At 40.7% G+C, this 144179-nt stretch overlaps 5 protein-coding genes, 1 long non-coding RNA gene and 2 pseudogenes across 7 annotated transcripts in view; 4 read left to right on the top strand and 4 right to left on the bottom strand.

Annotated features, from left to right (window-relative positions):
* Positions 1-10655: 10655 nt before the first annotated feature.
* On the bottom strand, positions 10656-15620 carry LOC121399847 (protein kinase C delta type-like). Its single transcript, XM_041581689.1, has 7 exons — positions 15479-15620; positions 15119-15210; positions 14182-14244; positions 13013-13151; positions 12143-12334; positions 11652-11780; positions 10656-10955 (listed from the first exon to the last, which is right to left on the bottom strand). Exons 1-7 carry the CDS (start codon positions 15593-15595, stop codon positions 10839-10841), a joined length of 849 nt encoding a protein of 282 aa, XP_041437623.1. The 5' UTR covers positions 15596-15620; the 3' UTR covers positions 10656-10838.
* Positions 15621-15626: 6 nt separating this feature from the next.
* Positions 15627-30698, bottom strand: LOC121399850. Its single transcript, XR_005965291.1, has 3 exons — positions 30687-30698; positions 16146-16252; positions 15627-15647 (listed from the first exon to the last, which is right to left on the bottom strand). It is a non-coding gene; the product is annotated as an uncharacterized LOC121399850 (long non-coding RNA).
* LOC121399849 lies at positions 20222-23640 on the bottom strand (annotated as a pseudogene).
* Positions 30699-35310: 4612 nt separating the features above from the next.
* Positions 35311-38477, top strand: LOC121399851 (annotated as a pseudogene).
* A 12009-nt stretch (positions 38478-50486) lies between these two features.
* Positions 50487-94638, bottom strand: taok1.L (TAO kinase 1 L homeolog). Of its 2 annotated transcripts, none has more exons than XM_018242449.2 (20): positions 94367-94638; positions 89754-89981; positions 76091-76162; positions 72883-72984; positions 72484-72529; positions 71933-72029; positions 71345-71458; positions 70394-70485; positions 69779-69872; positions 64862-64943; positions 60729-60896; positions 60007-60210; positions 58936-59070; positions 58495-58731; positions 57296-57424; positions 56445-56648; positions 55370-55609; positions 54271-54483; positions 52939-53121; positions 50487-52185 (listed from the first exon to the last, which is right to left on the bottom strand). In XM_018242449.2, the coding sequence occupies exons 2-20, from the start codon at positions 89883-89885 to the stop codon at positions 51724-51726; spliced, it is 3006 nt and encodes a 1001-aa protein (XP_018097938.1). In that variant the 5' UTR covers positions 89886-89981; positions 94367-94638; the 3' UTR covers positions 50487-51723.
* A 29026-nt stretch (positions 94639-123664) lies between these two features.
* LOC121399854 (protein kinase C delta type-like) lies at positions 123665-126373 on the top strand. Its single transcript, XM_041581696.1, has 5 exons — positions 123665-123826; positions 124178-124345; positions 124601-124692; positions 125548-125610; positions 126206-126373. The coding sequence occupies exons 1-5, from the start codon at positions 123671-123673 to the stop codon at positions 126360-126362; spliced, it is 636 nt and encodes a 211-aa protein (XP_041437630.1). The 5' UTR covers positions 123665-123670; the 3' UTR covers positions 126363-126373.
* Positions 126374-126808: 435 nt separating this feature from the next.
* Positions 126809-129360, top strand: LOC121399855 (protein kinase C delta type-like). Its single transcript, XM_041581697.1, has 4 exons — positions 126809-127110; positions 128011-128139; positions 128733-129049; positions 129253-129360. The coding sequence occupies exons 1-3, from the start codon at positions 126976-126978 to the stop codon at positions 128847-128849; spliced, it is 381 nt and encodes a 126-aa protein (XP_041437631.1). The 5' UTR covers positions 126809-126975; the 3' UTR covers positions 128850-129049; positions 129253-129360.
* Positions 129361-141535: 12175 nt separating this feature from the next.
* Positions 141536-144179, top strand: part of LOC121399853 (protein kinase C delta type-like) — a 20192-nt gene continuing 17548 nt past the window's right edge. The window contains exon 1 of the mRNA XM_041581694.1: positions 141536-141799. The gene's annotated coding sequence lies outside the window, so the exon portion shown is untranslated. The remainder of the gene's footprint in view (positions 141800-144179) is intronic.

A 144179-nucleotide genomic window follows, 5' to 3' on the forward strand; every position in this document is an offset into this window, starting at 1 on the left:
TAACTTAAATTTTTTACTAACAGAATCCCACAATTTCAACGTATGACGTAAACAGACACTCCCTGCCTGTGGGCGAAATTTGGGAGGACACCAAATCAAAGCGGCCGGGGAGTATGGAGCAGAATAAGCCTCTTCTAGAGACACCCAAAGAGGGGTATCGATTGTGGAATGAAGTGCTAGAATCTGGGAAACTTGGGCCGCTTTAAAATAAAATAACCAATTAGGAAGACCAAGTCCCCCTCGATTCCTGGGACACATCAGTATCGACTGGCGAACTCTGGATGGCTTCTGGGCCCAAACAAATCTGAGAATTTTAGCCGTAAAACGGGATAAATCATCTAAAGGGATTGGCACAGGAAGCGTCCGGAAAAAGTATAAAATTTTTGGTAAAATAGTCATCTTAATCGAATGGATTCTGCCTATCCACGAAATATGATGATGTTTCCATTTATTAAGTAGAGCGAACAGAGTTTTAAATAATGGGGGGTAATTATATTTATACAATGTATCATACGTAGCTGTCAATTTAACTCCTAAAATCGAAATAAAGTGTGGATGCCAGGTAAATTCAAAGTTAAGCTGCAATAATTTAACCGCTCCAGGGGATAGATTAACATTCAGTGCTTCAGTCTTATTATGGTTGATTTGGAGTCCCGATATGGCGCCAAAGACCTCTAACTGTCTAAACAGGTTTGGGAGGGAGGTAAGAGGGTTAGAGATCACTAAAGTTAAGTCGTCTGCAAATAAACTAACCTTGTGCTGAATACCAGCAACCTCTACACCTTTTATATCCGCATTAGCCCGAATCGCTGCTGCCAACGGCTCAATAGCCAAGTTGAACAAGATTGGGGATAGGGGGCATCCCTGGCGCGTTCCCCGGTAGATTGGGAAGACAGTTGATGGAAACCCCATAATATTGACTATCGCAGATGGATTGTGGTATAAGGACTTGACCCAAGTCATAAAATTCCCCCCGAAACCCCATCTCCCCAGTGAATAATACAAATAGTCCCAATGAAGGGAGTCAAAAGCCTTCCGAATATCCAATTTCAACAGCATCGTTTTAACTCCAGACAATTTAGCATGATGAGCCAACAAGATGAGGCGTCTAATTGCATCAGCTGCCTGACGACCCGGGACGAAGCCCACTTGATCCCTATGGACTATCTGGGGGAGAAAAGAGTTAATTCTAACTGCCAAAATTTTCCCCAAAAGTTTAACGTCTGTGTTTAAGACCGAAATGGGCCGGTAGTTTTTGCAATCGGACCAATCCGAGTCAGGCTTAGGGATAGCTGAAATTTTAGCTTTCAAAGTTTCTGCTTGAAATTCCCCTCCTACTTTAAGCTCATTCAACATGGTAGTTAAATGAGGACCTAACTCCTTGAGAAATTTTTTATAGTAAACATTGGGGAGGCCATCAAGTCCTGGAGCTTTACAAGTATCTAATTGTTTAACAGCCTGTTGGACTTCCTCTAACGTAATATCGTCCTCCATATACTGGACCTGAGCGGGAGTCAAAGATGGGATAGTAAATCCCCTAAAGAATTTGTCATATGTTGCCACAGACACCCGGCCAGGTTCAGAATACAATCTCCGGTAAAAATTTGCAAATTCGGTAGCTATCTTACTCGGATTTCCCGTCAGAGAACCCTGAGAGGACCTAATCCTATGAATCTGGGAGGGGTATTACGCTCATTCAACTTACGGGCTAGCATCTTACCCGGTTTGTCAATACAACAATACATTTTATTTTTAGCCCATCTCAATTTTTTTTCTGCATTGGTTGTCATCAGTAAATCCAAATCGTTCTGGAGCTGTCTAATTTGCGTAGAGAAGTCTAACAAAGGGGAATCAGCCTGCTGGGAGATCAGATTATCTAAATCCCGTTGCAAAGATTTTAGTTTGGATTCTCTATCACGCTTTCGTCTAGACCCTAGCTGAATAAATTTTCCCCGGATGACTGGTTTATGAGCTTCCCATAACAGCACGCTTGAGGAGACTGAACGCTCATTCTCATCAAAAAATGCCTCTAAAGAGTCCCGGATGGTAGAGACTACGTCAGGAACACTCAACAAAGATTCGTTAAGTCTCCAAAACCGAGAACTTGGTCTCTCCATAATACTAGACAAAGTAACCAGAACCGGACAGTGATCAGACCACCCAATATTCAACATTTTGGCGGAACGGAGAGATGGAACCAGGGCGGAGGAGAGAAAAATGTGATCAATTCTGGTGGACACTTTGTGTGGAGCAGAATAGTGGGAAAATTGGAGAACCTCCGGGTTGCGTTCTCTCCATGCATCAATCAAATTATGGGCATTCAACAGGGATCTAAATGCTATTGGCTCTTTACGATACATAGAACCGTCCGACTTCTGAACTCTAATAATCTGTGAACGGTCCCGGGCTTGGTCCCAAATCAAGTTAGAATCTCCACATAAAATCAATTGCCCTTTCTGCAGTTTCTGACATTTATGAAATAAGTTGTCTAAGAAATCCAACTGGTGGGTGTTCGGAGCATAATAAGAGACAATAGTAAGCGGGGAGTCAGCAATTAAGACCAAAGCAATTATATAGCGGCCCTCTGGGTCAACATAAGTTTTCTCAATAGTAACAGCTATGCTAGAGTGGAAAGCAATAGCGACACCCTTAGATTTCGTTTGACTGGTAGCCAGGAGCACCCTGGGTAACGTTTATGGAAGTATTTAGGGTAGGAGGAGTGGGAAAAATGGGTCTCCTGCAAGCATAAAATATCCACATGCAATGAGGCGAAATATGTAAAGGCCTTGGTCCGTTTAACTGGCGAATTTAACCCCTGAGCATTAACACTAAGAATTTTAGTAGTCATGATGGGACATAAAAATGAGCATTAGGTGAATAACCATAAGGCTGGAAGACTCAGTGGGGACAGAAATCAGAGGGACTGTCACAGGTATAACATGCAGCATATAATCACATAGTAAAAAAGCATGCAGCGGGACCCAGAGTAGGCTGTCAATAACGTCAATACACATATAGAAAGAAATAAAACAACATTTGACAAAAAACCAAAAATTTCCATAATATAAGGAGGATAAGAGAAACCAAATCAGAAAGTCTCCTGGCCTGCCTGGGAAACTTCTCATGGTTCACTCCCAGTGTGGGGGAAGCAAAGGCCAGCCGGCACTTACTGGTATAATATACAAACAGTGCTCCAAAGTGCGGAAACACCGCAAAAAAACTCCGGGCACGGTGAATCAAGAAAAACTGCAAACTGTAGACATCTTGAAGTCGTGCAGGCATACATTTCAGGTTAAGACCTCACGACGAGCCCGCAATTCCTGAGATCTGGACTTCACTTTTTCCCAAAGAGGAGTCAGTTGAGACTGGGATCTCCGAGCAGGCGAAGAGACTGTAGAAGACGCTTCCACGAGGCCCAGTTTAAGAAGCAAGTTGTGACCCTCTTCTGGAGAGGAGATAGTATGTTGTTTATTACGGAAAGTAAATAGTAGGCGGAAAGGAAACAACCAGCGATAGGGAATCTTTTGTTGCGCCAGAACTTTCGTAGTAGGAGCCATGTTACGTCTTTTCTGAAGAGTTAAAGGGGAAAGATCAGCGAAGACCTGATATGGATGGGAACGGAACTCCAACTTACTTGCAGTACGGGCAGCCACAAGAGTGGCCACCTGTGTCTGATGAAAATGGAACCTCAGAATAATGTCCCTGGGGGGGTCTTCCGGACGCCGAGGGCGCAAAGCACGGTGGACCCTGTCCATTTCCAACCGATCCACTGGAGTGTCCGGCAATAGGGCCTGAATTAACTCCGTAATGGACTGCGGAAGATCAGTAATAGTCTCAGGTAGACCCCGGATCCGTACGTTATTGCGCCTTGATCTATTATCAGAGTCCTCAATCTTTTCCTGCATCTCTAGGACCTGCGATTGTAATGAAACGATATCCTGCTCGTGCGAGTCTACCACTGTGATTAGGTCATCCACCTTAGACTCAATATCAGAAGTACGCTGGCCTAATTCTGCTACCTGCTTTGTGAGGTCAGAGGTAATTTTAGCCGCAGTGGCATCAAGCTCCTGTTGTAATAAAAGCTTAAATTTGCCCAACAGTACCTCATCAGATGTCCGAGCAGTGTCCTCGCCCACCTGGGCTAATGGAGGTTGACTGTCAAATAGGCTGGATTGCGAAGCAATCGGGGAGGCCTGTTGAGCCATAGCAGCAGGAGTAGGCCGTAATAGGAAGTCCGACACCGGCCGTGACGCAGCAGGTGAAGATTGAGCTTTAGCCCCTTTGCGCCTGGATCGTCGGGACCTCTGACTTGCCATATAAGAGATCGACGTCAAGAGGTATAGAAGAGTCGTCGGAAGCTGTTGCGGCACTGGTATATCGCCACCGGATGCTGAAAAGTGCCGAGCTGGTGCGGAGCTGCCTCAAGGTGCGGCCATCTTGGACAGCGCGCGCATGCGCCCCCTTGGATATGCCACTTCTTTATGTTACTACAGTGAAAGTTCTGGAGATCTAGTGCCTCAGCATCTCTGTCATGTCACTAGTTGCCTCCCCAGTCCCTTAGCTTTGTTAGTTATTATCCTATTGGTTATACAGCACTATTTGCTTTTGGCAGAAAGTAAAATCCCTTTAAAAAACCCCCATACCTACCAACTGTCCCTTTTTTAGAGGGACAGTCCCTCTTGACAGTCGTATATTGTGTGATTGTTCTTGGCTATATGCAGATCTAACCCCCCTGTGTTGTACACAGTCTTTTGTGAAGGCTGGGGTCTGAGAAAACGTAGCTAATATCAGGGCTCCAGATAAAGACTTAGGAGACACATATAAAAAGTACACGCTCCCAAATAAGCACATGGTGCTACTATAAAGCTAAAAGGTTCCCTCAAATGTGTGATTAATATGTGACTTTTACAATGAGTAATTTATTTAAATTAATAGGTTTTGTGGCTAATTGGGCTACTTTTGCACAAGCACAACCTTTAGCAGGTCACTACTGGGCTGTATACCTCCCAACTGTCCCGTTTTGAGCGGGACAGTCCCGCTATTAACAGCTCAACCCGCTGTCATGGATTTGTACTGATAAGTCCCGGGTTTCTCTTTGATCTGCTGCACTGAATAGCCAGAAACAGATACAAGGTTTCTAACTTAATTGTGTCTTGACAGACAGCCCAGAATACATACTTGACATACTTTTGTGACAGTTTGATAAGATAAGAACTTACTTACAGCTTAAAGGGCAATACACCTTCATTTGCAAAACTGTAATAACATAAAAACCACAGAAATGTGTTCAAACTTTCATAACCTGCCAAATTATGTAAAATGAGCATGCTAATTAGGGGGTGTGGCCACAAAAATGGGAGTGGCACAACTTTTTGTCCCTCTTTTCATTTCCAAAATGTTGGGAGGTATGTGTTATACCTCTCAGCCACCGTATTTCTGTCTTGTGCTCTTAGCCTCCCTGTTGCTAAACTGAATAATCTTCGTTTCCATCAAGGTTTTGACATCTTAAATGACATTTAGTATAGGGATGCACGGAATCCATTATTTTAGGTTTCAGCCGAATCCCAAATCCTCTGTGAAATGTTTGTCTGAATACCAAACCAAATCCGAACCCTAATTATCTTATGTAAATTAGGGAAACGAGGGGGAAAGAGAACCGCACCTGGTAAAACATTTTTTTACTTCCTTGTTTGTGTGATTAAAAAGGCAAGTTTTTTTTCACATTCGGTTGGCCAGGCTCATGGATTTAACTAAATGAAAAAGGGCAAATCTTCACCGACTCCTGGATTCGCTGCATCCCTAATTACGTAGTTGGTTCATCCCATTTTATTTGTATGTATATCAACATCATTAAACAAACAAACATAAAAAATGATGTCAAGGCAGTGGCGTAACTATAAACTCTGCAGCCACAAGGGGGCACATAATGAGGGGTCTGCTTCTTTTATAGTTCTAAAGAATTCCACTTTCCCCAGCCATTCTCTCACTGGTGTGTGGGGGAGTCAAGCAGAAACTTCAAATTTGGAAGACTGAAGCTACACGGGTTATATCACCAGCAATTCACATTATTGCCTATGGGAAAGCTTTTACTGGAGATAAGTCGCCCACAGTAGAAGAGATTTATCACTGGCAATTCATCTCCTGGTGTGCCATTGCACTAAAATGACTGGCAGTTAATGCTACCTGCTGATTGGTTGCTATGGGTTACTGCAAATGGGCAAACTTAGTGTTTTTATTTACTAAAGGGCGAAGTGACTAACGTTAGCGACCCCTCTTTGTCGGGGGTCTCGGTGAATTAAAAATTTTGCGCGTGCGCACTGATGTCACGCTGCACACATACTTAGAAACCCTGCACCATGTGCTCCCATGGACAAATGCAACATGGCGCTCCGAAAAGGCGAAGGGGGCCCTGGGGCAGTAGCCCTGGTGGGCCCCAAGCTCCCCAGTCCGACCCTGTTGTGACATAATTTCGTTACTTCGAACGGATGCAGGCGTAACTTTGCTAGAGAAGGAGATAGACTCCCTTACACCTGGTAATTTGCTCCCTTACACATCTCGAAGTTGTGCTCTGGCGAAGGTACGCAACTACGCAAATTCACTAAGATCTGTATTTTACTGAACGTTACGTTATCTCTTGCGCCAGACTTGCCTTCGCCACCTCAGACCAGGCGAAGTGCAATAGAGTAGATAGGACTTCCTCAAAAAATAGTTTGTTTCGCTTGCCGCAGTAACGCTAATGCTACTTCACAAGCGTTCGTGCCCTGGACGCAACTTTGGATTTTAGTGAATTAGCATTGTCCTGGTTGAATCTAAACCTGATGAAGTGTTGCAATGTGAGCGAAGCGGACGCTAGCGCAAATTCAGCGCTTTGTGAATCTGCGCTTAGTGTTTTACCCAACTCTGTGCTATAGGGTGGGCGAGTAATACATTTCACTGGGCTGGAGTCTTTTGGTTCCTTACACTGTTACTAAATATACTACAATATATTATAGCAAATGTGGCACAACAGAGACCCATTTAAAAACTTTCATGTATCTGAAAAGGGTTGTTCACCTTTAACTTAACTGTTAGTATGATATAGAGCATGATATTCTGAGACAATTTGTAATTAGCTTTTATTATTTGTGGTTTTTGAGTTATTTAGCTTTTTTTATTCAGCAGCTCTCCAGTTTACAATTTCAGCAATCCGGTTGCTAAAGTCTAAATTACCCTATCAACTATGTATTGATCTGAATAAGAGCCTGGAATATGAACAGAAGAGGGCCTGAATAGAAGGATGAACAATAAAAAGTAGCAATAATACAGTTGTAGCCTTACAAAGCATTTTTTTTCCGGTGGAGTTACAATAAGAAGCAGGGGCGTATTTATATTTAAAATAATTTGCACAATTGATTCAATGACCACAAACAACAGTTTCTTTTTATCACATGAACTTTATTTGAATCCCTATGAATTTCTCACATGAATTGAATTGATACATTTTCCAGTTTTGTTTTTTTACTTTTGTCCACACAAATGACTTTTGATTTATAAATATTAGATTGTGCGACTGCAATAACTCTTCTGGTGGTTCCTTTCTTTTTGGACATTTTGTAACAAACTCATGATATTAATAATTGTGGTTTGTTTTTTCTCCGTGGAAAGAAACGCAATCACGAATTTGACAAAAAAAAAAAAATCGGCACTGTAGACTTGCACCTGCACAGTACAGTTATGGGATCCGTTATCTGGAAACCCATTATCCAGAAAGCTTTCAGTTACAGAAATGCTGTCTCCCATAGACTCTATTTTAAATGATTTCCTTTTTCTCTGAAATAATAAAACAGTAGCTTGTACTTGATCCAAACTAAGATATAATTAACCCTTATTGGAAGCAAAACCAGCCTATTGGGTTCATTTAGGGGCAGATTTATCAAGGGTTGAATAATAAATGAGAATTTTCGAGTTTTCACATTCAAATTTTAACAAACCTATTCTAATGTAAATTTGAATATCTCTAGTGCTGGGGCAGGAGATATAACACAAAGCTCACACAACTGCAGAAATGTGACACCGGTATCACAATTGTACAGTGGCTACCTCCACTCACCTCCCAACTAAAAGATAAACCCTATGTTATTGGGTGCATTAACCAACACGTATGTGCATGTGTATGTACCCCAATCAATTTCTGTCTATGTGTATTTGTTCCCAAATGCTTCCCACATAGCAAGATACAAAATGTGTTTTATGGTAGATTCAGATCCATCAAGCTCAAGCATCAGATCATCACAAACAAAATCAAACAGGTTCATGTAATCCAGTTATGAGTGTTGAATGTGTTTATTTCTATTATTTTTATTTGCTCATTAGTACAACATCTAGACTCCAAACTTCTATTGTGAAAGGTGCGGGGTGAGTAATGCCGTGCAGATGCTTAAACAATGTCACAGTTGTGCCTCTTACCATTTCGATGGTTATTCTTGGAAACACCTGTGGGGAGATGGATAACTATATTGTTATCATCATCCTTTATTGACAACATGCTGAAATAATCAGCAGCCTTTTACAGAGATTATACATCATTCCCATCAGTCCCTTCCCCAACAGAGCTTACAATCTAAGGTCACAATCAAATCTATTACATTCACACAGACAAGGATCAGTTTTCCTCCTAAATGTTAGAGCTTGTTGTGCAGCCTCCGAGCAGCAATAAGCACAGTGCTCTCTGGTTACGATCTGCTGGAGCTGTAAAGCCCTGTTACTCATATATATATATTCCACCACTTCCACCATGAAAACTGAAAAGAATAGATCAGAATGACTCATGAACACTGCACAAAGCTGGAATATATTAAGTAGTAGGAGGTGAAGGCAATTTGCATACTATTAATAATAACATGTTAGAATCAAGTCTCACAAGTGGTTGAATTAGCACATGGTTACCCATGTGAGCAGTAACGCCACGTCAAGGCTTCAACTCTTGTTACTGTCCATTCACACATCTATTGCAGCAAATGGCTCACCCTATCACTTGCTGCAATAGTTTCCTCTCTGGTCCTGCATGGAGTGACATCAACTGTCATGGGACCTTTCCTCTTCAGCAAATACTGAGAGGTATCTGACTAGTCACACACACACACACATCATTGGCTTTTACATATTTAGATTTACTTTTACTCAAACATATTTAGATTTAGTTTAAAATTTTGATTTTTAGGTTTAGATGATATATACACAGTACTGATACAGGAATCATGATGGACCTATTAAGCTGACCACATATGACTATGGTAAGAATACGTTTGTTCCTAGTTGGCATTTTGGGTCATACACCTCTGCCCAGTCTGTTTATGAACCTTTCCCCCATCCTTGAGCTGACCTGCAATTTATTCTTAATATGGACCTGGGTTTTTTGGACTAGTTGTTACAACAGAGCCAATATTCACATTCACACACACATATCTCACACAACCATACAACATTCCTACACATTCCAGAATATCACACATGCTATAATTATTAAGTTCTTCTTTTAGTAGCCTCTCCAAGAACCCTGCTCCCCTCTAACTAATGGTTTATAAAAGTCAACCTGGGACATCCTTATTTAATTTAGTTTTTGACATGCCTTTTCCATTTTCATGGGGTTGTATTTAGGTTATATTTATATTTTAATGGGCAATTATTTGCAATTAAATAAATTTAGATGATCCAGAGGAAGGCAAAAAACCCCCTTCTGAGGCGGTCTCCAATCTGCCTCAGAAGGGGAAAAAAATTCCTTCCTGACTCCAAAATGGCAATCGGACATGTCCCTGGATCGACAGTAGCCTTGTAAAGGAAATACAATGCCACATAGGGAGTGTACGGGTTCAATTCTATTGCTCCCGTATTGGCATGCCATTAATGAAGCACCAGGTTATAAAAATAACCTGATACTAGTGACTGATTCCTTGAAAGGGAGAACAGGTCATTTCCAATACAGAAATGCCTGCGGATTCCAAAAGGGAATTCAACTCAGTGTTCTCCTGTTCAAGGAATGGGTGAGCATTGCAAATAGCTAATTCAACTGATGCACACACACACTCTCACACACACATACACTCTCTCTCTCTCACACACACATACACTCACACACTCACACATACACACACACTCACTCTCACACATACACATGCACACTCACTCTCACACACACTCACTCTCACACATACACATGCACACTCACTCTCACACACACTCACTCTCACACACACACACTCACTCTCACACATACACACACACACACTCAATCTCAAACACATACAGACATATATATATATATACAATGGTAAGGTGATAACAATAAACCCCCATATAATCAAGTCTCCAGGGGGTATACTTACCACTACTTACCATTAGGGAGCTCAGCGGCTGCTGAGTGATAACAACCCGCCCTTCCTTCCCTAAAAGAAAATGATTTTAGATGTATTTTAAGAGAAGTTTCTATAGAGCATATGTTTTCTTTTCTACCTTATTCTAGATGCTTGCCTGTCAATAGTTATATAATATCTATTATCCTGTCCATAAACTATTGTATAACATTTTATCTAAAGACCTAAAACCAGCCTAATCTTTTACATTACTCTACACTGTCTCATTTCATATAACATTTATACTCACGATGGTTAACTCTTCCATTCTTTCTTTTTCTCTTCTCCAAGTCAAAGCCAGGGATCCCGTGTGGTGGCGACATTGATGGCAGACGCAGGTGGATGAGTTGTTGAGAGGTGCAGCTTGCCATAGAGGGTATGATGTCAATTGGCCCAGGTTGTTGTATTGTCCAGGCAGTATTGATGTTTTCCCATATTAGAACCAATGCCTTACTCCTGCCAACTCCAGCTGGGATCCACGTGGGAGAAATCTGCCAAGTTGGTTTCCTCGTTCCGAATTTGAGAGGAGAATGACAGCGGGATTTCAGTGAAGTCATCTGCTGATGGCTATATGAAAGGAAACAAGGTGCTTCTTACATACTTCATTTCACTCAAGATAAGTCGTAACTTAATATGTGGCTTTAATTATCTGTAAAAAGTGATTACTGGATTCAGATATTAATGCCCAGAAAAATGAGAAGCAGGGAAAAGTTAAAATCAGACTATCACTATCCACCAAAACCCAATGACTTTATTTTGGAAATAAAATTACAAAAAGACTATGAAGATTTTCATTCATCCAGGTCATGGTATATCTAGTATAGGTAAATCTAAATGACAACTGGACTTGCTGAGTAATCATTGAAGAGCTGAAGAAGCTGCTCGGATGAGTAGTGAAATATCTTCAGCTCAGCAAGTCCAGTTGTTTTTTAGATTTACCTATACTAGATATAAAATTACAAAAAGTTTCTGAGGGCCAAGGAATGAGCTATTGAAAAAGGTAACTGTTAATAAATGAATAAGGGACCCATTAACCTCACTATGGACACGTGATTATCTGTCCTTGTTACAGTGATTACCACAGTGGAGACCAAGCTGAAGTCCAGTTTGGGTGAAGTCTGAAGGTGAATTGTGTTTTATCAGTCTTGGATACTACTAGAACTTTGGGAAAGTTACTGTTAGCAATATGTTTTATTATCTAAGTGAAGCCCAACCCAATGTGTGAGAGTGGGTGGATGTATCATATATAGCACATGTATTTACCATTCCTGGCTGGAAAGGGGTCTTCACTCTCCGGTTCTCCAGCTCTTCCCACTTCACTGTGCTGTAGAAAGCGTGCTCCCTGATGTTTCCGTTGACACCGATCCGCTGATTCTCATCCATCTCCAAAAGCTAAAAAGAAACATGAATTCTAATATTGCAGGTGCTATGTCATGTACCTCCTAGCACTAATATATATATATACACACACTATACTAATTGATCTGTAATTGTTCTTTGGGTGATATTAACAGGCCTGGATTTGTAGAGAGGCCACCAAGGCCCGGGCCTAGGGTGGCAGGATTTTAGGGGGCGGCGTGCTGCCCAACCACACCCACAATGATTCAGAAACACTGGGGATGCGCATGAGATACAATAGTTTTTTTAAATTTCCTGTGCGCCAATCCCCATTGCTCTGGTGAAAAAGATGAATGATGATGAAGGATGAAAATCTGAGGGGCGTCTGCTATGTAAATCTGGCTCTGGATATTTACCTTTGGCAGGAGGTCCAGCATTTCCTTGCTCATATAATATGGGTAATACGGCGTATTCTTCTTTATTGCAAAGAATTGCCTTAAAATACTGCCTGATGGTGAAAATGGCAAGCTGCCCGTGGCCATTTGGTACATGGTAATCCCAAAAGACCACCAATCCACGCCTGCGTTATACTCTGCCTTTGATAGAACCTATGAAACAAAATGATTACAGAGAAAACATGAGTCATGAACTTGATAGGGTACTTGCAGAACATAAAATAACATGTTATTTCCATATTAAATTGCAGATGGATTACATTTAACTTCTGTATTACTATTAATTAATATATTAATAATATTAATTAATATTAAATGAGCACAGATCAAATACGTGTGGTATTATCAGAGATGCTGTTCTCATTTAAATGGGTTGTTTTTCCCCTTCAGGTCAACTCTTAGTATGTTATAAAACGTCACATTCTTAGCAACCTTTGCCTTGGTCTTAGTTTTTTTATCTTTTATAATTTTTCAATTATTTGCCTTTCTCTCCAGCATTCAGATGGGGGTTAATGACCCCCTTCAGCCAAAATCATATTGCAGTGTAAGGCTACAGTTTGTTGTTACTGAAACATTTATTATTTATCTTTATATTCAGGCCCATTCATTTTCATTTCCCAGGCTCTCATTCAATTCAGCACCTGGTAGCTAAGTTCAATTGAGCCCTAGCAACCGGATAGCTGCTGGAACTCCAAAATAGAGAGCAGCTGAACAAAAAGCTAAATCATTCAAAATGAAGACCAATTGCAAATTGTCTCCGAATATTTCTGCATGAGACTAAAGGTTAATTTAAAGGTGAATATGTTTGGTATTTTAAATGTTTGTTGTCACCTCTGGTGCGCGGTATCCAGGGGTTCCTATTACTCCGTTGGTTCTTGTCTGGTCGAAGATGTTCTCTGCGGCGAGGCCAAAGTCGCAGATCTTGATATGGCCGTATCTGTCCACCAACACGTTGTCAGGTTTTAGGTCACTGTAGGATAAGAATTAGGAGCAATTTAAATAGGTAACAGTTCTCGGGACCAACATTGCCCTCCACTGCCCCTATAAGTAGGCTGCCATCAGAGTGGGGATCCTGCAGGGGGGCCAATAGTAACAGAGAACCCAAGGAAATGTGAAGGTACAATTCATAGAATAAAAAAGATATTGGACCTGCAGAGGGAATTAGTAGCATTTGGGTGGGGACAGGGCAGCCATCAGGGGGGGACAGGGGGAGAGTTGTATGGGGCCCCGAGGGTAAGGGGGGCCCCGGCCACGCCACACTTACTTGATTAGCCGGGCCCCCCTGCTTTTTCAGACCTGCTGACTTTGGAAGGCATGGACGTTTAGGGGCCCTGACCACCAATTTTCTTATAATGTGGGGGGGGGGTTGGCCTGGCCACCAATTTTTTTTTCTCATGTTGGGTCCTAGCCACCAATATATTTTTATGGGGGGCCCTGACCACCAATATCTTTTTATTAACATGTGGGAACCCGAGCCACCAATATTTTTCTTGTTTTTTTTACTGTGTGGTGGGGAGGGCGGACCTTTAGGTGGGGCTTGCGGTGGCGCAGCCCAGGGGGCCCAGGAAATGTTGTCATATGGGGCCTGTGATTTCTCATGGTGGTCCTGGGTGGGGATGTTGACATGTTTGAGCAGAACGGAGTGTGTGTTCTGTAAAATATTCTACATTCTTTTAATTGGGGCCATGTTCTACTTTGTTGGATTTGCCCACCTCCCACAGGGGTGAGGGGTCAACCTGGCAGTGGGATAAAAACCTGGACTTGTATGGGGGAGTTCTATGTAGTATGGGGGTCCCATGACTTCTAACAGCACCCTGCAGTCTGACTGTGTAAGTGCTTTCTTGTATTGACTAATTTAAAAACGAGTTGGGAGAGATGAGTAGCTACTATGGGAAATGCTTGCCTACAGCACATGTAGTGGTGACAGTCCATCATCACTCAGTGAATCTATGTGTCAGAAAGCACATAGAGACAACACAATATACTGAGAATTTACTCACCGATGAATGATGCCCTTAGAGTGCAGGAACTGGAGGGCAACCACCATCTCCGCTGTGTAGAACCTTTTACAAAAAGAAAATCATCATTGTTCCTACATCACATTCATTACATAGGATTTGTTACAGTTAACTATAGAGTTGCCTCGCAGTGTTCTCTGTGCTTGCATCTGATGCAAATATCTAAGTGTAACATACAAAAGGGTGCAGAACACGTCTTACTGACAGCACAGGCAAACATGCTACATATGTAACTTGTTATGGGAACAAATTCAGCCCATTCAAGTGCCCAGCGTTTTCCACTTATAAAAGAGCTCTAGTAACACTGTCCCCGAGAAAATCCATTAAAGTGATCCAGCTAAAATTCCTTAAAAACTTTTCATGTTCTTATTAATAAGGTTAAACCAAAGAAATGAAAAAATGGGCCATTGGTTTGGGGCGCTGGGAGGGGTGATATTGTAAGTCTATGGCATCTTTTAGCAACTCATTTCGCATTGGCCAGAATCTCAAGATTGCCAGTCTGGGCCTGACAATATGCAGCAGAAACAAAATTCATTAAGTTGGGCAGCTTATACAGACAAATAAGTACTACATGGACCTTTGGAATATGTACCCCAATTTCTCTGTTAATAACAATTAATATAATTCAGGTACAAAGCAGCCCTGTACTTATCTATGGCAAGGGTACAGGGCCAGGCCGCATCTTGCACCCACTTAACTAGAGCACCTGAATGAAACACAAGTTCGGGTGCAGGAAAGGTGACACTGCTACTCAAGCTTGTCCCTCTGTAATACACTGCTGCCATTATGGAGAACAAAGAGCTATTAAGGACTAAGAGGTAGGCAGTGAGCAAAGTATGAAAAACATGGTGGGCTGCATCTATTCTTTCCAGTTTGCTCCCTGTCCCATGTACTGTAAATGGGTCCTAATGTCACTTACATGATTCTTGCCATTGGCAGATTTCCTTTGCGAAGAATCATTTGCATTAAAGATTTCCCGCTGGCATACTCCAGGACGAAGAAGGATTCCAGCTGTTAAAGAGAGAATAGAAGAAGGTGAGACCTAGAATATCCATCCTCCTACCCAAAAACTTTTAAAACTGTCTGAATAGAAGTGGTAATGTGAATAAGTGGAAAGCAACATCTTGGCGCTCCATGGAGATATAGAAACAGCCATGTATGAGGAGCAAATGAGACCCCACCGCATAGTTTGCCTAACACTGGTCTAATCATGCTAAAAGTTCATTTAAATGCTAGATTCCCTTTAAAGAGATGATATGCAATTAATAGCAGTATTTACCTCTGATTGAAAAGCTGCGTAGGAATGACATAAAAATGTGCTTCCTCTAGCGACCGACAGCACTCGGGCCTCCTTCATCATGATGTTGAAGTTGTTCTTGTCTGGACTTTTCTGCATGATCTTTACTGCTACCAGTTGCTTCTTCGGTTGTAAACGAAGCCAACATCACCTAATAACGAAGGGCAAATATTAGATATGACATGGTGTTTGGTAAAAGATAAATGCTAAACACTGAGAGGCTAAAATGAAAAAGTTATCTGTTTTCACTTTACACCATAGGTGGAGAATAATGAAGATTTCGGGAGGTTTAGTCTCCCCAATTAATTAGAAATAGTATCTTCCAGTGATTCCTTCCCCAACATAAATGTCCCATTCTATATCACCACTTTATAATGATATTCTTCAGAATTGTATTTACAAAACAGTGAGTAATAATACTAAACTACTTTATTTTCGTCTATGTTTTCTGCTTCCCTATGATTTATACCAAGAGAAATCATTTATGGGAAGCCTTTCACTTCATCATCATTTATTTATATAGCGCTGTCAAGATACGCAGTGCTTTACTGCAGTTATAGCAAAACAGGGAATAAATGGTGGATAACAGACAAGGATTACAGAGTACAATAGGGTTTACAAACTAAAAGGTTAGGTACAATTCACTTACCCGGCCAAAGCCTCCTTTTCCCAGCTCTGAATAAAACCTGTAGTTCTTAATATCCAGGGGGACAGGTCTGCTGATATCCACACAGAGTTTCTTCGCTGCGCTTCCACCTAGTTAGGGAAAAAAACTCCATTAGTACCTTGTATTACAAATAACCTGTACATAGCATATATTAATAAACCCATCAGCAAGCACAAGGCAGGGCTCCTTAATATGAGGCAGCACAAGGGACTGGAGAGGGACACCTACACCTATGTGCCTCCCCCAGATGGCCCCCATGAATACATCTCCCAGAAAACTTAAACCCTTGATTATATATTAAGAATGCTGGAAGCCTGGGTTTCTGACATATTGACACGGCAGGACCATTAGTTGATAGTGATGTTCATCAGAATCAACCAGTAATTAGATTTGAACAGTTACATACAAGGTAGAAGATGAAAGCAGTTCTGATTGGTTGACATTGGCATCATCACTGATATTACTAATTTCCTATACTATAGAAAACCAGCCCTGATGGTTGATACTGGCAATATCACTGGTGATTTTATTTTCCCTTATAGTAAACCAGCCCTAGTTTCATACCAAGATTAAAAAAAAGAAGAAAGAATGAATAAAAAGATGGGTAATTTTTAATCAGAACAAGACCTTGGGTAAATCAGCAAGCTATAACCATCAGGCAAACATATTATTTGCTGAAATCCTGTTAAAAAGACATCCCAGCAAGTTAGGGCAGATAAATCCTATGGGGCCAACTTCTTATTAGAAAGTTAGGGGAGAGATTAAGCATAAAAGCTGCAACTGGGTTTTCTTACCTTCTAAGGATCCTCTGGACTTCTTGATTTTGATCCTTATTCACTCCTTCACTGGTCTTTTCCAACTGACTTTTCTTTCTTCTAACTGTAACTTTTCACTCTTCTCTATGGGGCTTTTCTCCTTGTCTTTTAATTCACTCCTCCTGCTTTTATTGCTCCCATCTTGGCGGGTCTTCTTTTCCATGGGGTGTTTCTTCCGCTCTTCTAACTCATCTCCACTCCTTCTCCTTTTATTCTCCCATCTTCACTGGTCTTCCTTTCCATGGGGCTTTTCTCCTTTTCTTTTACCTGTCCTTCACTCCTTCTCCTTTTACTGCCCCCATCTACACTGATCTTTTTCATTTGACTTTTCTTCTGATCTTCTAACTCACCTTCACTCCTATTATTGCTCCAATCTCCACAGTTCTTCCTTTGTATGGGGCTTTTCCTCTCTTTCTATCTGTCCTTCACTCCTTCTCCTGCCCCCATCTTCACTGGTCTTCCTTTTCACCAGGCTTTTCTTCTTGTCTTCTAAATCACCATCACCCCTTCTGCTATTGCTCGTATCTCCACGGGTCTTCCTTTCTTTGGGCTTTTCTTCTTCTCTTCCAGCTCTCTTTCTCTCCTTCTCCTTTTACTGCCCCCATCTTCACTGGTTTTCTTTTTCACCAGGCTTTTCTTCTTCTCTTCTAAATCTCCATCACTCCATCTCCTTTTCTCGCCTTGTCCTTCCTCCTCCGAATTCCGACTCCTCTTCTTTCTCACCTCCATGTTAATCTCTCCTCCTATACTGGTTTTTTAAATTTTATTTAAGCTCTATCGCAATTATCCACTTTTATCTATCACCACTCTCACTCCATGTCTCCTCTCCTCACTGTCCAAAAGGCAGTTGGCCTGAACCAACTGAACAGGTAACTGAACTAGGTGAGTCATGTGACCACCAGCAGTATCATGCGGCAGGCAACATGGAGTGACATGCAAGCACTAGAGAGCCATTGGCACTACAGAGGACATTGCTATGGCACTACAGAGAAGGAAAACTTCTCTAAGAGCAAATGTTTAAAGTTGATTGGAGTTATCAAGTTGAGAATATGATTTATTAGTAAAACATTAAGGGCAGAGCTGAAATCCCTGCAGTCCACAAGGGTATCAAATGAAACTCCTAACAGAGTTGTATTATATCTACACTGATGGATTCTAATTGTATCAGAGTTCCAGAACTGTGCTGAGATTCTGTGTTCACTTCAGCTCCTTCAGGGGAAATTGGAAGTTGCCTCAACAGTTCCCACATATTAGTAGGCTGGTGGCCATTATCTGGACAAACACCAAGTTGTTGCTTAGAGGAACTTCTATTTTAAATGGCACCTATCTATGCTGCCAGAATTCCAAACCTTTTTGGAGGTTTAGTGGGACGTATGTCTTTATTGAAGCATGACACGCTGACAATTATCTACATTCTTTATCTATAGACCCTTCTCACCATTTCCATATTTCACAGCACTGCATTGTAAACTCCTAAATAGAAAGATTTATAGACACTGATAAATGTAACAGCTCTATATATTTTGCACTGATGTAAAAAAATAAAGCTCTAAACAGAAGCAACTTATTGTGAGTGCCATGTATAGGTGGCTCTGCTTTGTATTGCTTCTTCTTTTTCCCTGTTAATGTTAATGTGTAATGTGGAAAACTGTATAGGGCAAATGCTATATAAATACAGCACCTCTTAGCAGCTAATATTATATATTATCCATCTGAAATATGTGACCATTACTTTTTAACTGCATCAGGAAATTCCATGCATCCAATTCTCACATAGTAACATAGTAGATGAGTTGAAAAGAAAAAAATGTGTCCATCAAGTGCAACTGCTATTGAATCCAGAGAAGGCAAAAAAACAACCAATCTGAAGCCTCACCAATTTGCCCTGGGGGTGGGGGAAATTTCCTTCCTGACTCCCAGATGTCAGTTGGACCAGTCCCTGAATTAAGTTTGGATTAAGAGCTGTTTTCAGAAACCTTGTGTTTTATCCCTTGCTTAAAAGCCATCCAACACCTGTAGGGCACAGAACTGATGGAGAATGGCTGAAGTGAAGGATCATGGAGGTAGGAAAGAGATGCAAGGAGGGCAGTGGATGAATACAAACTACATACAAAAAGCCATGCAGTGTTTCAGCACTGACTGCCCACTTAGCTCATGAAGCACACAAGAGGGAAATGTAATAATTATTAGTCTACTACCCCATAGAAATGTTATTGTGGGGAATTAAATAACTGCACTTTACATTGCTTTACTGTGCCAAATCCATTGCTGTTGTTGCATTATAGATGTACTCAAAAGACCAAAAGTGGTCTTTGTTACTTGCAAAATCCAAGCTAAAGCAATAGAGAAAGAAATTTGGGGGACTCCATATCCCTTAACTTCCCTAGACAGCATGATAGAACGTTTAGGAGACATTAAATTATCTCCTCTTCCATCTTGGGATCTCTGTAGGAAGTGTAAGGAAGACGGGAGACCAGGCAGAAACAACTTTGTTATACCTTGATGTTCCCTGTCATTTTCATGCTTAGTCAGTACCATCTGAATATAGGATTGCAATACCCGAATGTAATTTTTATTATATGTAAAGCACACAAAAAAAGCATAAAAAACAAAAATAATTGTAGCATAGACAGTAGGTTTATTATAAAACTATACAATAAGCAATCATGTTACAATACATTTACAAAACAATATAAAATAAATATATTTATAAATATTTACCCAAAATTTAGATCTACCTACCGTCTACATACAGAAAGATATACAATTATGGGCTGCTGTATAGAACCACCTGCTACAGATTTTGCCATTTTGTACTGAAGCCCACACAGAGCACCTGTATAAATGATTGGCTGAGAGGGTATGCAGGGGCGGATATGTAAAACGTGGGTACAGAAATGTACATTGAGAAACAAGCACCATAGGGAAATGATTTGGCTCAGACTTTGCATGGCACAATAATTAAATGAAGGCAGTCTATAACAAAAGATCCTGTGATGGACAAGACTCTGAGATACTGTTCAGAAACGTTATATTCACTTCATCATTCTTTACACACAGCTGTAGATTCCTGGCATCTAACTAAAAGTGATACATGTCCAATTTTAGGAGACAGAGAGAAAAAACCAAAAAAAAAAAGGTTCTCCATTGGCTTCGATTACAGACTTCATTTGGATCCGCTCAGTTACGATGCCCTTTACCAAAGTGGCAGTTCACCCAATGATGTAAAGTGCATTTGTACAGAGTAGTCAAAGATATGAAATACTCTATTCTGAACTCTCACTTAAACTTTCATATAGAAGCACCGGTGTTTTCTTGTGTTTAATCCACTTCTTCCTCTTGGAGTGACCTGGCATCAGCCTCCTCTTAACAACAGCTGCCGGATAGAATTAAAGAAAACTGGTCAATTGGAGCATCTTTCCATAAAAGTACTATGGGCAAACAGATGAAAAGCCAGACTCACTTACAGGTTCAATGTCGATAATATTAGCCTTCTTAAATAAGACAAACTAGCAGCATTACACAGCAGCAGTTCATGCACAATTCTTTCCAAACACATGCTGGGAATATCCCAACCCCAACACATATGTGTAATAACACTGTTAAACATTTTAGTTTTCTGTAAATCTTCCTTTTAAGGCGTTGTTCAACTTTCGGGTAATTTTTTATTCTGGTGGTTTTTCAGTTATTTAGCATTTTTTTTTAAAAAATTTAAAAAGAATACTAGGAGTTAACAAGGATAGTTTCTCCACCTGCCACGCATGGAATTAGGCTAATGTGTTATATAGTGAACAGATTATAAATTCAATCCACCCTTATTGCCAATTACCCCAATGCTCAGATTCTTCTACTCACAAGCCACAGTCTCTGTCTCAGCTGCAATTCCTTCTGGGGCCAATACAGACTTTGGCTCTTGCGGAACTTCTTGTAGAGTTGTGTGTACAAAACAGACAAAGTCAACAACACAAATAGGAAAGTGAGACATGCAGCTGCCCATGCCTGGCCTCCTCTGTTCGTGGGGTAGACACAAACACATCTGAGGCTTTTATTTGTCCAACACCAGAAGCCTTCTGTGCTGCAGCCGATGCCTCTTTTGTTGGCTTGTGCTTGCAACTGCACTCTTCTTTTTCTTCTATAACGGCAGCAGTTGGTTTGGGAGGCAGTAGTAAGATGAAAGACCCACAGGAGGCTCAGGCATCTTTTCTTCTTGTTGGGTGGTTGTTGCAGTACCTGGGCCCTCAACAGTAGTTTTTCCTGCAATGCTATTGTTGTGGGTTGTCGAAGTGCCTGACTCTTTTTGGCATGGGAAGTTGGAGATGGCACAGTCTGGCTGCCCCCTAGATCATTGGATGTGTTCCTGCTCTGTACAGTTGGAGAATTCAAGTTCATGTCAGGAGAGCCTTTGGAAGTGTTCATGAAGGTGGATTCTGGTAGTAAAGCAGAAACATTGCTCTCCATATAACGGCTTCCACCTGGATCTACAAGGTCATCTTTTTTTTCAGACACACCAGACGGATCTAATGTTACGTGAACCTTATCTTCAGATGTTGAAGATGATAAAGTAGTCCTCAATACTGTGTGTGAGATTACAGGCTGACTTTTATTGGCATCAACTGCTGTTTGTTCTACTGACACTGCAGTACTGTTCATTATTCTTGCACTGGCATTATAAATAGGAGTGCTTGCTAATATATGGGCAGAACCAAGTAATGCAGAGTCCCTTCTTCTTCTCTTCAAACCACAGTTTTCTTGCTTAAGATATAAAGAAAAGTAATTTTATATGAGATGTATTTTCTTGTATACAAATATGTGTTTTTGTGCAGGCTCTTGTATATAAATACATTAATTAAGAGGCTCACCCTTTTGATATAAACAATATTATAATTACTGGTCACAACTAGTACAAGCTTGCAGACACTATGGTTTATTCATCAACAGATTTTATAAGAGTAAAATGTTCTTCTGGACCTGACCTGCAGGTGATTCAACCCACACCCTCTCCATACTTGCACTCTATTGCCAATGACCTGCTCAATGCCCACCTACCATTGTGGATACCCACGGCTATCTGAATCACTGCATGGCCCAAACATGGGGAAATACAATATTAAAATAACCTGCTAAGATCAGTAGTAAGGTGTTATTTCTGCCTTAGCATTGAAAAGCTCTGTGAAAATCTATTGGCAAAGCTAGGAGAGATTTGTTTCTTACCTGGCAGCAAACTTTGGGGCAAAGCTTCTTGTCATGTTTATCAAAGAACACCGACGATGGCCGGACAAGCAAGTCCTGATACGAACCATCCATGTCCATTTCTCGTTCTCTAGTCCTGTCCATGTTGGCCGTTAGCCAGTTTCTAACTTCACAGAGATCTATATGTGACATCTCCAGAGTGGAGCCCCAGGTGACCAGGGCAAGAGGCTGAAGAAAGAACACAACAGGCCAGAGCATAATATGATAAGACATAAACGCTTCATTGAAAGCTACAAGGTAATTCATACAACCCCCAGCAAAACCACCAATGTCAGTAATAGGCCAAGTATTAAAGGCCGTTCCTGTAAAACTGTAACAAAAAAAAAGTAAAACTGATTCTACCCTCAAGAAATAATGCACATATAGGTTTTATAATAAAGGGAGAAAGAGCATCATGACAAAGTGCTTGTATATCCTTCCATCAAAAAAGTATACAAAATAAATATGCAAATGACAGGGTTACTCCAGCAATGAAATTTGAAGGATAAAATGTAACCATAGATGTGCATTTCATGCACATATTTTAAAAATAAATTCCAATATGACAGGCCAATAGATCATCATTCTCAGTGCTGGGACTCCCTTAAAGTCAGTAAAAACAAATTCCATACCCGTTCAGTTGAAAGGTTCATGTGAGGGGTGATTATGTGCTTGTATAGGCAGGAGCGAGCTCCATGGACAAGTGCTTTTTTCAGCTTGGGGTGAACACAGGGATGGTACAAGAAAACAACCCCTCCATGCTGCAAGACATAAAGGTAGAGAGAATTTAACACCCCCAAACTTGTAAATATCTTTATGCTAACAGGAATCCTACCCTATCAATTCTATAATTGCTCTGTACTGGCCAGGAACTGATCAGACTGAGTGTGTGACTCCCACGGCTGACTATACACCAATAACAAAAACTGGAGCAGACCCACATAAAAAAAAGAATGAATATGCACTGCCCTGCAGTATATTATCTGTGGATAGTATAATGGGACATGTGGTTAACTTACAATTTTTTCTGTTTAACTAAAACACTAAGATTACAGCTCTACTATAATTGAACCCTGTTCTCTTTTAGTATGGAATTCTAAGTTGTACTGCAATGTTATTAATCATATAATTCATTCCCCATAAAGCTTTATAAAATCACAATATGTCCTACCTCAAGGTTATGCAGCCAGCGCTGTGGGGGACAATACGCATACTCTCCATATCTGGCCCATTTTGGACGGTGCACGCCACTTTTAAAAGCAAATATATAGATTGTGTGACAATAGGATTCATATAGATATATATTCCTTATTACATTTGGACATTTCCCTTTTAAAAATATAAACATACATTAAACACTGTATTATATCAACCAGTCTCTACTTTGTGTACACTTGGGAAAGGCTCCCATCTATCTGGCAGACACAAGAAACGATTTTACCTGTTGGGAATCGGGGTTGCATAGACTATCTCAGTGTCCATACAGGCGCCATGTGACTTCTACAACAAAAGAGCAAATTTCGGTGATCTGGCAACTGACTGTACCTCTTTTCTCTACATCCACAAAAGTTCCCGGTTAAATTAAAATGAATCTAGAGCTAATGATGAAGGTTACAATGATAAAGCTGAGCTTGCTGTACCCCTATAAAGTAGAATTTGCAGATGTATGTATATGTTATGAATCCTGGATGTGAGCCATTGTTAGTTTGTATTACTGTTTTCTCCTCCACTTGATTTAAATATAAAAACCTAATTTAAAAAAAAGGGAATCTACAACTAAAATAGTAATGGTACTTATACAACAGACTTGTAACAAGAAGTATCCCAGCCAATATGCCTTCATTTACCAACACTGAGCTGGAACCCACAGATACCAATAATATTTTTACTTTCACTGCTCTACCTGCCTGAGTACTCTGTGATCTCACCTCTGGTTCATAATGAGTGGTAATGCTTGGAAACACCTGTGGGGAGACAGACAACTTTACTATTATAATCCTTTATTTACAATGCACTCAAATATTCTGCAGCCCTCTACAGATATTATACATTATTCACATCAGTCCCAGCCCCAGTGGAGCTTACAATCAAAGGCGCCTATCGCATTCACACACATTACGGTCAGTTCTATCAGGCACCAATTAACCAGGGGAGAGCATACAAATTCCTCGCAGACAGTTTTCTGGCTGGAATCAAACCAAGGCCCAGCGCTGCAAGACAACAGGGCTACTCACTGTGTCACTATGATGTAAATGCTAAACACAAGTTATTTAAACTGACAGTAGAAACACATGCTACCTGAATGGAACAAACACCACACAGAGCTTTATCAGTGCTTTTTCTTCAGGCTATAAAGTTACTTTGATTGATATTTTTTATCCCAACCCATAATTAAATGGTAACATTTGTTAGCTGTTGTTAGCTGGGCAGAGACAGATGAGAAGATTTGGGGAGATTAGTTGCCCGGCGACAAATCTCTCTTCTACGGGTGACTAATCTCCCTGAACGGCCTCCCCACCATCTAGAATCTAAATTGAGGCAACTTCGGGCGACTTTGGAAAACGAAGGTGCTCCAAATGCCATCCCGCCGGCAATTTAGATTGTAGCCGGCAGGGAGGCAGTTCAGGAAGATTATTGCCCGAAGAAGAGCTATTTTTTCGCCGGGCGACTAAATCTCCCCGTATCTTTTCGTCTGTCTCAGCCCTAAATCTGTAGAAAAACAATACTTTCTGTTAAAAAAAAAAAAAAAAAGTAGCACATTCCGCATTGGAAGCAAAGAAGCTCAGTTTATTTCTGTAATGCAAACGCTGGAAGATGAAAATATTGCAGAAGTGAAGTGAACACTGAGTGCAGTCAGTCCTGTACAAACTGCAGAAATACTGGACAATTTCATACCTGAACTGGAAAAGGCCAGTGTCTCCCAGGACATGTATACACACTCTTGTCTGGAAGGTCCACATGAATATTCAACTGCAATGAAAAGAAATCCGATAAGTCTAAAGAGCAGAATAAAAGCACTTACACCACCGTATATTCATTATAGCAGCACTTTGGTTATGGATTCCTAATCCGGAAACCCAAAATCCAGAAAGTTCGGAATTGCAGGAAGCCCATCTCCCATAGACTGCAATTTAAGAAAATAATTTAAATTTTTAAAAAGAATTTCCTTTTTCTCTGTAATAATAAAACAATAGTTGTACTTGATGGTAACCAGGCTGCATGAATCCATATTGGTGGTAAAACAATCCTATTAGGTTATTTAATGTATAAATAATTAGACTTAAAATGTTGCGGTTCAATTAACCAAGAATCCTTTATGCAGAAGTACCATGCATTGTGGATAATAAATCCTATACCAGTATATTTTATTAAAGTGGTTTATGTGCAATGCCAATAAAGGACAATGGTTTAGGGGCTGAAGTACCAAGAAGCAATAGCACAAGGGCTCTCTGGCTACTGCAGTTTGCTAAAGGGAGTTAAAGGACCAGTAACATAAAAAAAAAAATGTTTAAAAATTCGTTAGTGCACAACGAAAAATAAACACTAAGACAAAAGAAACTTTTAAATAGCAAAGCCTTTATTAAAAAATAACTTACAGAATGTCCACTTCCTGTCTGCTTCAGAAACGGCGAAAAGGCGACCATCCATCCTGCAACGATCAATTTCTTCTCCCTGGCTAGTCACTGACAGGCATCGCTTTCATCCACCTGCTGCTGTGTGTCTGTGGCTGCTGCTCCCGCTGTTTGCCCGTGACTGGCTGCTGACACTTCTCCCTGCGCTGACTCTGCCAAGCCGTCCCTTTCCCATGATCCGAGCGCAGCCGACACTTCAATACTGGTGGCGGCGTAGTGCAGGAAGCGGAGGGGTAGCGGCTGGGGCAGGGAGTGGTGGAGGCCCGGGCAGTCCGCAGCTCGGCGCTACCACCTGTGACTGCCCCAACTGCCATGAAGCTGAGGTTCTGTCCCGCCGGTGCCGGCGATTCATGTGCAGCTGCTGCGCCAATGAGTGCGCAAAGCTTTCTGCGGCCAATGAGTCACTGTTGCATCAGCCTGGCGCTGAGTGTTTTTACGCCGCCACCAGTACTGAAGTGTCGGCTGCGCTCGGACCATGGGAAAGGGACGGCTTGGCAGAGTCAGCGCAGGGAGCAGTGTCAGCAGCCAGTCACGGGCACACAGCGGGAGCAGCAGCCACAGACACACAGCAGCAGGTGGATGAAAGCGATGCCTGTCAGTGACTAGCCAGGGAGAAGAAATTGATCGTTGCAGGATGGATGGTCGCCTTTTCGCCGTTTCTGAAGCAGACAGGAAGTGGACATTCTGTAAGTTATTTTTTAATAAAGGCTTTGCTATTTAAAACTTTCTTTTGTCTTAGTGTTTATTTTTCGTTGTGCACTAACGAATTTTTAAACATTTTTTTTTATGTTACTGGTCCTTTAAGTTAACTTTTAGTGTGTTATAGAATGGCTAATTCTAAGAAACTTTTCAATTGGTCTTATTTATATTTATAGTTTCTGAATTATTTGCCTTCTTCTTCTGACTCTTTCCAGCTTTTAAATGGGGGTCACTGATTCCATCTAAAAAAACAAATGCTCTATAAAAAAATGTATTGTTAATGTACTTTTTATTACTAATCTTTCTACTCAGGCCCTCAGCTATTCAAATTACAGTCTCTTGTTCAAATCAATGCATGGTTGCTAGGGTAATTTGGACCCTAGCAACCAGATTGCTGAAACTGCAAATTGGAGGTCTGCTGAATAAAAAACTGAATAACTGGGTGAATTGATAATCCAATATAAAAGTTGATGGGGGTCAGCAGTGATTCTGAAAAAGGACTGAACCACAACAAGTGATCTCATTGAAAGGCATTTACCAAATAATCGGTATTTATACAACTTTCCTATCCACAGAAGTGGCCAAATTTCCCATGATCTCTCTGATGTCAGCTGAATCCTTACTTGGTATAGAAAATAACTAATGACCTATATAGTTAAATATTATCTCAGAGATGTAAAATAAGACAAACAGGTCATACGTCTCCATAGCATTATATACTGTACCAACTGCTGTTTCAAGAATGTGTTCTGAATATTCTAATAAAAATAAACATGAACAATAACACGGCAAAATAACATTTACCAATGGAGAAGTAACAGCAACTGGGAATTAAGGATTTCCATGTATCCGAGTGTAACAGTGTGTTTTTAATTCCCACAGCACAGTTGACATTCCCGAGTTCAGATAATGAGTTATCAGACATACGTGCAGCGGGGAAACCTTGCTATGAACAGCACATCTAAAAAATGAACAGCTTTAATACTACCCAGACCTGCAAAACCTGTTGCTCTAGATGTTTCCTAGAGAGAGAAAAACCTACGGTATAATAAGATCTTTCCTGTCTCTTAATAATGATTACTGCTGAAAGAAGCAACAATTAAACAGTAAGAATCTTATAAAGCTTTATTTAGGGGAGAAAGTAAAACAACAAACAAACAACTTCTCCTTTAAGAACCAATTCCCTGTCAGAACACGACACAAGCTTAGAGGATTTCTGCACATAGGACACAATGGAATTCAGCAGTTCTATCCGGACATAAACATTTCCAGCCAATGAGCAAAGTGTAAGCACTTAAAGGAGAAGGAAAGGCTAAACCTAAATAAGCTTTATCAGAAAGGTCACCAGTAAATCCTCAAAGTAGAGTCCTCTGTCAAAAGAAACCTTGCATTTCTTTCATTCTATTGTGTATACATGGGCTTCTGTATCAGACTTCCTGTTTTCAGCTTAAACCTCCAGGGCTAAGGCTTGAGCATGCTCAGTTTGCTCCTCTCCTCTTGCCTCCTCTCTCCCCCCCCTCCCTGCTTTAATCTAAACCCAGAGCTATGAGTGAGCAGGGAGAGACTCAGGCAAGAAGTGATGTCACACCAAGCTAATATGGCAGCTGCTATCCTAAACAAATATAGTGTTCTCGCTTGCATTATTGTGGCTAATCTATTGGCAATAAACTGCTTCATTAGCTTTCCTTCTCCTGTAAATACTCATTGCTTGCTATTGGGTTATTATAATCATGTAAATTTGCAGCTATAATAGAATATGAAGGCCACACTGTTTTCCTGGCAGCATCACTGGCAACATGGAAAGGTTAAAGGAGAGGGAAAACTTTCCATCACATTGCCATCTGCTATCATTCTCCTGGGGATTTCTTGTGTCGCATTAGGTGGGTGTCTGCATTGTATAGACATTTTTCTAACTTTACTATAGTGTGCATACGTTGAGCGAGGGAACCTTGGGGGAATGAAAGATTATAGTACCACAGTGATCTCATAGAAAAAAACACTGACCTGGGATAGAAATTAAGCAATTTTGTAACCCATCCCCAACTGTGAATATGTCTCCTTCTCCTTTAATTATTCTTATGGCAACAAAACACAGGGAATTGTAATGGACTCCTCTACATCATAGTCAATTGGATTTATCTGCAGGTAGAGAACCAAGCCAAACCCTCCCTCCACAGGACAATAAATGCCTGTGTGCCCCGCTCACTGATTATTCAAACTTCATTGGAAACACTCAGATACAATAGAACCATCAGTTTAAGCTTTCCAGGGGACCACGAAAAATGATGTCAAATCTGGGAAAATGTAAAACCAGGGAAATGTGTTAAAACAACCTTTTCTTCAAGTACTCAAAGGATATAGGCACAGCAGTCGTCTTCTATTTCAAATACAACATTTGGGGGCAGATTCATTAAGGGTCGAATTTCGAAGTTAAAAATACTTCGAAATTCGACCCTCGAATTGAAATCCTTCGACTTCGAATATCGAAGTCGAAGGATTTAGCGCTAATCCTGCGATCGAACGATCGAAGGATTCGAACGATTAAATCCTTCGAATCGAACGATTCGAACGATTTTAATCCAACGATCGAAGGAAAATCCTTCGATCAAAAAAAGGTTAGCAAACCTATGGGGACCTTCCCCATAGGCTAACATTGACTTCGGTAGGTTTTACCTGCCGAAGTAGGGGGTCGAAGTTTTTTAAAGGGAAAGTACTTTGACTATCGAATGGTCGAATAGTCGAACGATTTTTACTTCGATTCGTTCGAATTCGAACGAATTTAACCAATTCGATGGTCGAAGTACCCAAAAAATACTTCGAAATTCGAATTTTTTTCATTCGAATCCTTCACTCGAGCTTAGTGAATCGGCCCCTTACTGTGTTAATAACAAGGGGGCATTATTATTACACTATGGGGGCGTGTGCAAGGCCTCTCTGATAGTCACATACACAATCTAAAGCAATAAGTGATTAGTGCAGGACTGTATGAGGTGCAGACTAATTGGGACAGGCTACTTACAGACACAACGTGGCAAAATATACATCTGGTTAGTATTTAAAAACCCATGACACTAATAATAACCAAGGAATGCACTAAATCCACTATTTTGGATTCAGCCACAGCCCAGAATCCTTCTTGAAAGATACGGCCGAATACCGAACTGAATCCAAATCCTAATTTGCATTAGTATTCGGTTGGGCCTGGCAGAAAGATTCGGCCGAATCCTGCTGAAAAAGAAAGACTCCCGAACGGAATCCTGAATTCGGTGCATCCCTAATAATAACATTCTTAGAGGACAAACAGCAATTTTTGGACAAAATTGTTATATAAAATCCAGGAAAACAGTATTAATATCAAGGAAAGCACCAATTAAAGTGCATTATAAATTGGTGGGACCACAACAAATTAACATAAAATGCAGGATAATGTAAAACCAGGGTATGTAAAATTGAGGGTTCACTGTATATAAAATGACACCACAGCCGGGGCAAGGAGTTTGGGCTAGAGTCCTGCGCGGGTCCATTTTTTGGAACCTGTGCCTGCAACCTGCATTCTTTCCCACTTGGACCTGCAACCCGACCCGCAAGTACCTTATCCGCAACCCAGACCCGCTGACCATCAAGGATCAGGACTGCAGGGCTCTAACTTGGGCACCCAGGACAAGGGAAGTGATGTAGGGGCCACACTTGTGACACTGCTGCAAATTTGTGCCCTAAGAATTAAGGGAATTCATTTACAAAGGCACATGACACAAGCAAGAAACTTTGATGTTTACAAGGGGGTTGTGTGTCTTATAAGAGCTGCTGTAGAGAGTCTCACCCTACAACACCCCACCACACAGGCACAATGTTATTAGGTATCATTTACAACGGTTGACATATATTTTAGGCAATTACATTCAAGGGAGAGTAAATCCCCTCACCTATAATATGTGTTTCACTACAAATCCAGTGACATGATGGTATAACTCCTCCCCCACAATAGTAATGTAACTAAGAGCAGGACAATATATGAGATACTACATGTTCATATAAACGTTAACTTCCCCTTTAAATTCTCCCCCAATGTATGTTGTTCGTCTCTGCACTGCCCGGGGAGAAACGTTTCGTAACAAAGAGAATTAGTAGCTATTAGGGGAGCCTCTCACCCGGCCATTATCGCACACTTGCCCAAAACTCGAAGCGATCACCGCGCTCAGAAGCAGCGGCACCACAGAGCTCAGCTGCCCCATCCCGTTGTCTGACTGGGAGGAGTTAGGGGGGGACTGACCGAGATACACGTCATGGCGCCGCGCTGTTCTTTCCTCTGTACACGCAGCCCGAATACGCGCGGCACGATCTATCCAATCAGAGTGTGATAACGTGATAGCCTAATCTGATTGGTAGTTGGTAGTGTTTAGTTTCTCACTGGCGCGTGGAGGAGTAGTAGTTGTAACAGGGACTGGAGATGGTGTACGTACTGCTCCTGAGTGCGCTTGGAACCTCCAATGGGCCTCCACACATAGGGGCAAGGGAGGGCACTTGCCCCCTGGACCAAAAACTTTTTATCAAAGAAAATCTGTGACCAGCTCGCCAGTGTGCGCACCACTGACGCAGCGCTGTTCCTCCAGAACCGGAAGTAAGCGCGCACAGCACCGGAAGTAAGCGCACAGCAGCCAGGAGGAGTAAGGCCGTGCTGGCTGGGGAGAGACAGTCGGTAGAGCGTCTGAACAGCTGTGGTGAGAGGGAGGGAGCGGCTAGACAAGGGAGGCTGCGGGGAGAGAACGGCAACGACTGCGGGGAGAGAACGGCAACGACTGCATGTCATTGGGCCAGGAACTTCTCTGCCATGTCAGGGGTTACATATGCCCCCCCCCAATTCTGACACAAAATGAATTGACTTTGCCATCAATAAGTAAATCGCCACGTGTTGCTCTTTCACTCCTCGGTCCCAAACTTAATAAAGCAAAATAACTTATCATTGAACCAATAACCACCTTGAAGTATTGTTTTCACCAGACATTCTGGTAACCCCATCCCTTACTCCAAAGTATAAACAGCTGCCACTCACAAATCCCACACACGGGCACATGCACAAAAGAATCTTTATTCCAAAAACATGTCAGACACAAGTTTAGGGCTGTAGTTAGGGTTACCACCTTTTTTGGAAAAGAAATACCGGCCTTCCTATATATTTAGATTTTTTCCCTATTAATAACATTGGGGGTCAAGCATCGTTTTTCCTGGTCAAGCCGGTAAAATACTGGCCAGGTGGCAACCCTAGCTGTGGCGCACTGTGTTCTGACTAGGGTTGCCACCTTTTCTGGAGTTAAATAGCAGCCTTCCTATATTTGTGATGTTTTTTCCTTTTAATAAGCATCATGTTTACTGGCCGGCCAGGTGGCAACCCTTCTGACTGGTTAAATAGTGTTCATTTATGGTTTTCTATGACTGAACATGGCTGTAAATGTTATCCCATCTGTAACCTCAGAGCAAGCCTATGACTCTGTACTATAACACATATTGTACCCTATATGATTTTTATAATAAAGGATGCTGTTCATGGGAAGTGTCTGCTATATATATTTTTTTTGGAGTAAGAATTAACTCTGCTGCCAAACAATGTTAATATAATAAATGTGTAATGCAAGCGCCCACTCTTCCAGTCTCAAGGTAACACAACAGTTTATCTCAATTCTTCAGAATTGTGTGGGTCAAAGTGATCAGTCAGGCATAATGAGTTGGCTAATGATCTCTTTGCTTTCTCCCACCATTTCTTATTGACTGTTCTACCTCTCAGCCACTGTATTTCTGTCTTGTGCTCCCTGTTGCTAAACAAAATAATCTTAGTTTCCATCGAGTTTTTTCATCTTGAATGACATTTTATATAGGGATGAAAACAAACCAGTTTGGACCAGTAGCACGTAGGATGCCTGTACCACTGCTTCTGTCCCAACTTGAAGCGCATGTCAATATACCAAAAAAAAAAGAGTGTGGAAAACAGGCTCAGAAGCCACAGATACTGTGCTACAAGCTTTATTATAACAAACCTGTAAAAATAAACCTTGAAACACAGTATCTGCTGCTTCTGAGCCTGTTTTCACACTCTCTTTTGGTATGTTTTATAGGGATGCACCAAATCCACTATTTTAGGTTTCGACTGAATCCTTTTTAAAAGATTCAGCCGAATACTGAACCGAACCCCCCCGAGACCGATTTAAAAACGTTCATATATCTTAAAAGGGTTGTTCACCTTTAACTTAAAGGGAGTGGTTCACCTTTAAGGTAACTTTTAGTGTGTTATAGAATTACCAATCCTAAACAACTTTTCAATTGGTTTTCATCATTTATTTTTTGTAGGTTTTTAATTATTTGCCTTTTTCTTCTGACTCTTTGCAGCTTTAAAACGGGCATCTCTGACCCCCTTCTAAAAAGCAAATGCTCTGTAAGGCTACAAATGTATTATTATTGTTACTTTTTATTACTCATCTTTCATTTCAGGCCTCTCCTATTCATATCCCAGTCTCTTTTTCAAATCAATGTGTGGTTGCTAGGGGAATTTGGATCCTAGCAAACAGATTGCTGATATTGCAAACTGGAGAGCCGCTGAATAAAAAGCTAAATAACTCAAAAACTACAAATAATAAAAAAATGAAAACCAATTGCAAGTTTTCTCAGAATATCACTCTCTACATCATACTAACATCCACTTTAACTTTTAGTATGATAAAATTACAAGATGGTGACCCCCTGTAGCCAACTTTGAAAGCATAAATGATTTGTTTGATTAGGCTTGTGGTGCAGTAAGTTCATGTTTATATTTAGTATACAAAATACAGCATTTCTAGCCTTATTCTATTTTAGACTTTACATGCCCTTTAACTTATGTCACCAAGATGTGTCCTTATGGTAGAAAATATGTATATAATGCAGCCTTCGGTCTGCACTGCAATGCTGGCTCTCACATGGCATTTTGCAGGTGTGACCTTTGGAGTGTTTGTGTTGGCCTGTACTGTGACGGGCCTGTACCTTGGAACAACCTTTTACTGAAAACACTGACTTATGGTACAAACTGGACAGAACACGTCTCCCTTGTGTGTTATTGTGCACGTGGACAGCTTTTCAACAAGGCCACTGCGGAGCAAGATTTCTAATGAGTTAACTAATTATATAGAACACAATTACTGAGGAGCAAATAATAGCACAACGTGATCTCTCCCATGTTTTATCTGTAAGACAACCAATAATAATAGATTAGCATCCAGCTGTTTAAGCTTTTGTAACCTCTGCATCTCATTCCCTTGTGATCCCCTTGGGTATGAAAATTGTCCATATTAGGAGATACTGAAGTGGGTTCATTACCTAAAGGTAATGGATTTGAGAATATCCTCAGGGCATTCCTGACCCAATTACTATCACTATCCCTTCTGCCTGCCCAGTATTATACTGCAATGTGAGATTTCAAAGAAATGGAAAAGAATCTATCATTTTTGGATTTTGCCAACATGGAACTGAATTGAAGCCCTTGTTTGCGTATTCAAATGTAAGAACATTTAAAAAACGGAAAATATTATTAGCAAAAACTTGTCATATTCAGTTGTCCAGTGCAGTTAAGCCACATGACTTTATGGTTTGGATTCTGTATGAATCTTGCAAAAAAATGCTAGGATTCAGCCAGATCCTAAACATATCCATAATCAGGTGCATCCCTATTAAATATATCTTTGGTGACATATATATCTAGTAACATGGATCATAGATAAGGCTTTAACTTAACTGTTAGTATGTTATAGAATGTGCCATTTTTAGCCCCTTTTCAAATGGTCTTTTTGTGTTTTATTTGCCACCTTCCTGTCAAATGGGGGTCAGTGAACCCATCAACAACAATCATACTGTTCTGTTAGGATTCAATTTTGTTGTTATTGTTACATTTAATTGTGTATTTTTCTGTTCAGACCCTCTCCAAACACTTTCCAAACATACCAGGTTATAATGGTATATAGAACCCCAGAAAGCAGCTTCTGAAACTCTAAACTAGAGAGCTGCTTAATAAAACTACATCATTAAAAAAAATCTACATCCCAGAAATGTATGATGATATTCTCTGCATTCTAGAATTACATTTGGAACATATTTTATGCATTATGCTGTACAGGTTTGGGACTGGTTTTCGCAACCTGGGGTCTTCCGGATAAGGGATCTTTTCATAATCTGGCTCCTCCTACCTTAAGTCTATTAAAAAAGACAATTTAAACATTAAATTAACCCAATAAGAATGTTTTGCTTCCAATGAGGATTAAATAAATACTAACTGGGATAAAGTACAAGTTATTGTTTAATTATTACAAAGAAAATGGAAATCATTTGAATAATTTCCTGTACTTCAGAACTTTCTCAACAATGGGTTTCCAGATAATGTATCTATCTTTTTAAATATAACCCTTGGCTCGTTTCAAAGAAGGAAACTGTAAAGTAGTCATTTCTTCCTGTACATTCACCAGTCCCCTAAACAAGAGATGTTATATATATATATATATATATATATATATATATATATATATATATATATATATATATATAAAAAGGATAGAACTGCAGGCCGCCTTTAAACACAAACATGAATCATTGTTGATGCAGGAAGAGTTCAACCTTTTCAAAAACCTGAAACCAATCATTGTGTAGCTGAGCCTTTAAATAAATAAATCATTTGCTAAGTAACTCAAATAGAAAATGTTTGAATTGATGTAAGATTCAAGGACAGCAAAAGAGAGAAAAAAAAGCAGATTCCTCTTGTAAAGTGGACAGACTATGCTACTGGTGATTGGCCTAAGTTGCCTGGTTGGACTGGGGGTCATGGTGATCCTGATTGGTGTACTTTCCAGGTATATGTTTTTAACTAAGAGGCAGGCAGAGAACAGAAATAGAGATGATGAAGAGGAGGATGTTTTTGGAGACTTCTGGGAGTCCCATCCTGGGGGTACACAGCTGATCTACAAACCCTCTGCTCTTGCTAACTGGTTGCTGAGAGATCTTCAACGTCAGTCATTGCTACAATCAACGGATTGGTGGATGAGGAAATGGCCTCATATTCAGACAATTATTCAGAACTTGCTCCCGGCTGACAAGATATTGGAGTTGGCCCGGGATCATCTGCAGCTGGCTGATGGCGGAATAGTTGCCTTGGACTGGGTAGTTGGACCAAGAGGTATTTCAGGAACTAGAAGAGGCACCAATACAGCCGGAAGCCCACCGTTGCTCTTTATCATTCCAAACCCATTTGGAAAGTTGACAAGAAACACTGAGCAATTTTGCCTTCGGGCATTAGAAAAAGGCTTTTACCCAGTAATTTTTAATAGGAGAGGGCAGAATGGCTGCCCCTTGGTTACAGTGAAGCTCCAAGCTTTTGGGGAGCCAGCAGATCTGAAAGAGGCTGTGAGTTATGTACGTTTTAGGCACCCATCCTCCTTGTTGTTTCTGATCAGTGAAGGGTTAGGATCAGGACTTCTGCTTTCCTACCTGGGGGAATGTGGTTCCTCCAGCTACATCACAGCGGCCTCATGCATTTCTCCAGTCTTTCGTTGCCAGGAATGGTTTGAGACTGGGCTACCATGGCTGTATGACTGCCTCCTGCTTCTCTATCAGAAATTCCATCTCAGTAGGTAGGTGCATTAAAGGAAAGAATACATTATGGGTGCATTTTCTTTGGTCAGCATTTTTTTTAGCAAAACAAATAGAATAGTTTTTACTCGTATATAGTTTCTAGTAATAGTTTGTAATAGTAATAGTTTGTAATGTAAAAGTTTTTACTCAAGATGTTACTCATCTTCAAGTTCTCAACACACAGACGATCTTTCACTTTGACCCATTGCTTATAAACAGTACTGAATGGGGAAGGAATTATTTCTATAATTCTATAGAGCTTGTCATCAACCTGTTGCTTATTTGGCTCTGTTGTATATATGTATACAGTAAACTGCACATTCAATATATGCCTGACTATGCAAACATAGATATCCTAGAGCAGGGATCCCCAACCAATTGAATCCGTGAGCAACATTCAGAAGTAAAAGGAGTCGGGGAGTAACACTAGCATGAAAAATGTTCTTGGGTGACAAATAAGGGCTGTGATTGGCCATTTAGTTGCCCCTATGTGGATTGTCAACCTACACTGAGACTCTGTTTGGCAGTACACCTGGTTTTTATACAACTAAAACTTGCCTCCAAGCCTGGAATTCAAAAATAAGCATCTGCTGTGAGGCCACTGGGAGCAACATCCAAGGGGTTGGAGAGCAACATGTTGCACACAAGCTACTGGTTGGGGATCACTGCCCTAGAGACAGGTGAAATTGCAACCATTTCTATGCTGTAGTGGCATATTTGCCATGGAAACCATGGGCATAGAGAGCATGTTGATGGTTACCTTGGACACTACTACCACTGTGTCCATTACCACAAAGGAAATAATTTGTCATCGTGGTCAACTATGATTTGAACGGTTGTGGAACCCACTTCCATGGAAACAATGGTGAGAGGTTGGTGACCATACTGAAAGCCATTCTTCTCCTTAAAGGGCATGTACAGTCTAAAATAGAATAAGGCTAGAAATGTTGTATTTTGTATAGTAAATATAAACATGCACCACAAGCCTAATCAAACAAATGATTTATGCTTTCAAAGTTGGCTACAGGGGGTCACCATCTTGTATCTTTGTTAAACATCTTTGCAAGACTAAGACTGTGCACATGCTCAGTGTGGTCTGGGCTGCTTAGGGATCGTCATAAACAAAGTTGCTTGAGTTCTGCATGGCTGGGAAGTAAGTATGATTGTTTCCCTGCTCAGCAGTTAGGGACCATCTGACAATTCCTATCCACAGCAGTAAATGAAGGGAGAATTTCACTGCATACAGTCAGGTTTCTTATAAAAACGGTACACATTTTTTAATTAAAGTATATTGGAGATAGGTTTCTTTTTCATTAAAGCAAGTAACAATGGGATTAAATTTTTTTGCCTTTACATGCCCTTTAAGAAAGCACTGGTAAGAACCCATCTACAATATACAGTTTAGTTTTGGTTTCCAGTGCTCAATAGTGACATTATATTAATAGAGAAAGTCCATACAAGAGGGACTAAGTGGATAAAGGTTTGTGAAGGTGATGGGCTGATCTAAAGTCAATGGTATCATTACTATCATTATTTACCTTTGGTTGTTTTCTTTATTGCAGATATTCCACAGCCCTGGCAGATGTTTTCCCCATGGAGAGAGTTTTGAAGAGCAGTTCATTACAGGAGCTCCACCAAGTACTATTTTGCCAGTGCAAAGGTGAAAACATTAGCTGGGATGAATATTGGGAACACAATGACCCCCTGCGGGACGTGGATGAAGTTGCTGTGCCTGTCATGTGCATCTGTAGCACAGATGATCCCATTCGAGGACCTGCTGAGAAGACGCTTCCCATTGAGCTTTTCAGGACAAACCCATATTTTTTTTGTCGCTGACGCATTATGGAGGACACTGTGGTTTTCTTACAAAGTCAGATGTATCGTGGAGCCACAAGGTTACTTTAGACTATTTTAGCTCTATAACAGAGTTCTTTCAGATAGAAGAGAAAGCAAGTGTCCTGCCTAGAGGTCGCAGTTCTGTCACGATAAACCGGCGAAGAAGAGGAACGCTGCAAAGGCGCGATAGGTCTGTCACTGATCTACATGAAATGTTTAGTTGGAAAAGGTCCTATACCAGGTGACATATTATAGTAAGAGACGGTATGATCCAACAATAAACAGAAACGGGTTAAAAAGGAGACAAGCCTGACGCATTACATGCATAAGCTAGAGATTTGTCATAATAAAGAGCTGTCCAGCTTAGGCACACAATTTGTCACCCTTCTCTCATTTTTTGACATATTTAAACAAATTGTGAGATTATACTGGTGTGTCTGCTTCCTATAAATATTCCAAAAATATTTTTGTTTCCTCCTTGAATTGCCCATCATGGCACATGTTGGGTGAGAAACGAATACATAAATACACCTGGTGATAATGCAATTTAAAAGGCAAACTATCACTCCACGGTAAAACAGACTCCTCCCACATTTGCAGTGGCATGGTGGATCGCAAAACTTTCAGACAGTCGTATTCACCAGCACGTCACTAAGCCAAATCAAACCAACTTGTGTTTCAATTTATACTAAAACCATTCCATACACAAAAAATAGATATGAATTTAATATTTAACTTAATACAGGAATGCGATCTGTTATCCAGAAAACTCCAAATTACATAGACTCCATTTTATATGAATAATTATTTTTACTTTGCTGTAGGGCACCAGTGTTATCCACATTGTCACCCTGTTGCCTACAATATATTTATTGTAAGTAAGGAGACTCCTGAGGTCATTGTTTTTTATTTGCAGCTTCACACTATGGAAATTTACATTATTGACTGCCTCCGTCCTCTTCAAATGTCCTATATTGCACAAGAAATATTTAATTCTATAGTTCTGTTGAACACTGCCTGGCATTTGATCCCCGTTTAGATTTCTGCCTGGAGTGTTGTGGAAATAATAGTTAGAAATTTGGCCATGTCCTTTAGTACCTCTTAATACACAAGCAGTCAGCAAACCTAATGCCTTTCACTGCAAATTGCGAAGAATAATATTTTTGGGGAAAAACGATACAGGGGCTCTGGGTCTTTCTATTGCAGCACCATGCTGGGATTCCCAGTCATCTCAAGGATAGACATGGATGCAGATTTAACAAGACTTCAATTTCAAATAAAAAAAAAAAAACTTTTCAATTGCAAGAATATTTTCAACCCCCCCAAACCTGTTGAAACACACACTGAAATCACATTCTGTGCATGAATTTTCAATGAGTCTGCAAAACCTCAAATCTCTTTTTAAAAACTTAAATGTGATAATAGCTGGAATTTTTAAAATATACCTCCCATGTACTTCTAAGGCAGTTCACCAGGCTTGTGTTTGTAACTCTTGATATTAAAGGGTATGTAAAGTCTAAAAAAAAATAATTGTTAGTCATTGTTATTACTAACAATGAACCCATGGTGGATACACCTATCTATACGTCCCTCCAAATTTCTTCCATCGGCTTTGTTGCTGTTGTACCAAACCAAAGTACAAAAAAAACCAGGCTAAATATTTGGGGCTATATAATGGCGTCTGCACCTGAAAAAAGGAGGGACGTTCTGCACCATGTAATAAAGTGTTTTATACTTTAAGGGGCACATTTACAAAGCTCGAGTGAAGGATTCGAATTAAAAAAACTTCGAATTTCGAAGTGTTTTTTGGGCTACTTCGACCTTCGACTACGAATCGAACGATTCGAACTAAAAATCGTTCGACTATTCGACCATTCGATAAATGAAGTACTGTCTCTTTAAGAAAAACTTCGACCCCCTACTTCGGCAGCTAAAAGCTACCGAAGTCAATGTTAGCCTATGGGGAAGGTCCCCATAGGCTTGCCTGAATTCTTTTGATTGAAGGATATTCCTTCGATCGTTGTATTAAAATCCTTCAAATCGTTCGATTCGAAGGAATTAATCGTTCGATCGAACGAATAATCCTTCGATCGTAGGATTAGCGCTAAATCGTTCGACTTCGATATTCGAAGTCGAACGATTTTAGTTCCTAGTCGAATATCGAGGGTTAATTAACCCTCGATATTCGACCCTTAGTAAATCTGCCCCTAACTGGTTGGAGTTCTTGCCACTTAGGGAAAAAAACATTGAACATGGGGAGTCACATTTATCAAGGGTCAAAATTTGAATTCATGTTTTTCAAAACTACCATACGCTCCCATAATTTAAACAATCAAAATTTATTAATAAAATCACATTTTATGAACTCCGACTAATTGAATTGACCCGAAAACTCGAATTCGATTTGAAAAAATTTGAGGTTTTTTTTCTCCAAAAAAAAACTAGAATATGAGGAAGGCTCCAAACATCACCAAATTGATCCCTGGACCTCTCCTATTGACTTATACAGTAATTCGGCAGGTTTAAGGTGGCGAATAGTCGTATTCGAGTTATTAAAGGGCCAGAATGTGATAAATCTCAAAATTCAAATTAAAACTTGAATTGAGTTTGGATAATTCACAATTCGAATTTGCGAGTTTTGACCAAAAAAAAAAAAAATGTAAAATTTCACTTAGACCCTTCAAACAATAAGTTGTTTTCAGATAGATCATCAGAAATAACGACTTTTTCCAATGACTTTCTATTTTCGATGTGTGACTATTTCTAATATTAAAGTGTCATTGTTGACCCTTCTGAAGCAGCTCTGAGGGGGGGGGTCGCCGACCCTGCAAACTGTTTTAAATGGATACATTTAGTTGATACATTTCCTATCTTTGAACCTGCTGAGCAGAATCTCTGGGTTTCATTACAGGCAGCTGTTAGAATTGATACAATAGTTACTAATACTCCAGAGATGCTGCTGAGAAATGTATCAACTAAATGTTGCAGAATTGTAACAGTTTAGAGTCTGTGCCTGAATTACTGAAACACCAGAGACACGAACATTCAACTTTAAACTTAGATTTTGAAAAAACAGTAAAAAATAAATATTGGAAAGTAATTGAAAAACGTCGTTATTTCCAGGGAATCTGAAAACAACTGAACTGAAAAATGTGTTTGGAAGGTGAACTCCCCCTTTAATAAATCTTCCCACAGTGTGTAATGTGGTTATGCACAAAAATGTGTGGCTTTTGCCCTGATGCATTTGGGGTAATTATCCACCTGTCACAGCTTCTCATAGAGACGTAGAGGAAAAGAAGACGTGCAGTGCCCATCTGCAGCCCTTAGTTTGTGCTTTTAGCCTACACAGCCTGCTGGTGAGACTGAGGGCATCATACATTTGTACCTTATAGGTATTGACAATGAACACTTTTGTCATTGTGATTTTGTAGTAACAAAACAAAGCAGCGGACCCACAATGTGTACTAAAATTACTTTATTACAGTTGATTTTTTTTTTTTTTAAGATTTCCTTTGCTATGGTACAAAGGATAATTACAAACAAAATATTACATAGGATTTATTTTCTTTCCTTTTTCTGACAACTTCGTAACAGCTTTAAATGCACAATCTATACAATTAATACAGGTTATACAATATATTGTGAACCCAGAAGAATACCAGAATACTGACATTACACTGTACAAATGAAACCCTCGCTGTACAAGAGCTCAGTGGGCTCACTCCCTGCAAATACCTTGCACACCCGCAGAAACAGCTAGAGAGGGTGCCAATGGGTCCAGGGACTGTGCTCATTGGGTGTCATTACAAGACATTTTGAGGGTTACCATGAAACAATCCCGGGATTAAGAAGCTGTGAAGAGTCTATAGCACATCTATTCCGATTTATTTTGTCCCTTGTGGCTTTGTTGGGATAAGGAATAAAAACTGCAGTGATGGCGTCACTGTGCCAGATGCAAATATGTGACCATGAGTACAATGCAAAGCTGGGAGTATGTGTATAGTTGTCACTGTATGAAATAGAAAAATAGAATTGAATCTGCTCGCAGGGACGCTCTTGTGGCTACAATCGTGGCCTTGAGGAAGTTTTTGCTATGTAAAGTGGATATAAGGCACGGCAGTGGGGGGTCATTAAGCGACACTCTTGCATCACGCAATACAAAACTGCACCCTGTAGAGCGTTCACTATAAAAGACCAGATCAAAATGGAATAGAACGTTGCACCTTTTAACTCCCACTGAAATGAATCTGGGTCTTAGAAGTACAACATATTAAAGGTGTTCCCTATTGGTCGGAAAGGATTTCTCTCTCTAAACACCATCACTTCCCGAGGGAGGCTGAAATCTTCATAAATAAAGGCAGAGGTGAATGTATTCCTGATGTCAGTTTCTCCGTAGCCTTGGCTGATGCACTGTGCAAATATATATATATATATATATAATATACTACAGAAGCTGGAGAAGGATAACCAGATACCAGCTAGGTCTGTGTGCCCCACTGCTCCTATATTTAGGGCTATGACACCCATCAATTTGATTTGCTGCAATCTTTTCATTCAAAATACCTTATATATCGGGGAATTGCTTTCTGACACCCATAAAGTGTATCAGGACACCAGGCTGTAGGCTCTGTGTTTCCCCATACATTATAATGACAGGAGGAATTCCTGAGAAGGTTGCAGAAAGATATTGACGTGTACGGGTTATTTATCATCTAGAAATGGTTATACTGAAGGATCTTATTTGCTGGAATGCATCAAATCGGAGTGGGATTTTGAGCAACCAGTATAACTGTGACACTGCAGCATGAAAGGACCTGAGCATTTAATGCCACAATAACAACTCATCACATTGCTGAAAACCTAATTTAATGTTGGGGAGCCCACCTACAATGTATAACAAGAATATGACAGCAATGAAAATAATCTGGTATTCCACTTTGGGATGAAGAGATCTCTATGATCTGCCATGCAAACCTGGGCTCTGGCTGGGGTACCAACATGCCTTGGTTTCTGCGGGTGTGCGTTTATTACCATCCTGTAAAACTAAGTTAATTGAAACATTTTATTCTAATTAAAAAAAAAAAAAAAGGTTGATTTTGGCCAAAAGACCATTTTTGTCCCTATGTGGCAAGTGTACAATGTGAGGGTAGGAGTACAGATTCAGACAATATAATAATGTTTCCTTCAACAAAAAAAAATCAAATGTGCAAATAAAAGGGGAGAAACATGCCGGGAGCATGGAAGGAACCCTGGAAAGCAAGGAGAATGTAAGGATGAAGATAAAATAAGATGCCCAGAGACAGCAGGAATGTATTACAAAATAAAAACACATTGCTGGCCCCTCTGGAGGAGAGATTGCCCTGCCACTGCTTGGCTGCCAGATGAACCTACAACATGTTGGCGGCAGTGAAAGGAAGATCCCAGCAAATGCTAAAGAAGTACAAAAGATGCACAGGGTCATGAACCATTGCAGAAATCCAAGTTTCTAGTGCAGGGTTAATCGAAAAGAATTTGACTGCAATGTATCCCTGACCCCTCGAGAGGACACATACCCTACACATAACAACACCACATTGCTCCTCTAACCACTTCTGCAATCGACATATTTTGATTCTAGATTTCACATTAACAGTTTCTCCATAGGAAGCATTTCCTGATGCAGCCCCACTTAGTTGCATCTCTTAATGCAGTAGGAGCAATAGAATGGAGCAAAGACGCATTCAAAGATGCTTTTAAATGAAGGGGTGCTCTACTTCCATATTCATGATATTAGCAGTGTAAGAATTGGAGCGGCTCCTGCTATTCAGCCCAAGCTGGAAGCGTCTCCCTTCTTAGATGTATCTCACAATGTGGCAGGAGCAATAGAACTGAGCAGGGATCCATCAGAAGATGCTTCCTGATTCCATAAATTAAGCCTTTGACCTTCTAGGGTCAAACCGAAGGGGCCACTCTGGTTTGACATTCATGACTTTAGTAAAAACAGCAAATATATACAAAACATGTAAATTGAAATAGTGCTCAAAGAAAGAAGTAGGTATTTGTCCCCTTTAATCCCTTTTGCACCAGAGAGCTTGTTAAAATGTGGCGTCTATATAAGATGGTACCCTCCAGTGCAAAAGAACCACCAGATTAAATAAATGGAAGCAGGCCGGCTTCATTCGGTAGAGATAACTTTTTAGAACTCATATTAGTAGTTATGTTATAAAGCTCAAACTTTATATATATATATATATATATATTTATTTATTTTTTTACATTTTATAAAATGTACAATATACACGGCCCTGGACCCTTTCACAACAACCGCAGCTTCTAAGTAGGAACTACGTCCGCAGCCTATGCACAATGATGCTTTGCCTGGCAATCTACAGAGGGGAATGTAACAGCCTGTGCAAAAATGACTCCACTTTGGGTAACCCATAGCAACCCATCCATCGGTAGCATCTACTGGTCAAACGTCCCATTGGTTGGTTATGGGTGGAGTAAAGATTGCCTGGGTTATTACATTGCCCTTTCGCTCACATGGGTAAATGGTTCTTTTATAAAAAGATTTTCTTATGTTTAGCAAATTAAGTGTTAATAAAAAGGCTCTAGCATTTACAATTTATTAAGTCAATATATCTTTGTGTAATATGCACTAAATATTTTTTCTTATGTTGAATATTTACACCAGTGTCTTTGCTGCCCCCTCGCCAGTCCCAGAGTAGGGAAACTAGTGAGCAGACAAAAATAGTGTGGCACTATAAAAACAAATAAAAAAAACAAAACCTTCTCAATAACTCATATAAAGTCTCTTTGTTACATGAAGACGTTCCAACGGCACCTTGAAATCACCCACCACCTTCATTCTGATGCTCCAGTGGTTTCAGTGTATAGGGAAGTGGCTACAACATATAAGAAACATAAGTCATATGCCCATGATAATACAAGACTGGCGGGTACAGAGGGCATCCCTAAAGCAGAGTTGTGTAGAGTCTCTTTCTTTTTACAGTACTGTCATATGAATCATATGTGGGGCTCAGATGCCTCCTAAATTGGCTTTGTTCCTATTATTAGATTAGTGCAATAAGTAACAGGCCAAGTCTGCATGACAACATCACTTCCTTCAAGTGGGAAATATCTAAACAACATTCAGTTTCCCAGGCAGCAGAAGGTGCTTAAAGGAGAACCAAAGACTAAAAATGAATATGGTTAAAAATGCCATATTTTATATACTGAACTTATTGCACCAGCCTAAAGTTTCAATTTCTCAATAGCAGCAATGATCCCGGATTTCAGACTTGTCACAGGGGGTCACCATCTTGGAAAGTGTCTGTGACACTCACATGCTCAGTGGGCTCTGAGCAGCTGTTGAGAAGCTAAGCTTAGGGGGTGGTCACTAATTATCAAGCAGAAAATGAGGTTGTCCTGTAATATAAGCTGATGCCACAGGGCTGATTATTTAATTCTGATGCTAATTGCACTGGTTTCTGTGCTGACATGTAGTAATTATCTGTATTAATTACTAATCAGCCTTATATTGTGACATTTCTATTCTATGTGTACTGTATATTGTGAGTGGGTCCCTTAGCTCAGTAAGTGACAGCAGCACAGAGCAGTGAAGCAGCAGAAAAAGAAGATGGGGAGCTACTTGGGCATCTTTGGAGTCAAATATCTTTACTGCTAAAGGGCTGTGGTTGCCTTGGGCTGGTACAGAAGCCCAAAACATAATGTACAATATTTCTAGCTACTTATTTAGTTAAGCTTTAGTTCTCCTTTAACATTCCACCCCTGCGTATACGCACAGCAGCCATATTGCTTGCATGGACGGTGCCTGCTCTATATGCTGCTATTGAATGTTCATCAAGACATTAAACACTGTTTAAAAATGTTTGGAGGTTGCAGCTTGATGTGAGCAACATGGCTGTTCCCATCGATTTACAGGCAACTGTACAGAGAATATTCAGTGCACAACCTAAAAGGTTCCATTGAATTCCTAATATAACCCCTTACTTCATTACAGGGAATACTATCGTTTTAAAGGTGTGTGTCCCCCCAAAATCTAATTGCCTGTAATTTGGCATAACAGTTGCAGGGGGCAGAAAGCTGATGTTCTGCAGTGGAAATCATTTTATTTTTGAGAACAGGATCACCATCATATTAAACAGACAGTGACACAAGCGTCTACACCCGCAGGAATTTCTACCCGCAGGTTTTTGTGGGTAACCTGCGGGAACCTGACCCTAAATTATCTGGAATACAGCCACCTGGTACAGCTCGCCCGACTCACTATGGACGCTTTGGACTGAGCAGAGATAATGCTTACTGGTAGCAATTAAGGTAGTTGGGACCTAAAAGTTCAGGCAGCTGCTGTGTCAAACATTTAGAGGCAGATTTATCAAGGGTCGAATATCGAATTTGAAAAACTTCGAAATTCTAATTCAAATAGACCAACCGAAATTAAATCGAAGGGTTTTTTTTTTTGTCAGGATAGGTCAGTTTTTGATCGAATAGGTCCAGTTTCGATCGAATTCGAATCGTACAAATCGAATTAATTGTGCATTCAAATTGTATGATTTGAAGTTTTTCCCAAAAAAAAAACCTTTGACTTTTCAAAGTCCACCAATTGACTCCAAATAGGCTAAAACAGCAATTCGGCAGGTTTTAGATGGCGACTGGTCGAAGTCGAATTTTTAATGATACAGTACATGATAAATTTCGGAATTAGAATTTTCTAATTATTTTAAACTCTAATTTGGACTATTCCCTAGTCGAAGTACACAAAAATTAGCTCCAAATTCGAATTTTCACTTCGACCTTTGATAAATCTGCCCCATAGCATTATGGGGACAAAACACATTTTTTTAAGGAAATGGCAATAACTCCATGTAATTCCATACCCAGCACACGCTAAAATGGCAAGAGACACCATGGACATTATGAATGTGGAATTATTGGAATAACACTATTAATACTGATTAGTAGGGATGCACCGAATCCAGGATTCGGTTCGGGATTCGGCCAGGATTCGGCCATTTTCAGCAGGATTCGGATTCGGCCGAATCCTTCTGCCCAGCCGAACCGAATCCGAATCCTAATTTGCATATGCAAATTAGGGGTGGGAGGGAAATTGCATGACTTTTTGTCAGAAAACAAGGAAGTAAAAAATGTTTTCCCCTTACCACCCCTAATTTGCATATGCAAATTAGGGTTCGGATTCGGTTCGGTATTCGGCCGAATCTTTCACAAAGGATTCGGGGATTCGGCCGAATCCAAAAAAGTGGATTCGGTGCATCCCTACTGATTAGCACAGGCCCTTACAACTTTATATGAACACATAGGCCAATCCATTGGTGATCTGTAGAGTCACCCCCTCTATAAACAAGTTGATCATGTGCAGTTTAGCTACAAGCATAGAAATGCCCATATTTCCCTTCCCACTTGATTACAGATGGAACTTCCTTGCCCAGTAACCTGATAGGAGGCACCAGATCAGATTTTGTCTTATTCCATTTAAAATCTGTATATAACAACTGCAAGCTAACGTTCCCTAATGTGGAGCCCAAATAGCTTCAGCTACACTTAAAGGGGCTGTTTACCTTTGAATTAACTTTCAGTATGATGTAGAGAGGGATATTCGGAGACAATTTGCAATTGGTTTTCATTTTTTATTATTTGTGGATTTTGAGTTTTTTAGCTTTTTATTCAGCAGCTCTCCAGTTTGCAATATCAGCAATCTGGTTGCTAGGGTTCAAATGAACCTAGTAACCTGCACTGATTTATATAAGAGACTAGAATTAAGAAAAGGAGTACTTGAATAGTAAAATGAGTAATAAAAACTATACATGTTTAGCCTTACAGAGCATTTGTTTTTAGATGGGGTCAGTGACCCCCATTGAAAGCTGGAAAGAGCCATAAGAAGTAGGCAAATAATACAGAAACTATAAAAAAGAAATACCAATTATAAAGTTGCTTAGAATTGGTCATTCTATAACATACTAAAAGTGAACTTAAATGTGAACCACCCCTTTAAGGACATTCTTACAGCCTTCAGCAAGTACCATTCTATATAGGACAATTATAACAATGAATTTTTAATTCAGAGGAGAGAAACAGAGTGAGGAATTACTAGTGTTTAAAATAATAAAAAAATGAAACAAAGCATTTGACAATTTAGTGCTTATATTAAAATGATGTGCAAGTAAATATCTGTTTAGAAAAGTTCTCTACTATGGTGCCACGTTCAATAAGCCTTCTGATCCCACCGAGCCCATATCATTCATGTAATAATAAAGCATTGGATACGGTTTCAGTACTTGGGAGATTTTGTATTTCTTCCATTGAAAACATATATTAGTGCTAAGGATGTGCTTAATAAACACAAATCCTTTCATATTTAAAAAAAAACAAAAAAAACAGTTAGGTGTAAAAATAAAAACTGGGTAAATAGGCTGTGCAAAATAAAAAATGTTTCTAATATAGTTAGTTAGCCAATAATGTAATGTATAAAGGCTGGAGTGACTGGATGTGTAACATAACAGAACAGAAGACTACTTCCTGCTTTTCAGCTCTCTAACTCTGAGTTAGTCAGTGACTTTACGGGGGGCCACATGGGACATAACTGTTCAGTGAGTTTGCAATTGATCCTCAGCATTCAACTCAGATTCAAAAGCAAATAGTTATGGCCCATGTTGCCCTCCCTCAAGCATACCTCCCAACATTTTGGAAGTAAAAAGAGGGACAAAAAAATTTTTCCCGCACGTAGCGCAGCAATTTTTTGACCATGCCCCTTTCTGTGGCCACACCCCCTAATTACCATGTTTGTTTTACAAAATTTGTCAGGTTATGAAGTTTGAAAATATTTCTTATCTAAACTGTGTTTTTGTGTCTCAAAATTGTTACAAAGTATCTTATTTGCACCTGTTAGCTGTTCTGGGCTCTCTGCTAAAAGCCAATTAAGTGAGAAACTTTGTTTCTTTTTCTGGCTGTTCAGTGCAGAGAAACGAGGGACTTTCCAGTACAAATGAGGGACTGCAGGTTGAGTTGTCAAAAGAGGGACTGTCCCTCCGAAAAAGGGACAGTTGGGAGGTATGCTCAAGTCACTGATTGGTTACTGCCTGGTAACCAATCAGTGGAAACCAAGAGAGCTAGGACATCAAACAATGACGGTATAAAGCTCACATAGTGAGAAACGCGTTAGGTTGAATAAATAAAATACTTTTATATTGAAGATTGGTCCTTGGAAGTGCCTGCTCAATTTCTCTATACAGTTATCCGCTCCCTCAGCTGAAGGTTCAGGGCGGTGCACCAGGACCCCTTCTCTAAACTGGTGAGTTCTTTGCTTTGAGACCTGAAAGATTTACTGCATTTACCTACTAGTGTTCCTAATTATCTACATGATATAGTCACATAAAAACAACCTGTATTTCCGTTAGTTGGGGCAAAATACACCGCATTTATAGATAGGGCTATTTATCCTTTATCCCCACTAAGTATAAAAGAATAACCAACTGCTTGCACTGAATATCTCCTCTGGTTAGACGTTCGCACGAGTGGGACCAACCGAGCCATCAGAGCGAGGACTGCATCAACAAGCCAATGGGATTTTTATACCTGCCCGATCTATTTCTGGCTGGTTTTCTGCCAGATATCAGTAGGACAGGCCCCCATACACAGGCCAATATCAACTTAACACAGCATCTAGTAGTCATATACAAATGGTGCCAAACACCACTGCTGTGCATCAACGTCTCTTTCATATATATCCATTTATATATACACAGCGCAGGAATGTTTTCTAAGCATCCACTGTCTACTGAAGGGAAACTGAATGGAAGCCAATACACCTAAATTGGCTAAAAATGAAAATATGGCAAATCTAACAAACCGCGTGTGCGCATTGTAACTCTTGCGGGTGTTTTTGCATTGGCAGAATAACAAATTCAGCACACTGTGCAGGATGAAAAAGCCGACATCTGCGGCAGCTGCAATTAAGCCACACTCAGAGGTTATTTACTAAAACTCGTTTTTCTCATATTTTACCAGAAATAAACTCCCATCCACCAATTTGGCAAATTTATGAATAATTAAACTCGAAAAATCTGAGTTTTTATGAATACCTAAACTTTTTTTTTAAAGTTAATAGGCTTAAAAACCTATTTTTTTTTTTAAGTTTATAGGTTATAGAGCGAAAACCAGCTTCAAACACCTGAAAATCATGAAGACAAACATCTTCAAAATGGACCTCTGCCATTGACTTTTACATGAATTAAACAGGTATTCGCTGGAGTATTTTTGTATTCAGATTTTTTTTGCTGCTTTGAGGCATAATAAATCTCTAAAAACTCTAGTTTTTTGCCTCTAAAAATTCGAGGGTTTTTTTTGTCGAAAAAAAAAAAAAATAGATTTTTTAGAGAAAGCAACACTTGGCTTTTAATAAATAGACCCCTTAGTGTTCTGACACTCCGCTTTTGCTTACGAAACCCTGCGATAAAACCTTTCTTACTTCCCAGTCCTTCTGCAAAACTTCCAACATGAATTGGCGACCCCACACTCCGACCTGGGCCGATTATCCAGCCATTGGCACTACTATAAGAACCAAAGTATTAGTGAATTCTATATACACCGTCCTCCATATTTAAACGCCCACATACATGCCATCCACCTTAAACGACATCACACAGCAGCACAGGTTCATGATGTCTTACAAAAGGAAAACAGTGTATTAGTGGCTAGTCAATAAATGCTATGGCAAATGAAACAACAAGTGTTAGGACGTCACTACAAAGCAATTCCAATGAAGCACTCTGTGTTCTGGCAAACGTTTCAGGGTGTGCCCCCTTCTTCAAGTGCCCATTGGCAACATTAGATACAGCTTCAACTCCTGGCATCTCTCAGCATGGACCATGCACAATTTCTGGGGCTGCCAATGCCAGATCTAGAGTAATGGCGTACACTAATCGCTTCATAACTAGAAGCTCTGCAACAAATATATGGTCTGAACATTTGCTGTAGCTATAAATACAGGGGCATGCTACTTGCTGAGTGATTTCAAGGATTTAAGGATAAAAGAATTAAAAGCACGACAAAGTAAAAACCAAATCTCCATGGATGTAATGAAGGCGACAGCAATTATACCCTCAATTGCCAAATTCGGACTGACAAATTATCGTAGGAAGCCGTTCACTCTGGATTCATACATGTAGCCGATGATAGGATATCAGGGCCAAATTCAAATGAAATTCATTTGTGGTAAAGCAGTAAATAAAAGATGTTGATTCTACGTTACTCCTGCCTAGATGAAGGATTACGTAAAGTAAAGACTGGACTATTGACTACACAACAGCAAAGGGCACTGTTATTATGCAGAGGTGACAAGAGAGACCCTTAATGGGATGGAGCAAATAAATAAGTCCATGTGCTGAACGAGTTTGAAAAGAACTGCTTTTGGTTTCCAGCTTCTCCCCCACCCCACGTTTACTCTTAGCACAGTCCAATATTTGCTAGTTACACCCCTGTCTTCCTGCACCCCAGTCTGCCTGACAGAACTCCAGCAGCTATTGCAATCATACTGAAGATAACACACATCACTTTAACCCTGTACAAAATGATCAAAATACAGCATGTGTAGGAAGCTTTTTTTTGGCAGCTGCTCATTTACCAATGAGGGAACTGTTGTGAGGACATCTCTAGGCAGTTTGTGTTGAAAGCTCATAGAGTTTTTTCTTTGAGCTATGTGTAAGACATGTGTGAACCATTGGATATCTGTGAAGTAACACTTGTGCTCCTGCTCATTCCCTGCTCTGTCTGTCCCCCTGAAGCTGTCCGCCTCAGAGCCTGGGGGCTGTTGCGGACCCCCATCGTACTACCACGAGAGACACCTTGCACAGACCCTGAGGGATGACCCCATGGTTGAGGCCCACCTTGCATTGGGTGGCCCCAGGCTTGTGGTGGTCCAGCCATGGGGTGACCCCAATGAGGGCCAGGGCCTCCTGTGGGATTATGGGACCAGCCAGAAGCTCCCGGGTAGCTGTGGCTGAACGCCTCGGGGGAGAGATTAGAAAGAATCATGTTGCTAAAGCCTAGCCTCATGCTTTCAGAGTCAAATGCTTCAATCTCCCGGGCTTGGCGCTCCAGCAAGCTTCGTATCCGCTCAGTGCGTTCATTCTGCAGAGCCAGCATTTCTTCTTCAATCTAAAAACAGGACGGAGAAACATAAATCTAATTTAAAATGTTTCATAATTCTTTGTACCCTTTAGAAAATACCACATAAATTACCAGAATTTAATGGCACTATTTAAGCATATATATATATATATATATATATATATATATATATATATATATATATATATATATATATATATATATCTCAAGAGCAGACCAGCAGGATAGAACATATCGCTTAAGAGAAGACATAGCTTATTAAAAAAGTAGAACAAAAATCCAATCAAGAAAATCTTCTCATAAGACAGTTATGCTAACTATTAGCGATGGATGAAATTTTTTGCAGGGAAAAAAAAAAAGGCCATAAATTCCGATGTATTGTTTAAAAAAAAAAAATAAATAAAGTTGTGCTACTTCAGAAAAATTTGCCTCGAAAAAACACCCATTCATTTCAATACATTTACCAAATTTTCGCCACTTTGCAGTGAAGCAAAACAGGACAGATTTGTCCATCACTATTGATTGCTAAGCCCGTTTGCATTTGTCCATCAACTCCAACAAAAGCATAGGCATACAGGACTACATCACATTCTCATGGCATTACTTACCAGCCTAAAAACTTCTCGGGTATATTGGTGTGTATGTCTACTGCACAAATACAGTGGAGCGGATTGTAAGCACAGAAGTTTGCAGACACCACTCATACACGGAATCTGTTTAATAGGAATATTGTAACAGACACTTTTGAACAGCAAGGAGAACACAAATTGAATGGCATACCTTCTGTTCTAAAAGGCCTCTATGAAGGGAAACCCTCTGTTCCAGCTCATGTATCTCTCGTTCGTGTTGGGCCTCCGCCTGCATTTTAATTTTGCTTTGATAAGCATTAAGTAGTTCCAGCTCCTGCTGCAGCTGCATCTTCAAGACCTGGCACTCTGCTTCCTGAGCCTCATCCAAACGCAACTGTAAGACAAGGTCCTGTTTTAGCCGAAAATTGTACAAGTGCTTTTGCACCAGAACACCCAGGCTTCAAGGAAAACCAGATTAGCAGGTAGGCCGGAAAAGCTACACACAAAGATCTGGCTTTTTTACCAGCCCAAAACAACCTTAGTAGTGCAGATGATGCCCTGCTGTAACTCTTCATCTTTGGATTCACAGCACGTGCTCTGGGCTGCTGTCAGTTACCTGAGCTTAGGAAAGTAATTGCAATATACGGGCATCATAAGTAATTCTTCAGATTCACAATATGTGACAGCTCAGAAACTAGAGTTTTGTGTATAACAAATAAATAACCAGCCCTGTAGCATGTGTTTCTATGAAAAGCGTCATCTCACTTTCCATTGGACAATTTCCAACAACCTCTGAAATTAGTTTCTCCACAACTGCCCAAAGCACATAAAGACTTTGCAGTGTCACTGGCACTCAAAACATGGCCTAACAAGTTCAAGATGATGAAGGCCTAGATCATGACTTTTACAGGCTCTGCTGGTACATAAGGTAGCATTTGTAAAAGCAAATATAATTTTCAAATTTATATTATGGTACCAACTAGTGATGTGCGGGCCGACCCGATATCCGCAGGTCGGGTGGATTTGGGTCGACCTCGCACTGCTCCTCGTGGGTGGGTGCGGGTTGAGCTCTTCTCCTGCTCTCCCCATCCGCCACCTTCAAATGCCGGCATCCGACTTCCAGTTTTATAGTCTCGCGTCTGCTCGCCCTGCCCCTTTTGTGACGTCATTGTGACGTCATCTGCGGGGCGGGTCTATAAAAGGACCCCAGAAATGCTGGTGCGGGCAGGGCGGGTTAGGGTCGGGTGTGGGTCAGGAAAACCCTGACCTGCACATCACTAGTACCAACATATAAAATGTTTATGTTAACATAAGGATTGCACACACAGCCTGCAAAGAAAGAATAAAGGCTACTGTTGTAAAGATGTCAGTTACACTTATTTAACATTAAGAGGTTTATAAAGCATTTGCTTGATAAGTTATGATACTCCGTTAGATACTTAGTGGCAATATTTGACTAAAAGCCTCTCACAATATTGCTAGATCCCTAGAGATGTGCATCTATAGCACGGATATATTTGAAATAGGCCAGTCTAGAACTCACAGCTTGTGTGGACAGCATCTCATTAATGCTATGGTCGTACTGCTCAGCCAGTATAGCCAGCTTGCGAGTCTGCTCCTCTTTCAGCCGTTTCAGCACTGCCTTGTGTTCATTCTTTGGTGTAGTGTCCAAGAGGTGGTTCCGTAGAGCTTTATACTGCCGGGTTTGGATCTTGCATGTGTCCTGGAACTGCTTTTTAATCTGCAGCTCTTTGGACTATTAAAAAAGAAAAAGAGTTTTTGATCTGCAACTAAGTTCTCATATATACAGACAAAAATATCTGTAGAAGTTCTCCATTGCTGACAACCCTGTATTTTACTGAAACATTTTACTCTGATAGAGACTCTTATCCTTAACACAGTTTGTAGATTTAGCTGAAACACTGTTATGAACCAATTGGGGCCTTGAATATAGGTTGGAAACCTTAGAGGGGTTAAAACTGAAACATCTGACACCACTGCCTTTAGGGATCAAATGCAGTTGCCACTGTATTCCACTGCCTGCTTACAACAGCCACTGTCTTTCACATTTCAACTAAAAAAAAATGATAAAGTGCAATTAGGGACATCAACTCTACTTCTTAACCAAATTAAAGGGTATGTAAAGGCAAAAAAAATAAAATCCCATTTTTACTGTCTTTAATGAAAAAGAAACCCATCTCCAATATACTTTAATTAAAAAAATGTGTACCGTTTTTATAAGAAACCTGACTGTATGCAGTGAAATTCTCCCTTCATTTACTGCTGTGGATAGGAATTGTCAGATGGTCCCTAACTGCTGAGCAGGGAAACAATCATACTTATGAACAGCAGGTGGAGCACCCGTCTTACTTCCCAGCCATGCAGAACTCAAGCAGCTTTGTTTATGATGATCCCTAAGCAGCCCAGACCACACTGAGCATGTGCACAGTCTTAGTCTTGCAAAGATGTTTAACAAAGTTACAAGATGGTGACCCCCTGTAGCCAACTTTGAAAGCATAAATTATTTGTTTGATTAGGCTTGTGGTGCAGTAAGTGCATGTTTATATTTAGTATACAAAATACAGCATTTCTAGCCTTATTCCATTTTAGACTTTACATGCCCTTTAAGCAAGGCAAGGTACCTTTAAACTCTTCGGTTGTTGTCGGACCTCCATAACATGCTTACGCCTTAATTCCCGCTCCCGTCTCTTGTTGTATTCTAGCTGGTTTGTGAGTTCAGTCTGGTGTTGTAACTTTATAAGCTCACAGCGCATCTTTTGAATAGTATTGAGATGGCGAAACTCAAGCTCCTGCATGGATTCGTGCTGTCGCAGAAGCATGGCGTGTTCCAAATCTTTCTGGGTTTGCCTTTTATTTAACTCCTAAAACAAAAATGAATAGTAATATAATGGGTTTTTTTACAGTTAAACTAAAGGGACATTTACTTATAGAACCTAAATGTAATTATTTTTAATTGTGGAGTTATACTTAAACCATATACAGTTGCATCTGTAACGATACAATGCTTTAACATGACTGCAAAGCCTTAAAGAGCTGGTTCACTTTTAAGGTAACTTTTATTATGTTATAGTCCAGCCAGTTCTAAGCAACTTTTCAATAGGTTTTCATTAATTATTTTTTTTAGTTATTTGTTTTTTCCTTTGACTCTTTGCAGCTTTCAAATGGGCGTCGCTGACTCCCTTCTAAAAAAAACAAATGCTCTGTAAGGCTACAAATGAATTGTTACATTTTATTACTGATCCTTCTATTCAGGCCTCTCCTATTTAAATGCCAGTCTCTTATTCAAATCAATGCATGGTTGCTAAGGTTATTTGGACCATAGTTACCAGATTGCTTAAGATTTAAAGTAAAGAGCTACTTAATTAAAAGCTAAATAACTTATAAACCACAAATTGTCTCAGAATATCACTCTCTACATCATAGTAAAAGTTATCTCAAAGGTGAACAATTACTTTAATTGTAATGACATTATGAATAAGTACAGGCAAAGTCTGCTTAAACCCTTTAAATCATCTAATGTAGTATGTATAATAAAAGCAAACATGAAATCCACTGCTGTGGCTTATAGGGCTAGGACAAACCTCCATGTTTATGCATTACCCTAAAGGTATTTCCACATACAGTATGTTAATAGGGGAGTCTTTGTTTTTTTGTAACAAAACCTGTTTTCTAAAAGCAACGGAAAAGGCGGTATACCTCCCTAACCAGGTCCTGCTCGGAATTATGTCGATTCAGGAGCATTCGTCTTTTAAAGCGGCGACACTCCAAATCTAGATACTGTCTCTGACGACGCAAAAGATTCGCTTCCTCTTCGGCCTGAAAATGCTGGAAATTCTCTTTCTGTTTGGAAAGCCATTCCTGCTTCTCTTTCTTTGGCGTACTCTGGTTTTCATTTAGCTCCTATGGAGGAAAAACAAAACAATTAAATGTAAACACAAATGATATCGAAAGGCAGGGACAATAAAAAAAAAATGCTGGACTAGTGCAGGTAAAATACAGAGCCAGGTAAACCAAAGGACTAGCAACTGGGTAAACGGTGTCCTTTAAACAAAATAGATACACGAGATTTAGAAATGCAGCAATCTACAGTTACGTGTATTTCTGCTAATTTCTGTATTCTAACATGTAGATTGAGTTTACTGGACATGGTGTGAACTGGTATTACTGGTACAATGTGGGCATGTTAATCTGCATACTTCAAAAAAAAGCTGGATAGTTGCAGTATTTACTTTCCCCAACTATACAGAAGCAATAAGTGCTGCACACAGTTCAAGCACCATAAGAACTGGCCCCAAAAAAGAAGATAAAAGAATAACGAACAATATTTTCAGTATTAGTCTATATCATGCATTTTAAAGACTAACTACTGCATGCACACAGACTGGCAGGAATATCCAGCGTCAATAAAACTGTTCTTGAGCATTTCCAGCCACAATATCAGCATGAATGAATTGCTGCAATTCAGAAATCACAATTACAATATTAATGTGGGATATTCCCATCCACTATGGAAGCAGAGCAAGTATAAATTTCACAAGCAGACTTACCTCTTTCAGCTGTTCTTTGCGCAGTTTATATTCCCGCTTTTGTGATTCCAGAAAGTTGTTAAGCTCTTTTTTCTGTTGTGCCTGAATATGCTGCTGGAATTTCTTTTCGTCATTGGCTATTGACTTTAACTGTAAGAATAAGTAACAGAGTCTGTAATAATATTTTTACCAGATTTTCACCAGAGTTCCTGCGAATACCAAACAGGACCGCCATCAGAAAACACAGGGCCCCATATGACAAAATTTCCTGGGCCCCCTGGGCTGCGCCCACCGCAAGCCCCACCTACAGGTCCGCCCTCCCCACCCCACCACACATAATAAAACGAAAAAAATATTTGTGGCTAGGGTTCCCACATGTTAATAAAAAATAAAAAGATATTGGTGGTCAGGGCCCCCCATAAAAAAAAAAAACATTTGTGGCCAGGGCCCCCCCCCATTAAAAAATATTGGTGGCTAGGACCCCACATGAGAAAAAAAAATTGGTGGCCAAAATTATTGGCCAGGGCCCCCCCCACACATTATAAGAAAATTGGTGGCCAGGGCCCCCTAAAACATCCACGCCTTCCCAAAGTCAGCAGCTCTCAGAAAGATGGGGGGCCTGGCTAATCAAGTAAGTGTGGCGTGGCCGGGCCCTCCTTACCCTCGGGCCCCCTACAACTCTCCTCCCTGTCCCCCCCCCTGATGGCTGCCCTGATGCCAAATGATAATATCAGTACAAGGGTCATGGATTGTATCACTGCGCCCAGTAGGGCCCCACAAATATCTCACTCACGGCCTAAAATATGAGCTTGAACTGTCAGCTATGCTGGTCTTCGGACGGTTTGGGTATACCATAGGGCAGTATAACCGTCTTCAAATAGAGCCAACACATACTTAACAGAGCTACACACCTAGACATAGAAGATCTATTTGTTTAGAACAGACTTGACAGGACTACCTGGCTATATTCAATGTTTTTTATATAGGGCCAACTTCATTTGTATATAATGAACATGATATGATCATGTGACCAGCCAAAAATCGCACCATCCATAGCAAGGATCTTCATAGGTTTTTGTTTAGCATGCAGAGGTATCTGCCATGAAGCTGCTTATATGCACTTGTTTTAAATGACTAACTTTAAAATGCAAGGCACTATATTATGAATGTTCAGATCTTTTTTATCCAAGTTTCCAAAAGCAGGACAAAAAAAGCCCCACCTCTTTCTCCATAGCTGCCTGGTGTTTCTTAACAAGTTTTTCCATTTCTGCTGAAAAGTTATTCCGTTGGGTTTCAAGGTCTTTATCAAGCCGGAGACGATGCTCATCCATCTCGGCCTTCAGCTTGTTCTCCAGTGCCATCAGCTGCTTTTGATGTTGCCGCCTCATGCGTTTGTAGCCGGACATCTGTTCGCGGAGTTCCGAGTCTTGCTCATGTTCCTGAATTTGCCTCGTCACCTACACAGAAGGCCAAACATACATTATTAAATATGTCCCCGGTCAGGAAACGTATCTAAATGAAATGAGTAAATAAATGAAGAGTAACCACTTAAAAAAGTCACACAAACAATTATTTATAAAAAAAAAAAAAAAAAAGTGCTTGCCATTTCTGGAAGAGTCCTTGTAGTAAGGCCCCGCTTGCATTCATTTGCAGGTACTTACCAGGGAGGCTGTGCGTATGGTGGCAAAGTGCTCACGGTTCCGATAATGAGACTTGTGACGGGAAACTTGGGGAGGAGAATGTGGTTCTGAAGGTCGCGTTCTAGGCTCTGGTTCCTCGGGGTAGTTTTCTTCTTCCTTCACATAATGTTGAACAAAGGAAAAAGTATTTTAAAGTGTCACACAGCAAGCAAAATTTCCAAAGGAAACAAAAATGACATATGGCAGAATAGTTATATTAAGAACTCATAAAATTGAGCCAAATAATCTATAAATAATGATGGATTTAGCCATATTTCTGCTCAACTGGAATTCATACCTTGTATCTCAAACCCACTTTGAGTGTAAACTATACTGAGAAGGGCCCTATCTACCTTCTATAGTGAGCAGTGCTGTATGTAATCTGTATGTTTGCTACTGTACAGTGCTTTAGAATGTTAATAACAATGTTTGGCATTTAGTGGGTAAATCTTTTTTACATGATTTGTAATCTAGATACGCCAATATTTTACCCGCAACCTCTTTAGCTATGTAGCATAGGTCACTGGTGCAAAGAGAATCAACCAATCTGTGTTTGCCATTAGTATTATATCATACATGGTCAGGTTTCAGCTATTTATGCATTGGACAGTTGAACTGAAGTATGTGGAATGAGTGCAGACTGTGTTACAGAATTCTCAATACAAGAGGATCGAGAGAGTCATGTAAGGAGGCAGTAAGAACATGGCTGAGCTGTACTTCATGAAGCTGCTCTCTGCAAGCTGATCAGAAAGCTGATCTGGCTTTCAGTACAAAGACCAGCAACCCTGGGGGAGAAACTTCTCTTAAGTTTTCACAAAGGGGTACCCTCTTAAGCTGCTTTGAGCCTCTGCACTTGAGCTCCCACCCAGAGTAAGTAAATTAAATTGAATGTCTGTTAAGAGAAGAAAACAATAACTAAGAAACATTCAGGGAAAGAGTTGGGTAGATACTGCATGTTGAATAAGCGGGATCCTGTATCTGTAATAAACACCAACCATTATCAAATTAAAATAGTACGCCGATAGAATTCAGAACCGAGATTTGCACACTCACTGGTTTTAAATGAATGACAGAGATATTTGACATCACAGTATGGTCGCCCTCCATCATGTCCAGCTCGCTCTTGTCATCAGAGGCATCTGGAAGACTAGTCACACTACTGCTTTGGCTACTGGCACTGATGGACATGCTAGGAATGGACTGATTACTACCAATGCTGTTTACTGTTCCCGTTCGGCCAACTCCATGTTCTTGTTCCTGAAAATAAAATAAAAAACGTAAATGTAAGGGCCACGCAAATGATAACATTTAAAAGGTAAACTACACACCTGAACATTGCAAAAAAATACTTTGCAAAAAAGCAGCCCATATGTAAAATACTGCTTTATTCCGTTTTCCTTTAAGAGAGAATCCTGTTCGTGGTCTGACTCAAAAAAAGAAAACCCAGAGAAGAAACGTACTTTCGGACATGGAAACTGATATTAATAAAAGGATCAAGCACTAAAATGAAATACATGAAAATGCCTTTCTTGGCATCACACAACACAAACAACACATTGGTGTTCATTGGAGATGACCAGAACACCATATAAATAAAGGCAGATGGAACTGTTCTCCAAGGTTTCATACAATGGATTTGGAAAAATAGTAACAGTGAGTTCAGTTCTAAGCTCACACCATACATACTTCATCCCAGTGGCTGGGGTCACGGTCACACATAAAACAAAAGCTGATATTTTTCCTTTAAGATACAGGTCAATGGATTCTATATATACCTCTTCCTCCTCGTGTGTTTCCACAGCTGGCCCATTGTGAGCCTCTTGGAAAAGCAGCTTCTTCATTTTACGGTACTGTAGATTATCCAGCTCTCTCACGGCATCCTTCGTCCTCTGGATCAGGTCAATTAAAACAGTTTCTGGCCGTTCCAGAAGGACAAACATGTTCTGTAAAGTCAATGGACCTTGATTTAGTTGTTTTGGTTCACTTTGGTACCGAATCAGTGCCTTTCTGTGCACCATGTACATAAATTGCAGCATATCTAGTGATTAATTGTCGTACCAAGAAGAAACTGGACGTTTACGAAAAGGTTTAATGGATGTACTCAAATCATTTGTTTAGATTTCATTATTACCACCCCTTTAGAAGTAAATGCAGCTGAAATAATGGCCAATTTCCTTTATAACTGCTAAAATGATGCTCTGGTATGAACATGTGTAAATGAGCAACTTGTGTTTCAGTCCCTTTAAAAGAAAAATAAACGATGCTCTGATACTGACACTCTAACGTAGATGTGTGTGGATAATTTACACGTGGAACTATGAATATATAACACCTGATGGCTCAACCACAAGGTGGCAGTGTGATTCACATACATAAATAGCTTTGCTTAAAGGAATTGTTCAGTGTAAAAATAAAAACTGGGTAAATAGATAGGCTGTGCAAAATAAATAATGTTTCTAATATAGTTAGTTAGCCAAAAATCTAATCTATAAAGGTTGGAGTGACTGGATGTCTAATATAATAGCCAGAATCCAACTTCCTGCTTTTTCAGCTCTTTTGGTTTCCACTGATTGGTTACCAGGCAGTAACTGTTTGTCATAACTGTTGCTTTTGAATCTGAGCTGAATGCGAAGGATCAATTGCAAACTCACTGAACAGATATGTCCCATGTGGCCCCCCTTAAAGTCGCTGACTAACTCAGAGTTAGAGAGCTGCAAAGCAGGAAGTTGTATTCTGTTCTATTATGTTAGACACCCAGTCACTCCAGCCTTTATACATTACATTTTTGGCTACCTAACTATATCAGAAATATTTTTTATTTTGCACAGCCTATCTATTTACCCAGTTTTTATTTTTACACTAAACATGATGATGTAGTAAAGCAATATTTTAGTGATTCACCAATGGAACCACACATCTCCTAAAATTTAGCAGGTATTAAAATTCTAAATATTTAAAAAGTAAAGAAATGTCAGTGTCTTGGCTTACTTTTACCACAGTTAATTAGAGATGGTACGATGCACTTTTTCTTTTTTAAACAACAACACACAGATGGAGAAAAACTGCGGTGGTATCTAATTTCAATCTTAGTAATGTCTGTAAAACACTATCCCAAGTCACATGGTTGATTATATGCTGCCTCAGTCGCTGTAGCTGGAGGGTGGAAGCTTTTGGCCACCAATAAAAACTACTGGTATACACAGTGGTCTTTTAGTGAGTTTAAGGCTAATGCCACACGAGGTTGATTCTTGGCCTGTAGATCGCGTGAGCAGGGCCGTCATCAGAAATCTCAGGGCCCCATAAGAAAACATTTCCTGGGCCCCCGGGCTGCACCCACCTAAAAGCCCCACCTACAAGTCCGTCCTCCCCACCCCACAGGTCCAACCCCACCACACACTAAAAAAAAAACAAAAAACAAAAAAAAACACATTGGTGGCTATTGTTCCCACATGTTAATAAAAAAAATATTGCTGGTCAGGACCCCCCCCAGTGAAAAAAACATTTGTGGTCAGGGCCCCCCATTAAAAAATATTGGTGGCTAGGACCCCACATGGGGAAAAAATGGTGGCCAGGCCCCCCCCACGTTATAAGAAAATTGGTGGCCGGGCCCCCCTTAAATGTCCATGTAATAAAAACTTGCCCCCCCCCAGAGGTTTAAAAAAAAATGTGGTGCCCAGGGCCCCACCACACAACAGGGACCACAAAGGGTTACCTTTAGCAGGGCCCTGCAATGTTACACTTACTTCATTAGTGTGGCCCACCTGCTGTCAGTGAGCTGCCAACTACAGAAGGGAGGAGGGGAGCACAGGTGGCTGCATCTTCTTCCAGTGACAACATTTTCTTCCCTTATTGGTCACAGAATTTCAAGTCCTGGTAAAGCTGCATGGTGATTGGATGAGCTGGAGGAGAAGTTCAAACCTCAGCTATCCAATCCCTGAGAAGCTCACCCTGGACTTAAACTCAGTGACCAATAAGGGGAAGTAATGGACAGAAGATACCTCCCCTTGTGCTCCCACCCTGCCTTCCCGAAGTCAGCAGCTCTCAGAAAGCAGGAGGGCCCGGCTAATCAAGAAAGTGCGGCTTGATCGGGCCCCCCTTACCCTCGGGGCCCCCTACAACTCTCCCCCCTGTCTCCCCCTGATGGCTGCCCTGCGCGTAAGTAAGCATTTTCATCACACAATCCACTCTGTGTGTCTGGGCTGACCCCTTCTTCCACTCCTCTACATGTAAGCGCGCACAGGTAAATCTAATTTGAATCAATTGAGATGGGGCACGGAGTGGATCCACGTCTCTCAGCCTGCAAAATACGAAGGCTGACAGCAGCAGAGCCTACAGCTGTTTGTGCCTATAGCCTACATTTCATGAGGGCCAGTTAACCTTGTCTTTTGAGCAGATTCATTTACATTTATGCCTGACAACACTGAGCACATTGTGGGTAACTGTCCTATTGCAATAACCAACTGTAAACCTTAATCACAAGTCGTGTGACTTGAGAAGCTTCCCGAAGGAATCAATGGGAGGCTCTGAATCTTAACATGTAACATAGACCCCAAGCTTCCTTGCATCAGCTCTATTATACTCCAGCTAAACGAAGTAAAATAAATCCGGGTAGATCGTCAGCATGACCCCGGTGTCAATTTCCTTAGGCTGATTTGTTTCACATGTTGTGGACATGCCTGGAGATAAATTTTGAAAAGGATTTATGAAAACTGCGAATGACAACTTTGCAATCCCCCACATTATTTCAACAGAATTTTGCCAGCTTGGCATTATGGAGGAAATTGTGCCTCAAAGTAGAACTTGTAAATTGTGTAGAACATTGTTATTTTATGCTAAAAAGTTATTGTAATGAATTGGGTGGAATCGAATCCACCTACTGTTTTCCAGTGGTTGAATTTAGTAAAAAAGATGTTATCAGTTATTACACTTACCTATGAAGCCAGAGGAAAATTGGATACATTTGCTAGGATCTGGACTACCTGGATGGATGCTACCCAGTAATATTAATAAGTAAAAGGAAGCGGAAAGGAAAAGTAGATGATGTGTGGTAGAGAACAACTTGGTTATTTTTAGGGATGCACCGAATCCAGGATTGTATTCGGGATTCGGCCTTTTTCAGCAGGATTCGGATTCGGCTGAATTCTTCTGCCCAGCCGAACCAAATCTGAATTTGCATTTGCAAATTAGGGGCGGGGAGGGAAATCACGTGACTTTATGTCACAATACAAGGAAGCAAAAACAGTTTTCCCCTTCCCACCCCTAATTTGCATATGCAAAATAGGATTCGGAATTCGGCCGAATCTTTCGAGAAGGATTCAGGGGTTCAGCCGAATCTAAAATAATTGGTGCATCCCTAGTTATTTTAGTGGTATAAATGGTACTAGGTTTATATTAGGGATGCACCAAATCCACTATTTTGGATTCGGCCGAACCCCATGAATCCTTTGCGAAAGATTCAGCCAAATACCGAATCCAAACCCTAATTTGCATATGCGAATTAGGCTTGGGAAGGGGAAAATTTTTTTACTTCCTTGTTTTCTGCATATGCAAATTAGGATTTGCCGAATCCTTGCCGAATCCTGGATTCAGTGCATCCCTAGTTTATATAATTCCTGTATGTAAACTAAAACAGGTTAATGTGGTGCGGCAACTCTATGTATCTGTTTTAATTGTTATTGTGATATGTTTTATATGTTTGTTAAAAATAATATACTATAAAGAATAAAAAAAAAAAAATATGAGGTTATATAATAAAAAGGGCAAAGTTTGCTACAGGTCTATTCACCTAGAACAATCAGCAGAAAGCATTTACTGGTCTCTAACAGTAATGATTCACGCCTTCAAATATGTAAACAAAGTGGATTATCAAACAGTTCTCCTTAGTTGTCACAATACTTATTATACCAACCTTCAGCAGCTCATCCGATGTTGGTCGGTCTTGAGGGATTTTCTGGAGACATGAATCTACAAAGTTCCGGAAGAAATCAGACCTACAAAAGAAAATAAAAATGATTTATTACATTATTGAAATGAGTAGCCAAAATAAACTACCAAAAGGGTAGTACATTAAAGGAACAGTAACATGACGTCAAAAAATAAAAGTGTTTTAAAGTACTACAAATAAAATGCAGTGTTGGCAAAACTGATGTGTTTGCTTCAGAAACACTACTATTGTTTATATACATAAGCTGCTGTGTAGCAATGGGGGCAGCCATTCAAAGGAGAAAAGGTTCAGGTTACACAGCAGATAAGCTCTGTAGAACATAATGGTGTTATCTGTTATCCACTATTTAACCTGTGCCATATAGACTTTTTTCAATTTCCACCATTGCTACACAGCAGCTTATTTATATGAACTTTAGTAGTGTTTCTGAAGCAAACACATCCATTTTACCAGTGCAGCAGTAGTGATGTGCGGGCCGGTCTGATACCTGTGGGACCCGTGGGTTTACCCACGGTTCTGGCCGACCTTGCATGCATCTCCAAATGCCGGCTTCCAGTTAGTTTTTTTTAGAGACATTGCGCTTACTCGCCCCACCCCTTTTGTGATGTCATAGTGTCTATAAAAGCAAGCCGGAAGCGCAAATGCGGGCCGGCGCGGGCTAAGGGAGGGCGGGTTAGGGTCGGGGAAATCCCAACCCGCACATCACTACAGTGCAGGGCAACAGTACATGATATTTTCATTACTTTAAAACACTTATTTTTTGATGTTACTGTTCCCTTAACATTTAATACATTTATAAATATATCTGGTTAAATGAACCCATTAAGGCCAGTATGTATGTCCCTAAGACTATTGAAAGGTCACTCTGAATGCTGGTTATGTCCTCAGTTAGGAGAAGTATCGGTAATGGACACAATCTCATGCCAATCCCCCCCATCAGGATAAACTCAGAATTTTGTCAGTGGCGGATTTGGTCAATCACAGTGACAATGTAATGTCCGCATCATACAAACAGGTGAATATTAATAGCCATATACGCAAAGCTGAGGAATGTAGGAATCCACATACTAGAAAAAAAGGCAAGTATTGCAGTTATTCTAGTATGTTTATTTTTAATAACATGTATTTAGTGGGAAGCATGGAGAACAGAGACAGCTTGCTTTATTTAGCAAGGTTTTCATTTCTAAATGTGGATGTGCCACATCGTGAAATTAGGCTGGAGGCATTTGGTTAACATGCCACTTTAAGATTCTATTTTGCAGCACTAAGCTATATAGAGAGTTGTTCTTCCACGTAAAAAGGATAGGCTGGCAGGCAGCAAACTCTAACCACAGCCCCACAAGTCAACAAGACAGCTATGCGGGACATTGGTTACTAGGTGGCAACTCAACTCCTGTCAGAACCAATGAATATAAAATGCCACAAACATCCGCAGATCACTGGAGAAGATAGCTATCATGTTTCTCTAATTATGGCTCATGCCATCCACTAAAATGTGACTATGCCATTCAGCGTTGAGCAAATCTGGCCTTGAAACAGAAACAGCCACTGAGTAACGTCACACGCACCTGGTTTTACTAGTCTAACCTCAGACTTGTGTTTGTGAGAGGGTCCAGGGAAAGATGGGGTGGAGCCCAAGGGATTCGGTCATGATTTTTATATGTAGTTTTTATTTCTAAATTACAAAGTTTACACTGCAAATAATTCACTCTACTGTATAAAATGTCAATCCTGAACCAGCAAGTGTATTTTTCTTTTAATTTATAATATTAATGTGTAGGCAGCCATCTCAGGTCGTTTTGCCTGGTCATGTGCTTTTAGAAAGAGCCAGCACTTTAAAATGGAACTGCTTTCTGGCAGGCTGTTGTTTCTCCTACTCAATGTAACTGAATGTGTCGCAGTGGGACCTGGATTTTACTATGGAGTGCTGTTCTTAGGCCCTGGACACACACACGTGGTTTTTTGGCACAGTTTTTATAAAAAGCTGACCACCGCGTAAATACACTATCAGAATGTACCACTGCCTAAGCTTGAAACCTTAAGCGTATTTACACAGTGGTCGGCATTTTTAAAAACCGTGGAGCAGACCTCGTCATAAACGTGCTGAAAAACCACATGTGTGTCCATCCCCTTCGATCTACCAGGCAGCTGTTATCTTGTGTTAGGGATCTGCTATCTGGTTACCTTTGCATTGTTCTGTTGTTAGGTTGCAGCAAGGAGTGACTGACGTTTATCACAGCACAAGTCACATGACTGGGGGCAGCTGGGAAAATGACAATATGTCAAGCCCCATGTCAAATTTCAAAATAAAATATAAAAAAAATCTCTTCATTCTATTGAGAAATGGATTTCAGTGCAGAATTCTGCTGGAGCAGCACTATTAACTGATTCATTTTGGAAAAAAATGTTTTCCCATAAACAGCAGCTCTTAGCACCCACTAAGGACCATGAGGTATATAAGCCTGGCACACAAGCAAAAGAAGGTGAACTGTTCTGTTAATATAGTTATAGCAGCTGTAATCCACAACAATGAAAATCCAAATCAAGGAGATAAATATATGGAGAGATTTCTGGAGATGTTGCCCATGGCAACCAATCAGCAATTAGATTTAAACGGCCACCTATAACTCAGAGAACAAAAGAAAAGATCTGATTGGTTGCTATGGGCAACATCTCCAGAAATCTCTCCATATATTTATCTCCAATGTTAGTAAACATGCCCCCAAGTGTTAAAGTTGTCATGAACAGCAGATACAAATGCCATATATTGATAGAAGGGTCCATAGAGAGACAATGAGTGATGTCACCCCATGCACATGCTGGACAGGAGCTGGATCTCGACTTCTCTTTGCACCATTGTCATGGCGAGCAGATAGAAGTACAGTAACAAATGAACAATTTGCTATTGTTTTATAAGACACAATGCACTGGGTATCAAAGAAGGGGATGGTTCCCCACCAGCACACATAAAACACCTACTACTTACTTACTACTATGAACCTGAGATACAGAGGTAAAACATATCCTTATCCATATTATGAACTCGGAGGAGGAAAGCTACGGAGGCATTTTATTGCCAATAGATAAGCTGCAATAGTGCAAGCTACAATGCTATATTTATTCTGTAGAATGTTTTACCATACCTGAGTAAAAAGCTCTAGTGATCTAGTCTAGAAGCTCTCTGTTTGTTTAGGATAGCAGCTGCAGTATTAGCTTGGTGTGACATCACTTCCTGTCTGTTTTTTTGAGGAGTCTCTCCCTGCTCACTTATAGTTTAGGGCTCAGATTACAGCAGGGATGGGGGGAAGAGGAGCAAACTGAGCATGCTCACGCCCGGGGCAAGGAGGTTTAAGCTGAAGGCAGGAAGTCTGATACAGAAGCCCATGTGTACGCAATACAAGGAAAGAAATACTGTGTTTCTTTTGACTCAGAGCAGCATTACTTTGAGGGTTTACTGGTATATTTAGGTAGAGCTTTCTGATAAGGCTTACTTAGTTTTAGCCTTTCCTTCTCCTTTAAATGAAAAAGATGGTTATAATAATTGTAAATGCTGGAAAATGTGGAAGCAGAGTATCTGGTAACCTTCAAAATTCTGTGCAGACCGCAAGCATCACTAAGGTATGATCATCTTTAATATTTCACTGATGTTGCAGACAAAGGGCACTACAACTACTGGGGTTGCGATTGCACCAGGGTCCTCCCTCATTAATTTTGTTACTGCAGGACCGCCATCAGAAATCGCAGGGCCCCGTACGACAAAATTTCCTGGGCCCCCTGGGCTGCGCCCACCGCAAGCTCCACCTACAGGTCCGCCCTCCCCACCACACAGTAAAAAAACAAAAAAAATATTGGTGGCTAGGGCTCCCACATGTTAATAAAAAATAAAAAGTATTGGTGGTCAGGGCCCCCCATAAAATCTTTTATAAATCTAACATTTGGGAGCACATTTACTTAGCTCAAGTGAAGGAATAGAATAAAAAATAAAAATACTTCTTTTTTTTGGCTACTTCGACCTTCGACTATTCGATTCGAACTAAAAATTGTTCGACTATTTGACCATTCGATAGTCGAAGTACTGTCTCTTTAAAAAAAACTTCGACCACCTACTTCGCCACCTAAAACCTACCGAGCATCAATGTTAGCCTATGAGGAAGGTCCCTTTAGGCTTTCTAGACAATTTCTGATCGAAGGAAAATCGTTTGATCGATGAATTAAAATCCTTAAAATTGTTCGATTCGAAGGATTTAATCGTTCGATCGAACGATTATTCCTTTGATCGTTCGATCGAATAGCGCTAAATCCTTTGACTTCGATATTCGAAGTCGAAGGATTTAACTTCAATAGTCGAATATCGAGGGTTAATTCATCGATATTCAACCAATAGTGAATGTGCCCCAAAGTGTCTCTTTATGTTAGATTAACATTTAAAAACATTAGCATGTAGTCAGCTGAACGATCAATGTTGCCACTGGTAATATATCTGTATTTCACAGAAGTTGCAGGTTGTCTAACGTTTCAGCTTTCTTACAGGAACCAGTTCTGGAACTTTAGGTATGCACCGAATCCATTCGGTCAAAACCCCAAACCTTCTCAAAAGATTCGTCCGAATACCAAACCAAATCCTAATTTGCAAAAGGCAAACTTTCTTGTTTTGTGACAAAAAGTCACGAGATTTCCCTCCCCGCTCCTAATATGCATATGCAAATTCGAATTTGGTTCGGACATGCAGAAGGATTCGGCCGAATCCTGCTGAAAAAGGCTGAATCCTGGATTTGGTGCATCCCTAAACTTTATAGCTCAACATAGTAATTTCCATAGTAAAAAAATATAATGCACTAGTGGCGCTTTCTAAACATTATGGTATTCATAGAGAATACTCACCATTCATTAGACTGAAGCGTGGGGGACTCATTCTGCGCTATGTGGTATAAGGCACTCATTGCATTCATGTTAAACAAAGGAGGTTTCCTTTCAGCTACGGAACAAAAAATATAATCAGATATGATACAGGTTCCTATTAAATTCACTGATATACAGAGCAAATGTTTTTAGCAATCGGTTGATAAATTAGACACTTTGGACATTAAATATTAACCTACCTTTCAGTTTTTGTCTGCTGATTGGAACATCCCTAAGGAAGGTCACTTGCGAGTGACCGAAACATTTGATTTTTAATAATTTCAACACTATAATAAATAAGTTCCACTGAGTGCAGTCCCTGACGTTTGCTTTATAACGAGTGTGGATATATGATAGATAAATGTAATTTTTTTGGAACCAAGTGCAAGATTTTAGCTAAACGGCACTAGGAGGGGGAAGTAGGTGTATTAAACGGACAGAACACTATAAATCCACTATGTATACCTTTATTTAACAGCACTAAGGTATACACAGGGTTATACATTTTTATATCTATGTTTTGTGTTATGATACCATATAGAGGATATTAATCTGTAGCTATAATTTTGTAGGGTAAATAAAAGTTTGTGGAATTACCTAATTCGATACATGTGATCCCAAGAGACCAGACATCCACTTTGCCATCGTACTGCCCTTCATCCATGGCTAAAATGACTTCAGGGGCCATCCTAAAATAAGCAGGCAAGAAGCAATTACCTTTATGCACATTAAAAGACAAAAGAATGCACGAGCAAACAGAATACTTTTTTTCCTGTAAATTGTTCCTACACTTTACAAGGCTACCACTTTTTAGGGGTTATTCTGAAAGATCGAAAATCAAGTGCAAGAGAACTAAGGGGCAATACAAGCTGCCCTCTGCCCGTTTAGAATCTAGCATGGCCTAATGCAGGCCGACACTGAAGCTTAATTAAAGGAGAACTGACCTCTAAAAAATGAATGTGGCTAAAAATGCCAAATATTATATACTGCACTTATTGCAGCAGCCTAAAGTTTCAGTTTGTCAATAGCAGCAATGATCCAGGACTTCAGACTTGTCACAGGGGGTCACCATCTTGGAAAGTGTCTGTGACACTCACATGCTCAGTGGGCTCTGAGCAGCTGTTGAGAAGCTGAGCTTAGGGGTCGTTACAAATTATCAAACAGAAAATGAGGTTGGCCTGTAATATAAGCTGATGCTACAGGGCTGATTATTAAATTCTGATGCTAGTTGCTGGTTTATGTGCTGCCATGTAATAATTATTTGTATTAATTACTAATCAGCCTTATATTGTGACTTTTATAGTCTCTGTGTACTGTATATTGTGAGTGGGTCCCTAAGCTCAGTAAGAAAAGCAGCTGAAAAGAAGATGGGGAGCTACTGGGGCATATATATTCAGCAACCCTAGTGTTAGAAATAGACAGTTAGGGTAGCAGACACTCTTCATCTGAGGTGAAGTAACTTATGGCAAAAAAAACCAAAAGCCTAGAAAATATGTTGAGCGTCAAAGGTCATCACTACAGAAATACAAGCCTCGTCCAATTTCTCACCAATATGGAGTCCCCACAAAAGAATTGGCAGGAGATGCTATCGAAGCGGACCCAAAGTCAGCAAGTTTCACCTGACCTGGCTCTGTGAGAAGAATATTCCCTGCTTTGATATCTCTGAAAGAAAATAAGACTGTTATAGTGGTTAAAAGAAAAAAAAAATCCCATTTCTATGGAAAATAGTATTATCAACCTCAACACACACATTGATACAATACATACAGGTATGGGGCCTGTTAAAATTTGGATTATTTGGATAAAATTGATTCTATGGGAGACATTCCGTAATTCTGAACTTTCTGGATAATAGGTTTCCGGATAACGAACCCCATAACCTGTAACACCATTACTTATACTTTACTGGAAAGCTAACCTCGGATAAGATCTAGGAACAGGCAAAACATTTTTTTCCTATGTATATTTAACAGTAGCACAAACTAATGAGTCTTTTATTCAAATACCCTTGTTCACATACCAATAAATGTAAAAAGTGTAATATTTGACAATGTGCCTAAAATAAACTTTTTCTTTAATATACCAAGTACATCTATGCTCATTTGATTATTGCATTAAGCACAATTATGCACTTACCTATGGATCAAATTATGAGAATGTAAATAAGATAATCCCTGCAATGCCCCATGGGTGATTGCTGCTATTTCTATTTCTTGCAATGGCTTTTTATGTACTGCAACAAAAACATAAAAAAGTATATCATGTACCATGAAATATACAGAATTTGTGCTAAAGAAACACCCAGCAGGTTTTGACTGCTCTAACCCCTAAGGGACTTAGCACATGGGCAGATTCAGGGTGATTTAGTCGCCTGGCAACTAATCGCCTCTTCTGCGGGGCGACAACCTCCCCAAACTGCCTTCCGCCTGCTATAATGAGAAAACGCCAATGCACTCGCGGCACTTTAATTTCCGTAGTCCCCCGAAGTTGCCTCACTAGGAAACTTTGGCCGACTTTGGAAATCGAAGCGCCGCGAATGTATTGGCGCTGGCATTTTGTCATTATAGCAGGTGGAAGGCAGTTCGGGGAGATTGTCGCCCCGCAGAAGAGTCGATTAGTCGCCAGGCGACCAAATCTCCCCGAATCTGCCCTTGTGCTAATGCCCTTAATCATAAAATACAAATTACCTTCTAGTAAGTCTGATGCAGATCCTAGGCAATACTCCATGACCAGCTGGGAAAGAAAGAAGGTAAATAGTGCATTAACTTTCTGTATATATATATTAAGGTTTAAATGTATTGGATTAAATCTATATTTCTTAGGAGTTTCCATAAACAAGATTATAAATATTGCTACAAGAGGTGGCTGTGACTGTATACATGCTCTGGCGTTCCGCTGATTGAAATACTTGTCAACCATTTTGCTCATTCCCCCATATGGCTTACTGTGTAGTTTTCACACCTTTATTTACCCCAAGGATTTCCTTGTATCAATATGATATCAATACTGTGTACAGACAGACAGGCAGATTTACTCATTTATACAAGAAATGATTTTACGAGTTCATAAATTGAAACGTCTCTTACCCACGCCGTGTGCTCCCTTAAATAGCAGCCTTTGTACTCTATACTGTTGGGGTGTTTTATCCTTTGTAGAAACTTCACTTCTTTGACGATGTCCTGCCATTTCTACAAAAATATATATTTATGTACATTAAAATATAAATGTTTATCATATATGAATATAAAAATACAAAATTTCAGAAAAAAAAAAATTAAAGGACATTTAGGGGCCCATTCATTAAGTTCGAGTGAAGGAATAGAAGAAAAAAAACTTCGAATTTCGAAGTGTTTTTTTGGCTACTTCGACCATCGAATGGGCTACTTCGACTACGACTTTGAATCGAACAATTCGAACTAAAAATCGTTCGACTATTCGACCATTTGATAGTCGAAGTACTGTCTCTTTAAGAAAAAACTTCGACCTCCTACTTCGCCATCTAAAAGCTACCAAACTCAATGTTAGCCTATGGGGAATGTCCCCATAGACTTGCCTAACTTTTTTTGGTCGAAGGATAATCCTTCAATTGTTAGATTAAAATTCTTCGAATCGTTTGATTCGAAGGATTTAATCGTTCTATCGAACGATTATTCCTTCAATCGTTCGATCGAAGTATTTGCGCAAAATTCTTTGACTTCGATATTCGAAGTCGAAGGATTTTCATTCCCCAGTTGAATATCGAGGGTTAATTAACCCTCGATATTTGACCCTCGATGCATCTGCCCCTCATTGTAATGTAAAAGACGTTTATGAAGTAAAGCAAAGATAAAAAAAATCAATAAAAAAAATCAATTGCAGCTTCACAGTCATAGCAATGTTAAGTGCTACTAGAGTTTTTTTTAGAGTTTTTTTATGCACAAGGCCATATTTTTAGGTGATAGCCATGGGTGAGTTATGCTTGTGACACTTCTATATTACATTAATCTGTGGTGTTTGGATCCCTGCTAATAAATGGAAATGGAAACACGATGTGCCAGAGACTATGTTTACATTAACCCTATGAATTGCCTCACTTAATACGATCTTACAATTGGAAAATGATTGTAAAGCAGAATTGAATGCTAGGATTATGTCAGGAGTCACCCAACAAAAACAGAAGTAAAACTCCCCGTATACACTGCCATAAAAGGGAGTGTGAACTTTATATGTTGCAGTTCTTTCTGTTCCATAACAGTTGTCAGATTTACAACTGCCCTACACAACAAAATGTTCCACACTCCCTATTCTGAAAAGACCTGGACTTTTTGTTGTTTTAGTTACCCTTTAAAATTTTACTTCTAAAAGTAGAATCATGTAAAGAATGTTAAAGGAAAAGGAAAGTTAAACTAAAGAAGTAGGCTAAAAATGTTGTACATTATGTTTTGGGCAACCACAGCCCTTTAGCAGTAAAGATCTGTGTTTCCAAAGATGCCCCAGTAGCTCCCCGTCTTCTTTTCTGCTGATTCACTGCACATGCTCTGTGCTGCTGTCAGTTACTGAGTTTAGGGACCCACTCACAATATACAGTACACATAGAATAGAAATGTCACAATATAAGGCTGATTAGTAATTAATACAGATAATTACTACATGGCAGCACAGAAACCAGTGCAATTAGCATCAGAATAGGAGCCTATGAGTAAGTGCCCCTATAGGCACGAAACGCGTTAGGTCTTCATGTCCTAATACATTTTTCTACTTTTTATATTCGTCTCTTTATTTTTGGAGATCGTCACATCCTTTGGATACAGTGTTTTTGGTTTTTGCACCTTGGGACTGAGGTGAACTGTGAGTGTTTTCTCCTTATTATTTCTTCCATTTCCGTATATATTTTTGTATTTTTACTCATTGAACATTTATTTGCTGAGTGGTACCATAGAAATTTTTTGTTATGTGGCAGTAGCACAAACCAAAGTATTTTCAGGGGTTGATATCACTCCAACTTGCAGTACAGCAGTAAAGAGTGACTGAAGTTTATCAGAGCACAAGTCACATGACTGGGGGCAGCTGGAAAACGAAAACAATATGTCTAGCCCCATGCCAGATTTCAATATTAAATATAAAAAAATCTGTTTGCTCTTTTGAGAAATGGATTCCAGTGCAGAATTCTGCTGGAACAGCACTATTAACTGATGCATTTTGAAAAAAAATTTTTTCCCATGACAGTATCCCTTTAATCAGCACCAACCCTCATCTGGAAAATGTTGGCATGGAGGACCTGCACCTAACCTGTACCAGCATCTTCTGGCTCTTTACATTAATTCTGTGTTTGCCTCTGGTTCCAAGACATAGAATCAATGGAGGACTGTACTTCCCTAGTTTGACCCACACCCAACCCTAACCTGTAATGGTTGGCCAAATTTCAACTCAGATCTGCACAAACCCGTGCGTCAACCCTCAATCACCATTACTCAGCAGTATTGTTAAAATGGATAAAGTGCATGGATCCGTTATCCAGAAAGCTCAGATTTACCAAAAGGCCGTTTCCCATAGGCCTCATTTATCCAAATAATCCAATTTTAACTTTTCTTTTTCTCTGTAATAATAAAACAGTACCTTGTACTTGATCCAAACTAAGATACAATTAATCCCTATTGGATGCAAAACCAGCCTATTGTTTATTTAATATTTGCAGTCTAGTAGACTTATGGTACGAAGATCCAAATTACAGAAAGATCTGTTATCTGGAACACCACAGGTCCCAATAATTCTGGATAACAGGTCCCATACCTGCAGAATAAAATGTAAATCCAGCACTGGCTACAACTTGCTTAATTTCAGGAAGTATACATGTATGAGAAGTGTGTGTGACACAAGCCTTTATCCTTCTTTCCTTGACTGGTAATGTCTGCCCTACTTTGTTTGCATATGGTTTTCCAGACACAGTTTTCCTTACATTTTCCTGTATAATGGCATTTTATTTATACAAGCAACCAGGCCTGGACAGAGATTCAAAATAGGCCCTGGCATTTCAGGCACACAGAGGCCCAAACAGGCCACACAGCAGCCCCAACAGCCTCCCACCAGCCCAATAGATAGTGAGTTTCTATGGCCACTTACAGCAGCCCCTCTGGCATTTGCCAGAACCCCCAGATTGCCAGTCCAGGCCTGCAAGCAACTGAAGAAAATCAGGTTTTCCTTTTTTAAACAGTGCACATGGAAACAAACCTTTTCCTTTACATTGGGGGACATGAAGTTACGTTTTCTTTTGCACACTCATCATTATCTATGAACAAAGAATAAAGGGGGACGTACCTCATTGGACTGCTTCCCACTATAGGACATTTTCTTGATGGCAACCACTTCTCTAGTGCTCGCATCATGTGCCTGAAAAAGAAGAAGAGAGTATTTAATACAATGTTTAAGAATCATCTTGGTTTATACTGTAGGAGGTAATAGCCTCTAATGAGTTACTTTACAGCTCTAATTCACTTTTATCATATATAAAGTTTCATACTGAAATAAACACTCATCAGTTAAAGGGGTGCTTCACCCCTAGGTTAACTTTTATCACGTTTTCAATTGCTCTTCATTGTTTGCCTTCCTCTTCTGACTCTAACCAGTTTTCAAATGAGGGTCACGGACCCTGCCAGCCAAAAAACATTGCTTTGTGAGGCTACAATTTTATTGTCATTGTTACTATTTATTAGGGATGCACTGAATCCAGGGTTCGGTCGAGATTCGGCCTTTTACAGCAGAATTCGGATTTGGTTGAATTCTTGTGCCTGGCCGAATCAAATTCTGCCTATGCAATTTTTCCTTAACCCCCCCTAACTTGCATATGCAAATTAGGATTTGGATTCGGTTCGGTATTCATCGGAATCCTTCACAAAGGATTCGGGGATTCGGCCAAATCCCAAATAGTGGATTCAGCCCTACTGTTTATTACTTTTTTCAAACCACTACTTGGGTGTTAGGCTAAATTGGACCCTTCCACCAGATAGCTGCTGAAATTGCAAAACGGAGAGCTGTTAAATCAAAAGCTAAATAGTTAAAAAAAAAAGGCAAATAATTAAAGAAATATGAAGACCAACGCCAAATTATTTCAGCCATTACTGCTGCCAGAACATGACAGCCATTTTTCTGAGTGATACACACAACCTTCTGCCCCCTTATTAATTCACATGAACTATAACGGATAGTCATCGGTTACATATGTCAGTGTCTTCTCAGGAAAAGCGTGCAATGTAATAACAGCCTCAGGGAAAGGTTCATCACACCGGCAATGCAAATTTTAATACAGTTTTGAGTGGGTGGGTGGGGAAGATTTTTTCAAGGTGTTCAAAAGAATCCATCGATCTCAGAAGAGGAAAATGAAGTTGATCTCACACCTAGTGGGAATAAAGAACAACCATGCTAACATAATGAATCCTGCTAGTCATTAAAGGAAAGTTTTACCCCCAAAATTAATATTTAAACAACAGTTTATATCATATTAAGTGACATATTAAAGAATCTTACCAAACTGGTCTATATATTTAAGTAAATATTGCACTTTTACATCTCTTGCCTTGAACCACCATTTTGTGATGGTCTGTGTGCTGCCTCAGAGATCACCTGACCAGAAATACTGCAACTCTAAAGGTGGCCATAGACGCACAGATAATATCGTACAAAAAAAATTTCGTACGATATTCGGTGCGTGTATGGTGGGAAAACAGCCGACCGATATCGGCAGAAGACTTTGATATTGGTCAATTGGGCTGGACAGAAAATTTTGATTGGGTGCCTTTGAAGGAACCCAAACATCGGCCATTGTTAGTGCTGAATCGTCAGATACAGGTAGAATTCTATTGATTCCGAATTCTAAATCCGACGATTCAGCTCTACACGTGTGTGTTGAAACAATCAATCTTTCTTGGAAAGATCTTTTCCAAGAAAGATCAGATCGCAATTGTTACATCTATGGCCACCTGTAACAGGAAGAAGTGTGGAAGCAAAAGACAGAACTCTGTCTGTTAATTGGCTCGTGTAACCTAACATGTATGGTTTGTTTGTGTGCACTGTGAATCATACGATCCAAGGAGACGGCCCTTATTTTTTAAAATGGCAGTTTTCCATTTAGGATTATCCAATGGCACATACTACTAAAAAAGTATATCATAATAAAAAAAATAGTTTATTTACATGAAGCAGGTTTTACACATGAGCTGTTTTATGCAATATCTTTTTAGAGACCTACATTATTTGGGGGGGTATAGTTTTCCTTTAACGGCCTAGGGCATGGGTCCCCAACCTATTTTACCCAATGAGCCACATTCCAATGGAAAAAGACTTGGGGACAACACAAGCATGAAAAAGTTCCAGCAGGTCCAAATAAGAGCTGTGATTGGCTATTTGGTTTCCCCTATGTAGATTGTCAGCCTACAGGAGGCTCTATTTGGCAGTACATCTGGTTTTTATGCAACTAAAACTTGCCTCCAAGCCAAGAATTAAAAAACAATCACCTGCTTTGAGGCCACAGGGAGCAACATCCAAGGGGTTGCTTGTGAGTCTCTGGTCTACACTGGTTACAAGAAGTAATGGCTGCCACATTCAGTGACTGGCAGCTGTGAATTGCAACACGTCAGTTCATATTTTGGTTTACTAAAATATTAAAAATTTCAACATTACATAATTACACTTTTTGATATTCCCATCTTATTTGCTCATGCTTGAATTGTGCTATGATATCTTCTATCACATTTGATCTTCATTTATTATCTTTTTGTTTGCCGCTCAACTTTCCCCCTGGCACCACATTGACTTGGTCTTCCAAGTCACATGTATCTTTATTGTTAGGGATGCACCCAAACCCAAATACTTCATGAAAGACTGGGAGAATCCCGAACCGCAATGTGCATATGCAAAGTATGGTCAGGAAGGGTTAAAGTGTAGCGGCAGTTACATGTGCAGCAAAAAAAATGTACTTCCTTGCTTGTGTGACAAACAGTTTTAAGGATTCAGATTCGGTTTGGCCAGGCACTTGGATTCAGCCAAATCCTGCTGAAAAAGGCAAATCCTGATTTGGTGCATCCCTTGTAGGTCAATAGAGGAGTACTATTTTCTGCTCTGTGAGTGATACAAGCTTCAAATGATACAAATAAATGTGTCTTGCCCTTAAAGAATCTGAAAATGTATTTGGAATATGCGAGTATCTGTAAAGGTGGCCATACAACCTTTGGAGTCAGCACCTCGGTTTTTTGGTGCACTCTAGGGACTTGCCAAACCGATATCTGGCCTTAAGGTGGGCATATCATTGAGTGATCTGCTTGCTTGGCAACCTCACCAAACAAGCAGATCTTCCCATGTATGGCCAGCTTTAAATGTGACCCATGCATTTTCAAACTTGGTGGTAGACGACTAAACACTTGAACTGCTGCCATTCATAGCTTCCAACAACTCATATAGTTAAAAAAAAAAAAAAAAACATTATCCAGCATGTTCAAGAGGTAACTATATAACCTGTGAGTTGATTCCCATATGAATAAATAGGAGGGAAGGGAACAATTCTGAAATTTTTGTTCCTTGACACACTAGAAATGCTTGGGCTTCAAACTGGAATTCCCTCTTGTGCCATTACCTTCCCAATGTCTCATGGATGCAGTGTTATAATGTAATTACTGTAAACACTGTTAGAATAAGAATCCCTGATTTCATCATGGCTCTTCTGGGAATATTTCCAAAATAAAACTCTTCAAAAAAAAAAAAAGCCACTACTTAAATGGCTAAATTGAAAAACACAGGAAACAATTGCACAAGAATATATCGTACCATACTCATACGTGTTCTTACTGGCTCAAATACTTCTACAGAACTTAAAGGACCAGTAAAAAAAAAAATAGCTAAGTCTTTTATTAAGAATTAAGTCTTTAAATGTGTCTTGGTGGGGTTTTTTTTTCGTTATGTAGAAACAAATTTTTTTTATGTTACTGGTCTTTTAAGAACTAATAATTCCGTTTTTTTAGTGATTTCCTTTTTCTCTGTAATAAAAAACTTGTATTTACTTAATCCCAACTAAGATATAATCAATCCTAATTGGAGGCTAAACAAACCTATTGGCTTTATTTAATGTTTAAATTATATTTCAGTAGACTAAAACTACAGAAAGAGCCCTTATCCGGAAAAAACCCCAGGTCCTGAGCATAACAGATCCAATACCTGTATCAGAAACGGTACTAATGATTTTTACTGGCTGAACAGGGCAACCCTTCTTTTGTGCTGATAACTTAATGATGCACAAAGCAATTTTACAAACTTCATATACTCATCTGTCAGAAATAGCTTTTTAATATCCACTGTATTGTGGCAAATTAATGAATGGAGCACTCGTAAATAGCTCCAACACTGAACACTGAGTCTAAAGCACAAGATGTGAATATTTCTTCAGCTTTCTGAAGGTGACAAATAGGAAAAAAAATGTCAGGCCACAAATCTTCCAGGGTGGAAAAGAAAGAATAGCACCATCCCAGTGGATGAGATTCCCAGTTAATAGCAGAATAAAGTCAGAAAATAAGAATATATTGAGAATGAGGAATGGGAAAGAAAAGCAGAATAGCAGAAGTAACGATGGTTAAGAAATGAACCTGAGATGAATGAGAAGGGTGACTAAAGCAGATGGAGAAGGGGAAGGAGCACAGAAAGAGAGAGACAAAAATAGAAAACAGAGGGGAAAACCAGAAGCGTGGAGGAATCACATAAGGCAGGCAACTTGCCAACGTTGCAATGTAGGGACATGGAGGATGGGGTTGGGTAAGAGTATTTCCTTTGTTTGCCGACATGAATCTGGTCCAGAAAAATTCAGTTTAAGGGGTGAAAGGCTGCAACAGGGGTTACAATCAACTTGATTGTAACTGCAGTGTCTGGCAGCACTATGGAATAAAATGGGATCACCCCTGTTGCAGCATACTAAGGTATTGCCGTTTTTTCTACATTTGGACATGAATCTGGTGCCTGAGGATACATGGAGCTATACCATGTGAAGCGCGTTAGGCTCTCTTTTCCTATATGCTTACTGGACTTCTTAAGTCGCCATTTTGGTGTTTTTAACCTTTTTAATACAATTTATCACACTATGGGGGTTATTGATTAAAGGAATTGTTCAGTATAAAACTAAAAACTGGGTAAATAGATACAGTAGACCGTGCTAAATGAAAAATGTTCCTTATATAGTTAGTTAGCCAATAATGTAATCTATAAAGACTGGAGTGACTGGATGTCCAACATAATAGCCAGAACACTACTTACTGCTTTTCAGCTCTCTTGGTTTCCACTGATTGGTAACCAGACAATAACCAATCGGTTATTTAAGGGGGGGCCCCATGGGTCATAACCTGTGCCGTTTCTAATGAAAGCGCCGTCTGAGGCGGCTCCTGCAATGCCGCTCCCCCCTCGCTGGCTTATATGTCTGGAAGGGAGGCAGGAACACTAATGCAGAGAGCGCAATTGTGCTCTCTCGCAATAGTAAAGCCTAATTAGTGTTCTGGCTTTTATGTTAGACATCCAGTCACTCCAGCCTTTATACATTACATTTCTGGGTAACTATATTAGAAACATTTTTTATTTTGCACATCTATTTGCCCAGTTTTTACTTTTACCCTGAACTGTTCAGAATGCCACATACCCTGAAAAATTCATGTTTTTTTAACTAGAAAATACGAATTTTCAGTGGAAAAAAATCCACAAAGTTTTCATGATTTATTACACGCCGAATATGGAAAAAGTCCCAATCCGAAAATCCGGCATCTCAGAACTGCCAAGGTTGCATATAAGTCAATGGGAGAAGTCCCGAAGATATCTTGATCTGCACTGGGTTTCGTGCAATAATCTGAAGTTTTCATGGTTTTCGGGCAAAAATCCAAAAAAAATGTCACATTTTTTCAGGGTTTTTTTTCCTGCACAGGAAGTTTTCGGGAAATTGTATTGATAATGATGGGAGAGGACCCTCCCGTAATTTGAAGTAATGGTTATGCCATTCAAAGAGTTTCAATGGAGTTCATGAGCAGTGTGGGGGCCATAAAAATAACTTGGGAGTTGGCCTCCACTTGGACAGCCCTATTTAGGGGCGATTTTAAGCATTTAGTCAGTGAAGCATTCTGTAACTCCATGGGTGGTAAAAAACATGCAAAACAGTCCTCACATATTTTAGATAATTGTCACTTTCTTGACAGATGATAATATACGTTTTCACTCAATAACCACTAACCAACAGTGAAGTGAAGTCTGTGAACCCTTTGGAGTTTTCACATTTCCTTTACAAATATGAACTTAACTATGATCTGTTTCTCATGTAAGTCCTAAAACTAGATAATGAAAACAATGATAACAATTTTCAATGCTGCTGGATCCCCGACTAATATCCATATTACAAGCATGTTGGTCTGGATCAGTGGGGCACTATACACGCACAGGTAATCACATGAAGATGTTATCTGTGTGCCTGTAAAGGAATAGGACCGGTTAACCAGAATGCTTTTCCAGATAAGGGGTCTCTCTCTAATTTGCATATCCATACTTTAAAAGTCAATTAAAGAATGATTTAAACATTAAATAGACTGAATAGCATTGTTTTATATCAAACAAGGACTTGGTTGATCAGCTACAGGGCACTGTTTTATAATATTAGAGAGAAAAATGAATATCTGATTAAAACGGACTCTATGGAAGATGACCTTCCTTTAATTTGGAGCTTTCTGGATAACGGGTTACCAGAGAACAGATCCCATACATACCCGTACTACTTGTATTTTGTGATGTGATGTGCCCCGTACTTAAAGGAAAAAAATTAAAAGTGATTTAAAGTAATGCAAATATAATTTACTGTTGTCCTGCACTGATAAAACTGGTGTTTTTGCGTCAGAAACGCTACAACGGTTTATTTAACAAAGCTGCTATGTAGCCATGGGGGAAACCATTCAAAGTTGAAAAAGGAGAAAAGGAACGGGATACACAGCAGATAACAGTTAAGCTCTGTAGTATACAATGGGAACTTATCTGTTATCTACTGTGCTTGAATGGCTGCCCCCATGACTACACAGCAGCTTGTATATAATTAATAGTTGTGTTTCTGAAACAAATATACCAATTTTAATAATGCAGAGCAACAATACATTATATTGTCATTCCTTTAAAGGACATGCACAGCCTTTATTTTCCTAGTATTTATATAAGTTGGGGATATCTTCGACACCCAAGCCACATCATTTGTACTGCAAATACCCCCTCCATTAGCCAGCGCCATCACATTTTCCTAAAACAAATAGCAGCTTCACCCGGCGGCCATTTTCCCTCTGACACATCATCAGTAACACTGAGACATGTATGCTGTAAAGTTCATGCAATGCAGAATGCAGCTTTACACAGGCACAACATACTTTGTTAAAAAGTTCTGCTGGGGCTGAGCAATGTAATGGTTAAGCTGAGCTCAGGAGAAAAAAATAGGACCAAACAGCTAGAGTATCTATAGGAACCAGCAATGGTTTCTCTTCATTGGCTGTTACTCTAGAGCAGGGGTCCACCAACCTTTTTTTACCCGTGAGCCACATTCAAATGCAAAAAGAGTTGGAGAGCAACACAAGCATAAAATAGTCCCTTGGGGTGCCAAATAAGGGCTGTGATTGGCTCTTTGGTTGCCCCTATGTGGACTGGCAGCCTACAAGAGGCTCTACTTGGTACTATACTTAGTTTTTATGCAATTAAAACTTGCTTCCAAGCCTGGAATTCAAAAATAAGCTTCTGCTTTGAGGACACAGAGAGCAACATCCAAGGGGTTGGAGAGCAACATGTTGCTCACGAGCTACTGGTTGGGGATCACTGCACTAGAGAGTGTGTTTAATAATTTGAACTGAGAAGAACTGAGCATGCTCATAAGTCAACAGCCAAAGCAAATTCCTGAGGAAGGGGGCTGAGGGGATTATAGGAGGAGAAGGATTTCTATGTGATTAAGTAACAAATAAAAAAAAAAAAATACAAAAAGTATTGTACCTATATTGGCTAACAATAAAAATACTGTACATTGCAAGCTTTTGGAGCACCAAGGCCCTTTTGACTGGCAAAATACAAATGTATTTGTTTTTTTTATTTGTTATTTTTGCTACTGGCTAACACGGTACCACAGTTTTTGTTTTATGCTATGTGATTAGGGGATGCTGCAGCCTTACTGTTAACTTTTTATCAGTTCTCTAAAGATTTCAAAGAGGCTGTTCACTGTTCTCATTTTTGTGGAGGGGGTTTACATGTCCTTTAACACCAAAATTTTTTTTTATATTTTTTAACTGTTCCTTTAAAAGTGAATGCATAGAGACTGCACTAGACAGGCACGTAGTTGCCCGACCCGAATGTTTACACCAGCGTAGTAATTGTTAGTGACATCCACTTGTATTGTGGTGAGCTGGTGCTAGTGATAAGCAGATGCTGAGCAACTGCCACTCCCATGTGTCAAGCTGCCCAATAACTGATGCAGAACATAACAACAGCTGAAAGACACGCTGAGTGTCCGCACTACTCGAGAATGCGGCCCAAACTTTTGTCTGTTTACAAATACATTCCATTGGCCCTCTGGTAACAACTAATCACCAATGTCGTTTTGTGAATAAGATCTCACACTGCAGTTCTTCAATTAAAGGGCCCGTAACACAAGGCTTTTCTATTCATATAATGTTCTGTCGTTGAAGGGTCAAATGTCATACATAGTATTCTACGTGACTAATAGAAGGAAAGTCTCCCCTGAAAATAAAAACTTGCTCCCATTTGCAGGTGCTAATCAGATAGAGTCCAGAGCAAAAAGATGCAGTAGTAAAAATGCCCATATCCGCCGATCGCTGCTTCCCATACTGGTTATTTTCCTTATTTCGTTTAGTGCCAATATGCAAACCGTTCACATCAGTACTGCTCCAGTGGAGCTTATAATCTATTCTAAAGTCTCTGTAATAGGCACACAATGCACTAAGGTTAGTTTCATCAAGAGCCACTTACCTGCCTATAGGGTTTTTGGAGTGCTCTGGGTTACTGTCTATCTGAGCTATATTCCTAGAAAATTCTTTGGGCCAGCTCATGCGCATTATAGTTAATTGCTTCTGTGCATTTGCCATCCCAAAAATAGCAAGGGATACCTGGGAAAAATTAAAGGGGTTGTTCACCTTTGAGTTATGCATAATGTAGAGAGTAATATTCTGAGACTATTTGCAATTGGTTTTCATTTATGATTATTTATGGTTTTTGAGTTATTTAGCTATTAATTCAACAGCTCTCCAGTTTGCACTTTCAGCAATCTGGTTGCCAGGGTCCAAATTACCCTAGCAACCATGCACTGATTTGATAAGAAACTGGAATATAAATAGGACAGGAGCTAAAAAGATAACCATAAATGTGTAGCTTTACAGGACATTTATTTTTAGATGGGTCAGGGATCCCCATATGAAAGTTGGAAAGAGTAAGAAGAAAATGGCAAATAATTTAAATCAAAAAAGCTGCTTAGAATTGGCCATTCTATAACATACTAAAAGTTAAAAAAATATCTGCATTTTTATTTACTACTGGGTGCCTAGCAAAGCACCCGCAGTGGAATCCCTTATACAAGCAAATACTGCTAAGTGCATAACTGGATAATTTGCTCATGAAAGCTTTATTGTTATGAACAGATAATGTACGCACAGTGTATGTAAACATGCCAGTAATGATTCTGGCAATTAAAGTTGTGCACAGGCGCTCCTTATCTTGGATTTTTATAAGTGTCAGTGGCATTGCACATGCTCAGTGCACCCCTTAGCTTAGTAAGCCCAGAGCAGTTGCAGTGAATCAGCAGAAATGAAGATGGAGAGCTACTAGGGCATCTTCTGATTCACAGATGTCCCCTGCCAAAGGGCTGTGAGGCATTGGGCTGCTACAAAATCTTGAAACATAAAGTGAAGCAATTCTAGTCTATATCTTTGTTAATTAATATTTTTTTCTCCTTTAATAATACTCAACGACAACATACAACTGATTTTGATGCAATTTGGATTCTTTTAAATACAGGTCATTGTTATTATTTTGTAATGGAATCCTTGACTTTGAAAAGGGCCTGCAGAATAGGAATGGTAACTAAAATAGTATAATAGCATTTCCCCCAAATCATTTTTTGGAGGGGGGGGGGAGCCCAGAAAAATATAAATATCAAATACTTACATTACATCCAACTGCTATATACTAATATTAATTGAAGGGGTATTTCCCTTTACAGCTACTTACAAATACAAAAGACCATATAATCTAAATATAAGTGTTAATTATAACCTTACCTGCCAAAAAGGAGGATTTGTGTGCAGTGATGTCAGTGAGTCACGTCAGCTCACACAGAAGTCTGACATTACAGGCAGTAGAAATTTAGGGATTTCAATTTACCCTATAATTTCTGTTCACACTTGTGGTTAATTGGCGCTTTTTTTGACATCACAGCAGATAACGCCCAAGCAAAATCACTGCAGACAAATGCAAATTATATATATATACAGTATATATATAGTGAATAAAGTACCCCCTCTTGTAAATTATAAGGATATTATAAGTTACCGAGGAGTTTCATGCTCATATAAAAACACGAGGCCGAAGGAAGACTTGAAGTCCCAGAGTCACACACACACCCGGGTTCTGGCAAATGCCAGAGGGGCTGTTGTATGGTTCCATAGAAAGTTAACATATAGTGGGCTGGTAGGGGGCTGTTTGGGCCTCTGTGTACTTGGAATGGCAGGGCCTATTTTGACTTCCAGGCCATATATATATATATATATATATGTCTGCACTCGATCTCAAGTAGAGTAGAGGTGCACGATCAATGTTCATAATATATACACAGGTATGGGCACCTGTTATCCACAATGCACGGGACCTGGGGTTTTCTGGATAACGGATATTTCAGTAATTTGGGTCTTCATGCCTTAAGTCTACTAGAAATTCATTTTAACATTAAATAAACCCAATAGGCTGGTTTTGTTTCCAATAAGGATTAATTATATCTTAGTTGTGATCAAGTACAAGCTACTGTTTTATTATTACAGAGAAAAGGGAAATCATTTTTAAAAATTTGGATTATTTGGGTAAAATGGAGTCTATGGGAGACAGCCATTCCGTAATAAACTTACTTACAAACTTTGTAACTAAAAGTGTCTCTTTTTGTGTTAGTCAAGATAGAAATGTCGGCTCGCACACCCAGGCCTTCAGTAAGGATAGCCAGGTGCTCAATGCTGGAGGGATCGGCACCCTCCCCAAGGTCAAATGGTAGAAATACACTGGCACACACGGCAATTCAAACAGGGAAATCCCTTGTGTCTTTATTTGCAGAAAAGCAACGTTTCGGGGTAGTACTTGACAAAGGGGTACTACCCCGAAACGTTGCTTTTCTGCAAATAAAGACACAAGGGATTTCCCTGTTTGAATTGCCGTGTGTGCCAGTGTATTTCTATCTTTTTGTGTTAGTTACAGTTCTAGGGGGGTGTTTATTTAAACACTTTTTTGTAAGCCGATCATAAGCACCTAATTTGTTATGAGATAGGATATATAGTACAGGTATGGGATCAGTTATCTGGAAACCTGTTATCCATTAAGCTCTTATTTACGGGAAGGACACCTCACATAAACAAGCATAGCTCACACCTCACAAAGCTAACCATATAGCAGCTTCTGCTGTACAATTTGTTTGCATTTGCTAGAAGAGCCTCCCTGCTTTTTCCTGCTTGGGTGCTATTTTCAAGTCTACCACTAGGTGGGTAGGGAGCACAGCTTGGGTCGTATTGAAGTACAATGGGAAGGGGAGAAACAATCGATTCCTAAAAGCAGTTCCATCCTGAAGAGCTGGCTCCTTCTCAAAGCTCAGAATCAGGCACGATGCATTGAGATAGCTGCCTCCACACCAATATTACAGCTAAAAAATACATTTGTTGGTTCAGGAATAACATTTTAAATGGTAGAGTGAATTATTTGCAGTATAATTCAGAAATAAAAAGTAAACCATAAAAATCATGACAGAATCCCTTTAAGGAGATCCAAATTATGGAAAGACCACATATCCAGAAAACCCTAGGTCTCGAGCATTGTGGATAACAGGTCCCACACCTGTACCACCCCATATGGTCTTGGATAGAGAAAAAAAATTACAAATTGAAAATATGTATTTTCTCTGTGTGTATGGCTCTCTATAAGCCAAAAAATGTTCGGCTCAGGATATTCTAGAGAACAAATAAGATTCATATAAAATGAAATAGCTTTCCCACTGGGGCCTTGTTTTAAGAAAAATCCTGTTGGGTTCGTGTTTACCTTTACTTTCACAATCTGCCACTTAACTATAACAAAGCCTCTTTTTGCTGCAACAATGTCATTAACAGAATACCCAGGCAAAGAAAATTAAACATACACTTGTCCCAACTATTGCTTGTTTTTGAACATGAACAGACTTCTTTTCAAGAGGTAAGAAACACACCCTAGTTACATGATTATGAGGAAATGGCCTATAAACAAGAGCTTTCTCTTTTTTTGCTCCGCACATTACAGCTGCAAATTTTCCATTTGATACGGAAAATTGCATAACAAATACAACATGGGTTTTTGGAAACAGAAATATTAAACTACCTTTAAAACTACAATACATTCATGTGTACAATTTGATCTCTATCAAGTCAAAATCCACCGAGTGTGCATTTATAGGGTAGAGGATCTGTTATCTGGAAACCCGTTATCCAGAAAGCTCCGAATTACTCCGAATCAAAATTGCCCCTAAATAGGGCTGTCCAAGTGGAGGCCTACTCCAGAGTTATTTTTATGGGCCATAGGATATATCTAGTACTTTGAAATCACTTGACATGAAGCTTTCAGATTCAGTTGAGCACAAAGGTTAAAGCTCATGAATACATTCAAATACACAGAGGAGAGATGGCCAGTGCTCTCACATACATCAAGGTAAAAATATTATATAGTTGTGAACGTTACTTGTGTACTATTGTATTTAAAGGAGTAGTTCACTTTTAATATGTTATGCAATGGCCAATTCAAAGCAATTTTCCAATTGGCCTTCATTTTTTGTTTTTAACAGTTTTTGAATTATTTGCCGTCTTCTTCTGACTGTTTCCAACCTTCAAACCAGGGTCACTCACCCCATCTAAAACAAATGCTCTGTAATGCTAAAAATTTATAGTTATTCAATTTTTTATGACTCATCTTTCTATTCAGGCCTCTCTTATTCATATCCCAGTCTCTATTCAAATCAATGCATGGTTTCTATGGTAATTTGAACCCTAGCAACCACAATGGCTGAAATTGCAAACTGGAGAGCTGCTGAATAAAAAGCTAAATAACTCAAAAACCTAAGCTTGTGAGGCAACCTCAGGAGACTTCGGAAAATGAAGTGCCGCGTGTGCTTTAGCACAGGCGATTTTTCATTATAGCCGACACAGGACAGAGAGAAGGCACTCGGGGAGATTGGTCGCCGCAACAACTAGTCGATTAGTCGCCAGGCGGCTAAATCTCCCCGAATCGCCCAGTGTGCCCCTACCATAAATGTATCAATTTAGAACAGTTTACAGGGTCGGTCCCCCCCCCCGACTTCTTTTCAATAATTCAATATTAAAAAAACGTAGAAAACAGAAAGTAACTGGAAGAAGTCTTTACTTCTGCTGAACTGCCTGAAACCAACTGAACTGAAAAAAGTGTTGGAAGGTGAGCAACCCCTTTAATTATACTAAAAAAGAGTTAAACATTAAATTAACCCAATAGTATTGTTTTGCCAGATATATAGATTTATACAGCCTAGTTACTATCAAGTACAAGGTACTGTCATATAACTACAGAAAGAAAGGAAATAATTTAAAAGAATTTTTTGTTTAAAATGGACTATGGTAGATATGTATTCTGAATAACATGTTTCCGGATAACAGATGCCATACCTGCACAAATCAGAATCATGATTACTTACAAAATAGACGGCTCCAAAGCTTCCATGGCCAATTTCCCGAAGATCAGAAAAAAGTTTTTCTGGATCATCCCTGAAGAACAGCTCTGCTATATCTTGGTCCTTCAGGCTTCCAGCTCGACTTGTTGATGGCATCCTGCTTGAGCAGTCTGCCGTCCAGCTATCTAGGCTTGCAGTGCTGCCACAACGCGTGGTTCATCTGTGTGAATGTGGCCTCTTCACCATGGGCTACTGAAAAAGAACAGACAAATACTTATTCTGGAGAATGCATCTTTTAGTGATTTTTAATGGTTTGGAACAGTTCCCTAAGCCTAGCCCCCTGCTCTCCTGCTGATCTGTCTGACTACTTTGCTGCGCTGGCTGAGTACTGTTACTTTGTATCAACAGCCATCTGTCCTTAGCCTGCATCCTCCAAACCCCACAATTCCCTGCACATGTGATTTCAATAAGGAACATAACAGTGCAATGCATTGTGGGTTATGTAGTTCCTGAATGCTGTCTGTAAGCTGCGGAGAAGTTGTAACATCAGTGTTTAGTCCCTCCTTCCCTGCTAGGATTTCAGCATAGAAAATGCCATTTGTTCATACTTTTTGAAGAAACCGGTAACTGTGATGGGTATATTAGGGGTTTCTGGGTTACGTGGTCCTTTATTTGGAAGCCCCTTTAAATATAAAATGGGCAATACCTTTAACTGCGCAATATGTTGGAGCTCTAAAAATACATGTTAATAATATTAATAATAATAACTGGCAAACAGACTGCAAAATGCAAGCTTTCAGGAATACTTAGGTCCCTGCTTCAGTTAATGCTTATTCTGGGGCGCCCTACATATATGCAGGTTCGGACTGGAGTCTTCGGGGCCCACCGGGGATGCAAACAAAGGGCCCTCCTCGTAGTCCCCGCGGCCCCCCCAACCTTCAATTCCCTGGTCAGGACACATTGTGTAATGCGCATGCATGCACGAATGCGGCGCACCCTGCATGCCTGTGTAAAAACAACGTGCTCTGCGCGCTGGCTTATTTCTTCATGAGGCAGCTGGGGGGAGCCCACGAGGGGTGGGGCCCACCAGGTTTTTTCCCGGTATCCCACCGGCCAAATCCAACAGGTGCCTTGGGGCACTTGAGAAACAACATAATCATACAAACCTATTTTTACATCAAGAAAGAGTGATTTTTCTGCATTTTTGTACCTTGTCTACCCTTATTCACACAACCGGCGAGGGCTTCTCACACAAAAAACAACATTCCTGTCTTTCATGACATGTCTTGCTTTCCAGATAAGCACATCACAAGTTCAGATAGTTCTGTTGATAACCATTAAAGGGGTGGTTCACTTAACTTATAGACCAATTCTAAGCAACTTTTCAGTTGGTTTTCATTTGTTTTTATCGTTTTTTCATTATTTGCCTTTTTCTTCTGACTCTTTACAGATTTCAAATGTGGGTCACTGACCCCCATCTAAAAATACAAATGCTCTGTAAGGCTACAGATGTATTGTTATTGCTACTTTTCATTACTCATCTTTCTATTCAGGCCTCTCCTATTCATATACATGTCACTTATTCATATCAATACATGGTTGCAAGGGACCCTAGCAAACAGATTGCTGAAATGGCAAACTAGAGAGCTGCTGAATAAAAAGTTAAATAACTCGAAAAACACAAACAATAAAAAATGAAAACCAATTGCAATTTTTTTTCAGAATATCACTCTACAGTCATACTAAAAGTTAACTCAAAGGTGAACAACCCCTTTTTAAATCTTCATTCCACAGGGTATACCACAGGAACCGCCGCTTGTTGCACACCTAAATGAAACACCCATGCATTAGAGCCACTGATATGGCACAGTGGTACAGCTTGGTTGAAAGCTTTGAACATGACCAATCAATCAATCAATCTGCGCTGGCACTAAATGAAAGCACAGGCAACTATCATCTTAAAGGAGAAGGAAACCCCCAGGGCGCTAAACCCCTCCCCCCCTCCCCTGTGCTGCCCCCCCTCCCTCCTCCCCCCTGGCCTACCTGTCCCCCTGGGCAAATGCCCCTAACTTTTTACTCACCCCTCCTGTCCACGGAGTACGCAGTCGCCATCTTCTCCCACGCGCGTCTTCTTCCTGCTCTGATCGGCGTTTTCTGGCGCATGCGCAGTAGGAACAGGTACCGGTACGGCTCTACTGCGCATGCGCCGAATGTCACGAAGTGAAATCAGAAAACTTCATGACATTCGGCGCATGCGCAGTAGAGCCGTACCGGTACCTGTTCCTACTGCGCATGCGCCAGAAAACGCCGATCAGAGCAGGAAGAAGACGCGCGTGGGAGAAGATGGCGACTGCGTACTCCGTGGACAGGACCTGCGCAGAGGGGTGAGTAAAAAGTTAGGGGCATTTGCCCAGGGGGACAGGTAGGCCAGGGGGGAGGAGGGAGGGGGGGCAGCACAGGGGAGGGGGGGGAGGGGTTTAGCGCCCTGGGGGTTTCCTTCTCCTTTAAGGGCATAGACACAGTCAGATTCCGGGATGGCTACGTTTTCTGAAGTCGCGTCACAAGGAAAGGCAATTTTTATTCTAGCCAGCGGGAAGCAGTTCAGGGAGATTAGTCGCCCAGAAGAAGAGGAGATTTGTCGCCGAGCGACTAATCTCCCCCCGAATCGGACCGTGTGTCTCTGCCCTAAAGGAACAGTAACAGTGTATCAAAATAATTAAAATATAATGGACTGTTCTGCACTCGTAAAATGTGTTTGCTTCAGAAAGACAATTTTAGTTTATGTAAACGAGCTGCTGTTTACTGAAAGATCCGTTAACCGGAAAACCCCAGGTCCCTAGCATTCTGGATAACAGGTCCATTACCTGTACTTCAATTTCGGGGTTTCTATGATTATTGCAAACTTGCCTGAAAATAAAGGTATAAATATACTGGTTCATGCAGTCTTCTCTTTGGTGCCATACTGTGAAAAACAATATAGCACTGCCGTGCCTGATGATTACGTTGTTTGCGGCATACAAATTAGATGATTGGTTTTCACAGACAACAATAAAAGCAAGGATTGTTCATATAACAGAAGCACACTTTATGAGGTCAAGGGAAAAAAAACCCCCAGACAATTAGATAAAAACTGAAAAGGAAAGAAAATGGGGAGGGGGAGCTAACCGATGGCCACTAAACATTCAATGCAAGTGAAGGAATGTTCTTTGGATGAACAGTGATTATGTCATGCTGTTCCATCTTTTAAGAAACATCAGATTCTTACAAAAAGGACATTGTTGAAGAGCGACAGCTAGATTCCCACAATTCACCACTCTGTGCATATGTAAATCTGGGGTTTAGAGGGAAGAAAAAAAGGCGTCAGACCAAATAAATCAATGCCCAATCAAATGCTTGGTTTTAAAGGAACAGTAATGTAAGAAATATGAATTTTTCTTAGCAATGGGGGCAGCCATTCAATGCAGAAAAGGCTCAGGTTACACAATAGATAGCAGATAAGCTCTGTAGAACATAATGGTGTTATCTGTTATCAACTATTTAACCTGTACCATATAGACTTTTTCAATTTCCAACAGTACTACACAGCAGCTTGTTTATATGAACTATAGTAGTGTTTATGAAGCAAACACACCAGTTTTACCAGTGCAGGGCAACCCTACATGATATTTGCATTACTTTAAAACACTTTCATATTTTGGTGTTACTGTTCATTTAATTCCGACCTGTATCATTCGCTGCATGAAATCAAGTTCATTTTAAAAGACTGGTAACACCAACAAGTAACACCAAAAATCAAAACTCGTTTGTTTAATTAAATAGTTTTACTGCATTCAACTGTACGGGTATGGGACCAGTCATTCAGAATGCTCGGGACCTGGTGTTTTCCAGGTAAGGGATGTTTCCGTAACTCCATAGCATAAATCTAATAAATAAATCAATGAAAAATTAAATAAACACAATAGGCTGGATTTGACTCCAATAAGGATTAATTATATCTTAGTTTGGATTATTTTTAGAAAACAAGAAAATCATTTACAGAAAAAACTTAATTATTTGATTTAAATTGAGTCAATGGGAGATGGCCTTCACGTAATTTGGAACTTTGTGTATAATGGGCTTCCAGATAACAGATCCGGAATGAAAGGCACCAAAGCAGGGTCGGATTGGGCCGGCGGGAAAAAACCCGGTGGGCCCCCGGCTCTAGTGGACCCTGCCAGCCCAGATCCGCCACCTGGATTTGTTCCCGGGGCTTCTGCCTCAGGACCTCCTGTCCGGCAACTGCGCCGCTCCTCGTGTGAGCAAGTGGGCACTTTTTCATGTGCGTCAGCACAGCTTTTTGCCGCGACCAAACAGTGCGTGCGCTGACGCGCGAGTGCGCACACGCAGTAGGGGGTAGGGTTGGAAGTACGGGAGGCAGTGAGGCTGCAGCCCTCGGAGTCTGGAGGGGGGCCCTTAGGCAAAAGCCTCGGTGGGCCCGGGCCCCCCAGTCCGACCCTGCACCAAAGTGGGTAACGAAGGGTGCCCTGGACTGTGGGGAGGTACTGGGAGCAGAAGGAACACTGGGACTAGCTACATGGGGTGGAAGGATTGGTTGATGGCACTAAGGGTGGGTGTTATAAAAAGGGGAAGCTGCTTACCCTCCTCCTCTTGTGATGTCACGGGCACCTGGAGCAATGTGCAGGCCGACAGCGCGTCTGGTCTCCCCTAATGGTGGCCGATTATCCCCCCTCCTGCCTCAGTCCTAGTCCCCCACGAGCTAGAAAGAAGAGAGCCATGCCTGCAGCTCCAGCAGAACAGAGCAGGGCTAGGGCAGCAGCTGATGAGGTCAGGGAGGAGGCGGCTCCAGTTCTAGCTCCTTTAGTCTCCTCCCCTGCTACAGCTCCAGGAAGATCTCCAGCTAAACAGAAGCTTAGAGCAGCTGCTTCCTCTGCAAGATCATTAACCCCTGCTCTGTTCACTCCCCCTCCCTCTCACAGCCTACAGGCAGGGTTATTGCTACAGCCCCTGCAGCTGACAACAATGAGGGTTCCTCTGATAGTGACCCCACCGTGATCCTCCAAAATTACAGTCCTGTATGGAGCCCTCCATGTGCTCAGAGCCCCCACCACTCTCCTCAGCCCCATGATTCAGTGCAGACAGGCTACATTCCATCAGGCAGGAGGGCTCACACTAACAGGTCGCCATCCTGGAGCGCAAAAAGGCGTACTCACCACCACGCTGCCGGTAACTCTAAGCCTCCTCCTCTGCTGCCTTCCTTTCTGACTTTGACACCTGGCTTTCTTTCTTCCTCTGCACTGACAGCCCTGCAATCATTCTTGGGGATTTTAACTTCCACATTGATGATGCTTCACAACCCTGGCCCTCTCGTTTTCTCCGCCTTACCTCCTCCTTTGAGCTCCAGCAGTGGACAAACACCCCTACTCATAAGGATGGCCACTTTCTGGATCTAGTGTTTACTAAAAAACTCACTGGTTTTAACAGTGAACCCTTTCCGATCACAATTTGGTCACATTTTCCATCTCTCACTCTCCGTGCCCACCTGCTTCTTCCCCCACTGTCTTAGTTCGGGATACACGTGACATTGACCTTCCAGCCTTAGCTCAGTCTTTCAGGTCCAGTCTCATTTCCCTTAAGGAAACATCTGATCCTGATACCCTGGTAAGTGAGTATAATCACATACTATCCTCAACCATTGGCTCATTTGCCCCTTTACAGGCTAAGCGTACATGTACTCTGAACCCACGACAATGGCTGAATTCACAAACCAGATTCTTACGCTCCTGTACGAGATCTGCTGAACGTATGTGGAAGAAATCCCGTACGCAAGCAGACTTTATTCACTATAAATTTCTATTGTCCTGCCTCAATTCTGCCTTGTCAAAAGCCAAGCAAGAGTACTACAGTACCCTTATAAACAATCACAAATCCAACCCACAATGCCTGTTTTCTCTATTCAATACTCTTCTCCATCCCTCATCAACAGTATCAGTCAACCACACACACTCTCCTCAGGACTTTGCTGATTTCTTTAAAGACAAAGTAGAGTCCATCCGCAATCAGATCCCTACCTCTACTAATGTAAACCACCTCCCCCCCCCCCCCCCCCCCCGGTAACAATGTCTGAAGTCTCCAAGCTCCTTTTGTCCTCCCCACTCACAACTTGCCCCCTTGACCCTATGCCCTCTTCTCTGCTCAAACACTGTGTTGCAGAGCTTACACCACTACTTACTCACATATTCAATTCTTCTCTAGCTTCTGGAACCTTCCGTTCTCCTTTCAAACAGGCCTGTATAAAGCCTATTCTTAAAAAGGCCACGCTTGATCCATCCTGTCTATCAAATTACCATCCTGTCTCCCTTCTACCACTTGCCTCTAAACTCCTAGAGTATATTGTGTTTTCCTGCATTAGTAACTTTCTACACACCCATGATCTGTTGGACCCTCTGCAATCTGGTTTCCGACCTGGTCACTCTACTGAGACTGCTTTGTGCAGAGTTACAAATGATCTTCAGGTAGCCAAAGGTCACTTCTTCATCCTTCTCCTCCTTCACCTATCATCTGCATTTGATACAGTTGATCACTCTTTCCTGATGCAGATTCTGTATTCGCTTGGCATCCGTAACCAGGCTGCATCTTGGCTCTCTTCTTACCTCTCTAACCGATCATTCGCTGTCTCCTATGATAACAAAATCTCATCTCCAGTTCCACTTAATGTGGGGGTGCCGCAAGGCTCTGTACTTGGTCCGCTGTTGTTCTCCCTGTACACTCTGTCATTGGGAGATCTCATCCATTCATTTGGCTTTAATTATCATCTGTATGCTGATGATACCCAAATATATTTATCCACCCCTTCATTAACAGCTGAAACAGAGGCTCAAATCACTAACTGCCTCCTGGCTATCTCAAATTGGATGAACCAGCGCCACCTCAAACTCAGCCTAACAAAAACAGAACTTATATTTCCACCTAAGCCTGGTCCTACTCCCCTATTTACTATCTCTATTGATGGCATGCTCATTAATCCTGTCAACTCAGCACGCTGTCTGGGGGTAATCTTTTGACTCCTCTCTCTCCTTCTCTGATCATATTAACACCACTGTCAAAACCTGTCACTTTTTCTTACGCAATATTGCCAAAATCCGTCCCTTCCTTTCACCTGATACATCCAACATGCTCATGCATGCTCTCATCCTATCCAGACTAGATTACTGTAACCTTCTACCAACTGGCCTCCCTACAGTCTGTATTAAACACTGCTGCCAGAATTATCCTCCTCTCATCCAAAAGGGTACATTACTACTAATTTATTGTTTTGCTGTACATTGCTTTACCCTCGAGGAGCGCTTTACAAATAAAAATATACATACATACAAGCATAGGGCTGTACCCATACACAAGGGCACTAGCCACAAGCGAGGCATGAGAGATCCTTCCCACTCCTCACGGTCCTCTTCTTCAAACTCTGTTTCCTCTGCCTACACTTCTTCACAAGACTCATGTGAGAGGTACAGGTCAAAGAGATGCAGAAACCACTGGTCTCCATGCCAGTCTCACAGGTTACACAGGGTCTGGGGACAGGGACAGCGAGATTTTGTCCACGCTGTGCTGGATTTTGGGTAAGGTTTCACCACCTCCCTTGGCCCCCAACCAGAGTCTGTATTAGCCAGTACTCTTAAGGATATCTATTTTTGCGGGGTTAGCCCTTAAGGGTCCCATGTTTTTGAATACAAGGATTTCTCGTTTTGTGAGGGACAAGGGAGGGTTTGTGGTTGGCCTTAAACAGTTGGAAGATATTTTGCAGGGTCTCATGTGTCCAGATGGGGTTCACCTTAATGATATCGGGCTCGATATCTTCCTTTCAGGGTTGCAGGATTGCATAGGTGAGGCCCTCCTTCATTTGGGTGGGGGTCAGAGCTTACAGGACCTCCTCCATGGCGGGTAATTGTTTTTGGTCCTTGCCATTTGGGTATGGCCAGTAGTCTTTCCCCTTTGCATGCCCACCACGGATGTGGTGGCTGGCATCTGTGGTAACCTTGGCTTGGAATAACATGGCAAGGACAGGGTTATCGTTTTTTGGCAAATATTGGTTTTAATAAAAGCTATATAATTTGTGGCGACCCCTAAGCTTAGCTTCTCAACAGCTGCTCCGAGCCCACTGAGCATGTGAGTGTCACAGACACTTTCCAAGATGGTGACCCCCTGTGACAAGTTTAAAGTCCTGGATCATTGCTGCTATTGACAAGCTAAAACTTTAGGCTGGTTCAATAAGTTCAGTATATAAAATATGGCCTTTTTAGCCACAATGATTTTTAGGGTTTAGTTCTCCTTAAACTGTCATGGTTGGCTGAGGCTACATTACAATTAGAAAACCTTGGTAAAGGAAATAAAGAATGGATTTTGGAATACCCTGTTGCAGACATAAAAACAAACACAGATTCCTTCCTATCTATGCACTGCTTTATAAAAGAAAGAGGTAAAGGTTTCTCTATTAGAAACTGCAGTTACTGCAAGCAGTCTGATGACTGTGATGAGGAGTATGTGTGGGTGGGGTATATTTAAAGATACTAAACAGGAATTGGAAACTTTGGCCGCACCAGCTGAGGAAAAGCACCCACTTACAGCTGGACGCAGTGCTTTTGCAATACTAGGTGTCAACATTTTCTATTCCTGGAGACTTTATTGCACCTGTTTAACATGGGCAGAAAGGTACTTTAAACGCTAAAAACAGTGTTATTTTCATTATTCGCTAAGGTGCACCAAGGTGTGAAAAGTTCAGGTCAAAGTGAAAATCTGGAGAAAAACACAGTGGAATGCATGGAACGAGCTCACTCTATTAAAATCACCAGAAATCATGTCTCTCTACATGCAGGATTTGTGCAAAGGCAGTTATTGTTAGATTTTGTTTGTACTGGAATCAAGTTGAGCGAGCTCTAATACATCTGCTAGGAAAGGGATCCCCTCCTCAGAAATTTTAAATTGATTGTATTCAGAAAGGTTCTTAGTTCAGTATGAGGAAGCTTAAATTACATTTTCATTTTTGTGATAGTTCCCCTTTAAGAAACATTTTTTAAATGCCAGAAATTATTAGAACCTATGCAATCCTCCACTTCTCTCAACCTCCACTGTAAATGCATGAGAATTTGCACTCACAATATATTTGGTTAGACAAGTTTTCAACAAATGCACAGATAACTTGAATGATCTGTTTTTGTATGAACCGTTCAGGTGCTCTGCTAAGGACCAGAGACCAAATTGAATTACTGTATATGCCCCCCATGACCCACCGTATACATCCCCAACCAGTGGCTTGAGAGCAACATATTATCAAAGGCTATTGTGATACTAAGCTTTATAGTTAGTATAGGTATGGGTATATAGAATTTAATTAAAAGTATGGAGGGGTGTGTGTATGGATGCTGGGTTTTCATTTGGAGGGGTTAAACTTGATGGACTTTGTCTTTTTTGAACCCATTTTAACTATGTAACTATAATGTTCATCAACCCCATTGGATGTTGCTCCCAGTGGCCTCAAAGCAGGTGCTTATTTTTGGATAAATTTTAGAAGCAACTTTTAATTTCACAAAAATCAGATGTACTGCCAAACAGAGCCTCCTTTAGGCTACCAGTCCTCATAGGGGCTACTAAATAGCCAATCACAGTCTTTATTTGGCTGGCCAAGAACTTTTCCATGCTTGTGTTGCTCCCCAACTCTTTTTAAATTTGAATGAAGCCCACTATGTCTGGCATGTCTTGAATGCCATGCAAAGTGTTTGTAAATCTATTTTTGTATTTGAAAGTTGAGATTACCCAGATATTTAGATAAACAGATTCTCTTTATTTATATAAAGGGGAACTATTCCCAATGCAGTACATACAAATTTGGGGATTCACAGATAATAACAATAAACAAAGCACACATTACTCTCAAATAAAAGTAGATGAAGAGTCAAAGTCATTCTCTGGCAATAAATTGGCATTACGCATCGGTTTTTATACAGGTTACTGAACTGCACCAATCCTTTTATTTCAAAGAAGGATGAACAATATTCCTTATTATGACATCACTATGCACTGTATATAAAGATATGCCATACAAATTACTCATGGCTTCTGGCTGCGAGCCTCATCCAACTTTTTATAGCATTACCGTTAATCTTCTTACCAGAAGATGTTGACCCAATGGAGAAGAATTTGTGGACAAGTTTTCTGGATGCTCAGTTAGTGGCTTTAGGTTATTTATAATACTTTATTTACACTAAGCTGGCAGGTGTTTATCCAGATACTGTTCAGCTTTCACATCAGTCTTTGTCCCTGCAGAGCTTACAATTTAAGGCCCTTTAACAAACACTTTTTGTTGGGCAACATGATAATGATAATAGTTTTTATTCTGTAGATGTGTACTGAGCCAGAAATATCATTGGACCATTGTTTAGCATTACTTAAAGTGATACTGGCACCTTTCTATACATAGGAACATGGCAGCATTACTAGCACAATGCAATCTTGCCCCAACTCCCAACCCTACGACCAGGCACAACAGTGTTTTCTCTGCCTAAGCAGAAACACAGGCAGACTAAATGCAGATCTGGGGGCTTCTGTGTTGTGTGTGCACTGACACACAGAGCACCACCCTATCAGTGCACACACGGGGCGGATATCAAAGCAATAATATATATAGTCACATTTTCAAGCTAATGCACGTACAAAAAGGAGCAGAAGATATCAGTGTTTTTGCAGGCCACTACCCTAAAGGCTTTTGGCACATGTGTGTGGTCTTCTAGTGATGTGCTAGTCGAAATACTTTCAACCTTAACTGGACCCTAAAACACACTTCAAAAACATGCACTCAGCCCGACATGCTGATTTATTTACCCATGCCCCAGCTGGCCATTGGAGAGTGGGGGCAAGCTCGAGTATATCAAGCAGAGGGTATATCAAGCAGAGGGTATATCAAGCAGAGAGTATATCAAGCGGGAGTATCAAGCAGAGAGTATATAAAGCAAAGAGTATCAGGCAGGGAGCGACCTGGGGGCATCGAATTCAGAATGCCTGAACCAGACTGGCACCCGCACATTATTTCTATCTTCCACCTTTAATGAAAAAGAAACCTATCTCCAATATACTTTAATTGAAAAATGTGTACAGTTTTTATAATAAACCTGACTGTATGTAGTGAAATTTCCCCTTTGTTTTACTTGCTCTGACAACTTCAGACACTCCCTAACTGCTTGCATGGAAACGATCATACTTTCAAATGGCAGAGGGGGAACCCCCAACTTACTTCCCTGACCTTGAGCAGCTTTGTTTGTTTCCGTATAAAGCTGCCGGTGACTGTGTAGAGATTTGTATTCACAGGCCCAGTGCAGTCTGTATATTCTGATTATTAATCAGTCAGTCTTGCTGTATGAGCTTCTATGGCAGATATTATTTGACTTGTGCTGTTTTGATAATTGATGATCTCTAAGCTTAACCTCCCCACTAAAGCCCAGACCACACTGAGCATGTGCACGGTCTTGGTCTTGCATAGACGTATAACAAAGTTACAAGATGACAGCCACCTGCTGCCAACTCTGAAAACGTAAAACATTTGTTTAATTAGGCTTCTGGTGCAGTGAGTTCATGTTTGTTTAGTATACAAAATATAGCATTTCTAGCATTATTCTATTTTAGACTTTAATTCCCCTTTAAGGTACATGGGCAGACCCGTTCGATTGGAGTGGTTGCCAAATGAGCCGATCTTGCACCAATCTGCCCACCTTAATTGGGTGATATTGAGCTGATCTGATCATGGGCCCTAGGGCCCAACAAATGAATCACAAGGCCAGGAATGCAGGTGGTGGGATTGAGAACTGCATCAACCAACCAATGCAGTCCACGATGCAACAAGAATTTTTAAGCCTGCCTGATTGACATCTGCCCCAATAAGTTGTGGACTGGGGTGGCCAAGTCAGCAACCATGGTTGGCCCATGTGTGTGGCTAGATTTACGTTGACGGTGACCAAACGACTAATGTGGCCAGTCTACTGAAGAGGAGCCAGGTCTGAGCTGCACAGTGACAGTAAATACACAGTACATGTATTCTTAGCCATGAATAGTGCTGTTCATGGTGTTGTTGGACATGTGCTCAGCTTTTAATTGCTGCATGCCAATAACAGGTTTTGCCAATTAGATCACACACACAAGTTAACAGTCATGTCATTTGAGTATAATAAAGGTCTATCCGAAGGCTTGCCGTTTGATTCCGAGATAGAAAGCACACTTCATTCCAAAATGTTTGAGCAATGTGTGGCAATATCCACCACACCCTGTCATTAATGAGTAACCTGGCATGCAGCAGTTTTGCTTTCACAAATCTATTTCTGTCCCACTTTGGCTTAGGCGTGTGCTCTACAATTGCACATGACAATACACAACAGTTCAGGGGGAGGTTCAATGTTTACTGAATTAAGGGGAAATTTTCCTTCATTAAACTAATTGTTTTCAAGTAGCACATAAAAAAATTACTTTCCCGAATTTATTTTTGTAAAATTCAAATTTTAGCCGATACATTGCAAAGCAGAAACCCTCTTAGGGCTCTTACAGACGAGTGTTTTTACCTGCGCTCCCCTGCGTTCCGTTTTTCTGCGTTCAGCCGCAGGGGAGCGCAGGAATAGACGCATTACATTTTTTCCAATGGGGCTGTACTCACACAGGTGCGTGTAGGCGCCGAACGCAGGAAAAATGCAGCATGTTGCGTCTCAACCTGCGTTCGGCGCCTACACTAACCTGTGTGTGTATTAGTGACATGCACTCTCCAACCCGCTCTCGACCCCGACCGACCCAGTATGCTGTGATTACAGGTATGGGATCAGTTATCTGGAAATCTGTTATCCAAAAAGCTCCAAATTATGTAAAGGCCATCTCCCATTGACTCCATTTTATCCAAATAATGCAAATTTTTTAAAATACTTTCCCTTTTCTCTGTAATAATAATATAGTACCTTGTACCTGATCCAAACTAAGATATAATTATTTCTTACTGGAAGCAAAACCAGCCTATTGGGTTTATTTAATATTTACATGATTTTCTAGTAGACTTAAAGTGATACTTTCATAGGAAAAAAATATTTTTTCAAAATGAATCAGTTAATAGTGCTGCTCCAGCAGAATTATGCACTGAAATCCATTTCTCAAAAGAGCAAACAGATTTTTTTATATTCAATTTTGAAATCTGACATGGGGCTAGACATTTTGTCAATTACCCAGCTGCCCCATGTCACGTGACTTGTGCCTGCACTTCAGGAGAGAAATGCTTTCTGTTTTTCCTTCTCAATGTAACTGAATGTGTCTCAGTGGGACATGGGTTTTTACAATTGAGTGTTGTTACTAGATCTACCATGCAGCTGTTATCTTGTGTTAGGGAGCTGTTATCTGGTTACCTTCCCATTGTTCTTTTGTTTGGCTGCTCGGGGGGGGGGGAAAGGGAGGGGGTGATATCACTCCAACTTGCAGTACAGCAGTAAAGAGTGATTGAAGTTTATCAGAGCACAGGTCTCATGACTTGGGGCAGCTGGGATATTGACAAAATGTCTAGCCCCATGTCAGATTTCAAAATGGGAATATAAAAAAATCTGTTTGCTCTTTTGAGAAATGGATTTCAGTGCAGAATTCTGCTGGAGCTCCACTATTAACTGATTCATTTTGAAAAAAAATTTTTTTCCCATGACAGTATCCCTTTAAGGACTCCATACTCGGGCCGATAAAAGCTGCTGTCAGACCAAGTTGGCTGCTTATTGGCCCGTGTGTGGGGCCATCTGACGGGCTTTCCCGAATGATATCTGGCCGAAAGTCGGCCAGATCTCGATCGGGCAGGTTAAAAATTCCCGTTGCATGCGGTCCCGTGATCCAACTGCCCATATCGGATGCCCCTAGGGCCCAAAAATCGTATCAGCACCATATCGCCCACTTCAATGTGGGCATATCGGGGAAAAATCCTCTAGTTTGTCGACATCGCCAAAAGAGTGGATCTATACGTCTATGGCCACCTTAAAAGTGTGAAGATCCAGATTATAGAAAGATACATTATCCGGAAAACCTCAGGTCCCGAGCATCCTGGATAACAGGTCCCATACCCGTGGCTAACCCACAGCTGACATCACTGAAGGGGGCAGGGCAAACAAGTGTATAAATAAGCAACTGGCAGCCAGCAGGAGGAGGAATGGCAGCAAGTGGGGAGGACCACACTCCGTGAGCCGCTAAAATAGTGGTTTTGCCGGCCGAAACTCATGGGTTTCGGTTTTGCCTGCTTATCACTATAAACTTTGTCACATTTCACATTTCATTGCTGCTATAACCTTGGTGCTGCTGAGAAATGTACCAGTTCATCACATTCTTACTGATGGAGAAGAAAATAATTTTAAGACCATAGACCAAAGGTCTTTAGTGAAGGTGTTTAAAGTATATTGATATACCTTTCGAGGGAAACTAAAGCTATGCCAATATATGTTATCCATTTACAGAAGAATCAGATTACAAATATTACATACAATTTGGTATAATTTGGTAGGTTGCTGTTTTGTCTAATTTCCCTGGGCTTCAGTTGTTATACGTTGTGCAAACAAGCTTGTATTCAAAACATTAAGTATGACAGATCATGTAAAAATGTACCACACCTACAAAATTGCTCATGGCGACAAGTCAGTCAAGGGTAAAGATATTTGCTGAAATAAGTCATCAACTAGGAATACAATATGAATTTATACAATAAAACGCATTTCAGTCATACTTAGTCTTTATCTCGAAGATCTGCCAAGACCCTGTGGGAAACCTTTAACAAAAAAAGAGAAGCTATTTCAGATGAAAGCTGTTACTGCTGTAAAGAAGTGGAGGATAAAAGGTGCTAGTCACTAGATGAAATCAAAGTGTACTAAACCAATGTTACCCTGAAATTTATGAAGTCAGTGGTTTTTGGACATGTTTTGGTTCAAGGCCTCCTCTGATGTTCACCCACCCTCCTTAACGCATAACAAGGGAATAGATATTTTCTAATCCTGTTGTATCAGCCATAATTTCCAGATATCTACCAAATAATGATTCAGCCATAACTGAACCACAATTCATGGTCCTTCAGAAGTATCTAAAAGAACAAATTGTCCTTCTTCCAAATCTCATCCATAACTGGTGTTCTACTTTGGGCCCCTTTAGGGAGAGCTAGCTCAATAGTTTGGAAGCCATTGCTACTGATATGGAAATATCAAACAGGGCATTTTCTTGAAAATCCCCAGCTGTTACAGTCACAAACCAAAAATAGAGGTCAGAGATTGCACGAATGACTATAGATGTCAAAGAAACTCATAGGAAGTAGCAGAAGGAATTTGATCACCAATACTCATCTGGACACTGCCCTTGACTCCACAGAGAATTCACTGTAAAGCTGGTCATACATATGGAGATCTGCTTTCGCCAAATGAGCGGATCTCTCCCTGGTATACCCACCATGAGGTGGGCGATATCAGGCAGATCCGATCGAGGGCCCTAGGGCCCAATGATTGGATCACAACGAGGAGAAACCAGGCGGCTGGATCAAGGACCCCATCAAAAAACCCATGCGGCCCTAGATCTGCCGGGATTTTTAAATCCAACCAATTGACATCTGGCCAACTTTTGGCCAGATATCGTTTGGGGAAGCCCGTCAGACGGCCCCATAAACTGGGCAACAAACTGCTGACTTTATCTGCTGGCAGCTTATATCTGCCTTAAGTCTTGTGCACATTAAAAGACAAACTAGAGGACCTTTTGCATATATATCTATCCCAGTCAGCGCCGGGCCGAGACAAGAAGGACGCATGTGTGAAAAAAGACTAGAAGGACGCATGCGCAAAAAAAGACAAGAAGGACGCATGCGTATGCATGCTTTAGGATGGAGCGGCCAGAGCGATGAGATGGGACCGGACTAGGGGGTAGAAGGCAGAAAAGATGTGTGTCTGCTGCCCCCCCCCAGTTTTGCGCCCTAGGCATGTGCCTACTCTGCCTACCCCTAGTTCCGGCCCTGACCCCAGTGGTTCTCCCAATAGGGTGAAGCTAGTATTTCATCCTCCATGCTCTCTCAAATAGCCTTAAATGGGTTTTTTTTTGTTGCGAGGGAAGTAATCTCATATGTCTTCTCTATAAGTAAAGACAAAAATGGAATTCTTGCAGGGGTGGAATTCCACCACTCTCCATTCATTCCTAAAAGATTTAAAAGAGTATTTATGAATGAGTGAAAGTTCACCCTTTGATAAATATGCCTTCCAAAATTCCATAGAAATGAATGAAAAGTGGTGGAATTTCACTCTAGAGGACTGTGGCGATCTCTAACTTCACTCTTTGATCAGAATTACAGAAAGGCCATCTCCCATAGACGCCATTTTATCCAAATAATTAAAATTTTAAAAAATGATTTCCTTTTTCTCTGTAATAATAAAACTGTACCTTGTAGTTGATCCCAACTAAGATATAATTAATCTTTATTGGAAGTAAAACCAGCCGATTGGGTTTATTTAATGTTTACAGGATTTTCTAGTAGACTTAAGGTACAAAGATTCAAATTATGGAAAGATCCATTTGGAAAACCCCAGAATCCGAGCATTCTGGATAACAGGTCCCATACCTGTAGTAGTTTTTCACTGACAAAATTAATATGTAATTTGTAATTTCAGAGGTGCCCACGTTTTTGCATATAACTGTATGGAAGAACACAAAATGTACCCAAATGTAAATTACGGTTGTTCACGCGGAGGGATTTGAGAAGTTATCTACAGATAGAGAACAGGAAGCAACAAAGCAGAACAATGATTTATTTTTCTTGTATTTTTTACATTTTCCCAAAAATGTTAATCACAAGGAGCCCTTATATGCACCTCTAGCCAGCAGCCCCTCCAAGACCCCAACTTGACTACTCCTCTGTATTTATATCATACATTTTCAATACCTGTTTGTACAAGCTTTGCTTAAGGGAGGAACTCCACGATTGCGGCTTCCGACACGTCGCCATGCGATGGAACGCATGCGGCGATTCGTTTGTTCTGAAGATAACAGGAAGTTTTCTTCCGACAGTCAGATAAATGTAGTTCTTACCTGCAATTTCTCTTTCATTTCCTGGTATCTTCAGAACATTCAACAGGTCACATGCGTTTCATCAACGTGTCGGCTCAAGCCGCATTGTGGAGTTCCTCCCTAAATGTTACGGAGCAGAATGAATGTTCAGTGTCTGCGATCTGTTAACCTGATCGCTGAACGCTGGTCAGACCACAGACACCTGTCACATGAGCTGTACATGCTCCTATGACAATACAGCGTGTGCTGTAAATGATCCACAAACATGTAAGTCAGGACAAGTAGGTGCACGGTGTTCAGCAGCATTACATTTGTTATTCACCTTTGAGAGCAGATTTGTATCGTGTGACATCGAGGTTAGAATATCGTTGCAACAAACACTTAAGAGCTGACACTTCTATCACGGCTTAGAAGTGAATTCAATGCTAAATTGGCCATCTTGAAATTGTGTTTTTATCCTGAGATCTCGAACAAACAGATGTGAAGGTCTTACATATCTGCTTTAGTATATGGTAAACAAAGAGGGATCTCATCCTGGGCTTCTTAGAAATTCTGGGGTGGGGGAATTTATCACTGGAGCATGTTATCATGTTATATGTGTTATCATATGTGCGTGTCCCTATGGCTAGGGCCACACAGGGCCGATATCAGCCTGCTGAAATCTGCAGTATCCTCCTTCTTTAGCATCCGGAACTGTTGTGTCTGCACCAGCATGAAAACACTTGGCGGATTTTGACGCCAAATTTCGTTATTCTTTGCTGAAATCTGCCGAGTGCGTTTACGCTGCAGCCAACACAATGGTTCCAAGAAAGGAGGAAGATACTGCTCATGTAGGGGCTGAAATCGGCCTGCGGATTTCAACAGGCTGATTTCGGCCCTAGCCTAAAACTCCAATAGAGAGCAATAAAATTGTGTGGTGAACTCCTTTCAAAGTGGGGGTTCAAGGGGTCGAATGAAATGAAACAAAGAAACTTCTCAACAGGGATGCACCAAATCAGAGCCATGTTTTAGCAGGATTCAGCTGAACAGAATTTGAACCATGTGCGTCAGCAGTTTCCACCCCGTACGGGTCAGTTCAGCATTCGACCGAATCTGTTACCAAGGATTCGGCTGTAGCCAGAAAAGAAGGGTTCGGTGCATTCTTACTTTTTAATATACATTTATCAAAATGGTTTTCATTTAAAGGAACAGTAACACCAAAAAATTAAAGTGTTTTAAAGTTATTACTTTCATTAAAGTAATGAAAATATTATGTACTGTTTCCCTGCACTGGGGGATAGTGTCCCAGATGATAGGTTTAATACTTTCTCTGTCTTCTTTCTTAGTGCATAGCTCTCCCATTCTTGTTCTCTTGTCTCTCTTGGTTCCTCCATATTTTGTCTCGTCTCCCACAGGGATCTGTTGGTTTTCTTGTGTGTCCATTGGCTTTTTTTCGGTCCCATGGTATCTTCTAAAAAAAACTTTCTTGGCTTTTTCCATTCTATTTGTCTGTAATGAAACAGGAGAAGAGCCAGCAAACGAGCTTTCGAAAAAAATCATCACATTCCATACTTGAAAAACTCACCTTCTTAGGGATACTAGTATTTTTTAAAATAGATCTCTGGTTCTGTTTATTGGTGTATATACTTCTCCCCTCCCAACTCTTTTGGGCCCAGGTGTATACCTGATCTCTACCATAATCAATATTTTTATTGATTTTTATTCTCCATAATGTCAAGTTCTAATTTATTTATTCTCCGCTTAGTGAGTGTAAATGTTAAATGAATAACATCCATTAAGACATATGGCACATGGGGTAGCTGCAGTGGAAAGCAATGACTGTCACTGCTAGTAATGTTATTTAAAGGAAAGTCAAGTCATTGGGGGGGGGGGTGTCCAAATGTTAGGGACCCCCAAGTGAATTCAATTGCAAAGCGTGTTCCCTGTTCAGGTATGGGATCCGTTATCTGGAAACCCGTTATCCAGAAAGCTCCAAATTACGGAAAGGCCGCCTCCCACAGACTCCATTTTATCCAAATATTCAAAATTTTTAAAAATTATTTCATTCTTCTCTGTAATAATAAAACGTGGTACAAGTGGCCATATGACACATGAGGTTGGGAAATCGATTGTCTTTAGGATGAAGAAAGAGCAATGTTTCTGCAACCCACAGATAGCCCCTTGCAGAATTCTGTCTTGCACAGATAACCATTACTATTATTATTATTATTATTATTATTATTAACATGTATTGATATAGCGCCAACATATTGCGTAGCACTGAACAACCATCCAGCTAAACAGCCGCTGACTCCATATTATGGGCAGTGACACGCTAAGATTCGGGGAGATTAGTCGCCCATTGACAAATCTCCTCTTCTTCGGGCAACTAATCTCCCTGCAATCTCAGAAGCACATCTCAAAGTCCACTCCATTAAACAAATAAAGGGATAACCCCCTCCCCCTAAAAATGTCAAAATGAAAGAAAAGGTAATTCTAAGCCATTTGCCTGTAATCATTAAAATATTTATTTGGTGTTAAAATTAAACTGGCCATTCACCCACAGACATAATCTGACGAAAATCAGACCACGTTTAGGCTCAGAATATTCAGAATTATTTTTTTTTTTACGTTTTTATTTATTGCTGGAGATCAGTCATTTAGTCGATCACACAGGTTAGAAAATTTCTGTCTGATAATGATCATATCTCTGCATGTTATGTCCCACTGGAACATAACTTTATATGATTGTTGTCTGACAATTAAACAACCAGAACATCATCTGATCCGTTATTTTTCCTACTATAAAGGAGAAGGAAAGCTACCGAAGCAATTTATTACCAATAGAATAACCAAAATAGTGCAAGCTATAACACTATATTTATTCTGCAGAATGCTATATCATTACCTGAGTAAACAGCTCTAGAAACTCTCTGTTTGATTAGGATAGCAGCTGCCATATTAGCTTGGTGTGACATCACTTCCTGTCTGAGTCTCTCCTTGCTCACTCATAGCTCTGGGCTCAGATTACAACAGGGAGGGGAGGAGGGAAAAGGTAGAGAGGAGCAAACTGAGCATGCTCATGCCGTGCCCTGGAGGTTTATGCTGAAAACAGGAAGTGTACACAATAGAAATAAAGAAATGATGTGTTTCTTCTGACTCGGAGCAGCATTACTTTGAAGGTTTACTGGTGAATTTATATAGACCTGTCTGATAAAGCTTACTTAATTTTAGCCTTTCCTTCTCCTTTAATCTTACAGTTGAAATCTGAATGATTCGTTTTCTGATCGATATCAAAATGTTATCTGTACCACAAATAAAATCTTAACGTGTATGGCCAGCTTTATATAGTGGAAGTTAGTTCTCTTCTGGCCAACCAAAGCCTGTTAATCCTTGGTTGCTTCTACATTGTAAAAGTCAGAACCATCAGGGTAGGGAATAGCAAGGGACAGATGGATACGGCTAGTGATGGGCGAATCTGTGGCGTTTCCGAAAAACGAGACACCGGCGCCATTTCGCACATTTTTCATCGGCGTCTGTTTTTTTGGAATTTTTGCCGGCGTATTTTTGTGCCGGTTTTGTGAATTTATTCGCCGGCGGCGAATTGCGGGAATTTGCCGCGAATTAGAGCCTGACGGATAAATTCGCCCATCACTAGATACGGCTTGTAGCCTTCTAGTTTTTATTAAAGGTTAAGATGCTAGAGAGGAGGGTAAAGGCCAAAAAGGATACTTTTTAGAAATCTTTCGAAATAAGTACAATGTGACATATTTTCAATCAAGAAGTATGGCAATATTCCACTAAAAATGGCTGCCTATGTATCACTCTTCAAGAAACATCCTTTGAATCCAAAATCCCCAGATCAGGCATATAAAGGTAACCAGTCACTACATAACCAGTTTGACAGTAACCACAAACTTCCGGCATCACCATAATTATTATGCCAATGGAGTGGAATGTCCCCTTTAAAGTCAAATATGTTACATATACTGTATATAATCATCAAGAGTAATAAGTACTGTTTCTCCCACTCATAAAAACCGATTATAGAAAGAAATAGGGCTCGCTAGAAATATAAAACCCATGCAGGTACATTTTAATGAGAATTTAGAGAAAACAAAACATGCATAATGTAACCGTGGGTTTTGCAAGGAAATAACTTGTATGTATTTTGACTTACAGAACTCAGCATCTGAATGGTAGCTTGAGACATTATGTAAAAAAAAAAAAGATTCAGATGGAGAATAAGAAAAGGCTGAAGCATGAGCACCCTCGAATACCTGAATAGGCACTTTAACACAAAGGTAGCTGTTATTAGTCTTTGAGACACAGTAAAGCTGGACACCAACCATGCGGATCTTTCACCAATATCTCCACATTGAGAGCCAAAGAATCGGATTCCAATGACAATTAGAGGGTTATTTATCAAAGGTCTACGGTTAGTTATGTGACCGTTTTTAGACCTTGAATGGAATCGTCGAGTTCGTGGTTAACCTGAATACTCAAACTAATCGAGTTTTCAGCAAAAAAAAAAACTCGAATAGTTCAAATTGATCTAGTTTTCGAGCAAAATCCTCTAAAAAAACCCCCTCTAATCATGAAGGCTATTAACATCTTCAAATGGTTCAAGGGACCTCTGCCATTGACTCCTACATGAACTCGACAGGTTTTAGATGGTGTATTTTTGGATCTGAGCTATTTCCAGGGTACAATGGTAACCTTGAAAACTGGAACTTTTTGTGGAAAACGCAACTCGAACTTTAATAAATCTGCCCCTAAAAGTAGGCTGTCTGGGTGAGGTTTGCATCAGTGTTGGACTGAGTGTCCAGGGTCCACTGGGGCTGCAACCACAAGGCCCCCTTTCCCAACGTCCATCCTCCATCTCCATCCCACTACATAAGTTTTACTTCAACTTGCGACAAGGGATTTTTTGCAGTGCCATGGGGACTAGAACTGGAGCAGCCCATGGGTACCAAGACCCACTGCCCACTGCTGGCCCAGTCCAACCATGGGCCACATCAACAAGCCAATGCAGTCCTCACCCCAATGGAATTTTTAAACCTGCAAGATCAATATCTAGACTATTTTTCCACCTAATATTGGTTGGGAAGGGCCCCACACATGAGCTATGAACAATAAGCTGCCAACTAGGCCTGGAAGGACCAAACCAGCAGCTTTTATCAGCCAATATATGGCCACCTCTAATCATATATTCACTTGCCCAGCAAAACATCTATTTTCTGCCTCATTACCTGGTGCCACTGACATGCGGTTACCAGGGCAAAGTACAAGCCTTGGGCAAATATAGAGAAACGCTTACACTTTTACAACTATACTGAAGGGTTTCTGACTTGCCAGTTTTTCCAGAATGCAGTGAATAGAAATCACACAGGGGAAATGAAAAAGAAATAAGTTATAAATTAACAGCAGCAAACAGTCCCACAAGCAACATTAAACCACTCTGAACCTGTTTCACCCTGGAACATTCAACTCCTTTATGGACCTGCTTTCTGAAGTTAAATATTTTGGGAAGTAAGAGAGGTGTTTTGTAAACAATCACAAAGAATTTTAACTATTAAGCCCGCTTTTGTGCTTTAAAGGACCAGTAACACCAAATAAATGAAAGGATTTTGTTTGCATTTAAACATCATTCCCAGTTTACAGTTTATATAAATAAGCGGTTGTGTCGTTACGCAGGGCTGCCATTCAAGTGTCAATAGGGCTGTAGAACCTACTTCATTACGTGATAAATACGTGGCATTTTTAGTAACCCAAAAGCAAGGGCCTAAATTCACAAAACAATTCGCAAAAAAGACAATGGAGGTGATATCAACTAGTTCAGCTACTAAATACATGGTGTGTAAATTGATTAAATTAAATTCTGATATAACAGAACTGCTATTACAGATATAACCTTTACATGTAAATGCAATGGGTCCTATTCATCATATCAGTCAAGTTCAGCACTACCACAATTACAACAAATAGCCAAGAGACCTTAATTATTTTATACAGCTAGCAAAATATTTAGCCACATAAAGGGGCATATTTATTAAGGTTCAAGTTGTATTTTCCATGGAAATTAGAGGTGTTTTTTTTTTCTTCACATTAAAAGAAAAAACTAAATTGTTCTATATTTACTATACCGTAACCCTGAAAATAACTCAAATCAAAATAACACCATCTAAAACCTGTCGAGAACATGTAGAAGTCAATGGCAGAGGTCCCTTGAACCATTCGAAGATGTTAATAGTCTTTATGATGTTCACGTTTTTTGGAGGGTTTTTCCCCAAAAACACGAATGATTCGAACGATTAGAGGTTTTTTTCACTGAAATTTTCAGGTTTCAGAACTTGAACTCACAGAATCAAGTTTTTTCTTAAAGGAACAGTAACTTTAAAAAAAATGTTTTAAAAAATTCGTTACTATACAACGAAAAAAAAACACCAACACAAATTAAACTTTAAAATCACAAAGTCTTTATTAAGAAATATTTTACAGAAACTCCACTTCCTGTCCTCTTCAGAAAAGGCGACAGGGCGACCATCGATCCTGCTGTGCTACATTTCTCCTGCCTGGCTATTCTTACTAACAGCATGCAGCTTCTTCTCCTTGTTGGATTCGGTGGATGAAGAAAGAAGACACTCTGGCAAGGCAGTGGTCAGGGGCGTAGCTACCGGGGGAGCAGGGGGTGCAACTGGGCCAGGGCCTGCACCCCCGCAGGGCCCCCCCGGCAGATTGCGCGCGCTGCAGCCGGCTGGAGTTGGCTGCAGCCGGAGAGAAAAATCACACGGACGAGGGTGGGGGCGGGCCCGGCTGCACTGCCTGCACCAGGGCCGGCCTCCACCAAGTTCCGTTACTGGCAGTGGTGGTGCGTTGGGCATGTTTTGCCTACCTGCTAGTGATGTCAAACGGTTAAGTGAGCTGGGATCACAAGCCATTAAGACAAGCAGCAGGGGTGGGGGTGCTGAGGATCCACAGCAGACAAGATGATTAGCGTTCTAACCGGAGAGAAGTCTAGGTGCGCCTTTGGAAGATTTGCTTGGCGCATCTGCTCGGGCTCCCTGCAGCGTGCGTTTTATCAGGAGCCAATTAACCTACCTTTATATATTGGAATGTAGGAAGAAAACCACACAGTTCTGTTGGAAAACACTTACTCCTTGCAGATGGTGCCCAAAACAGAATCAAACTCAGGACCCCATAGCTGCAAGGCAGAAGTGCTACCATGTCATCATCAGCTCCCCACCAAGAAGAATGAGATATAACTGTACCATTACATGTAAAAAAGGTGCACAGCACTGCTCGGCATGATAAGAGAGATAAGAGCCCCCAAGCCAGGAACTCAAAAGCGAGCACCTGCTATACGGCCATTGGGAGCAACATAAAGATGAGTGCACACAAGCCACTGGTCGGGAATCCGTGAACTAGAGAATTTAGAGCAGTGATCCCCAACATTTTACTCACCAACCCCAGGGATGTTGCTCCCAGTGACCTCAAACAAATAGCTCCTGAAAAATATATGAAAAATGAAATATAAATGCAAATACAAATGAAAAAAAGAGATCAAGCAAATGAAAAAGCGACATGCAGTAGAAAAATTATAAAAATTAAGAATGAATGAATAAGAAAATAAAAATTGATTGAATTGAAATGGTTTACAGTGGGTTTACAATGGGAATAACTAATTAGTCAATGAAACAATTAAGTTCCCATTCCCTATTTAAACCCCTAGGTGTCATCGTATCCATGGTAAAAATCCAAAAAGCCTGTTTTTTTTAGAAGGGATTTTTCTATATCACTTTTCCTAACCCCTGGGACCACTCTATCTATAATTTGAAAGGAGACGCATTTCCTACTCGCATGTTCTTCAATCAGATGTTTGGCAACAGCAGAACTTTTATCACCTCGAGAAACCCCATTGATGTGTTCCGATATCCGTTTCCTAACTGGAAACTATTCGTTTTTCCAATATATTGTTTACCACAGACAATAGTAATCAGATATATTACACATTTTGAGCCACAATTGGCATAAAATTTAATTTTGTGTCTGTAAGAATTATGCCTTGATGTAAAAAACTTGGAAGGGTTCATGAGAGCACACGCATGGCATCGAGACCCGCCACATTTATAGCAGCCCTTGACATTAAGCCAATTTGAAACACCCAATGGCTTTTGTTCCGAAAACAAACTGGGAGATAAGAAAGAACCAATGCCCTGACCCCTTCTAAAAACAAAATTGGGTTTAGAAGGTAACATTGTTTTCAAAATAGGATCCTGTGTAAGTATATCCCAATGTTTACGTATAACCCTGTGTAGAACCGGAGTATCTCTGGAGAAAGTAGTGATAACACAGGGAAAGTCAGAGATAGTCCCTGAACGTTGTAATGTGTCACAATTCCGACTAAGGGTCAGGCCACACAGGGCGTTTTGGAGAGATTTGGTCGCCTGGCGACTAATCGGCTTGTTTTTGCGGCGACCAATCTCCCCAATGCCTTCCCTGAATATGCGCAGGCTAAAATGAAAAAAACACCGGCGCTAATCACACGCGGCAATTCGTTTTCCGAAATCGCCTGAAGTTTCCTCGTGAGGCAACTTCGGGCGACTTCAGAAAACGTGAGGCAACTTCGGGTGACTTCAGAAAACGAACAGCCGCGTGTGATTAGTGCCAACGTTTTTTCATTTTAGCCGGCGCAGGAACAGGGAAAGCGTTTGGGTCGCCGCAAAAACTAGGCGATTAGTCGCCAGGTGACCAAATCTCCCCAAAACGCCCTGTGTGGACTTACCCTAACTGGACTGTCATTCCTGGCAGCATATATTACTGTGTCTGGTGTTGTTATTTTTTGTCGTGGATATACCTCTAAGAAGGTCACAACGATTAGCGCCCACCGCTCTATCGTAGGCCCTTTTAATGTCACAGGTGGCGTAACCCCTATCTTTAAAGCGGTCCCACAAAGCCATGGCTTGAGAATTGACCAAATGGTACACCCCGTAAAGTATGTGTGGGATGGTTGCTGTTAGCATGCAATAATGTGTTACGAGTAAAAGGTTTGCGGAATAGATCTGTGTCAATCACACTTCCATTTTCATTTGTATTTGCATTTATATTTCATTTTTCATATATTTGTCAGGAACTACTTGCTTAATTCTTTGCTGGCATCATATTTAGATATATCTATCTGCAATATTCTATTAATTGGTGATCTATATTGTCTAACTTAATTATTTATTGGACTTATAGTATATTATTTATTAATTGATTCATTATACTATATATTACATATTTGATTATCAATTTATTTACGCTATAGTGACTGTTTCGTTTTTAAATTTAAATTTAGATTAAATCACCTGTGTGTGTTTTTTAACTTTTGTATAAGTATCTTGCCAGCAGGGGGCGCTTTTGGCTTCTGATGAAGTGACCATGCAGTCACGAAACGCGTAGAGCCATGCACTCCCCTGCTCTATACATCCACTCCAAATAACAATGATGTCTTTAACATACATTTAATAAAATTGGATTTTTTACCAGTACAAGTTGTACCCCATCCTATTTTGGATCCAGCTACGCTTTGAGTGCGTCTATCCGTTATTTTTTCAAGTGTAATCCCCAGAGTGGAATAGCTGCAGCTGTACGGAGGTTACTCTCTCTCACCGTCTCTCATCCGTGCAGGTTTGGTATGCGTGCTATTTTGATTGTTTCAGCGTTACCAGTACACATGCCATGAGAAAGTCAGCCAGATCCTAGGCATAGGGTACTCTGTTGGATACTAACATTGCCTGCTAGGACAAATCTGTTGATGGTACAGTAAAGACACAGTCATTTATTCTATCGTCTACATTCTTACTGGAAGTTCTTTTTTTTATAGTTTTTAAATTATTTGCCTTCTTCTTTCAAATGAGGGTCACTGACCCCATCTAAAAATGAATACTCTGCAAGGCACATATTTAGTTATTGCTACTTTATATTATTCATCTTTCTATTCAGGCCTCTCCTATTTATATGGCAGTCTTTAATTCATATCAGGGCGGTTGTTAGGGTAATTTGGAGCCTAGCAACCAGATTGCCAAAACTGCAAACTGGAAAGCTGCTGAATAAAAAAGCTACAGTTAGGTTCATAGATATTTGGACAGAGACAACCGTTTTCAAATTTTGGTTCTGTACACTGAATTTTAAATGAAACAACCAGTAACGTAACTGGAGGGGGGCGGGCCCTGGTGCCGGACGTGCCGCCCGAAAACGGCCAAAGCGGACGGAAATCAGCAGTTCGCGAGCTGCCGGGGGGCCCTGGCCCAATTGCACCCCCTGCTCCCCTGGTAGTTCCGCCACTGGAAACAACTCGGATGCAGTTGAACTGCAGACTTTCAGCTTTAATTCAGTGGGTTGAAAAAAAAGATTGCATAAAAATGTGAGGAACTAGAGCCTTTTTTTAATACAATCACTTCATTTCAGGGGCTCAAAAGTAATTAGACAATTAACTCAAAGGCTATTTCATGGGCAGGTGTGGGCAATTCCTTCGTTATTTCAGTATCAATAAGGGTAGGACTACACAGCGTTTTCTGTGTGATCCGACGCACTACGCAAAAACGCAGGCATCAATGGAAGTAAGGTAAGATATACAAATGTCGGATGAAGTCGCAGCGTTGATCCAACGAGACACGACTGTCGAATGCAGAGGCAGCGTCTGCATCCGACAGTCATGTCGCTCAGATCAACACTGCTACACCATCAGACAATGCATTCACTTACCTTATTTCCAACGCATCCGATTTGACGCCTGCATTTTTGTTCAGTGCGTTGGATCACACAGAAAACGCCCGTGTAGTCCTACCCTTAAGCAGATAAAAGCCCTGGAGTTGATTTGAAAAGAACCAAAATTAGAAAAAAAGGTCTCTGCATCATTCTAAAAGTTAATTTGCAGGAGAACAACCCCTTTAACACTTAGCCTTTACTTGGCAAAAGTGGTTAAACGTACGCAGAAGTCTTTGGGTCACATGCGCACTCACATTTTGGGACGGGATAAGCAGCTACTATAATCAGTGTCCCTATTCATCGTTACATAGGTGCAGAACGAGGACAAAACCTGTGCTGGCAGGAGGGTTTCACTTTACAGGTCATATTAAAGTACAAAATAAAGTAACAAACTGCCCTTTAAAAGGAGAACTAAATCTTAACTAAAGAAGTGGGCTAGACATTTTATACATTATGTTTTGGACTTCTGTACCGGCCCAAGGCAACCACAGCCCTTTAGGGTAAGGTCACACCTGGAGATTCGGGGAGATGCTCTACTTGTCACAGCCCATGGGGCCCATAGTAGTTGGACTTGGCCGACAGTAGAGATCCACAGGAAAGCTGGCCTTTGAGTGCCATCGTCCCCTCGTAGAGGTGCCTCTTGGTGGGGTTGGGGTGCTGTAGTTCTGTACAAGCTCTTTTGGCTTTAGAGCTCTCCTCCAGGGCCTGGGAACAGTCATCTGTCAGCCACACTACACAGACTGGAGGAGAGTGGGATGGGCAGTACACCCTGACATCCAGATACTTCTCAACGACACTCCTGGCCGCCCTCCTTAAACACACCTTACCTTTCTTAAGCGACTCTCCAGGGGAAACGCATCTTCAGATATAGCGAAAGGAGTAAGGGATGGGGCTGTAAAAGGGCGCTCCAAACACCAGAAACAAAGGCCGGCCCGGGGCAGTGTGGGCAGAGACAAAGTGGAGGGGGATGTAGAAGTAGCTGCTCTGCTGCCCTCACGGCCTCCTCCAGTCTTGAAGGATGGGCACAAGACCCCCAAGGGCTGGCGACGTGCAATGAACGGGCGGCACAAACCGGAAGCTTAGAGCATATTCACCCTCCTCACAAGGGAAAAGTCGCCCGGCCCGAGCATTCTTGTGAGAGTTTCATACACCCCGCTGCACTGACATACACTTGTCTGAAGGGCAGAGCGAGGCCTCCTGCTGCCGCCGGCCTGGCAATGGAAAAAGTGCACATGGCTCTGAAATAACTTCACTGTATGTGCCAGACCCCAGTAGAGTTCCTACATTTTACTTTTATGTGGCGGTGTTTCATAAAAAGGTTAAAAGTGTAGAACAATAGCCCACCAAAATTAACTTGGCAAAAGTGGTTAAACGTGCAGAAGTCTTTGGGTATGCGCAACTCACATTTTTAGCTACTATAATCAGTGACGTTACCACGAGGACAAAAGCTGGTTCACTTTACAGGTCCAATAAAGGCCCTTTAAAAGAGAACAATCCACAGACATTTTATAACCCTTCTGTATCAGTAGGGTAGGTCACACCTGGAGATTCGGGGAGATGCTCTACTTGTCACAGCCCATGGGGCCCATAGTAGTTGGACTTGGCCGACAGTAGAGATCCACAGGAAAGCTGGCCTTTGAGTGCCATCGTCCCCTCGTAGAGGTGCCTCTTGGTGGGGTTGGGGTGCTGTAGTTCTGTACAAGCTCTTTTGGCTTTAGAGCTCTCCTCCAGGGCCTGGGAACAGTCATCTGTCAGCCACACTACACAGACTGGAGGAGAGTGGGATGGGCAGTACACCCTGACATCCAGATACTTCTCAACGACACTCCTGGCCGCCCTCCTTAAACACACCTTACCTTTCTTAAGCGACTCTCCAGGGGAAACGCATCTTCAGATATAGCGAAAGGAGTAAGGGATGGGGCTGTAAAAGGGCGCTCCAAACACCAGAAACAAAGGCCGGCCCGGGGCAGTGTGGGCAGAGACAAAGTGGAGGGGGATGTAGAAGTAGCTGCTCTGCTGCCCTCACGGCCTCCTCCAGTCTTGAAGGATGGGCACAAGACCCCCAAGGGCTGGCGACGTGCAATGAACGGGCGGCACAAACCGGAAGCTTAGAGCATATTCACCCTCCTCACAAGGGAAAAGTCGCCCGGCCCGAGCATTCTTGTGAGAGTTTCATACACCCCGCTGCACTGACATACACTTGTCTGAAGGGCAGAGCGAGGCCTCCTGCTGCCGCCGGCCTGGCAATGGAAAAAGTGCACATGGCTCTGAAATAACTTCACTGTATGTGCCAGACCCCAGTAGAGTTCCTACATTTTACTTTTATGTGGCGGTGTTTCATAAAAAGGTTAAGGGCTTGCAAAAGTAAATGTTTAGTGAAACACGTATCATCAATGCCTCCCTCCCAACAGTTTGGAAATAGAAAGAGGGACACAAAGATTGGTTGCAGTGAATGTTTGACCACGCCCATTTTGTGGCCACATCCCTGAATTACCATGTTCATTTTACAAATTATGGCAGGTTATGAAAGTTTGAACACATTTCTGTGGTTGCTAATGAAGGTGAATTGCCCTTTAAGCTGCAAGTCACAGTTTCCGCAAGAGACCTGCTTATCTTAAATTGTTACAATTGCTTATTTGCTTATCTAAAATTGTTACAAAAGTATTCAAGTGCACCTGCCACGTTTTCTGGGCTCACTGCCAAAATCCAATTAGATTTCAGAAACTTTGTTTCTGTCTGTCTATTCAGTGCAAGAGATCAAAGAGAAAATCAGGACATTTCAGTAACAATTTGGGATTGTGAGTTGAGCTGTCAAAATCAGGACTGTCCCACCAAAAAATGGGACAGTTGTGAGTTATGGTAGGGGGTCTTCCCAGTACCCACAAGTGAATGTGATAGGTGCTGGGCACTCCTGAGTGTGGCTATGAGCAGCCGGGTATAGACGTGTGTAGGCCATGGATAGGATAGTTTGGTTAGCTAGAGGGAAGAATGAGTTCCTGGGGAGGTTGGTCCCCTTTTTTTACCCTTGAACCGCATTCAAATATAAAATAACCTGCATTAAGGCCCCTATGAACAAGATAAGATGCAAATATGGATGCAAATCGCCCTGTAATTTTGCGGGAATGTATAACATGCAGCAGTGCAACCAGCATCAGAATTTAATAGTCAGCCATGTAGCATCAGCTTATATTACAGGCCATCCTCATTCTCTGCTGGATAATTTGTGACGACCCCTAAATTTAGCTTCTCAACAGCTGCTCAGAGCCCACTGAGCATGTGAGTGTCACAGACACTTTCCAAGATGGTGACCCCCTGTGACAAGTCTGAATCCCTTGATTATTGCTGCTATTGAGATGCTGAAACTTTAGACTAGTGCAATAAGTTCAGTATATAAAATAAGGCATTTTCAGCCATATAAATTTTAATGGTTTACTTCTTCTTTAAAGTCGCTGACTAACTGAGAGTGATAGAGCTAAAAAGCAGGAGGTAGTGTTCTGTTCTGTTAAGACATCCGGTCACTCCAGCCTTCATAGATTACATTTTTGGCTAACTAACTGTATTAGAAGCATTGTTTATTTTGCACAGTCTATTTACCCAGTTTTCATTTTTACACTGAACTGTTCCTTTGAAGCTGTTACAAAGAAAATGGAAATAAAATAAATCCTTTTAATATTTTGTTTGTAATTATCCTTTGTATCATAGCAAAGGAAATGTTAAAAGAATCAACTGTAATAAAGTAATTTTAATATACATTGTGGGTCCGCTGCTTTGTTTTGTTACTACAAAATCACAATGACAAAAGTGCTAACTGGCAATACCTATGAGAAGCTGTGACAGGTGGATAGGTACCTCAAATGCATTAGGGCAAAAGCCAAACATTTTTGTGCATAACCACATTACACACACATATGTTCAATATTTTTATTTTTCCTAAGTGGCAAGAACTCCAAACAGTTAAAGTATAAGATAATTTATTACATGGTGCAGATAGTCCCCCCTTTTTTCAGGGGAAACGTCATGATATAGCCCCAAATATTCAGCATGTTTTCTTTGTACTTTAGTACTGCGTGGTTTGGTACAACAGCAACAAAGCCAATAGAAGAAATTTGGAAGGACGTATAGATAGGTGTATTGACATGGGAACGGCTCATTACAAAAGCTGCATTTCTCAAATTAGTGATGTCACTGAATGAGATGTGTTTAACACATATCGTGATCTGCATTATCAAACTTACCCTGTGTTTATTTAAAGGACAAGAAAAATAGGCAAATGCAAATGTTAGGAAGCCCCCCTAGTGAATTAAATCTGAAATTCTCAGATTCTTCACCATCATTGAATGGTAACCAAGACAACTGCTATGTAAGGTATGGGACCTGTTACTGAGAATGATTGGGACCTGGGGTTTTCCGGATAACAAATCTTTATTCTGAACTTGATAACTCCCAATCAACTTAAAACATTTGCTCTTAGTGAAGTTTTCCTTCTCTGTAGTGCCATAGCAATGTACTCAGCTCTCTAGTGCTCGCATGTCACTCCATGTTGCCTGCTCATGACACTGCTGGTGGTCACATGACTCACCTAGTTCAGTTACCTGTTCAGTTGGTTCAGGCCAACTGCCTTTTGGACAGTGAGGAGAAAAGACATGGAGTGAGAGTGGTGATAGATAAAAGTGGATAAATTGAGATAGAGCTTAAATAACATTAAAAAAAACAGTATAGGAGGAGAGATTAATATGGAGGTGACGAAGAAGAGGAGTCGGAATTCAGAGGAGGAAGGACAAGGCAAGAAAAGGAGATGGAGTGATGGAGATTTAGAAGAGAAGAAGAAAAGCCTGGTGAAAAAGAAAACCAGTGAAGATGGGGGCAGTAAAAGGAGAAGGAGAGAAAGAGAGCTGGAAGAGAAGAAGAAAAGCCCCAAAGAAAGGAAGACCAGTGGAGATAGGAGCAATAGCAGAAGAGGTGATGGTGATTTAGAAGACAAGAAGAAAAGCCTGGTGAAAAAGAAGACCAGTGAAGATGGGGGCAGGAGAAGGAGTGAAGGACAGATAGAAGAGAGGAAAAGCCCCATACAAAGGAAGAACTGTGGAGATTGGAGCAATAATAGAAGGAGTGAAGGTGAGTTAGAAGATCAGAAGAAAAGTCAAATGAAAAAGATCAGTGTAGATGGGGGCAGTAAAAGGAGAAGGAGTGAAGGACAGGTAAAAGAAAAGGAGAAAAGCCCCATGGAAAGGAAGACCAGTGAAGATGGGAGAAATAAAAGGAGAAGGAGTGGAGATGATTTAGAAGAAAAGAAGAAACACCCCATGGAAAAGAAGACCCGCCAAGATGGGAGCAATAAAAGCAGAAGGAGTGAATTAAAATACATGGAGAAAAGCCCCATAGAGAAGAGTGAAAAGTTACAGTTAGAAGAAAAGAAAAGTCAGTTGGAAAAGACCAGTGAAGGAGTGAATAAGGATCAAAAATCAAGAAGTCCAGAGGATCCCTTAGAAGGTAAGAAAACACAGTTGCAGCTTTTGTGCTTAATCTCTCCCCTAACTTTCTAATAAGAAGTGGCCCCATAGGATTTATCTGCCCTAACTTGCTGGGATGTCTTTTTATCAGGATTTCTGTAATTAATATGTTTACCTGATGTTTGTAGCTTGCTGATTTACCCAAGGTCTTGTTCTTATTAAAAATTACCCATATTTTTATTCATTCTTCTTTTTTTAATCTTGGTATGAAACTAGGGCTGGTTTACTATAAGGGAAAATAAAAATCACCAGTGACGTTGTCAGTATCAACCAATCAGGGCTGGTTTTCTATAGTATAGGAAATAAGTAATATCAGTGATGATGCCAATGTCAACCAATCAGAACTGCTTTCATCTTCTACCTTGTATGTAACTGTTCAAATCTAATTACTGATTGATTCTGATGAACATCACTATCACTAAGGGTCTGCTGTGTCAATATGTCAGAAACCCAGGCTTCCAGCATTTCTCAATATATAATCAAGGGTTTAAGTTTTCTGGGAGATGTATTCATGGGGGCATCTGGGGGAGGCACATAGGTGTAGGTGTCCCCTCTCCAGTCCCCTTGTGCTGCCTCATATTAAGGAGCCCTGCCTTGTGCTTGCTGATGGGTTTATTAATATTTGCTATGTACAGGTTATTTGTAATACAAGGTACTAATGGAGTTTTTTTCCTAGGTGGAAGCGCAGCGAAGAAACTCTGTGTGGATATCAGCAGACCTGTCCCCCTGGATATTAAGAACTACAGGTTTTATTCAGAGCTGGGAAAAGGAGGCTTTGGCCGGGTAAGTGAAAGGCTTCCCAGGAATGATTTCTCTTGGTATAAATCATAGGGAAGCAGAAAACATGGGCGAGAATAAAGTAGATTAGTATTATTACTCACTGTTTTGTAAATACAGTTCTTAGAATATCATTATAAAGTGGTGATATAGAATGGGACATTTATGTTGGAGAGGGAATCACTGGAAGATAATGTTTCTAATTAATTGGGGAGACTAAACCTCCCGAAATCTTCATTATTCTCCACCTATGGTGTAAAGTGAAAACAGATAACTTTTTCATTTTAGCCTCTCAGTGTTTAGCGTTTATCTTTACCAAACACCATGTCATATCTAATATTTGCCCTTCGTTATTAGGTGATGTTGGCTTCGTTTACACCAAAGAAGCAACTGGTAGCAGTTAAGATCATGCAGAAAAGTCCAGACAAGAACAACTTCAACATCATGATGAAGGAGGCCCGAGTGCTGTCGGTCGCTAGAGGAAGCACATTTTTATGTCATTCCTACGCAGCTTTTCAATCAGAGGTAAATACTGCTATTAATTGCATATCATCTCTTTAAAGGGAATCTAGCATTTAAATGAACTTTTAGCATGATTAGACCAGTGTTAGGCAAACTATGCGGTGGGGTCTCATTTGCTCCTCATACATGGCTGTTTCTATATCTCCATGGAGCGCCAAGATGTTGCTTTCCACTTATTCACATTACCACTTCTTTTCAGACAGCTTTAAAGTTTTAGGATGGGTTAGGTCTCACCTTCTTCTATTCTCTCTTTAACAGCTGGAATCCTTCTTCGTCCTGGAGTATGCCAGCGGGAAATCTTTAATGCAAATGATTCTTCGCAAAGGAAATCTGCCAATGGCAAGAATCATGTAAGTGACATTAGGACCCATTTACAGTACATGGGATAGGGAGCAAACTGGAAAGAATAAGTGCAGCCCACCATGTTTTTCATACTTTGCTCACTGCCTACCTCTTAGTCCTTAATAGGTCTTTGTTCTCCACAATGGCAGCAATGTATTACTGAGAGACAAGCTTGAGTAGCAGTGTCCCCTTTCCTGCACCCTAACTTGTGTTTCATTCAGGTGCTCTAGTTAAGTGGGTGCAAGATGCGGCCTGGCCCTGTACCCTTGCCATAGATAAGTACAGGGCTGCTTTGTACCTGAATTATATTAATTGTTATTACAGAGAAATTGGGGTACATATTCCAAAGGTCCATGTAGTACTTATTTGTCTGTTTAAGCTGCCCACTTAATGAATTTTGTTCTGCTGCATATTGTCAGGCCCAGACTGGCAATCTTGAGATTCTGACCAATGGCAAAGGAGTTGCTAAAAGATGCCATAGACTTACAATATCACCCCTCCCAGCGCCCCAACCAATGGCCCATTTTTCATTTCTTTGGTTTAACCTTATTAATAAGAACATGAAAAGTTTTTAAGGAATTGTAGCTGGATCACTTTAATGGATTTTCTCTGGGACAGTGTTACTAGAGCTCTTTTATAAGTGGAAAACGCTGGGCACTTGAATGGGCGGAATTTGTTCCCATAACAAGTTACATATGTAGCATGTTTGCCTGTGCTGTCAGTAAGACGTGTTCTGCACCCTTTTGTATGTTACACTTAGATATTTGCATCAGATGCAAGCACAGAGAACACTGCGAGGCAACTCTATAGTTAACTGTAACAAATCCTATGTAATGAATGTGATGATTTTCTTTTTGTAAAAGGTTCTACACAGCGGAGATGGTGGTTGCCCTCCAGTTCCTGCACTCTAAGGGCATCATTCATCGGTGAGTAAATTCTCAGTATATTGTGTTGTCTCTATGTGCTTTCTGACACATAGATTCACTGAGTGATGATGGACTGTCACCACTACATGTGCTGTAGGCAAGCATTTCCCATAGTAGCTACTCATCTCTCCCAACTCCTTTTTAAATTTGTCAATACAAGAAAGCACTTACACAGTCAGACTGCAGGGTGCTGTTAGAAGTCATGGGACCCCCATACTACATAGAACTCCCCCATACAACTCCAGGTTTTTATCCCACTGACAGGTTGGCCCCTCACCCCTGTGGGAGGTGGGCAAATCCAACAAAAAAAGACAATGCCCTAATTAAAAGAATGTAGAATATGTTATAGAACACACACTCCGTTCTGCTCAAACACGTCAACATCCCCACCCAAATGCTACTAATTACCTCTGCAGGTCCAGTATCTTTTTTACTCTATGAATTGTACCTTCATATTTCCTTGGGTTCTCTGTTACTATGGGCCCCCTTGCAGGATCCCCACTCTGATGGTAGTCACCTTATTGGGGCAGTGGAGGGCAATTTTGGTCCCGAGAACTGTTACCTATTTAAATTGCTCCTAATTCTTATCCTACAGTGACCTGAAACCTGACAACGTGTTGGTGGACAGATACGGCCATATCAAGATCTGCGACTTTGGCCTCGCCGCAGAGAACATCTTCGACCAGACAAGAACCAACGGAGTAATAGGAACCCCTGGATACCGCGCACCAGAGGTGACAACAAACATTTAAAATACAAACATATTCACCTTTAAATTAACCTTTAGTCTCATGCAGAGAGTGATATTCGGAGACAATTTGCAATTGGTCTTCATTTTGAATGATTTAGCTTTTTTTCTGCTTCTCTCTATTTGGAGTTCCAGCAACTATCCGGTTGCTAGGGCTCAATTTAACTTAGCTACCAGGTGCTGAATTGAATGAGAGACTGGGAAATGAAAATGAATGGGCCTGAATATAAAGATAAAGGCAAATAATTGACTATAAAAAGATAAAAAACAAAGACCAATGCAAAGGTTGCTAAGAATGGGACGTTTTATTACATACTAATAGCTGACCTGAAGGTGAAAAACAACCCATTTAAATGAGAACAGCATCTCTGATAATACCACACCTATTAGATCTTTGCTCATTTAATATTAATATTATTAATATATTAATTAATAGTAATACAGAAGTTAAATGTAATCCATCTGCAATTTAATATGGAAATAACATGTTATTTTATGTTCTGCAAGTAGCCTATCAAGTTCATGACTCATGTTTTCTCTGTAATCATTTTATTTCATAGGTTCTCTCAAAGGCAGAGTATAACGCAGGCGTGGATTGGTGGTCTTTTGGGATTACCATGTACCAAATGGCCACGGGCAGCTTGCCATTTTCACCATCAGGCAGTATTTTAAGGCAATTCTTTGCAATAAAGAAGAATACGCCATATTACCCATATTATATGAGCAAGGAAATGCTGGACCTCCTGCCGAAGGTAAATATCCAGAGCCAGATTTACATAGCAGACGCCCCTAGGCCCACTGTTGTTCATCGCCCCCATCCCCTCCCTTTAATTTGCTCAAATTTTCATCCTTCATCATCATCTTTTTCACCAGAGAAATGGGGATTGGCGCACAGGAAATTAAAAAAACTATCGTATTTCATGTGCATCCTCAGTGTTTCTGAACCAATGTGGTTGGGCAGCATGCCGCCCCCTAAAATCCTGCCACCCTAGGCCCGGCCTTGGTGGCCTGTAAATATCACCCAAAGTAGAATTACAGATTAATTAGTATAATATATATTAAAGGAGAAGGAAACCCCCTGGGCGCAAAATCCCCCCCCCTCCCCTGTGTTGCCCCCCCTCCCTCCTCCACCCTGGCCTACCTGTCCCCCCGGGCAAATGCCCCTAACTTGCTACTCACCGTCTGTGCAGGTCCTGTCCACGAAGTTCACAGGCGCCATCTTCTCCCAAGCGGTCTTCTTCCTGGATTAATCGGCATCTTCTGGCCCATGCACAGTAGGAGCATTTACCGGTACGGATCTACTGCGCATGCGCCGAATGTCAACTTTGTGACTTTTGGTGCATGCGCAGTAGATCCGTACCGGTAAATGCTCCTACTGCGCATGCGCCAAAAACACCGAAAAGCAGGAAGAAGACCGCTTGGGAGAAGATGGCGCCTGTGAGCTCCGTGGACAGGACTTGCGCAGTGGGGTGAGTAACAAGTTAGGGGCATTTGCCCGGCGGGACAGGTAGGCCAGGGGGGGAGAAGGGAGGGGGAAACACAGGGGAGGGGGGAGGGATTTTGGGCCCAGGGAATTTCCTTCTCCTTTAATGCTAGGAGGTACATGACACAGCACCTGCAATATTGGAATTCATGTTCATGTTTCTTTTTAGCTTTTGGAGATGGACGAGAATCAGCGGATCGGTGTCAACGGAAACATCAGGGAGCACGCTTTCTACAGCACAGTGAAGTGGGAAGAGCTGGAGAACCGGAGAGTGAAGACCCCTTTCCAGCCAGGAATGGTAAATACATGTGCTATATATGATACATCCACCCACTCTCACACTGCAGAAAAACTGCTGCTCTTTTTTACTCATCCACCACTTGGTAGGCCAGAGGTCTTTGGAGCTTTTGGGTTAAGGCTCCCACCATTGGGTTGGGCTTCACTTAGATATGAAAACATGTTGCTAACAGTAACTTTCTCAAAGTTCTAGAAGTATCCAATAAAACGCAATTCACCTTCAGACTTCACCCAACCTGGACTTCAGTTTGGTCTGCACTGTGGCTACTACTGTAACAAGGACAGATAATCATTTGTCTATAGTGAGATTAATGGGTCCCTTATTCATTTATTGACTGTTATCTTTTCAATAGCTCATTCCTTGGCCTTCAGAAACTTTTTGTAATTTTATTTGCAAAATAAAGTCATTGGGTTTTGGTGGATACTGATAGTCTGATATAATCTTTTTACTTTCACCCCGCTTCTTATTTTTCTGGGCATTAATATCTGAATCCAGTAATCACTTTTTACAGATAATTAAAGCCACATATTAAGTTACGACTTATCTTGAGTGAAATAAAGTATGTAAGAAGCACCTTGTTTCCTTTCATATAGCCATCAGCAGATGACTTCACTGAAATCCCGCTGTCATTCTCCTCTCAAATTCGGAACGAGGAAACCAACTTGGCAGATTTCTCCCACGTGGATCCCAGCTGGAGTTGGCAGGAGTAAGGCATTGGTTCTAATATGGGAAACCATCAATACTGCCTGGACATAGCAACAACCTGGGCCAATTGACATCATACCCTCTATGGCAAGCTGCACCTCTCAACAACTCATCCACCTGCGTCTGCCATCAATGTCGCCACCACACGGGATCCCTGGCTTTGACTTGGAGAAGAGAAAAAGAAAGAACGGAAGAGTTAACCATCGTGAGTATAAATGTTAGATGAAATGAGACAGTGTAGAGTATGCTGGTTTTAGGTCTTTAAATAACATGTTATACAATAGTTTATGGACAGGATAATAGATATTATATAACTATTGACAAGCATCTAGAATAAGGTAGAAAAGAAAACATATGCTCCTAATAGAAATTTTTCTTAAAAATACATATATAATCATTTTCTTTTAGGGAAGGAAGGGCGGGTTGTTATAACTCAGCAGCCGCTGAGCTCCCTAATGGTAAGTAGTGGTAAGTATACCCCCTGGACACCTGATTATATAGGGGTTTATTGTTATCACCTTACCATTGTATATATATATGTGTGTATGTGTGTGTGTGAAAGGGAGAGTGTATGTGAGGGAGTGTGTGTGTGTGTGTGTGTGTGTGTGTGTGTGAGAGAGAGTGTGTGAGAGAGAGAGAGTGTGTGAGAGAGAGAGTGTGTGTGAGAGAGAGAGTGTGTGTGTGAGAGAGAGAGTGTGTGTGAGAGAGAGAGAGTGTGTTAGAGTGAGTGTGCGTGTGTATGTGTTAGAGTGAGTGTGTGTATGTGTTAGAGTGAGTGTGTGTGAGTGAGTGTGCATGTGTATGTGTTAGAGTGAGTGTGTGTGTGTGTGTGTGTCTGTGTGTGTGTGTGAGAGAGAGAGAGAGAGAGAGAGAGAGACAGAGTGTGTGTGTGTGTGAGAGTGAGTGTGTGTGTGTCTGTGTGTGTGAGAGAGAGAGAGAGAGAGAGAGAGAGAGAGAGTGTATGTGTGTGTGCATCAGTTGAATTAGCTATTTGCAATGCTCACCCATTCCTTGAACAGGAGAACACGGAGTTGAATTCCCTTTTGGAATCCGCAGGCATTTCTGTATTGGAAATGACCTGTTCTCCCTTTCAAGGAATCAGTCACTAGTATCAGGTTATTTTTATAACCTGGTACTTCATTAATGGCATGCCAATACGGGAGCAATAGAATTGAACCCGTACACTCCCTATGTGGCATTGTATTTCCTTTACAAGGCTACTGTCGATCCAGGGACATGTCCGATTGCCATTTTGGAGTCAGGAAGGAATTTTTTTCCCCTTCTGAGGCAGATTGGAGACCGCCTCAGAAGGGGGTTTTTTGCCTTCCTCTGGATCATATAATTTATTTAATTGCAAATAATTGGCCATTAAAATAACCAAAATACAACCCCCCCCAAAACAGAAAAGGCATGCCAAAAACTAAATTAAATAGGGATGTCCCAGTTTGACTTTTATAAACCAGTAGTTAGAGGGGAGCAGGGTTCTTGGAGAGGCTACTAAAAGAAGAACGTATTTATTATTATATACTGTAGCACACTTCCTTTTGGGGTTATGTTAAGCCTCCCTTTATCTCCTTTATTATCAACACCATCTATGTACAGGAGAAGACGAAAGGATGAAAAATCAACTGCAGTCAAGAACAGCAATAATTATAGCATGTGTGATATTCTGGAATGTGTAGGAATGTTGTATGGTTGTGTGAGATATGTGTGTGTGAATTTCAATATTGGCTCTGTAACAACTAGTCCAAAATACCTGGGTCCATATTTAGAATAAATTGCAGGTCAGCTCAAGGATGGGGGGAAAGGTTCATAAACAGACTGGGCAGAGGTGTATGACCCAAAATGCCAACTAGGAACAAACGTATTCTTACCATAGTCATATGTGGTCAGCTAAATAGCTAAATAGGTCCATCATGATTCCTGTATCAGTACTGTGTATATATCATCTAAAACTAAAAATCTAATCTTTAAACAAAATCTAAATATGTTTGAGTAAAAGTCAATGGTTTGTGTGTGTGACTAGTCAGATACCACTCAGTATTTGCTGAAGAGGAAAGGTCCCATGACAGTTTATGTCACTCCATGCAGGACCAGAGAGGAAACTATTGCAGCAAGTGATAGGGTGAGCCATTTGCTGCAATAGATGTGTGAATGGACAGTAACAAGAGTTGAAGCCTTGACGTGGCGTTACTGCTCACATGGGTAACCATGTGCTAATTCAACCACTTGTGAGACTTGATTCTAACATGTTATTATTTATATTATACAAAGTGCCTTCACCTCCTACTACTTAATATTTTGTAGCACTGACTTTTGTAGCAACAACATCTTTAAGTATTAGTATTGGGGTAAGTATATTCCAGCTTTGTGCAGTGTTCATGAGTCATTCTGATCTATTCTTTTCAGTATTTATGGTGGAAGGAATATATATATATATATATATATATATATATATATCTTCCAAATGAGTATCCACACTCCAAAATCAATCTTGAAACAAGCTGGGGTGCACGGTAAGTCTTGTATACACCAATATTTCATAGACCAGCACTCCCTTTGATGTGAAACAGAAAATCATTTATTGCATCTTTTCTCCAACGTTTCGGTCCCTTTTGGGACCTTTTTCAAGGATGATACCTATATCATCCTTGAAAAAGGTCCCAAAAGGGACCGAAACGTTGGAGAAAAGATGCAATAAATGATTTTCTGTTTCACATCAAAGGGAGTGCTGGTCTATGAAATATTGGTGTGTATATATATATATATATATATATATATATATATATATATATATATATATATATATATATACACATACATAGTCCATGAATGTTCAGCACACCTTGACAAAAGTAATGACCCAGGTGCTACTCTCATTAGCAGTATACAAAAAACAAAAAAGTGAGGTGCACACCAGGAACGTTTTTTAGATGGTTAAAAAAGTTAAATTTAATTTATTTAATGCATTTAAAAAGGTCAGACCTTTTTAAATGCATTAAATAAATAAAATTTAACTTTTTTAACCATCTAAAAAACGTTCCTGGTGTGCACCTCACTTTTTTGTTTTATATATATATATATATATATATATATATATATATATATATATATATATATATATATAAATAAAAGGAAAAATTTTATTAATTCAACGTTTCGGCAACCACACGTGTGCCGTCTTCAGGAAGGCACACGTGTGCCGAAACGTTGAATTAATAAAATAACGTTGCCGAAACGTTGAATTAATAAAAATTTTTCCTTTTTTATTTACAAAAGACCTAGGAGTGCGGCTTTTTTTGTATTGATATTCATCTTTCTTTGACCGGCACCCAGGCGGTTGGCCATGCAGATCGTAACCAGAAAGCACTGTGCTTATTGCTGCTCGGAGGCTGCACAACAAGCTCTACCCTTAGGAGGGTGTTTAACTTGAAAACTTGGAACTGTTCAGGGATAAATGTATTGTCCTTTATTGCTGGAGGGCATTGAAGGGAAATCACTGGAATAAAGTTTCTAACCAAAGTGTCACTATAGTGAATATGTTGTGTTGTAGGCGCCTCTGTTCAGCTCTGTCCACTTACCGGTTTCATTTTCATTGCAGTTAAACATTCACATTCATACATGTCCCGGGAGACACTGGCCTTTACAGTTCAGGTATGTAATTGTCCAGGATTTCCACTGATTGTACAGAAATAAATTGCACTTCTTTGCTTCCATGTCGAATGGACTGCTACAGGCAAAAACAAGCCATCAGCACTGCCAGAACTGCAAATGGAACAAACAGATAGAATAAAAATAGTAATGATACAGATTTTCATTCTTTATAGCAGGGGTGTACAAACTACGGCCGCGGGCCAAATGCAGCCCGATATCCATTTGTAATTGGTCCGACTCTGGTGCGTCCCCCCCGCTCCTGTCATGTACCTTATTCAGCGCTACTGTGTCGGCGCATGCGCACGCTCCATTCAGACATCTGTCGGCAGCGGGAGAAGAGGTAAGAATTGGTGCGCTGGGAAGACAGGTATTGCAGCACGGGGACAATTCAGAAGGGAAGTAGTAGGAGGGGGAATGAGTGGTACTTTTTTTTTTAGCACATCTGATCTGAGGCTGAATTTAAAGACATATAAACTACACAAAGATTAGACACACGGACAGACAGTGGGTGACATAACATTGTGACTGCTGCTTTATTGTACTTTTATAAATGTGTTGAAAGATTTCTTTCAATTAAAGATGGTAAGGTGGGAAATGATAATGTGGGACTACTGTGGGGGGGGACCATTCAAGGCACTTGCCTAGGGTGCCAAAATACCTTGGCCTGGCCCTGCCCACATCAGCTCTCCTGCTGAGTTCACAGCAGCCACCTTCTCCTGAGCGCTCTTATTCGTGGATTCAGCGCATGTTTTGTGGCCCATGCGCAGTAGAGGCATTTGCTGGTACAGAGCTATTGCGCATGTGCCTGAAAGTCACAAAGTTTCCAATTTCTTTTTTCCAAGCGCAGTAGCTCCATACCGGCAAATGCCTCTACTGCGCATGTGCCAGAAAATGCTGCTGAATCCAGGAAGAAGAGCGCTCGGGTGAAGATGGCTGGATCAGCAGGAGAGGACCTGCAAGGCAGGTACGTACTTCACCTCGGCTGTTTGCATTTTCCTGCTTTATAGTAACAGCAGGAAATGAGATATTTTTAAAAACAATCAAATAAAAAACATTGGAGACTTACCTAGAAGGTATATGACCAGGTAATTTCAGATGCAAAGCGTTGAAAATTGCTGATCACTTTAAAATATCAATGGAGGCAATTGTGGCTTATCTAGAGGGTATGGATGTTCTCCCCTGGTTTGTATGGGTTTCCTCCTACACGCCAACAACATACAGGCAGGTTAATTGGCTCCTGATAAAACTGATCCTTGTCTGTGTGAATGTAATAGATTAGATTGTGACCTTAGATTGTAAGCTCCGTTGGCGAAGGAACTGATGGGATGATTGTTTTCAACAAAAGCAAATCCTACTATGCAAATAGTGGGCAAACAACTAGATAATCAAGATGTGTTCCAACCCACAGGCAAACATATTGCGCAAAGATTGTAAACTTGCCAAATGAGCAGCTTTTTACATGTATGCTCAGCTTTCAGGCTCTCTGATAAAACTGTACAATACATTGTTTTGTGTGCCATGGCCAGTAAGGGTGATGGTAAATTTGTCACACAGTGAAATCTGCACCACAGGTGACAAATCTCCAGATAATTGCTCATTGTAGTCAATGGGTAGAACAATCACATAATCTTCACACAATAACAGAAAACCGTTTTAGCAGAGGCAATTCCCGTTGACTACAATATAAAGGAATTTTCAGGAGTCGACTGCAGATAGCGCCAGCTCATTAGGGCACCCAAGGCAAACACAGCATCACCCTCCCCGGTCCCCAAATCTCATCGCCCTGACTTTCAGCTCTTCAACTGTCCAACGACTCCCCTTGCCACTTGCTGTCTCTTTCACGGACGCTTTCCCATCAGCAGGGCTGAAGTTAAAGATGAGGAACATTTCTAGGGTCCCAGTGCCCCCCACTTGCCTCTCCTGACTACTCTTATGTCCGGCCCTGGGTAGCACAGATTTCCAGTGGGGGGCCAGTGTCCCCATGTGCCTTCATCCTTAGTGGTTGCGGCACAGGTATGGGATCTGTTAACCAGAAACCCATTATCCAGAAAGCTCTGAATTAAGGAAAGACTAGCTCCCATAGACACCATTATAATCAAATCTAGATTTTAAAAATCGATTTCCTTATTTTCTATAATAATTAAAAAGTACCTTGTACTTGATCTAAACTAAGATATAATTAATCCTTCTTGGAACGGAAGCAGAAGCAACCTATTGGGTTTAATGTTTACATGATTTTCTAGTAGACTTAAAGGTATCAAGATCCAGATTACGGAAAGATCCATTATCCAGCAGGTCCCAAGAATTCTGGATAACAGGTCCAATACCTGTACTGTGCAATTTTGTGGCAGTAGTCAAACAACTACAACCACTGGCCAGCACTATTGAAAATTTGCAGTAAGATGAGTTGAAGATGTAATTACACAAGAGGAGGTATCTCAAGCCATAAAGCTGTTGAAATCAAATACCGCCCCAGGCCTTGACGGTTTAGCTAATATATACTATAAAAATTTGCCACGGAATTGACTCCACATTTGACCTCTATGTTAAATGGTCTTAGGGAAGGACAAAAGCTACACCCTGAATCCTTACAGGCTAAAATAATGGCGATACCTAAGCCTGATACAGATTTATTTGATTGCAAGAACTACAGGTCTTAAATACGGATATCAAAATTCTTGGCAAAATTATAGCTACACGTATTAATACCTTTCTCCCCACAATAATAAACAGATCAGGTAGGTTTTGTCCCCGGTCGTCAAGCTTCTGATGCGACCAGGCGCCTCATTTTACTCTTGCAGCATGCCAAAACTGTAACTATTAAGTCTATGGTCCTTAAATTAGATATTCAAAAGGCTTTTGATTCTCTTTCCTGGGACACATACACAAATATATATATATATATATATATATATATATATATATATATATATATATATATATATATATACACAGTATATATATATTTATTATGTCGGTACAGTGAACGCACTCCTCCCGGATATAATTCTGTCGATGGTGGTGCGTTGGTCAAAGTTTGATAATACAATCCAGTAAATTGACCCGCACTCGTTCATATTAGTGAAATAAATGTGTCTTTATTCACAGGTTCATTTCCTGGAAATGAACCTGTGAATAAAGACACATTTATTTCACTAATATGAACGAGTGCGGGTCCATTTACTGGATTATATATATATATATATATATATATATATATATATATATATATATATATATATATATATATATATATATACACATATATATATACACATATATATATATATATATATATATAAAGTTCAGAACTGGTGCACCCGTCACTCAATGGTAATGCCTGGGTGCTGGTTGTAAACAGTAATCTGTAGCGCACAAAAGAACCGCACACACAGGACTTTATAGTGAAAAACAAAAATTGTTGGCTTTATTACGGCGTTTCGGCTCCTAAACTCGAGCCGTCATCAACTTCCTGATGACGGCTCGAGTTTAGGAGCCGAAACGCCGTAATAAAGCCAACAATTTTTTGTTTTTCACTATAAAGTCCTGTGTGTGCGGTTCTTTTGTGCGATATATATATATATATATATATAGTATATATATATATATATAGTATATATAATATATATATATATATATAATTAATATATATATATATATAGTTTATTAGACACATTTGGTACTATTTCAGGACTACAAATTAATCATCATAAAACTGAGGCATTGAATATCAAAACTGCTTCAATTGAACTCTGAATTCAATCAGCATCCCAAATATATCTCCCTACTAGGTATTAAATTAACAAGCTCATATGACCACCTCTATAAATGTAATTACCCTCCAATGTTTAAAGCTCTGTCCTCTCTATTAAAGAAATGGAATTCGCACCATATATCGTGGATAGGACGTATAAATTCAGTTAAAATTACACTTCTACCGAAGCTGTTATATTTATTCAGGACCTTACCTATCCCAATACATGCAGGACATCTAGAAAAATTTGAATTGTCAATTCTAAAATTTCTGGAGTGTAACTAAAAGATCCTCCTATAATGTCTCCCTATTGGAAGCAAATTACAAAGTATTACTTCGTTGGTACTTAGTACCTGCACGTATTGCAAAATTTGCTCCCCTAGCGGATCCCAATTGCTTTAGAGGTTGTAGGGAAATAGGCACTATGTTTCATGTTTCGTGGGAGTGTCTGGCTGCCCCGAAGATTTTAGATTAGGATTTTTAACATAGTGTACTTGGTGTTGGAAGTTTCTATGCCTAAAGACCCTGTCGTAGCCCTATTGGGCGAAAAACCCTTACTAATGCTCAGTTTCGCCTATTTTCCTTTATAATGCTAGCAGCTAAGAGGACTATAGCAGGAGCTTGGAAACAAAAGCAAATCCCAATAGAACCGGTAATATCCAGAGTGGATTGGATTATGTCTCTGGAGAAAATGACCAGTATCTTGCTGGATACTCATCAGAAATTTCTGTTAACTTGGAATCCCTGGATAGAGTATATAAATATATATATGTGTGTGTGACCTATGTATAAATAACAGTCTGTACACAATTTATTTTGGAATAAAAAAATTTATTGAAGTAAAAAAGTTACAAGATGGTGACCCCTTGTGGCTAACTTTGAAAGCATAAAAAAAACAAATCAACTGACACTGCAACATCTGCAGCTGATATACACAGAGGCCATGTTTATCAGGGGGGGCACAGAATTCCTGCTTCCACTGAAAGCATCAGACTCATCTAGGAGGGAATATGCGGAATACTCTGCATTGGATCAGCCTGAACACTGCCACTCCCTGCAGATCCTTCTACTTCTGTTTGTCTGTACCACTGTCAATAGACCCACTTGTGACTGATGCTCCTGCTTTCTCTCTCATATTTACACAAATAAAAAACAAACTGATGTACAGACAAAAACAGCCGCAGAGCTTTATCAATATAGAATGATGGGGAGCCCACACTGCGCTTCTATGCACTGGATAGTCAGGCACCAGCAATCCATATGAAACAGGGATGTCTAATGAGCTGTTATCCCTCCTGTGCAGAACTACAACTCCATCCACTATTCCCCCCAATATGGAATGGCTTTCGCTGAACAGAAGCTGCCATATAAAAAGCAGATAGAATAAAGGCACAAAGATGGAAAGCCTGACATGTGTGGAGAACTGAAATGATGCCATAAATAAATAAATAAGCTGTTCAGCTGTACACGTCAGGGTATGGAGTGGGAGTTGTAGTTCAGATCTTCTCTACGCCAGAAGTTCTATATTAGGCTTCCTATGGATTAATGCACCTCATTCACACCCCAGGGCTTCCCTTAGTTACCTGATACGACCAGGGCTTCATTTGGCCCCACTGTATGGCAGTTCCCCATGCAGGCAGCCGCTTCACTACTTGTCTCTTCAGCAGGCGAAATAAAGCAGCTCCCAAAGCCTCTCCACGACTCAACACTCGCTCCCCTTCCCCCAAACAATAACAAGCGCCTGGGAAAGCAACACACACACAAACCTCACAGGGCGGAACCAGAGCCAATCAACGCACTCCCACCCTCGGCTTCCCGTTAGCATAGGGCGGGGCCAGAGCATGAATGATCTGTGGGACAGCCGGTGTGGGGGTGGGGCTTAGTGTTGTGCTGCAGCTACGTGCCTGTACTTAGGAGATCGCATAGTGCAGACAGACTGTGGCTGAAGATTTCCTAAAATGCTTTCCGTAGGGTTATAGATATTTTGCTGGTGGGTCTGTTTTAGCCTCACAACAGGAGTTTCCCCGTCGTCAAACTACGTCAGCCATTCTGGAGAGGGCGATGTGTGGATCCTAGTCAGACAACGGGATGGGGCAGATGAGCTCTGTGGTGCCGCTGCTAATCTCGGTGATTGCTGCGTGTTATGCGGAAGTGCTCGGTAATGGCCGGGCTCCTCCCATCCCCTATAAACTCCCGGCTCTTTATGAGGAAAACGTTGTCCCTGGGAAGTGCAGAGGGATTTTACTATGAACAACATGCAGGGGAGAATTTAAAGGGGAAGTTAACTTGACTTGCTCTTCGCTACATTGCTACGGGGGCTGGGATGATATCATAGGTTTTGGATTTACTCTCCCATGCATGTAATTGCTTAGATTATTATCTCCAAGCTTTAGCATGGCTAATACCATTATGACTATACAGTGGGGGCAGTAGGGTGAGCCACTTTACAGCAGGTCTTATAAGACTCAAACTCCCCTTTTCAATGTCAGTGTTAATTGCTGCTATCATTAAGTGCCTTTGTAAATGAACTCCCTTGTTTCTTAGGGCGCAGACACATTTACAGCAGTGTCACAAGTGTGGCCCCTACATTACCACCCTTGCCCTGGCTACCAAAGCTCCTTGGCCTGTGGTGTCATATCATATACAGGTATGGGACCTGTTAACCAGAATTCTTGGGTCTCCATTTCAGAATTTTGCTAAAAAAAAAAAAAAAAAGCATTTAAACATTAAAGGAGAACTAAACCTCCCTTTCAGCAAAAATCCCCACTAGCCCCCTCCCTGCCTCCCCTCTGCACAGTCTTATCCCTGAATTCTATCCCCTCTAGAAATAGTGACTGCACATGCAGAGTCAGCGGAGCTCATGGACGCCATTTTCCAGTGCTTCAGTATTCTTCACGTCCCTTCGGCAATTTTGGCTGCTTTCGGCGCATGCACAGTTGCATCGAACAGGAAGATTACTCTGAGCATGCGCCAATACAGGGCTTGCATTACGTAGATTATCGAAGCACCGAAGATGGCGTCTATTTCTAGAGGGGTCAGAATTCAGGGGTGGAGGTGGGCCAGTGGGGACTTTTGCTGAAAGGGGTATTTAGTGCTCCTTTAAATGAGCCCAATAGGATTGCTTTACCTTTAATAAGCATTAATTATACCTTAGTTTGGATCAAGTACAAGGTACTGTTTTATTATAACAGAGAAAAAAGAAATTGTTTTTAAAAATCTCAATGATTTGATTAAAATGGAGTTTATGGGAGATGATAATTCAGAGCTTTCCGGATAACGAGTTTCTAGATGCCTGATCCCATACCTGTTTAGGATTGTTCTCAATAATATGGCAATAAGCAGTGAGCATGGCACACAGGCAGCTATTTTCCTGCAGCATGAGGGATTAGCCTGGTGCCCTACCTGCAGATGAATCAAATTGATTATGATGTTGAGAACATTTCTCTAGGTTTTTTTTTTCCATTACAATAATTAAAGGAGAAGGAAGCATATTTTTTTTTGTTTGTGACAAAATTAACTTACTTTCTTCCCCAGACCTGAGCTCCTCTTCTTTAAAAATGCACTGGGCTGGTGCCATATGCTTTCATTCTCACAGGTTTCCATTGCTGGACATATGCACAGTCTAGAATTGTCTAAAAAATGTCTATACGATGCAAACGCCCACCTAGGGCCACACAAGAAATCCCCAGGAGAATAATAGAAGATGGAAAGCTTTCTTCTACTGATCTTCATACCTGTTCCATGTTGTCAGTGCTGCTGCCTGGAAAACATTGGCCTTTTAATTCTATAATAGCTGCCAATGTACATCATTATGATCACCCTCAGCAATCAGTACAGGGATGGGACCTGTTATCCAGAATGCTCGGAACCAGAGGTCTTCTGGATAAGGGATCTTTATGTAATCTGGATCTTAAGTCTACTAGAAAATCATGAAAACCCAATAGGCTGGTTTTGCCTCCAATAAGGATTCATTATGTCAGACAGTGCCTTTCAGTATAAAACTGCTGAATTCCATTGTTTCTTATGTGCAGGAATCCTCTAAGACTGTGGGGGGTTTAAACTATTGTTTCTTTCAGCAGTAACCATCATTAACAGACAGGAGAGAAATGATCTTTTTGAAATTTTCCCATAGGTTTTTCTCTCTAGAAACACCTAGAGGTACAGGTTTTGCAGGACTGGGTAGTATTAAACCTGTTCATTTTTTTAAAAATAATTCTTTTATTTAGCATGTTTAAAACATAGTATTACAGGGTGATAATACATATGTACAGGATGCTTATTTATACAATAAAAAAAACGACAACGTTGTGTCTCATTGGTGCACATAATGATGTATCACAATTACTCCTGATTACAGTGGGACACACAGGGATCATTAATGTGCATTCAGGGGTTGTGTTTACTTCATTGGGCAGGTCTATATCTGGAGGAGGACGTTAGTAAAGTTAAAGGCACACCTTAGGTCACAATGTGTATTTAGGGGTCCTGGTCAGCTTCTGCTTCTATCCATTGAACTCAGTGTTTATCACATTTTTGTGGACAGCCTCTTCTTATATACGTAAGTTTATAAAGAGGGATGACATTTTCAATCATGGTTTCCCGTATTGTAAGTGTAAGTCCCCCGCTGATTTCCAGAGTTGTGAAATCATTTCCCCCCCCACATACATCCCCCCATAGATAGCAGGGTTCTTTGTGTGTGACGGGCGACAATTCCTCATCCTGGTTAAGTGGCACAACTATTGGATCTAGTGGGAGCACTAGCCCTGTTCTATCTCTAATATATTTAGCTGCCTTCCCCAAAAACACTGTAGCAGTGGGCAAATCCACACCATGTGGAAAACGTCAGTTGGGGAGTGCTGGCACCTAGGGCACTAGTCCCACATCAATAGGACCAGTGACAGTAAGTTAATTAGAGCATATGGCAACTCATCCTGGAAGGGAGGGGTATATTGATGTTCACCATGGTGAATTTCTTCCCATATAATCACATATTTACCAGAGCCATTTGAAATGGTGTTGTCAGTGGTAATTGGGCAGGATTTGACTCTGAAGTAACTTGAGTGTACTGAGCGGTACATAGAGCCTAGCCAAGGCTTTAAGGGTGAGAATCTTAGTGCCAATCAAATGGGATTCCTGTAACATAATTGTAGGGAATTAGCGCAAAACCATTGCACTTATCCCTGTAAGAGATCAAGTACAGAGCCGGTGTCTGTGTGCTGTAAGCTGTTACCTAGCAACCAGCTGTTCAGTGATTTCAGTGTAGCAGGAAGTGACACAGCAGCTAATGAGTGGCTGGCAGGAAGAGGAAGTGACAGATGCTGGCAGAAGAGAAAAGCCTGGCATAGAGAACCACACGGTGGACAGAAAGAAAGACTAGAGAGCTGCCGGCAGGCCCAGAGAGCTGAGAGGCTTCACCAAATGCAGACATTTGTATCAAGCTGCCACAGGGAAGCCATATACTGTGCCTGGAGAGACAGAGAGCATGAAAGAAATCCAGATTGGAGAAACCAGCATCAGCAGGGGATTTCCATCTGAGCATCCAAAGGGGTTGGTAGTCGCACTATGTGGGAAATTCACTAAGATTAGTAGTTGCGCCAGCGTCCGCTTTGCCGCGATTCGCCAGGCGTATTTTCGCCAGCGCTACGCAAATTCACTAAAATCCGAAGTTGCGCTGAGGGGAAGCGTAAGGTTACGAAGTTGCGCTGGCGTTAATTCCCCAAGCAAAGCAAAGTTACGGTAGCGATGCTTAATTTGCATACGGCACCAAATTGAAGTTACAATGGAGGTATATGTAGCATCACTACACAAGCCTGCGAAACCTTCAAAACAGCAAATAAAATTTTTATTTTTCCCTACACATGTGCCCACTGAGTTAGGAAATGTAGGGGGGAAGGAGGGTAGCCCCAAAAAATGTTTCCATCTTTTTCAGCTTATCACCCATAAAAAAAGAAAAACGCCAGCGTTTTTTTGGGACTTAGAAACATTTTACCTTTTTTTGAAGCAATCCCTATCTACTCTATTGCACTTCGCCTGGTCTGAGGTGGCGAAGAAAGTCTGGCGTAAAAGGTAGCGTTCAGAATCATTTGCGCGCCAGTGAATTTGCGTAGTTACGTCCGTTGTGCAAATTCGCCAGGTGTAAGGGTGCGAAGTAACACTAGCGAATTTACGCCAGCGTCCGTTGAATTGTGAATTAACGAAAATTCGCTACGCTGGCGAATTCACGCGAGCGTTGGGCGCTTCGTCGTTTAGTGAATTTGCCCCTATATGTCTGAATGTGCTGTACTCACCTGAAGAGAAACTGTAAAGCATCTGAAAAGGATTTGAAGTGAGTATTCTGTTTAAAGGGACAGTACCCTAAAAAAGTGCTTGAAGATACAGAGACTCTTTTGTGGAAGGACATTAAAGGACTTTGCCTTCTTGACTTAGGTAGATAGTCAGCGCAAGTTAGTTAGTGAGGCCTTACTCCCACCTGGTTAGGAGTGCTATTTGTACTAGTTGGTCATTTATTTTAGATAAACAGTTTATTCAGCTTAAAAAATACTGTGTGTGTTTTTTTACTGTATTCCTCGTGGGGCCACCTGGAGGTGAATTTCCGGTCTTTGTTTATTTATTTTTTTATTGTTCTAAACATATTATTAAAACAGCAGTTGGTACAGTATGTAATGCTATGGAGACGTATGACCCGCTTGTCTATTTTACATCACTGAGACAATATTTAACTGTATAGGTCATACATATTTATTTGCTATACCAAGTAAGGATTCAGCTGACATCAGGGTGATCATGTGAAATGTGGCCACATCTGTGCATAGGGAAGTTGTAATGATCCAATGTTTTGCTTAAGTGCCGGTCAATCACTTGTCGTGTTTCAGACCTTTTTCAGAATCACTGCTGACTCCCATCAACTTTTATATTGGCTTATCAATTCACTCAGGCTGTTGGTAATCCTGAGAGGTGGGGGACAGGGCTTTACAGCATGTCACCAGGGGTTGTTCACATTTAAATTTACTTTAAGTATGATTTGTATGATGCAATTGGTTTTAATTTTTATTATTTGTGGGGTTTGAGTTATTTAGCTTTTTAATCAGCAGTTTTCCAGTTTGCAATTTCAGCAATCTAGTTGCTAGGGTCCAAACTGCCCTAGCAACCATGCATTGATTTTAACAAGAGGCTAGAATATGAATAGGAGCAGGCCAGAGTAGAAAGATTAGTAATAAAACAGAACAATAGCAATACATATTTAGACTTACAGAGCATTTGTTTTTTTAGATGGGATCAGTGACCCCCCATTTGTAAGCTGGAAAGAGTCAGAGGAAGTAGGCAAATTATTCAAAAACTATAACAAAAAATAATGAAGAGTAATTGAAAAGTTACTTAGAATTAGCCCATTCTATGACATACTAAAATTTAACTCAAAGGCGAAACACCCTTTTAATGAACTGAGGTAAACCAGAGAGCCATTGTGCTCATTGCTCCTTGGTGCTTCACAAATCAGCCCCTAGACAATCACTAACCCTGCTTCAGCATATATTCAAAGAATGTTTAACGTGAAACAGATCTGAATTAGTGTATTGTCCTTTATTGGCATTGCCACAATAATCAATGTAATAAAATATACAGGCTATAGGATCTATTATCCAGAATGCACGGTACCTCTGCATAACGGATCCTCGGTAATTTGAACCAAAGTCTGCTAAAAATTATTTAAACATTGAATAAACCTAAAAGGATGTGTTTTACCACCAATATGGATTTATTCAACTCCATTTGTTTAAACTGGAGTCTATGGGAGATGGCTTCCTATAATACTGAGGCTTTCTGGATTTTGGCGTTTGCGGATTAGGAATCCATAACCAAAGTGTTGATATAATGAATATACTGTGGTGTAAGTGCTTCTATTCAGCTCTGTAGACTTATGCAGAATATT

Source organism: Xenopus laevis, chromosome 2L, assembly GCF_017654675.1.
Source record: "Xenopus laevis strain J_2021 chromosome 2L, Xenopus_laevis_v10.1, whole genome shotgun sequence".
Lineage (NCBI taxonomy): Eukaryota > Metazoa > Chordata > Amphibia > Anura > Pipidae > Xenopus > Xenopus laevis.

Excerpts from the sequence above, each read along its gene's own strand:
- LOC121399855 (XM_041581697.1), top strand. The coding sequence starts at position 126,976 with ATGTACCAAATGGCCACGGGCAGCTTGCCATTTTCACCATCAGGCAGT. Across the intron at positions 127,111-128,010 it reads TGCTGGACCTCCTGCCGAAG|CTTTTGGAGATGGACGAGAA; the intron begins GTAAATATCCAG and ends GTTTCTTTTTAG. Across the intron at positions 128,140-128,732 it reads CCCCTTTCCAGCCAGGAATG|CCATCAGCAGATGACTTCAC; the intron begins GTAAATACATGT and ends CCTTTCATATAG.
- taok1.L (XM_018242449.2), bottom strand. The coding sequence starts at position 89,885 with ATGCCATCAACAAGTCGAGCTGGAAGCCTGAAGGACCAAGATATAGCA. Across the intron at positions 59,071-60,006 it reads CTGTCATTCATTTAAAACCA|GAAGAAGAAAACTACCCCGA; the intron begins GTGAGTGTGCAA and ends CATTATGTGAAG. Across the intron at positions 56,649-57,295 it reads GCAAAGAACAGCTGAAAGAG|GAGCTAAATGAAAACCAGAG; the intron begins GTAAGTCTGCTT and ends TTTCCTCCATAG.
- LOC121399854 (XM_041581696.1), top strand. The coding sequence starts at position 123,671 with ATGTACAGGTTATTTGTAATACAAGGTACTAATGGAGTTTTTTTCCTA. Across the intron at positions 124,346-124,600 it reads ACGCAGCTTTTCAATCAGAG|CTGGAATCCTTCTTCGTCCT; the intron begins GTAAATACTGCT and ends TCTCTTTAACAG. Across the intron at positions 124,693-125,547 it reads CTGCCAATGGCAAGAATCAT|GTTCTACACAGCGGAGATGG; the intron begins GTAAGTGACATT and ends TTTTTGTAAAAG.
- LOC121399847 (XM_041581689.1), bottom strand. The coding sequence starts at position 15,595 with ATGCAGAAAAGTCCAGACAAGAACAACTTCAACATCATGATGAAGGAG. Across the intron at positions 12,335-13,012 it reads CTGGATACCGCGCACCAGAG|GTTCTATCAAAGGCAGAGTA; the intron begins GTGACAACAAAC and ends TTTGTTTCATAG. Across the intron at positions 10,956-11,651 it reads CCCCTTTCCAGCCAGGAATG|CCATCAGCAGATGACTTCAC; the intron begins GTAAATACATGT and ends CCTTTCATATAG.